We start from the raw sequence: 108,260 nt of genomic DNA, 5'->3' as shown, positions 1-108,260 counted from the left end.
GCGTGTTAATATTAGCTTAAAGTACAGAACATCACAGCCTCAGTCAACAATGTTTTGTAATATACTGAACAAGATAAGAAAATACAACAGCAGTTTTCAGCCTTAGTTATCATATTAATTAGTCTGAAAGGCATCTATATTTTTTGATACAGCCATGCTGCTTATGCATAGAATAGTGGCCATATGAACTGTTAGCAGCCTAAATATTTAGTTTCCACCACTTTGCAGCCAAATGTAATTTCAAAGCTCTAAAAAACAGATTCAAAGACCCCCAACGTTGAGGTTTTTTTTTTTACCTTGTCAGCATTTCCAAGTTTCCTTTTTCACTTGGTGGCTAACTGTCACTTTTCACTTGCTGTTTGATTCATTTTAGGCACCAAAACTATGTGGTTAGGTTCAGGGAAAATAGCATGGTTTGGGTGAAAATGCAGCCCTTTCACAAGATGTTTGAAGCTTCTGTAGGTTATTTTCTGGGTTACCAGGGGGATAAAGCAATAAAGTAAATGGTGAAGATTTGTTGATTGGAAATATATTGGTGTTTTATCAGAAACAAATGTCGTTGTGGAATGTAGATAGGAGCAAGAACTTCATGGATGCCCACATCTAAAGGAAGCACCAGTGTAGAGCTACATCTAAATCATAGACTGGAGAAGGACTTTAACAGTTAAAGTTTTCTGCCACTACTATTTTAAAAGCTGTCTGCTTAGAAAAAGTCTGCTCTATCTAATGAGGAACTAAACATTTCCTCACTGACTCACTCTTGTGACTTTTGCTTACTACACTTTGGTACTTGATCAGTCTTTTTATTTGGACAAAGCTTGCATATGTTTGTATAATAAATCATAATAATACCACTGGGTGCGTTATGAGGCCACTGAGCCAGCTAGCAATGCAAACACATTTGTTTAGGTTACAGGAAACAGCAACCCAACAAGGGCTAAAGTTAAGAAAGCTGACCTGCTTTCCAAATGTAGATTTTATATGTGGCCGTTCTTTCTGCAGACACCAGCTGTGGTTCTGTGCACATTTATGAAGCAATTGCAAAGTCTCTGCGAGAACACATCGCTGCCTGGCTGTTGTGTCCATTCAGCAAGCTGAAAACAGCTTCTCAGAGGCCTATCCTGTGTCCCTGTAAAACACCTGGTAGTACACATGCATGTCTTTGTCCCCCGAGTCTCCAGAAATAAGCCGTGGAACTTGATAGGTAATATTAATGATTTTTTTTCTCAGCATAACCACAAGGTTGGAAAAAGTGCTCAGAAAGGAGTGAAACAGGAGACCTCAGTGTAACCTGAAACATGAGAGCTCTCATGAAAAGCTTGTTTGAAGAAAAATAAGACTTCACTCATAAATCATAGAAATGGAAAGATTTTTTTACGATGCAGTCTATTTTAAAACTGATGTCTAAAGTCCCTCCTCTGAAATACATCTTCACATGTAGGCTACATATCGTTGCATTTCATAGTAAGCAGAACTTGCATTTTAAACATTGCCAAATATTTTCATTGTCAATTGATCTGTTGATTATTTTCTTGTTTGCTCTCTAAAATGCCAGAAAATGGTTTTAAAAAATGCTTACCACTGTTTCCCAAAGCCCAAGATGATGCCCTAAAATGTTTTATTTTACCCACAACCCAAAGATATTCAGTTTACTGTCATGAAGAAACCAGGAAATATCCAAATTTGAGAAGATCCAATCAAAGAATCCAATTAAAAAGTGAAACTCATTGGTCCAGACTACCATCTGCTCATATGTAGTAGGCCATATATCAACACTTGATTCTGCTTTAACCTAAAAGGAACTTTCAGGAGGCCTTGAGTTCAAGAATATCCCAGAATTTTCTCACAGGCTGCCTGAGAACTTTGACTATACTAAGAAGTCAGTGGGAAGAGACACCCTGACCTTCACCGTAAACAACAACAGCTCAGTATACAGCTCAAACACACACACACGCGCTGGGAAGGACAACACAAAGATAGCTGCAAATCAACTCTCTAAGGTTTTGCGGCATGCAGTATAATTTCTTAGCAGGGTGCTACATATCTGTGGCTCTGCAGTGGTCGAATAAAACTGAACAAATTCAGGCTGCTTGGAGAAAAGAAAGGAGGGAGTGACTTTTCTGTGAGAAGAACAACACTTTCAAACCCCCACTAGTGTTCAGCTCTGAGCACAGAAGTATTACTATTCTCTGTCTGGATACTGAACCAGACCATCTCATGTTCAGGGACTCCTTTATGTCGGTCTAAAAATATGTGTCTGTCAGTGAAATCATAAAATACAGCTGCTAGAGTGTGTGCTAAGTGATGGTAGCTGTTCTTTGGAGAAAAGGCACTAAAATGTACAATAAATCTTTTTTTGTGACACAATCATTTGACATGAACTGATATTTAGGTTTATTTGACATATGCAGGCATGAATAAACTAATGGCAGCTTTTACATCTTGCTTTGGCCAATTATTGTGTACCTGATGTCAGACGCTCCACTGTGGCTACAACACTACACCATAGATAGAAGAAAATCTAGAGATGTGGGAGTTGGATGTAAAATCTGTGAAATGTGATCCCACAGACCTTCTTGTCAGCACAGGACCTGTCTCACAGCACCGGGAAGTTTCTAGTTCTCAGTGCTTACACAGACTGTTTGCACCCCATATGGGAAAGTAGTGAAGCTAAGAGCACACAAAAAGCCTGATCTGCAGTTTGACACGTCTCTGTTTGAACTGAGCTGCTTTAAGGAGAAGCAACTGAGGCCTCACTGCACACTATCCTGTGGGAAATTAACGTTGGTGCTTTTTTTTTAATGTTAAAAGCACAACAGAGTAAATGAAATCATATATTTGGGCTTTAAAAGAAGAACATTCAACCTCTTGCTCATCGGGGCGATACAGAATGTTGCCCAAGACTTTGTTCTGGGCAGGAAATTTTCTGTGACCACAGGAAGTGGCCGGTCACAACAGCAGCAAGGAGCACAGCCGAGAGAAAATTGGACTGAACAGTGTTTGAAATTACTCCCTTTCCCACCATGTGGTTGCTATAAAGCATCACGTGCAGGCTGAAATGGTAAACATCTACGTGCAAAGTGCATTCATTACCATGTGACATGATTTCACAGCTTTCAACCATTTGCCTCGCCATCGTTTACTGATGCCTGGCACATAAAGCATTTCCCAGGCAGTGGAGCATCTTCAGCAAACAACTCTGACAGCATCCAGAGCTGCCCCCACTTCCACACAGTGAATGCTCAAGCCATCAATAGGACTTTGTTTTTTGTAAAGGTCCCTATCTGGTCATTGATTAAACTGCTAAAAAGTCATCTATGTGTATCAAAAGTATGTACTGAGAAGGTTTTTCTTCATGAAAATTACATCTTGTTGCCATAAATGTCTTACATGTAACTCTACTCCTCACAGTGTGCAGGTCGGCGAAGTCCATGCCTTATGTAACACTAACCCTTCCCAGTCTGCTGCAGCTCCAGCACACCAGTTCACCTATGACTCTGCTCAAACCCTATAAAATTACTCTATGCTACACAATGGCAAATTGTAATATTGGCATAATTCTGCCATAAATGTCTGAATCAGAAACTGAAGAAGAATAATGAAACAAAAAGCTACACTGGACAAGGTGACAGAATTGGTTCCTTATGTTTGTTATGGAGGAAACCCTGAAAGTCTGAATGTGTGTTTTTTTGAGACTGGTATAAATGCTTTAAGCTTTAATATTATAGTTTTAAGGTGGAAATGCTCAGCCACAGTGTTGACTGCTTATTTTGCTGATGAGGTGTCTTCCAGCATATAAAAACACCACATGGACATGTTAACAAGCTAAAAACACTTGATTACAGGTTATGTTAAAGACCCCCTTCGGTGAAAATAGCACGTTTTATTCATCTTGTTAACCAGAGTCTGATTCTGATTCAGATAATCAACGTCTAAAACACTTCGACTCATGGAGGTCTTGAACATACTCTGTAATACTTGACACTCAGGAGGAGGTTTTCATGTATTGTACTTTAATGAGTATTTTCCAAGTCAGTAATTTTCGTCTCAAGTGTGCATCACATTATGCAATCTACGTTACTGTTAAAATCATAGTTCACTTCTCTGTAAAACCACATTTTGTATTGATATCTAAACCTTTAATGTGTATTTTTGTCGCCAGGAAGGCTATGTGATCACAAATGTCCAATGCAACCATGATGTATGGACAAAATATGGGGGTGTCCTTGGTCTGTTACATTATTTAGTTACTGTAGGTGGTATGTGTTAAAGTAACATCTTTATGAATGCCAGGAGAGTACTGCATTGTAACCAAATGATCAATGTCATTCACCATCTGTGGTTTTAATTCTGAGGCTCATCAGTGTATTTCACTAGTGTAACAGTATTTCTACTTAATTTTCAGTAATCTTCCCACCACTGACATTAGATTGTTACTGTAGATGAGGTAGCTAGTTAGATATGTTGCAGCTTAGAGCTTAGATTAAAGCAGTATTAATTCATTTACCACACTTATGCTGTTATGTCTTTGATTTTGGAGAGGCGAGAAAATAGACACCGCCCTCTTTAAATGCACAGTATCTTTGTTTCTAAATCCCATGCATGCTGTTTCAATACATGGAGAAATAAAAAGCTTAACACACCTTTCATTGCTATGGTTACTAAGCTTCTGTTGAGCCATTTCTGCACTGGGGAGGGGTTTAGGAAAACTTACTGAGTACTTAAAATAAATCCTAATTTTTCAAAACACATCGCAATGTGCATTTTATGTTGGCATTAAAGGTTACTAATGCAAATAATCCCAGCTTGAAGCCTTAATGATTCACCGCTGAACAGCAGACATGAATTCTTTATTCATGTCTTTGAACATGTGGCACGCACTTCCATTACCATCTGTCTGTCATCAGTTGTCACTTTTGCGTTTTCGACAACTGCTGTCTCCACATTGACCCTGCTGGTCGCCAGTAATCCCCGTGCCAACCTTCCCTGGGATGATGCAAAGGTCAGTGGTGCGTGAAAATGGAAAGTGACTAACATTTATCCTTATCAAGTCCAGTAAAATCTCTTCTGACAGTTATAATTCTGGATGTAATATTCAAAAATCACAGTGTTGGATTTGTATAATAAACTGTGAATATATTATGTTTCACAAAGTCAGAAAATTGCTGACTGCTATCCTACAAACTGGGAAATTTTGGCACATAGTTAGTTTTTTGTTCTTTTTTTCACTTTTAGTAATCTTTGCATGTAAATGTTACACATACTTAGTTCTTTCATTCTTTTCTATCTATCTATCTATCTATCTATCTATCTATCTATCTATCTGTCTATCTGTCTATCTATCTATCTATCTATCTATCTATCTATCTATCTGTCTATCTGTCTATCTATCTATCTATCTGTCTATCTGTCTATCTATCTATCTATGTCTGTCAGAATCACATCAAAGCTGCATTTGACAAATTCCATGTTCACTTCAATGCACATACACCAACTGTACTGACAGCACAAAACATGCGAGAGAGGAAACATGAACTTCACATTACCACCCCACGCTGTCAACTCCTTTAAATATCTCTAAGCCACCTTCCCCCTTAAAGTCGGCACAGTAGGGCCTCCGTGACCCACATGTGTTAAAGACAAATATAACCCTGGCCTGCCAAAGCCGCTACCTCGAGAGCGGCCTGCCTCTGTTAGACTCCTGCTCTAAAGTCGTAGAGGTGAGAGGAGGGCATGCTGCTCGCTGTGCCGTTGCTCTGTTAATTGTTGGAGAGGATGTGAAAGAGGAAGGGCTTCGGAGCAGTCACAGATGGAAGCACTCAGGCACATGTGAAAGAAAAAAAAACTGATCCATTGCTCCATCCAATACACACATTAGTCAGGTTAGCAATGACTTAAAGCAGGACGGGGTTGTAGAGAGGTCAAGATCTGATAGCTCACTACCCACACAACTCACTGTGACTCATAGAGATGGATGGATGGATGGATGGAAGCAGGAAGAGAGGAGAGGAGAGGAGGTGAGGTGAGGTGAGTGGTTTGATGGATCGCACATACAGAAGGATCACTTCTTGGACATGAATGTCCTCTTTTGCTCCTGTTGCTGAAGTCCCCATAAACTGACTGGCTTTCCCCCATGAATCAAAGTGATGAATCAATGTCTATTTTGTCTGCGCACCGATTTAGACGCCATATGTGGCCCCCTTCATACTACACAAAGCAGGCCTTTTGCTATGATACACTCATTACCCCTCTCCCCAGCATCACCGCCCCTCCCTCTCCATTTTCCTCCTTGCCATGTGTCACAGTACGTCTGGGAACTGAGCAGCAAGCAGCAGCGGGAGAGACGAAGGCTTCGCATCGACCGCTGACTCATTCTACATGTGTTTGACACTCTGCTACAAGCGAATGAATGATACTGTTGATGTGGGGATCTTTTGTAATGTGAATCCGCGGCAGGAGGAGACTTTCCTGACAAAATGAGATGCCGTACAGGATGATACGGCCACAGCGGGAGAGGGCGAACTTGAAAATTGCACCTGGTGATCATAGCCATTTTCAGCAGGGACGTTGTTTGCTGTAGCAGTTTGGGGGAAGGTGGGAGCCAAGCTGACTCTGCATTATAACCTTCATAAATGTCACACAAGCTGCTGCGCCTAGCAACAAAATAAAACAAAAGTGGCAATTTGTCGCTTAAAGTGTGGATTAAACTCATGGGATATAGTGTCTTAATTAGTGCACTTCTGGGCTGCTGTTGGGCAGATTTTCCTCCTCTCTGACTCTTATTTCCAGTCTTGCTGCTGGCTGTAGTGTTATATTTAACAGGCACAAGCATACAGAGTTAGTGTATTTCTCAAAATCTCAAACTGCATCTGTTCCCCAATGCGTTTTCCAAGCTGATCTCCAGTTTTGCTGCAGTTTCAACCCACTCCTTCCTCTCCCAATAAACAGATATGGCAGAGCTGGACCTGGGAACAGGCGAGTGCAGCAGCTGACATGGGAACCTGATCCCTGGGCTTTCCAGCAGCACAGCTTGTGCGCTGCACACATTCCTGGCACACGGGGGTCGGTCATCATCCCTCCTTCTACCTCAGCTCGTGCCCCGTTTGCTTTCACATCTTCCTCTTCCATTAACGCACCGGGTGGTGGAGAAACAGGTTGTCTTTTTCTGTCATCTCTGCCACTTTATCAACATTCTGTCCTGCCCTTTCTTGCTCATCCTTTCAGCCTTACTCTGCTTCTCTGCCTCCTTTATGCATTGTGGCCATGCTGTGCGGACTTCCCAACAAAGGCAGCAATATGATAGAGTTCTAGTATGTTTGACCAGCCAACGGCCGAACAGGAGGTCAGTGTTCAGGAAATGAAACACCTGCATGTGCTGCACCAGAATTAGCACAACCACTGCAGAAAAATAGCCAATAGTCTGATCTAACAGTCACATAAGTTCGACAAATGTTAACTGCACGAGAAAAGTTATACTTTCCAGCTGTCCATTGCTATATTTACTCACAGTAAATTGGTGCACATATGTTGCTGCAGGTTAACAATCCAGCTTTTAGCCATGTCCACAGTATATATGACAGAATCCCAGCAGGCCTCAGGTGTGAGACATGTCTGTATCAACTGAAGGTCATGCACTTATTTCCCTTGTGCACCTGAACTCCAGTTTCAATCTAACTCTCACTGCTGGTGGCTCAGTATGGATGAGCTGTGTCACCACTTAACCAGGGTGACAATATATCAGATTACTGAACCTGGTGATCAACTCTATTAGATACTGGGTCATGCTGGAAGCTTATGTGAAAAGCTCATGAAATAAAAGGCTCAGTGGGCAAAAGATGTATATTATCATTGTAAACGATCTGTTAATCAAAGTCACATGCTGACCTTCTCTCCTCTGGGAGTCACATGAGTTGTAAGTATATTAAACACATGCAAATAGTAAACAGATCCAGGAAATACTAAATGTTATGTAAAGTTAAACTCCACTAACACCTACTTGAAAAATAAACAACATAACTCAAAGTGTCAGCCAACCTCTGAGGACCATTTGCCTAAAGCATCTTCGTATTCATGTCAAAGTCAATGTTCCAATCTCTGGAACAATGAGCATATTGTCACAAATTCACCAGGTATAACACCACATCGGAGGCAGGAGCACTTATCAAAATGCACAACCGCAAACAGCAGGCTCACCTTTCAAATGAACAGCCTTGTTGAATCCCTCAGCTCTGACGTGTGCTGATGCACAACTGCTGTATCCAATGCAGTGACAGCCTATCAGTCAGCAACAACAGAAATCCTCGGCTGAGACGAGCTCAAGTTGTGCCCCAGCTCAGCTCAGCTGCTGCTGCTGTTGCTGCTCCCCTCCAGGACTGACTCAGTGTGTGCAGGAGTGGATTGAGTTAGCTGAGGCTCAGACAAGCTGTTAGAAACTTTTCCCCTGACTGCTCACACCATCTGCATGCTGAGAAAGTCTCCACTGTGGACAAGATGACTCTCGCGGTCAGCACAGTCACACACGGGGCACCATTACAGCTGGAGTCCGCCCAGACACATGCACACCCACATGCACTCACACACAGACACACACACACACACTCTCTCTGAACACTGCAGTCCCGACTCCTCCAGTCATCCCGGCTGGTGAGACGCTCACACTCAGTCTGACAAGACTGTATGTTGGTAGCAGAGGAGGAGGAGGGAAGAGAGAGAGGGAGGAGGAAAGTGTGTGTGTGTGTGTGTGTGTGTGTGTGTGTGTCTGTGTGTATGTGTGTGTGTGTGTGTGTGTGTGTGTGTGTGTGTGAGAGTGTGTGAGTATGTTTGAGGAAGTCTCAAGATGAGAGCTCTGACTGAGTGTTGCTCCAGCACTGCAGCTGACTTTCTCCTCTATTTCAGATTATAGACAAGCGACTAGCAGTTCTGTAACTGTCACATTTTATTTCCATTCATCTTTAAATTTCAGCAGCCAAAATTTACATAATCTAGAAAAAAAAATCCTGAATTTTCCAGACATCATCTGTGGCTAACGCACTCAGAAAGCTACCCCGGTTTTAAGATGACATATACAAATGACTGCATGCTTGCAGCTCAACAAACATTTATTCAGTCACTCTGTCCTCACTTTGGTGCGAGTCCAGCTGTATACACAGCAGTGGAAAGTGCATCTTGTTTATTTGGGAGAGCTCCAGAAGTTGTTTTTTTTCTGTTTCAAATTGTTGCAGTGATTCCTTCTGGAGAACATTTGCCATTCCTGTATGTCATATTTAAAAGTCACAGTGTTGAATGTGTAGAATAAACTGTTATTATATTCTAAGACCTTTCACATGGTCAGAAAATCCCTGACTGCTATCCACAAAACTGGGAAATTTTAACACATATACTTAGTTTTTTCATTCTTTTCTGATCTATCTATGTATCTATCTATCTATCTGTCTGTCTGTCTGTCTGTCTGTCTGTCTGTCTGTCTGTCTGTCTGTCTGTCTATCTATCTATCTATCTATCTATCTATCTATCAAATTATTATTTCCCAAAAAGCTGTTTCCTATATGAAAATGTTTTACATATAAAGACAAAAACACCACATAGTGATTTGCATCTAAATCACATGAAGGATAATAGACATGTTGCAAGCTCATCTAACTGCAAATAAATAAATAAAAATAAAAATTGCCAATTGATAATACCGTAAAATGAGCAACATGCAGGCTATAATTTACATTATCACCACAGGACAGATAGAGAGCCTTTATACAATCATAATATATCCTTGGCACGTGTCAGCCATCCGCCCATCCTGAAAAATGTGTTCATTACTAACAAGGGAGGGAAATTCCAATCTACGTAGGAGGTGGCTGACGTGTCAACAATAATTACTTCCTCAAAATCTAATCATCGGGATGAGGATGAGTTTATTTACAGACTGACATATATGAGAATCTGACTGGTGCTGTGTGATACCGTCCCAGAGGAGCTGGTCGAATGAGTTGATGGAGAAGTTTGTACTGTTAAATATGGAGGAGCTGATGTCAACAAGCAAGATTTATTGAGGTGCTGGAGGGTCAAGTAAAGGGTCAGGCTGATTATATCATCTGTCTTTTCGATCTATCAGCAGATTAGACAGGACTGACATCTGCAGCAGATTATATTACCGCATCTGGTACATAATCAGTCAAAGAAAAAGCGGCAACAAATTAAATTCCAGTAATCAAAAGGCAGTTTTTAGTTGTTGTAGCTGCCTGGTTTCATGGATAGCAACAGAAAAATAATTAAAGTTTTCATATTCTACATTAGTGTTTCTCTAACTTTTCCTCCAGGGCCATGATGAAGTTGACTTTTAGTGGAAAGTTTGAAAAATGATGATGATGATGTCATGAAATTAGGTCCAGATTCCGATGGAGTTTAATAAGTTCATCATCCGCTGACCTCTTTTAGGCTAGTTGCACTTTGTGTAATACCAATTAGTATTAAGGGGTCGACTGATACGTTGTTTTCAGGGCCGATACCAATTATTAGTAATCATGGATACCGATAACTGATATCTGGAACTGATATACATTTGTGATAAAAATGAAAATCTCTGTGTTTGTTGAAATGCCTTTGTCCATTCATGTTTTAAATATTTTTGATTTAAAGAGAGCTATTTGACTTTTATACTTAAGTGTTGATAGCTATTTCTTATGACATGAAACTAATCAGATAAAGCTGTAGGCAGCACTTTGCTTTTGAGATCAAAGGAAATAAGGAGAGGTGACTGTAAAAGAGCTAAAATAGCATATTTTAATTTAAATTTATTTAATCAGGAATTGGTTTAAAAAACATAATGATAACATTCGTCGAAAAAGGTTGAATATCAGATCGGATAATCAACCGGGCCAATAATCAGCAGATTCTTAATGCAGGCTAAGCTATTTAATTCAATTAAACTTCATTTATATAGCACCAACTCACAACATATGTCATCTCATAGCACTTAAAGTGAAGACTTTACGAATTTTAATCAGAGAACCCCAAGATCCAAACTACAATAGTGACTATTTTCAACTGTACAACAATATTTATATGAAACCGTCAACAGTGAGAACAAAGCCAAATTCCTTCTTTCCAGGAAAATATCCACCCCACAGAGGCGAAGTTTCCTTGGTGCCATAAGAAGCCCCACCGGATTAAATGAAAATTAAATGAAATGCTGAGAACAAACAACAGCAGGCTCGGAGCCATCTGTCCTCAGCCATCTTTCAGCATGTTTTATTATATTTGCAGGACCAGGAATGCTGAACATGAAACACTGTGACCTTGTGACGTAAGAAGTAGCCATCTGTAAACAAACCGGAGCTGCATCTACTCCCGAGAGATATTCTGAGATCTTATCTGACAGACAACTCTGCAGATTAGAATGGATGAATCTTCAGAGAGGAAGCCACGGGGGAATTCAGTTTTTCTCAATGGGTATGCTGTTCTCATGGCCTATCACTCAGAGGTTTTGGACAGTTGGTGACTTCTGGACAGATAATAAAAATCTTTGGAAGCCCACACAGAGAAGAATCCTCTCCCGGTGGACTGGAATCACACTGGTTTATATAACTTTACAGCTTCACATATGGCTGCATTAATATGTGGTTTTCACTACTGTTCCCTTTTATAAATAATCTATTGGCAGGTTCTAATGTGTGGCATGGCATTTGCTATTGTGAATGAAACAAGTAGCTGAACATAGTGATACTGGACATCTGTCAATCAGTGTCTCTACAGTAAGTGTGAGCATAAACACAGTTGGCAGGTGGCTGGCTGTGGTTCCTTTTTGCATCATGACCCAAAACAAGCAGCTGAATTCTTGATTTGTACTGTAATGTTTAGTTTAACGGCTTGTTATGTAGTGAATATCTACGAAAAGGTAGAGAAGGGTGTCCTTGTGACCTCAGACCAGATAATCAGATGCATTTAACAAACAGTCCTACTTTATGGAAAACAATCCTCACGATTTAGGATGAAGGAGGCTCTTTAGGTGCAGAGATGATTGATTTGTTTAAAGTGGCTATAAACAATACTGGAAAACCTAACATAAGCAGAGAACCAAGATGCTTGGCAGCCACACATAGCAACTAGTTGGTGAAGAGAGAAAGAAGGAGATATATTGGATTTAAGCTCATCAAGTAGACTCAAACATGATTTAAATGGATGCTGATGGATGCTCCTTACAAGTTTAACCTTTAAGTCAGAGTTTACAGCTTGTTTCTACTGCCTCCAAGCGGTCGAGATTAGTTATTGCAGCTTTAATAGCCAATAAAGTTGAATGAAAGAAAAGATGCAGTATGCCAGAATGAAAGCCTGTATGACAGTGTCAATGAAAAACAAAGGAAAAAGAACCTGAACATTGTGGGATGATAAAAAAAAATGCCAGATTAGTTACATTGGATTGCATTAGACTGGAGACCTGTTCCTAATAAAGTGACCAATGATTGTATATTTATAACAAAATATAATATAGAGAAAGAATAGTATGTTATAATAAGTTTTACCTGTTTATGTTTGTGTATCTGATCTGCCTCTCTCCATTCATCCACATGAAGAGAGTTTAACGAATATATAGAGAAAGATGTGAAGCTCCTGTTATTGAAACCATCATCTGAACTACAGACATTCGATTTGTGACATCCTGGACATTTTAAGGGTTTAGACTATTTGAAAAAAAAAATCCTATTACACTGATTTGTGTTATTTTATTCAAAAATTAATAGATATCACTGTGAAATATTTACAATTTATTACTTAGATTTGGACAGCTTTTTTATGTATCACATGTTTTCTGCTATTTAATATTTAATATTTAAATATGCAAATGGAGTATTATTCAAATATATACTAATTTAGTGCAAATTTATTTTCATGACAGAAATGTAAACATTAGATAAAATGATGTTCAAAATTCTTCTGACATTTTAGAGCCAAAGATTGTTATCGAGAAGCTTTTGGATATCTGCTTTAATCACTCCATCACTCTGACAACACTGTTAACAGCTAGAAATTTTACTTTCCCCCCCAAACTTTATTTAAAGAACATTTTGAAAGAAATTTTTACTTTTTAAACAATTTTTAGTTTTTTTAAAAAAATAAAATGTTCTAGAAGTCAGGCTATGAGCAATATGTAATCAAACACCACTGTGAAACCGTAACAATATAAATAGGAATACAACTGGTTAGTTTCATGCATGTTTATTGAAAACAAATTTTTATGCATATATTTTTGTGACTAAAAGATCAAGTAGATCAAGAGATGACAAGTTTTCAATTTTTTTCCGTTTGAATAATCCCAAATGAGGCATTATGTCATCAAATATGTGCCGACTAAAATTTAAAAGAAAAAATGCAATAAACACATAAATGTGTATTTTGCATGTCTTCTTTTCTCTACTATACACGATACCAAAAAGGAACCAAAAATGACTGAACGTTTTGTTTTGGCCACTAGATGTCAGCAGCAGCTTTGGGACGTGAGTGACGCTGTGATCCAAAATGGCGGAAGCAAAGTTAGCTTAGCTGTAACGTAGCACAGCTAGCATGACGATAACGGAAACTTAACTCAACAAAACTGCATTTCTGTCGTATTTCAAGGCGAGAGAAGTAAACAAATACTACATACAGTTATGTTAAGACGATTCCAATCGATGGTGTTAGGTTTTATGCGTTTTGTGTGTGTATTTTGATTAATTTTAGACAATAAAGTAGCTAAGTTATCATGTCGAGCAAGCTAGCTATATGGCGTTAAGGAACATAGACTGTATACACTCTATGTTAAGAAAACGTTGGTGACCTGGCTTAGCTTGTAGCTTGAAGCTAAACTGATGAATTCTAAAGTAGCTGAAGGCGAGTGAGTGACTTTCGGTTTATGCCAGAAAGTAGGAAGTTACAGTGGTCAAACCTCCAAAAAGTTAAATGCATGTATGACTTCTTTCAGGTCAGAGTAGCAGACAATCTGACTGTAGTTAATGTAGACATGTTTATAGCTGTTATGCATTTGTATGATGCAACAGTTTGCCACAAAGAAACAAGGAACATATAAAACATACAGATCCAAGGCTGCAACTGATAATGGTTTACATTACTGATAAACCTGTCAGTCATTTTTTTCCTTTAATCAAATTATTGTTTAGTCTTAGTCACCAACAAGACATAAAATACATCAGAAACTGCCAAAAAGGCTGAAAGGCCACAACTGTTCAAATCTGAGCCTCTATACAGTAAATAGAATCCTGTGGAGACATTTTACTTGCAACTGGAAAGGGAAGGTTCCTGCAATAAACCGTTGTTCTTAATGTACCTTGTAAGCTAGTTTAATTGAATTTCATGTTTGCTTTTTCTTTTGTAACTTTACTAGAAGCACACTAAGTTGCACCGCTAGCAGCACGGATACCACCTGGACTATCATGACCAGAAAAGGAAGAAGGAGAGCCGTGAGGTTCACAAATGGCCCCACAAAGACAAGAAGATGATCGGTTTGAATGCCAAACTGTACCACAAACAGCAACATGCAGAGAAGATCCAGATAGAGGTGATGTGAGTATAGTGGGAGAAAACTGGCTATTTCTTTATAAATGTTGGCTGTTTGAAAATATAAAACATGGCAAAAAGTGCCACATTTCTGACGTGCCAGCCTACTTGTTGGACAGAGAGGGACATTCCTGTGCTAAGGTTCTCTCCAGTATGATCAAACAGAAGAGGAAAGAGAATGCTCTAAGTATGAGCTGAAATCTGCACGACAGCAGCTTCTTTTTCTGTAGCTGTCAGTAGCATCTCTCATAAGAATTTGTATCTTTCAGTGGTTTATATTATAGTAGCTTTATAGACATGGTAAATATAGACATGGTAAACATGAACATACTTTTTTCTATAGGACAAATGGGAGGTGCCCTTGCTAAAGATGCACGCTCCAGGTGGACAGAAGTGCTTAAAGTTGTCAGAACGGGTTCTTCTCTCTCACTGTGGCAACTTTTTGCTTATTTATTTCTGTCTGACAGTACCAAACAGGGCATGCACACAACTGCTACCATAGATAATTTATTTAGTGCACAGAGAACATGTAGTACACACTGTCTTTTCAACTTTTTTTTTGGAAAAGTCAACCTAGTGGGGCATCTAGCTTGAGCCATGGCCATCTCTGACCACACCTGCTACATCCAGGAAGTGCATCCTTTATTATGATCATCGTAAAAACCAAAGCATAGTTGTTACTGTTAGCAAAACAGCACAATGACTATGATAATCAGTGCTCTGACCTCTAAATGCGCTTAAAGGATGAAGGGAAAGGTTAGACTCAAAGTGATGCCCTGATGTGACAGTAAATTTGTAACATGTTCTGACAGCTAAGTAGATTTTCTCACTATTATAAGCACAAAAGACAGAACTTTCTTGACAGGTATAACATATAGTTAAACAGAAATACACTTTATGAATTGTTGATTCATTAAACACATAGAATTCTACAGACGGCCACTACAAAAAGCTGTTGCTAATCGACACAGACCCCAGAAATGATGGCTTTGGGAGAAGTTAACAGTAAGATGGACTGTGTGTGTCTGCAAAAATATATCTCCACTTTAAAACTGTTGCACCCATTAAACACTGGACTTTTCTATTTGTTGGTTGTGATTTGAGTATATTGTTTTCATTATCTAGTATTCAGTTTTTTAAAATCTCAGAACAAAGGCTGCAAATAAGCACAGTCTCATAACTTTGGTCTGCAGCATTTATATATTCAGTTAATACACCATCCTGCGTATTAATAACACATTATGAAATAACCTGTAGTATATTCAAATGCTGTGCAGTGTCATTTCTAAGTATCCAGTGGTTCCAATATGCTATTACGTTTTTTAAATTTTTTTATCTCTAGATAAAATCATTTTAAAGCCATGAAATATAGTTCTCCAACATCTAATACCAAAGAAAGGGGCTGTAACATAAAACTTTAAAAGAAACAGAGACTTTTTATTTGAAGCTCTCTCATTTTGCATCGTGATCACATGAATTATCATCAAAGAAACCCAACAAATCCAAAGTTTCCTTTGGATCCCCTTTAAGCAAGCACTTGGCGACATTGGGGGAAAAAAAACTCCCTTTCACAGGGAGGAAAGGAAAAACCTCCAGCAGAATCAGTCTTATGGAGGGTGGCCATCTGCCCCAACTGGTTGGGGTGAAAGAGGAGCAGAGAGAGAGATAAGGACAGTGCAGATGGATACCAGTTCTCCTCTGCAAGCTGTTGGTGCTGAGCTGAAAACCACAAATATTACAAAGATTAACAGGAAAAATAGACAGAAATGGTGCAGTCTAGTGTTGAAAGTCACCTTTTCAAGTGGAGTATTAATTCAAGATATCAGAATACCACAGAGTTTGCCTTACATCTGTCCTGTGTGATATTCATCTTTTGGAGCTGTCACTAGTGTGACATGACAGAACGTCTTCTGAACAACTTTAGCAGCAGCAGTAGAAATGTTTTAGTTTGGGAGGGTACCTTTTTCTTGTTTTCAGTTTCTTCTTTTCTGTTTGGAGCTGTTCGTCGTCTCATCATAGGGCTGATTCTTCAGTTTTTGGTGTCCAGGGGTTGCTCTCATGGTTGCTTTGTCTGCTTGGATTTTGACTGTTGTAAGAAAAAACACAGATGCAGCAGTTAGTACTGTCACATGTCACCAACCTGCTCCTCAGCTGATTCTGTGTGGATTGTATGTTCTCTCTGTACCACAATGGGGATTCACATCGTTGGGCTACTCTTCAACTTGTTCCTTGTCCTGATCTGATCCTTCTTATTGGCCTCGGAGAGAGCTCGAAAGACAACAGAAACACAAAGAAAACATACATTAGTTCAGAGATATATACTTACATTTTAGTTGTATAACTGCATACGCTCATATAAGCATAAAGTATCTAATAAACCCGTTTAATTCATGGATTCATTAGATACTTTATGCAACCTTGTTTTATTTGAGTTTTCAGATGTGTCATATGTTGGTCCTGGATCTGTTTCTGTCATTTGTTCTCTTATCCTGGGCTGTCGCTCATTTCTTTTTTACTTCCTTAGGAGTTTTTTTTTCATAGTCTCTGTTTCCTCTTTAAATTGCTTGGAATTTAGGAGACAGCTGTGAAGGAAAAACAGACAGATACATTTTTGATTGATTCTCACAAAAATAAATACATTTTCACAGACAGCTATATACTATGTACTAAGTACTTCTGTAATCATGCGGTATCTGTAGTGTATTTCTTACTGAGGCACAATTAAATTAGCAGTACATCCTGCTCCTTTATGTTCACTATAAAGTTATTAGTTTTTCTCCTTGTCTCTGGGTGTCGTTCACTTCTGATGGGCTCGGTTCCTCATCTTCTGTGTCATCTCTTTCTGCCTTCTCTTCATTTTGGGCTCTGGAGTCATCCAGCATCAGTACTAAAGAGAGAAGCAAAGAAAACAACACGGCAGAAACTGGTCTGGATTTTTCTAAAGGACAATGCATTATTTTTAAGCTGACAGTATCGTAAAAGTACCGATCAGCAGGTCAACAGCATAGACTCAGCATCGACGAAACTCACCTTTTTTTATCGGAGTCTTTGTCTCAGTAAGCCAATCGTGAAATGTGATAAGTTGGTGTTCTTACCTGTTGACTTAACCTCTCTCACATTCACCATGGTGAACTTCACGTGGACAGCTAATCTGACTTACTGTCTTCCAGCTGTTAGTTTTATGGTCTCCACGCTGCAAACATAAAATGTAAGACAACATTCATTATCTACATTTTCCTTTCAGTTTTAACTCCCTGAACTCTGGTCCATGTCACCATTGACTCTACCGTTGGTCAAGGATGGGTTCATACAGACATGTGAACCATCACTATCCTTTTTAACATCTGACAGACACCTAAGTGGCATCACACTATCCCCCTCAGATCCACCCACACCTCTTACAAGCATCCTGACCAGAGTCACTCTGTCAAGGAATGGGAATGTGTTCACATCAGACAAGTCCCGTCACAGATCAGATCAGACAAAATCACACTCATTCAAATAAAAGCTGATCCGATCCAGTCAATCAGACAACACAAGTCAATTCAACTAAGGTCATCCGAGGATGAGGAAGAGCCAGAGGAGGAGGAAGAAGAAGCCAAAGGATGAGAAGAAGAGAGGAGAGGGAACGGGGGTGAGGGAGGAAAATGTAGAGGAGACAGGCAGCGCTCGGAGGGGAGCTAAGAAGTGTGTAAAAGGAAAAGCTGGTTGAGGAGCAGGGTGGCGAGCTCCTGTTGACAGCTGCAAGCCTGCAAGCTGTGAGCCAGCGAGCTGTGAGCAGACTAGACTCAAGCCTGCGGGCTGCGAGCTTACATTCTGCCAACCAGTGATCTGCCTGCCTCTGCACTGCAGCTCAGTAGAGGGACAGTATCCTGCAAGCTTCAAGCAATAGAGCTGCAAGCTTGCAAGCTGTCTTCCAGAGAGCTGTGAACCCCAGAGGTCTGAACCACAGCAGCGTCTCCCTCGGAGTGTTGAACCAGTGGTGGCTGTGGACAAGGACCAGTGTCCAGGTGTGGCGCTGACGGCTCTGAAAACATTACAAACCAACATTTAAACTTCTGCTGCATGAACACACAGCAAATGTTTTATCGTGAGGACTTTCTGATCATGAAATCATTACGTTTCTATGATTATAATCCACCAAAACTGTGTTCAAAGCCAAAGAGGATGTAAGATAAGATAAGATAAAGTTCTTTATTTCTCCCCACTCCAGGGGAAATTTACATTGTTACAGCAGTTTTATTTACAATATATACAAGGGTGGCAAAATTTTTAACAGAAAAAATAAAAATAAAGTTTAAAAGTGCAAAGATGTGCAGTGCAAGAATGTCTGTGCAAATTTTATGGTTTGGGGTGGTAATGATATAGTCCAGTTTATGTTAACATCAGCCAGTGATGCTGATGTTGTAAAGTCTTATAGCAGATGGGATGAAGGACCTGCGATAGCGCTCTTTCTTGCAGGGTGGATGTCTCAGTCTGCTGCTGAAGGAGCTGCTTAAAGACCCCACAGTGTCATGCAGTGGGTGAGAGGGATTGTCCATGATGGATGTGAGCTTTGACAACATCCTCCTCTCACCCACCTCCTCTATGGAGTCCAGGGAACAGTCCAGGACAGAACCAGCCCTCCTGACCAGTCTGTTTAGTCTCTTTCTGTCCCTTTCAGTGCTCCCTGCTCCCCAGCAGACCACTGCATAGAAGATAGCAGACGCTACCACAGAGTCATAAAATGTCCTGAGCAGAGTCCTGCACACTCCAAAGGACCTCAGTCTCCTCAGCAGGTGGAGACGACTTTGGCCCTTCTTGTACAGGACCTCTGTATTGTGTGTCCAGTCCAGTTTGTTGTTGAGGTGAACACCCAGGTATTTGTATGTAAGTATCTTCAATCAAACACAGTGTTGTAGTAGATAGTCTCCTGTTAATGCTGCTCAGAAAGTATTGCTGGTGTAATGTGAAACATGGACAGTGTGCTTGTTAACATGATCAGACACCTCAAATCAAAGAGCACAGTCACCTCTGACAAAGACTGAATGAAATCAATGTAGCAAATGTTACACGTTTCTGTTCCAGGTGCATGTTTTGAGCAAAAATGCATTATATGCTTTATTAAAATCAACTGAGATGTCAAATATTACTTTGGAATAATAGGCCTAATAAATAAATAGATCTGGTTGTATAAAACTTGTGACTGAAGCAGCTGCAAACATCTGTATCATCACACAGATGGAGACAGAGCAGTCAGGTTACAGTGCAAAGCCAAAAAATATAGTTGAAAGCAGCATATAACTGACGTGATTCATGTTTGTTTTGAAATGTTTTTTTAAAGATCACTCACTGACTCCTGATGCTCCGACAACATTTTCAGCTAGATAAAGTCAGCTGCTTTGTTTTCACCTGCATGTTTCTTCCAAAGGCTTCTCCTAATGGTCTTATTGTCTCCATGGTTACCAAAAGTCTATATTGGGCATTTTATGAAAAATGGCCCTGTTGCCATCTTGTTTCTAAAACGTACTCCATGGTTACCAGAAATGTTTTTTTTTTTTTTTTTTTTTTTTAAGCATTTTATGAAAAACGGCTATGGCACCATCTTGTTTTTACAACTTTCTCCACGGTTAACAGTCACTTTATTTTCAGAAGCTATTAAAAATGGCCCTGCTGCCATCTTATGTCTGACGCTTTTAAGGCCCGTTTCAGCAAAAGCGATGCCTTCAAACTAAAATAATTGTTTTCGTCATTACATTATCTTAAATACATCCCCCACTCGCACCAAAACTTTGCATACTATAAAATTCAGACAACAATTTTACACCTAGAAAACGTCAGTATCGCCTATACTGTGGTTTTCAAAAATCAAACACTCTCTTTCTTAACAAACTCTAAATTCAACAGTTTTGTAAATGGTTTTTAAGTATTTAAGGACGTGAATGATTTTAATTGTCTTAACTAGTGATGGTCCTCTGATACCCGAGGCTTCGACACATGCGCTGTAGCTCATGAAGCAAACGTATCGAGACACTGTGCCGAGGCGTGGTTTGGTCACGTGACTCGTGACGTTTGAATCACTTCAGTGACGTTTGAAGCAGTTTGAGGTTTTTTTGCTGTTGTTTTTGCTTTGAGAGTTAGTAGTATGTCAGATTTCGTATTTCGTAGAGAATAGACATATACATATATATATATATATATATATATATATATATATATATATATATATATTCCCAACTCACCACCCCCATGCTACAACATCTGGCACAGAACCTTGTCAGGTGCTTAGCTGACAGACTACGAACCAAAGAAAAGAACAGTTCACTGACTGCTGCTACACTTGTGGCTCTGCAGTTCAAAACTTTTGGATTGACCAATCAGAGTGGCAGCCAGTGTGAAAGAACATTTAATAACAGAATGCACAAAAATTAACATAAAGAATGCCAAGCAGCAGTCATCTACGTCACAAGCACCACCACAGCCTCGTCCTCCACCACCAGCAGCACCTTCCATAGGTATTTTTTTTTCTCTTCTGAATAGGGAATGACTGACATTTCTGGTGATGATGATGATGATGATCTTCAATATTTTTCAGTTCAACTGTGGAGCCTATTAGACGAAGATGCAAGTAGAGCCTGGCAAATGCAAAGCGCCACAGCGAATGCAATTGTAGAAAGAACGGCAGACCCACTGGCTTACTGGGCAACCCACAAAACCGTTTACCCAAACTTGTACAATGGAGCCAAACATTTCCTGTGTACCTCAGCCTCATCTGTGCCATGTGAACAGGTTTTTTTTCCTAAGGCTGGGGAGATAGTGAGTAAAAGAAGGAACTGCTTGAGTCCCAAACAATGTTCCCTCTAATTTTTCATGAGTCTGAGCAAACACACAAACTCCCTGAGCGGTTCCTTAGACCACTGTGAGCAACATCAGACGTGTGCACTGTGGTCACACCAGCATCGCATCCATTCAAGTTACATGGTTCATTAAAAGAATCAAATTACAGCATTTACATTTCTGTTAAGACACTTTGTCAACAAGAGCCAGTTGAAGGCTGCAGTGATTTTAGTGACACTACAATGTATAAGAGTGAAGTTATTGAATATTTGTCTCTCTTTACTGTTGCAGTGGTTTTGCAAATTGCAGACGGACCCTGTTCACTCCATAGACACCAATGTTATTCCTGTAGCTTGAAAGACAGCTACTTTTGATAAAACTGGGCTTGTAGCACTTTGTCTGCCTTGCAACAATGGGAAAGAGGCACTGTTTATGTTTTGACAACCTATATCTAATGAGTTATTGATGCTGGAAGCCCGAATCTGTGAATATCTTTCCAACTTTACTGAACTTGGGGCCACTACCACCTAAGGAGTGATATATTTAATTTTGAAAAAAGCATTTAGCCATACTTAAAGCTTTAAGTGCTTTATTAACACGGAACTAAAAATTTTGTATTGTTTTATTATCACAGGTTCTGTCTGAAAAGAGGTGGCATCATTTTAAACAGTGAAATCAAACTAACAAAATGTAATGACCAACCAGTGAGCAATACTGGATTCTGCAAAAACAAACAACTTTTTTAAAATCTAAATCTTATCTTAACACAGTTAATGTATTAACTTATTTTTGTGTGTATGCATGTATTTATTGATTTATTTAGTACTGTTAACATAGAGTTCTGAGTGAGTTTTTCTTAAGATAGGCAAAGGCCATTTATTGATTACATATAGGCCATTAAATGTTTATTAAAAACTAAAAAGCATTTAAAAAAAAAAACTTAGGCATTTATTGAGTCACTAAAATTCTGTAGAGTACAGACCACATCAGCATGATTATAAGCATCCTCTGGTAAATGAACAACCAGATACTGATGTCTCTCACCATATGGACTTCAGGAGATGACTGGGGGATGATAAACTGTGACCTACTGGTTGGGTTCTCTCTGTTCTCATGTTTCTTACATGTTTGTCCCCTGACAGCCGGGTCCTAATGTTTTTTGAGCAACACACCATACTATGACGTTTTTACAATGATGGTTCTACTATGAAGCCAGTTTGACATGTTCAGGTGTTCTTTGTGTGAAAACTCAGAGATTTCAGGTATCAGAAGGTGGTTTTCAACTTTCTTTGTTAACTTTCTGCTTCAACTTTAAACTAAATTTCCTTCACTAACCCAGCCCTCTGGACTTCCAGTAAGCTGTGTTCCTATTGGCTGTCCAGGTGGCTGCTTGGTCTTATCAGGAACACCTGAGCAGCTCAGTGTCTTCCTGCTTTATTTAGCTGCAGACAAACATTTCCTCTGCTTCTCTTCACCACAGAACCGGGTTTGACTCCGTTGCTTTAGCTTGTTCTTTAGGCGCTGGCTTGCAGCTTCCAGCAGTAAAATTGTCTTTAATGTGTTTCTTGGTGTGTTTTAGGGCTTTGTACTGGATAGTTGTCTTGGTAAATGTGGTTCTTTACCCACATGGTGCTAATGTGTGCAGTGATTAGTGGATTTGGTGCAGCTGAGTTGTGTCTTTTTCTTGGCTGTAGTGAGTCTTCAGAGGTTTTTGGTTAGACACATTCTGTGTTCTTGTTTGTGAACCAGTGTTGGTTGTCCAGAAGGTAAGAGTTCCTGTCCTGATTCTCTGTTCTCAGAGGTTCTCTGGTAGGCTGCAGGAGACTTTAGCGTTTGGGTTGTGCTAGTTTGGTTTTTGTATGGTTTCATTTGGACGACTATCTTGAGGCCCCTCCATGTGGTTTAGTGAGGTTTTCTGCAACAGTTCTACACAGCAACCTGCAGCAGAAGAGACTTTGAGAGTTTTTAGGAAGTTCTGGAGACCAGACTTTAGAGCAGCAGAAACATTGTCAGCAGTTTGAGCAGGAGAAGGTGAGCTTCAGAGTAGAAATGAGACGGAAACCTTCTTGACCCGTGTGGTGAGGTCCTGTACCAAGAGTTTGAGCAGGTTGTGAAGAGTCTGTAGTTCTTTGGTCTGAAAGCACAAGAAGAGTTGACTCATTAAAGGAGAAAACAAGAGATATTGTTGGTTCTTCTGTCGCTCTGCAGTTTCCTTAGACTGAATATCAAGTTTATATTTTAAATGATTTCCCATGTGAGCCCAAGAAGACTTCAATAAACTCCCTCCATCCCCTGGACACAACACATTTTATTACCATGTTAAATGTTTTTTTTTTTTTTTGGTTTTTTTTTTTTAATGTTTTTGAGTTTTAATCATAGTTTTTTCTCTTTGCTTGTTTAGTTTTGTCATCTGTGTAAAAGGTGCTAAACAAATAAAGTCGAATTGATAAACTGAATAATTGACTAACTCATGATTGTGACAACAGAAGTATTTTCATTGTGATTTAAGGGTTTATTTCATTTTTAAGGTTGGGGTTAAAATCTTGACAGAAAAAGAAGATTAAAGAAATAAACTACATAACAAAAAGCAATTAAATCAAACAAAAAAAAATTAATACAATAAAACTTTTTAAAAGTTTTATTATTAAAAAGATTTAAGAAATTTAAGATGTAATTTTCTAATTAAACATTTAATTTTTTTATTAAATGTTTTGTCTTTTTAAAGGTTTAATAATCTAATTAAAGGTTTTGCATTTTTTAAAATGTTTAATATTCTTTAATTTTATTTTTTAAATGTTTAATTATGGAAAATATTGTATCTGTAATTTTTAATATTTGTATTTTAAAAATTTTGTTTAATTTCATAGTGACATGTATTGTATGTTGAATTATCTAATTCAATATTTTGTCTGTTTAATAGAGTTAAACATTAAATACAATTAAATTATATGTACATATACCACCTTTTAATGTTTAGTTTTCTTTTTAAATGCTTAATTGTATTTTCTGTTTAATTCCTATTTGAAGTTTTATTGTCTTTAAGATGTAATTTTCTAATTAAACATTTAATTTTTTAATTAAATGTTTTGTCTTTTTAAGGGTTTAATAATCTGATTAAATGTTTTGCATTTTTAAAAATGTTTAACATTCTTCTTGTTTAATTGTATTTTTTAAATGTTTAATGATGGAAAATACTTTATCTGTAATTTCTAATATTTGTATTATAAAAATTTTGTTTAATTTCATACTGACATGTATTGTATGGTGTTGAATTCTCTCATTCCATATTTTGTCTGTTTAATAGAATGTAATGTAATTTAATGTTTAACTCTATTAAACAGACAAAATATGGAATGAGAGAATTCAACACCATACAATACATGTCAGTATGAAATTAAACAAAATTTTTATAATACAAATATTAGAAATTACAGATAAAGTATTTTCCATCATTAAACATTTAAAAAATACAATTAAACAAGAAGAATGTTAAACATTTTTAAAAATGCAAAACATTTAATCAGATTATTAAACCCTTAAAAAGACAAAACATGGGCGCCCATATAGCTCAATGGGTTAAGCAGGTGATCCATGTGCAGGGGCTGGTCCCCGACGCAGCGTCTCGGGTTCGAGTCCCGCTAGTGGCCCCTTTACTGCAAGTCTTCCCCCGACTCTTCTCCCCTGTTTGTTTCTCACTACACCTAATCAATAGAAAGATAAAACATTTAATTAAAAAATTAAATCTTTAATTAGAAAATTATATCTTAAAGACAATAAAAGTTCAAATAGGAATTACACAGAAAATACAATGAAGGATTTAAAAAGAAAATTAAACATTAAAAGGTGGTAAAACATTTAAAAAGAAAAACCTTAAAGATTTAATCGAAACATTAACAGACTGTCTGAATGTTCAAACTAACAGAGAACTACTCAAGAACTTTTAAGATTTCAGTCCTCAGACTGTGTGAAGGTTCAAACTAACACAGAAGTACTCGGGAACTTAGAAGATATCAGTCCTTGGACTGTCTGGAAGTTCAATCTAACAGAGAACTACTGTGGGACTTAGAAAATTTCAGCCCTCAGACTGTGTGAAAGCTCAGGTCCTGAGGACTCGGGAGGTCTGGAGGCTTTGAAAGTCTTGGAACTGAGGGTTCAACCCTCCAGCACAAAGGCTAAAGTCCAACCCCCTGAGAAAAACGATCGAGTCGAGACTCAAGTTAAAAAAACTCGAAAATGGCAAAAAAAAAAAAATAAATAGATGATAAATGCGCAAAAAAAAAAAAAAGTGAGTGAGTAGCTCAGGGGGTAAGAAGAAAAACGTGCTCTTCAATAGTTATTGTCATTATTATTACTAGTAATATTATTTTTGTGTCCACTACAACCCATACAATCATCTAGTGTAGTCAAACAGGAATGTGTGCATGGCGAATCAAATCCAAAACAATCCATGAACCAACGACCACGTCTTGATTGCACTTCATATTATTGACCACTAGATGTCCTACTCGAGCACTGTGTGTCATTGAGGCCTCGAGTAATGAACCATGTTTTGAATGAAGTGTCGAAGCTTCAATAAAGCCTCGATCAGCCATCACTAGTCTTAACCTCATGGTGACTTTCATGTGTCCAGGCTGCAGGTGCTTCTCCAAGTGATGGCGTTTCCGGTGTTTTCTTCTTCGTCTGCTAATTTTTGTGCCTGCTTCTTCGCTGTCGTCCTCTTTCAGTAATCAACAGAGGTTCCTCTTCAGGCGTGAGGTAGGTTTTTTAAATGATTTTCAGCGTTCGAATCTCCAAAGAGTGTAGCTTTACAGCGTTCAGGTCGTTTTAGAAAAGTTCGCAGTGTCAAAGTGCAAAAATAGACCGATTAAAGGTTTACGGGCCTTTTATTGTCGCTCGGATGCGCGTCACCGTCTGTTGCCATGACTTTAAACAATGCACGCTCGCGTCAGTGCGTGAGAATTGTTGCTATGTAGCCGAATAAATAATCGATGCTGTCAATTTATTATTTTTTTTTAGTGTTGATTTTCTCCATGTACGTTTCAAAGCTACAGTACATGAACTTTTTTTTTTTTTTATCATAAAGGAACAAGGTAATCTAAAGTATATTATTAATCTAAAAGCTTCCATTTTCAGACTTTATTTTGGCAAGCATGATTAAACCACAAAACCTGCTACACTGTGGGATGAAGCCTTGAAATATATTGTACATCTGGACAAACATCACTGACTGGGGAATATCCAGATGTTTAAGTTATCTTGTGTACTTTGCCACTTCTAAAGCACTTTAATACAAGTTATCAAAAATAATTTAACTTTGGAAAGCATGTTTAAAAAAGCATGTTCAAAACCAGAAAGATGTTATATGCCAGTTGAGAATGAATGAATGAAGCTCTAGCTGCATATGATTCTCTTGGTTACCCATAGTATTGATCCTAATTAAAGGATAATATGCAGAAACAACAACAAAATGTCTCGGAGCCTATACCGTAGTTTGTCTAGATCACATTTCCGGCTTATGTGTGTTTATCCAGCCCTGGGGCAGTTTTCCTTCCTTCTGCCTGCATTAAATTGAAAAATCCAGCTGACCTTGACTTCTGTTAACTGCAAACACATCCTAATGTCTATATCTGCCAGTACTGTGGCACATGAATTATCTATAAGCAGTTATATATGTGCACAATAATGATAATTTATCCTTTCTTGTCAGACAGTAGCCTAGATCTCACTCTCTTTATGATGCAATTGCACTCTCTGCTGGTGACTTTTAAAACTTTATGAGTAGAGACTTCAACAATTTGTTTAATGTTTCTCCTTATATTTTTACTTCTGCCCACACATTAATCCTAATCGTATTGCTTTATTTAAATAAATTAATTTTATGGTGATGAATGCTACTATGACTGTAGCCTATAATTACTAGTGGGTCAACACAATACAATTCTTGTCAGACTCATTACAGTAACAGCACAGAAGTAAACTGAAAACATGATAAAGTAAATTTTCCTGATGTAGTTTTGGCAGCGCATCAAGACAAAAGGAATGGCACATGCCTGCAAGATGAATGTGTTACAGTAGCATGAAGGAGCCACCAGAGGTCCATGTGACTCACCATGAAAGAGCATTCAGGAATTCACTTATTTAAAACAAAACAAACAAAAAACTCTTGCAGAAAAAATAAATAACTAATATTTGTAATTTTCTTGTTGTAATATATGTTGTATGTGTTATTGATTAAGTTTGCAAATCCTGAAAAAACTGATTGGTGCAATCCTGTTGTACATACACATTATATAGCACAATTTTAAAACCTCGGCTGATTTATATTCACACATTAGTTTTCCAGTACTGTTGCATGGTCAGCTTTGTAACTTTCATTTTACTGCAGTCTGGTGACATGACATGATGAAGCAGTGCTCATTGCATTGTGAACTGCCATGTTTAGTCTTTGGATCATATATGACTTCCTATCTTTTGTACTCGGCTCATCTGATAGATCTCCTTATGTTCATTCCTATGGCATTTTTAAGGATTCTGATGTTAATTCAACTTCAATTTTGTGAGGCAAAAATATACACCGAATCAGTCATGGCTAAAATTTACCTTTAGAAATTACATTTTTCACAATAAAGACAAACTTTATGAAATCCTCTCCTAAATATTTGCTTAATTTTGCTTTCTGAAAGACAGAAACATGCTATTGTTATAGATTTAATCTCACCAAAAAGCAAATACATAGTGTGTGTCATGGATCACATGACATGATGGACTTTGGTCTCAAACATATTTTCTCTGACAGTGTTTAGTGCATATAATAGAATATGTTGGTCAAAATTTCACTGATGGTAAATACTTATGATGCAGATAGGAAGACTGTAATCTAATATTTACAAGAAAATAAAACAAATAGTTTTTAAGTAAATGATCAAAATGTAACTCCACTAATCATGTAACAGGAACTGACACTTGAAGTGGACGGTATTCAGGGATGAGAATTTTCCGCGGATCCGCGGAATTCCGAGTTTTTTTCCGCCGAAAGTATAATTTTTGTGAATCGTGTAAATCCGTTGAGAAAATTGTAGGGGGGTAGGGGTAGGGGTAGGCAAGCGGCCGTTTCTAAGTGAATTTTACCAAAATTTTCTGTGCCTTCGGCAGACATTTTCAGAGTTTTTTTTCCATTTTTCATTCTCATCCCTGGGTATTACATGATGAGATTCTGGCACTTATGCAAAATGTGGATTTATTTGTTGTCTGGCTACTAAAACGTGATAATAAATTTCTAGGATGTGATAATAAATCTGTTTAGAAATGGTCCTCCTCATGTCAGGCCATCAAGGAAAAGACAGTCCCTCCAGGGGTCAGAAATCTGTCGGGTCACCAAGGTCAAGGCTCCAACCTCTTGTTTTGCTGCTGCCAGTTTACTACGAGTGATGTTCCTGAGAACCGTAAAAAAGAAAACAGGGAGAAAACTTTTATTAATTAGGCCGAGACATTCGATAATCTGGCTAAATTCCCATTACTTAAATAGATTGTGACAATACGTGCTTGCTACTTTTCAGGAGCCTTAGTTTTGAAATCTGCAATCAATGTAATCGCTCCCATCATTTAATGTCCCCCGTTCACAGTGTTCGTGCGTTGTCTCCAATGAGCCTTGTCATTCTGCAGCTACAATAAACAACCTGTTGAGGGAGGGACAAACTGTAAATACCAGAACATCTATTTGCAGTAAATCAGTGTTATTTACTACTCCATTCACGCACCTTTGTTTCTGCAGAGGCGGCAGTGACGTGTTCAGGGAGTCAGATAAAGGGTATTTCTCACCAACGCTTTCCTGTTATTTTCCAGGGTCCTTTGTTTGGTTGCGGGACCTCGGCCGGTCGGGTCTCAGGGGAATGTGAGGAACATTTGAGCCTGAGTGCTTATGAACGTTGCTGGGCTCGTACGCAGACTGCTTCCATACCTGTCTGCATCACTTTGTGTGAGTGTGCGTGTCACCTTGTCCTTGGGTTGAAGAGTCACATCCCTGCAGTGTAATTCAGGTCCTTTTAAGGGGAAATCCATCCTTTATGTGAGGATCAGGAAGTCCATAAATGTCTCTATACATTCATATACACTAGTGCTCTTGTCAGACGGATTTTAAGGGAATAAATGACCAACATAAATTAAAACTTTGATTCTGCAACTACTCTTTTTAAACTGATTTTGTAGTTTTTATACCAAAAAGTGTGCTGCACTTGTTAAATTTTTATTTTCAGTGCTCCAGGTTCCACTTTATTTCAGGAGAATTAGACGTTTAGAATTATATTTGGATAGAATAACTTCTTGTTGCTCGTATTTCTTTGATTGATAGGTAAATTAAAGTTGTCCAGTCTTTAGGTGTCAAGCTTCCATTTAAATAATTATATAGTGGATAGGAAATGTCCTCTTCTAACTCCAAGTAAAGGGCCTTTGCACTTGTGTGTCATTCTAAATTCCAAGCTTTTGGAGTGTCACTTGAAAAAAAGAGAAAAAAAAACCTTGCTTTTAAATTCCTGTCCTGGGCAGACACAACAACAACAGGAAGAAGGGACATTTTCACAGGTGTCAGGAAGCACAGGAAATAAACAAGCTGAATACTGGAAAACATTTTTGTACCAGTAAGAACCAGAGGTGAGGCTAATAAGAGATATTTTTAGCTGGGGTAGAATTATTTAGAAATTTTCTCCAAGATGCTATGTTTATATTTTCGATCTCCATTGGATGTTTTGTACTTTAATACTGCCTGCTGACGTATTATAAAGGGATGAAGTGATAAAGCATCCTCCTCTAATCAAGAGTCACCTATGGTTGAACTTGCAGATCCTGAGGCTTCATTCTTACCTTATTATTGTGATCAGTTATATCACAGACCGATATGGGTGTGACTTCTTTTACATCTTTCATCTGTGCAACAGAAAATAACTCCCAATAGCAAATTTAATCATAAACCCAGATATTGTCCCAAAGAAGCATTTATAATGATCACAACTCATGCTGCATTATTCTTATTTTTTCATTTTTCTTCATGAAGGAGCATTGGATATTGATGTCCCTCTGATTTATACTTTACAGGTATCTTGTCTGCTGTAGTTGAATGTCAAATTGGGCTAACTTATATGTATTTCTCAAGAAAGCCCTAAGTAGTATTTTAAAATTGAAACAGCTTTGTGACTTTTCTGCCCATCTTGACATCAGTTTTCCATGAGAAGCTGAGTTGACTAACGTTTCCCTGGTAGCTGCACAGACTGAGAAGCATTACTTCTCTAAATCCTCTCCCACAATGATAATGTCTTTGCACTTCAGTTCTTCTTATGCTATTAGTGGAAATAAGCATTTTCTGCATGGGAACAAAGAATATTTTGCCATCTGTGGAACTAAGAAAGTAGGCCGTTCCACACTTGAAAAGTCAAGGATGCAGTAAAATCCATTTCTGCTCCAGTGTTTGGATATACCATGTCATATCATCATGGGAAACCAGACTGACAAGAATGCCTTCCACTCAAAAAGACATACTTATCTCCAGACTTCTTAGCATTTTTGCGCTGCTCAAAACAACCTTCATCACCTCCCATAAATAAATATCCAGATTTTCGGTGCCATTTAAAAAGAAATTTAGAGTTTTTTCTGCAAAGAGTGAATCTTCCCACAGTGTTCATGTAGCTATTTTTGAGCAGTAAATGGACTAAAATAAAATTATGCACATGAAAGTACTAAAAAACAGACTATCAGGAAAATAGTCTTATAAGGTGAAAAATGACCCTGTACCTTGAGTCCCAGTGCTTTATCTGATGATTGCTTGTTCTCTGGATGGTGATATAGAAGGATGCAGAGACGTATATGAAGAAACTCAAATGAGGACACAATGTCCGATTGATAGATCCTTTTCTTATGGTAACAAGAGGCTGTGCTAAAAATGTTGTTGTCTTACTTTTTATTAATCTACTTTACCCAAGAAAAGTTCATTGACTGTACTATTTACATGCACAAGTGGTCATCTGATTGTTGTCTTTAGCCCCAAAAGTTCAAATAACTGAATGGCATTTATAGCCAGAGTTCGTTGGCTATTACACCTATTTAGATGCAGTTAACTTGTACCTGTAACTAGCTTAATTGTAATTATTATTATACAGTGGTGGAGGACATATTCAGATCATTTACTTTAGTAAAATTACTAATACTACACTGCAAAAGTCCTCTTGAGTGTTACAAATAAAAGCAATGAAAATGATGTGAAACATGTACGTATAGTATTAAAAGTTCAAGTACTCAATGCAGAATAATAAGTCTGTTTTCATTATGGATTACTCTGCTGATTAATATAGATTGATTATTTGGTTTATGAGTTTCTTAAATAATAAGAAGTACCGTAACAATTATCCAGAGCCCAAACAATGCCTTCACATGAAATATTTTAACTTAATAAAACATAATGGATTAGTGAAGTAGTTGCCAGTCTTTTTTCTTAATCAGCTAATTGATTAGTTGATTAAGAATTTTAGCTGCACCTATACAAAATGTTGGATCACAGTTTTATAAGCTCTTCATATGTTCTGTGTGAATCTAAAGCTTTCAGATTTCTTCCTTTAATAGATGAAAAGAATCAGGTAAAGTAGAAATACCTCAAATTTCTGTTGAAGTACAATACTGAAGTGAATGTACTTTCCATCACTGTCACTGTGCCAACTATGACTCAAGGTTTTGTCTGACATGATGATGCCGTCACTGCCCTCAATAAGCTTATTTAGTGGATAAATTAGACAATCAAATAACACAAGTCAGAGATAACTTTGGTTTAATTGCAAGAGCATTCTCTACAATGGCTGGTGTAACATACATGATATTGTCCATGTTGGATTTTCATATATACAATACAAATTTTAAAAAAAAAAAATCCGAAATAAAGTGGTTCAATTAAAAATATGCTGTAGACTTTGGAAATAAATGCAAGGTCCTTTGTCTTTAACAATGATAAATGAAGGCACACTAAATTACACTGAAACTAATGGGAACTGACTACAGGATCATTTTAATTCCCTTCCTCTAGAAACTGATAAAAAACAAAGAGAGAATTCAAGGAGAATAACATAGTCTGCATATTCCATTAGGAAAAAAGGGGACCGAATTAAACTTCCAAATGCTGTAAAAAAGTAATTTGTTTTCATCCTTTAACATAATAAAATATATCTTTCACTTCATTTATAAGTTAATGCTACATTTACACTGAGCAGATTCAGCCTGGTGAGCACTGGTCAGCGAGGGTTGAGTCGCTTTGGAGCCGTGGATCTGTCTGAGTGCTGATCTGAGTTGTGCACAGCGCTGACTTCTCCTGAGCCCACCTCAGCCCCTAGAACACAACACAAGGACCCATTAGTCTCTAAAATTCATGCAACTGTGCAGCCTCACATATGACATGTCTTTACAGAACTTCATGCAGTTCTCTTGGTAGGACATTTGACGCCTAGCAGCCCGATGACAGTGTATTGTTGTTGTCTTGTTTACCTGCTTGGGGCTCAGTCTTGAGCTTGCTGGCAATTTTGGCAAAGAAGGTGAGGGTGAGACAAGCTCCGGTCTCCCTGTCACAGATGCCTCCTTTGCAGTTGCATGTCTTACGGCACTCAACCCCATAGGTGCCATAGGGACAGTCTGCAAAGAGAGGAAACATTACTTTGTAATATCTAACACAGAAAAACATGCATTTGCTGCAGTACTGATGTTTAAATGTATAAACTCTGAGCTTCAGATGACGGAAGAATAATTAAATGATCAATTAGTAATTCAAGAAAACATGTCATGTGCCTCTATCATACAGCAATTGTGCTATTTTATTGAGCTAAAAGGTTGCAATAACAGAACGGGATACTGCAGCAGAGCATCACTGTCTCCAGAATGCAGCATGCAGAAACAGCAGCGGTGTGAGCGTACCTTTGCAAATCCCATATTCGTCTCCATAATCGTCCTCGTCCTTGTAGAACTCGCAGAATAATCCGGGTCCGCACTTCACCCCGTGCATCCCCGACACCGTGCGGTAGCAGTGCTCCCCTCTGCCGGCTGCACAGACCTGACAACAGCCGCAGTCGTCCAGGACGGTCCGTGTGCAGCGCTGCGTCCCGCCGCACCGCTCCGCGTTGCATCTGTCCGGGCAGTTGACCGCGTACTTGACGCTGGCGCCCCACGACTCCGCATCGTGCACCACGAGTGAAGACAGCACTGTGATGAGCAGAAAAGACATGACGACTGGATGCGGTGGGGGGGAAAGTCTCGGCAGGCTGTGTTTCGGATGATCTCTCTCGGGCAGAGACGGGAACAGCGGAGCAGCTCCTGGAGACTTGAGCCGAGTGACCTGCGGTTCATCAGGTTGTCTGGTTATCAGCGATGCACAAGTTTGTTTTGCACATGGCTTGCCCTCGTCAGTTTCCTCATTCCGGTGTTGTCGTCCTTTTTGTCAGTCAGTCCCCTTTTTAGAAATCCGGCTTGGAAGTGGGATTAACTCTGGACCGCCATCCAGGAATTGAAATCCGTGTGAACTGATGTCATAAGTTATGTTTGGTTTGTTTTTGTCTGAGTGACGGAACCACAAAGCTCCGACTGCAGCAGGTCCATTTGGTTTATGTTGTTCACTAAATGTTTAACAAATCCTACTGACAATATACAACATAGCAGAAGATAAATCATTTCATGTCATTTAAATATCCCCTTTCATGAGTTAATGTAGTGTAAATGGAAAATTCTTCATTTTAATTGTGAAATTGAAATGACAGGGAAAAGCTTTGTCTGCACAATAGGCTTTGATTAATAAAAAGCAGTAAAAAAAAAATACCATGGAATTAAATGCACAGAAAGGTTATCTTAAAACTTTCTGCTCTACAAGAAGCTGAAAGCTGTGTCGTTATTTTGTGCTGCAATAAAAAGAATGATCTGACAGAAAAGGAGTCTGCACTGTAAAAAAAAGACTAAAAAATCTGTCAGAAATGATGACAATCAAGCAGCAAGGATGAAAAAACACATTTCTGTAAAATAAATATATGACTTTTATTCAATGCAGTTACAGTAACTGAAGTCCATTTTAATTTTACAGTCACACCTTGTGAAAGAACAAATTACTGTTAATAAAAATACAGATTTTTGATGTAGTAATTTTGTGCAATTTTGACTTTTTTCTTTTTTTACAGTCAAAGTGAAAATTATTAGTTTTTCCTCACTTTTTCCTACTATATATTAAGATAATAAATGTATTTTTTAAAAAATGATAATGTTAATAATAACACAATACATTTTGTGCAATTTTGACTTCAAATTTTTTTTTTAGTCAACGTGGAAATTGATATTTTTCTGTGTGATTTCACTACATATTCAGATATTACCTGTAATTCAAGAAAACGGGAATAACTGGAAAATAAAATAAAAATAATCATTTCCAATTTTTTGCTGATTTAAATAAAGCAAAAATATTGTAATGTTACATTCAAATGTTGTAAAAAATGTATTACTATTTTTAAAAATGCTGTTTTTTAATGTGGAGATTTTGTGTCATTTTGGCTTTAAATTTTATTTTTAAAATTTTTTACAGTCGACATGGAAATTAATATTTTTTCTCACTATTTTTCCCACTGCATATTTAGATATTACATGTAATTTAAGAAAATGGGAATATTTGTGATAAACTGTTAATCATTTCCCTTTTATTGCTGATTTAAATAAAGCCAAAATAGTGTGAAGTTACATTCAAATATTGTTAAAAAAAAAAAAAAATTAAAAATACAGATTTTTGAGGTGGATATTATGCACAGTTTTGTAATGAATGTTTTCCCCTGTGTTTTTGCTACTTGTCATCTATAATTAAATAAAACTGCAATCTTACAGCATTGCTTGCTGTCTATGTCTTTATTGAACTAAAGGAAATAAAGCTGTTTTTTTAAATGTCTATTTTCAATTATTTGACATTATAGAAAAATTGCATCATTGCATAAATGAGCAATAAAGATCTTAAGATAACAGACAAATGCAGCAACAACTGACATCCTGTATTGTTTAGTCTCTGCTTCTGGTTGAGGGCCTAATAGACTGCATTTCCCATAATGCAACACGACCAGCTACTTTCTCAGACTTCACACAGCTCCTTCCAAAGCCACAGAACACAAAATGCAGCTGTGTGTTTACTGAGTGGTAAACCTCATGAAAATCAATGGACTGCCTCTTTAAACAGCACAGAGTTTCAACCTGCCCTCTACAGTGTAGGCTCTTTCTCTAGTACCTCGATCAATAAAAATAAAGGTAGTCTGTGTTTTATCGGCTTCATTTATTTCACTTTATTGATTTCAGTAATCGTTATTCCTGTACACCTTTCAAAACTGGAGTGCTTTACAAAAAACTGCAAGAATAAACATTGAAAGAAGTGAATACTGCACCAGTAAAGACAAATATTATAAAAATAACAAAATATTATAGAAATTGTCTGTGGAGTTTTAAAAGTTTTTTGAAGTGAGGCATTTACTCTTGTGTTCTGGCAGATGCAATCAGGTCCATAAATATTTGGGCATTGACACAATTTTCCGCATTTCAACTCTGTACATCACAATGGATCTGAAATGAAACAATCAAGAAGTGCTTGAAGTGCAGACTTCCAGCTTTAATTTGAGGGTATTTACATCCAAATCAGGTGAACAGTGTAGGAATTACAACACATTTAATATGTGCCTTCCACCTTTTTAAGGGACCAAAAGTAATTAGACAAGCTAGCATAATCACAAGTCAAATGGTCACCTTTAATATTTGATTACAAATCCTTTGCAGTCAATGACATCCTGAAGTCTGGAGCCCACAGACATCACCTGATGCTCGATTTGGTCCCTGGTGGTGCTGGGCACATATAAAATGTGTTGTAATTCCTCCACCGTTCAACTGATTTGGATGTAGTTGCCCTCAAATTAAAGCTGAAAATCCATCCATTATCTATACACCGCTCCATCCTCAATAGGGCCGCAGGGGGGCTGGAGTCTATCCCAGCTAACTTAGGGTGAAGGCAGAGGATACCCCAGACAGGTCACCAGTCTATCACAGGGCTACATAAAGACAAACAATCACACTCACATTCACACCTATGGATAATTTAGAATCACCAATTAATCTCTGCATTTTTTTTGGACCCGCATTCACAGAGAGAACATGCAAACTTCATGCAGAAAGATCCCAGGTCCAGGCCGGGACCCGAACCAGGGATCTTCTAGCTGTTAAAGCTGAATTTCTGCACTTCAGTCACAGCTACATTGTTTCACTTCAAATCCATTGTAGTAGTGTACAGAGCCAAGATGCTGAAAACTGTGTTTTAATTTAAGTACCTAACTGTATATGAAGCAGTCACAGCATGTTCATTATTTGTTTTCAACATTGACTGTACATATTTCAAAAGGAGATCATGTTGGGAAGTTCCCCTGCTTCATTTATTGGACTTAGGCAGGAGTGGAGGCTGGAATAATAAATGATGGATGAGTTTAAAAAAAAAAAAAAGGATGATGTTGACGATGGAGGCGGAAGAGGAGGAAGTTCACTCCTAAACACACGGTGGCGATAACACAGTGATCCAGCATCGGCGACCATTAGTGCTTCAAACCACCGAAGAAGAGGAAAGAGGAGAAGCTGACATGATATTCGCGTCCAAGGGAGACCTCACTGGGACGGGACAGGTAACGCAAACCGTTTATCGGCGGCGGTTTACTGTCAAGGTAACTTACACGCCCGCCGTCTGTTTGTTTTTTCTTGTAAATTTCACAACAGCCAGGTTAAGATATGACTGCATAATTGCAGACGACCTCCGGGGGTGTTTTTCTGAGAGCTGTCAGCCAACAAGCGGAGGGGCTTGGTCGGTTTGACAGCCATGGAGCAGACTAGCAACTGCACTGCGTTAGCTCAGCTGTCACCGCAGATGCAGAATAATGTTACCGGTGTTTGTGAATGACACGGCGTTTCTAATGCCCATATTTCACTGTTTGTGTCGCTGTGTCGCGGAGCCGCAGTGTCACAGCGAGCCAAGATGTGAAACCGCGATAAAGCTGCCAAAATGTTGACAAACGCTTTGAAGAAAGAAGCCCCATAGCAACACTGTCGTTTTTTGTAAATAAGCGAAAATATTATATTAGCTTGTTTGTACGGCGCCCTCCTAGCTTCATGTTAACTTCCAGCAACGTTGCATTATGTTTGTTTTTAGCTCCCTGTCCTTTTATACCCGTAGCTGAGGAGAATTAAGTTGCAGTCGGGCATTTTGTAATTAATTATTCGTGAACAAATGCTGTTTATAATCATCTATCCAGTGCTAATTTGTGATTAACAGACATCCACGCATCCATTGTCTAAACTGTGCTCATGGTTGCCCTGGCAACAACAGCCCAAACGTCCCTTAATTGGTCCAGCAACTTCCTGCAGCTCCTTCTGGATGACTTTACAGCCCTCATCACCTCAGAAGAGGTATTCATCTCCAGCCGGTCCTCAGTCACTCTTTAGGTGTCTCCTCCTGTTAGGTTCAGATAGAGGTGTCTGAGGGGCATCCAGGTGCCAGAACCACCTCATCAAGCTTCAATCAAACTGGAGGAGGATGTGTCTGGCTTGTCACCCTCTTGTAGATCAAGGCCAGCTGTCTTGCAGAAAAGTCTGATCTTGTCAAAAGAATTTGTAGCTGCACAGTCTCATTAGATTATAACTTAGGGTTAGTGTTGTTTTTTTTTTTTTTGGTGTGGATTTTGGATGATTAGTTAGACAAAAACATGCCCTCACACTGATCTTAAATTATTATTATTTTGTTATATTTTTATAGTGTTTAATTGTCAGTTGATTGACAATGAAGTTAATCATAAGTTGCAGTCCCAGTGATAATTTAGTACTAAATTTCTCTTTAGCATCATGGTCCAGAATAGAAGCTAAATTTGATGCATCAGTATCTGTACTGTGACACTGTGTTGAAAAAAGAAAAGAAATAAATCTTTTACATTTCCTCTAAATCGTATATATCTATTTCTGATATTGCTTTTTCATGTATGTATGCTGTCACTTTATCAATAACACATCCCACCTATAAATAAGCCTTCATGTTTTTACTTTGTTTTAACAATTGGGACGTTTGTACTTGAAACGAGCAATACAAGGTTTGTTTTTATGTCCGTTTACTGTAAATACTTGAGCTAGATCAGCATTTGCTGGTTTGCAGTGTTGTATCTTCTTGTGTAGCGATGATGTGAAGATGGTGAAGAAATTCTCCGCTGACACCGTCTTGTTTATATATAAAAGGTTTATTAAAACAAAGACAGCATCACAGAGACCATGACATGCCTGTGAGAGGATTCAAGGCCTGATAGAATCACTCTGCAGAACAACTGTTTCTCCTAGCTCATATAGGTGGGTTCTTCACATGAAACCGAGCAGGTGATGGGATGTATGGTTACCGGTGCCTCGTTGTCTGGACAAGCAATAGCAATAAAGCAATAAAACAATAAACTAATTTTTAAGAGAGCTGATGATTAACTTAGGATTTTATAAACTTCTGACCTAAAACCTTTTCACCTTTGTTCTGAGGCTTTTAACATCCCCATCCCCTAACTTAGAAGGCCACCTGGAACAACAGATACCACAGCAGTCAGTGATGCTTGTGCCTTACATTGCTGGTAGTTTCTTGTTGGTGGTTGTCTGACTGTGAAGCCCACCACTATATCAATGCTTGCTGTTATTTTTGGCCAGAGTGGAAACCATATAGCCCCACAGGCCTCAGGCACGGCAAGAGAGATGACGCTCAGTAACTGCGGTCAAAGTGGCATGCTCACATGTTTAGCAGCCTATAACTTGCATTCTCTCACTCATAACGTTTCATGTTTTGGTGCAAGTTTTTGTTTAGAGAATGGAGTTTTCTATTCTACTCTGCCATCCTGATCATTATTTATGCTGTTTTGTTCACACTCAAACTGATGTGTAGCTTGACAAGAATTCAAATTTATTAATATTTTGGTCATGATTGAACATACTAGAAATTTGGCATTGTCTTTGAAACAGTTGCATGGGTGTCAAAACTGCTTTTGCTCTTACATGGTTAAGTTCATGAAGGTAGATGTGCTTTCGCTAATGCCTTTCAACTGGTATTCCCATAAAACTGGCCTCTATGCCAAGAATGTTGACGTCCATATTGTGACTGTCATGGGGTCCACCAGGCTTTAACTTCCAATGCAGATTACATAATTTTCATACGGATGAGTCCAATCAAACACCCCACATCTAACATCTAAAATGCAAAAAACTGAAATCTGTATTTCTGAGTTGCAGAAAAGCAGCTCCCTTTGAGGTACAATATTTCCACTGAGCAGCAACAGACTTGTTCCTTATTTGGTTGGAAGGCAAACAAAAATGCCGACAGATAACGGGGTTAGTTGGAGCGCCGGTTGTCTTTACATGGGATTGTCAGACAGAGCGTCAGGTGATCAACTTTGAGATGATGACTGAGATGTAAAATATAAAGGAATTAAATTATGATACATAGTGAAATGCATAAGTATCCCTTTGTACTGTATGGCATAATACAGTGTGAGACAGAAGTCCCCTAATTAGCGTGGGTGTGTTGGTTAGCTGTTATCCAAGGGTGAGCTGACCTATTTCAATGATACCCACTGGGCTTGTGGCAATAGCCTGGATATACCGTATGTTGGAAAAGAGCCAACGCCGAGGAGAAACCTGACACCTTTATCCTGAATTTACTTGGCAGGAAAACACATTAGAACGTTGGCTTTTGGCAGCAGATGTTGCCTGTAAATTGATGACTGCGATAAAAATGGCGTTTCATTATGTTAATCACGTTTGTGGGAATGTATGTGTGAATTTTAGAAATCTGCCAATATACAGTACAGGCCTCATTACCTCTTTTAATTTTTTCCCCCTGTGTTTTTTAGGTGTACATTGGAGTATAGATAATGCTCAGACATGGTGCCTTGTCAGACCCATGTGTTGCTGAAGTGGCAGGAGCACTTCAATAGCTCCTGGGCAGCTGAAGACAGCGTACAGACAGCCAGGAGGCATGATGCTGCTGTGCTCTACAATAAGCTCCTTTACAACAAGGAAGTGGTGACTCTGGCCCAACCTATTCAAGAACTTGTTGGCCCACGCCTACCAGACTTTGAGTGTGAGTCCAGTGCATCGGCGGAGAAAGAAGAGTACCTGTCATCCCTGCTTCATAGCCAGCGATGGCTGGCTCACCGCATGCTGACGCAAACCTCCTACACCCTGGGCCTCCACCACAGGCTGGTAGTTCTACAGAGGATCTACTACGCACTTCACAGCAAATATCATGACAAATTCCGTGTGCAGCTGCCCTCCCAGTCTACAGACAGTGGGGCTGAATGTGGGCAAATTGAGCCGGCGTCAGAGCCTTGCCTGCCAGGGGGAGCATCCAAAATCAAGTCAGGTACAGATGTTCTCATAGAAATGGGTGTCAGGACGGGTTTGAGTCTGCTCTTCTCGTTACTGCAGCAGAACTGGAGGTACGCAGCCTCTGTGCATCCGGAGTCGGTGCTTTGCAATGATGTTCTCGCCACAGCTTCCTCTGTGCTGACTTCGCTGCCACCACTTTCTCTGGCTAATGAGAATAAGATCCCCTCAGTGGGTCTGGACTGCCTGGCACAGGTGGCTGACTTCCTAAAGAAGACGTCAGTGAGCAGTGGGAGCGGTGGTGCAGATCCGACTGGTCGGAGGCTTGCGCTGGAGCTGCTCCTTGGTCTCGCCATGCAGAGGGGCTCTCTGAAGTTTCTGCTGGAGTGGGTGGAAGTAGCCTTGGCTGCTTCCATGTCCTCCTCCACCTCTACACTGTCTTCCTCCCCCTCACTGAGCTCCCAGCAGTCAGCTGGTGTGGGTTTTGATGTAATCCATCAAACTCTTTTCCAGATGAGGCAATATTCGGTATGTCACTTATTCTTATATTTAAACCTCTCTTATGTTTGGAAAAGTCTGCATTCAAAACGCTGCTGGTGTCCATGTCATAGATTGTTTGCAGCATTTATTAAACTGCCTTTGGGCTAATTTTAAAGACAGTTGTCCTCACTAGGAGTCAATCAATTTACTCATTAATTGAATTTTTCTTGGTCTAATACCATTATTCATCATTGATAATCATGGATATGTAGAACCAATATTTGAAACCAATACATCTGCAGAAAAGATGAAGATAAAGATTTAACTCCAGCACAAAACTGTGTTAAAATAATACATACACGTAATACAGTAATAATGCATTTCCAGACTGTAACAACAGATCACATGCAGTAACCATAATAACTCTGATTGCATTGCATTCGTCTGTGTCTTTGTTGTGCTCCCCTTGTCACTTTGTTAATTTTGCATGAATATATGTGCAGCAGCAGTGCATTCATATGTGACAATTTACAGAATTTTTGATTAGCATACTAGTAAAAAAAAGACCCATTTTCTGTATGTGAGGAAAATGGCTCTTCACTGCAGCACCCTTCTCTCTAGACTGCCCTTTTTACATCTGAACAGCCTCATGTGAAGCTCAGAGTGATGCATTAGTGTGCAGATAAGGATTAAGATTGAGTCAGTCTTCCTGTCCTCTCTAGATATGCGTATTGAGTCACCCTTTAGCAGGCTAATCAGCTTTGCAATATTTCTGTCCAAATGACAACCAGTGATGGCTATTGCCAACAATTTCATTAAACTGTACATATCATGAATCATGTTCAGATGGCACAGTGTGACACTTTTCTTAATTTACATAAATTTGTACCTGCTAATAACATCCTGCACATAAGCTATAAAACTCCTGACGGATCAGAGTTTGAAGCAGAATTTAGGTATTTTTGTGGTGAGAGGAAAAAGTGGAGCACAGCCTTCTGCTTTCTCCTCTAACTAGTACATCTACAAAGAGCTACATTGTTGCCTCCATTTCTTTCTTGACTTCATTACTTGTCTGATCATGCTGTGGCATGCCACGGTTTTTGAGAAGAGAAGCTTTTCTTGTTCTGATATGTACGTCTGGTTGAGAAATAATAGGTACTTAAAATAGCAAACTATAAATGTACTAAAGTTGATTTTCTGTAAATCCAAGATCTAATGCTATACACATTGAGCTTAATGCTGTACTGAAAACACACAATTATCAAGAATTAATGTAAATGATTTTTTTCACAGGGTTTCCGTGGGGATGCTGTCAATACTCAGGTGCTTAAGAAAGATGCAGATGGACTTTGTCGGCTCTCCCAGGCAGCTCTCTGCTTGTTTGAGGAGGTGAGGAAGAGCTCAGTGACATTTATATTGACACTAATAGGAACTCTTAAATGCTTCTCAGTAACTGACTTGAGGGACCTCATCCTCTTTCATTCGTGACAGATCTGTAACCTAGCATCCTACTGCCTGTGCTCCTGCAGCACGGATGCAGCTGCTCCTGGTACAGAGAGCGACACAGTCATGGTGTATGTGTGGGGCAGCAACAGCAGCCATCAGCTGGCAGAAGGAACTCTGGAAAAAATCCTGCTGCCAAAGCTGACGCAGGGCTTCAGCGATGCTCAGATGGTATGGCTGCACACGAGGGTACACTCAACATGAGCCATGGGTGTCACATTTCTCATTTTACACATTTATTATTTATTTTTTCTGTTTAATTCCATGTTGTGATTTATATTAACATTTACATTTTTGGAATAAAATGTGCACTTTGCAAATTATTATATTTCAGTGCTATCTGAATACATTTATCTTAAAAGCAAAACCATGTTTGTCAACTTGGTGGAAGGTTAGGTCTTAGCTACTACTTGTACTCATTGCTATCAGAATTTTTTTGTTGTCTTTTAGCATTGTTTCAGCTGCTTGTTTGTATCATTATTATTAAAACTTCCAGTCTATGAATCTGTAGAAAGTTTGTCATTTAAATAGCATATACCAGATTTATCGCCCCCTTGCTCCCGCTCCCCTCTCCACCATTCCTATGCACAAGCCCAAACATGCACTAATGCATTCACATGCACATAACATGTTGGAGTAGCACTGAGTGGATTGTTCTGGGGCACTTTGCCTGTTTTACTCCACATTTACAGAGCCAGGGCTGTGTGCAAACACCAGCTTCTTTTCAGCGCACACTCAGAACAGAGAGCTAGCAGACTGGGGAGATAGTTTCATAATTTGACAAAAGGTGTATTGGATTAAAATTGTATACTCCTCCTTTAAGTATAACCTGTAATGCCAGCATCAATCTGGCCCATGTCTTTATAATCTGTACTTTTGTGGTGATAATAATGCAGCTCTCATATGCCTTAGGGCTTAGCAGACTTATGGCTTTTTTAAAGTGGTCTCAGAATAGTTTTTTGGCATTATGAGGCCTACTCATCATCCTCTGGGTTTCAAAAACTGTATCTACTCTACAAGACATAATTCACCTCTAAACAGCTTAAAATTCCAGTGCTGATATGACTGCTATCTGTGGTATTTGCCTTCTATAAACAGTTGTAGGTTTAGAAAATTGAAAGCATGCCAGAACCACATATATACATTATACAACAGACCCTTATGCTGTATCACTTAAATGTCAAATGACTAAAAATTAAATCACATGTCAATAATTGCATTATCAATTGACGAACAGAGCATTTCCTCTTATGAGCAACCAAACACAAATACTTTTGAAAAACTGCACTGAAAATACAGGCCCCGAAGTAGAAACTCTATGTAGCAGAAGTGAATATACTTGTAATAATGGAAATCTGAGTTAGAAAACTTGTGATGATTGAAAAAATAATATAAATACACCAAAATATGGGCTGATAAGATGACTTCCAGTCTGCTGAAGTGTGAAAGGAGATGGATATTCCAACATCATGAGGAGCCGAGGCACACTGCCAAAATCACAAAAGAGCTTCTAAAGAAGAAAAAGGGGAAAATATGACCTGGACAAGTATGTTGTCTAACCTGAATCAAGTAGAACACAGTGGGAACGGTAGAGCAGCACAACCCCTCCATCAAAGAGCAGCTGAAGAATGACAGAACATTTCTCCAGAAATACATGCAACACAGGTATCCTCCATGTTAAGGAAGACTGAATCTGTCATCAAAAATAAAGATGGATGTAAAGTATTCACACTCTTTCATTATATTTTTAAATAAGAGCAAAATCCATACTGTTGCAATTACTCTAAGGTCATACAATTTCCACAGGGTTGTACTCACCTATGCTGTATACTGCATATTTAGTGAATGTATAATTTCAGTGATCTTACTCTGCCACTTTACATCACCCCTCTAAAGTCCCTAATGTCCACTTTGTCCTTCTTTCAGATTGAGGCAGGCCAGTACTGCACTTTCTCAGTATCTGCGGATGGTTCAGTGAAAGCATGTGGAAAAGGCAGCTATGGCCGTCTGGGCCTGGGGGACTCCAACAATCAGTCCATGCCTAAGAAACTTGTGCTGGAGCCACATAGGAACATGAAGAAAGTGTCCTCCTCCAAGGGCTCTGACGGTCACACTTTGGCTATCACTGTAGAAGGAGAGGTGAGAAGTTAAAATATTATTATTACATATCTCGAAGGTTTTAGACCAATCAAGTGTATGTTTTAAGTTTGACAGTTATGGCAGTCCTACTCTGTTCCTGTGATATCTTACGCTTAAGCAGAGCTTTCCCACTATTTACTTTTAGAGTTTGTCTAGAAAAACCAAATCAACTACAGCGCGTGGGAGTTGTGATTTACACTTAACTGCTTTTCACACACTTGTGTTTCCTCTGTAGATGAATCATAACATTTTCTAAATATTTCTTTCAGGTTTTCAGCTGGGGTGATGGAGAATATGGGAAACTGGGCCATGGCAACAGTGCCACACAGAAATACCCCAAAATCATACAAGGACCGCTGTTAGGCAAGGTAAGCTTGCAGGAAATGCGACTTGTTAGGGAAAAAAAAAATTATAGCAAATGTAGCTTGGTCATATATTTTTTTTCCATTAAAAACCATGCGATTTAACATAAATGTTGATATGTAATGGCATCTTTTACAGGTTGTTGTTTGTGTGTCTGCTGGATACAGACACAGTGCTGCTGTGACTAATGATGGAGAGCTTTATACATGGGGAGAAGGAGACTTTGGCAGACTTGGTACACGCCTTCATTCTCATCAGTAATTTCAAAGTAAAATCATCATAGTGGTATGTGAGCAACAACCTCTGTTGCCATGTGTTTTCATTTGGCTCAGGTCACAGTGACAGCCAGAGTCGCAACGTGCCTACACTAGTGAAGGATATCAGTGGTGTAGGGCAGGTGGCCTGTGGCAGCTCTCACACTATCGCTGTGGCACAGGACGGACGTACTGTGTGGTCCTTTGGAGGAGGGGACAATGGTGAGTCTACAGATGATGTACAGTTTGACTTAAACACATCAGGAGTGCTATAAACTGGTTTTCATTCAGTGTATAAAAATTTGCTTGAGCAGAAAATCTGATGGCCTTCACAGCAATAACACACACAATGTTTTCGTCTATTGCACAGTACCATAATAATATCATTTGTGTCTTTTCATAACATAATTTTTTTGAGCTGCTGCAAACCAATGCAGGTTCTTTGATCTGACTCATCTTTGCAGGTAAACTGGGTCATGGAGACACCAATCGTGTGTATCGCCCCAAGGTCGTAGAGGCCCTACATGGATTTATCATCAGGAAAGTGTGTGCTGGCAGCCAGTCATCTCTAGCCCTTACCTCTGCAGGACAGGTGAGATGCTGTGTTCTGGGTTAGATATGGACTTTCAAAGTCAAGGCTAGTACTAAATGACTAGAACAATGTACGACAGAGGTGATATCTGCTGTGTTTGCCAAACCGATTGTCTTGTGGAAAACTGATCTGCTGAGAAAAAGCAGAGAAAAATGTGTAAATGTAAAACCAACCTTATACTAACTTTAACTTTTTCTGAATACCATTCTCACTCTCTATCGGCACATGTTCATTCTAAATAATGAGGCTGTATTTGATTAGACCATAAGTACAAGTTTGGCTGGTATACAAAGGAAGATAGGGAGGTTAAGAAGGATGTAATTGGTATTTTTGTCAATTTTGTCAATAACTTCAAGATTTTTGTTATATCTTTAGGTATTTGCATGGGGCTGTGGATCATGTTTAGGATGTGGCTCTTCTGAAACAACCTCTCTAAGGCCCAGATTCATAGAAGACCTCAGTATCACCAAGATCATTGATATCTCATGTGGCGATAGCCACTGTTTGGCTCTGTCCCATGGTAAGATATGTTCAGCGATTAATAGTTGGTCACTTGGATTAGTTGTATATATGTAAACAAAACTTAATTATCTTGCTTTGTAAATCTTTTTTTTATTATTTTATTTAATGTGATTTCAATGAAAATGTAAAAATGTATTGTGACTACAACACATGGTGTTCTCCTGTTGTCAGAGAATGAAGTGTATGCATGGGGGAACAACACTATGGGCCAGTGTGGGCAAGGGCACACTTCTACACCAATTACCAAACCCAAGAAAGTGCTTGGTCTAGAGGGTGTCTCGATCCAGCAAATCACTGCTGGCACCTCTCACAGTCTGGCTTGGACTGCAGTGCCAACTGACAGGTAAAGCTTCAGTCCCATTTGAAACAAAGTTAGTACACATTTTCTTACGCTGAGCTACCCTCAGCTCAGCTCAACTTAAGAAAATGTGCTTCAGTGTTTTTTTTTTTTTATAGTGGTTATGTTTATTTGCTATTGTGAAAGATATTCTATGTCGTTCCGTACTATTCTATGTGTAATTGCAGAAGATTTCCTTTTAGTTCTGTCACATTTGTGCTTTTTTTTCCCAGGCAACTGGTAGCATGGCACAGGCCCTTTTGTGTTGACTTGGAGGAAAGTACATTCACCTACTTACGCAACTTCCTAGAAAGTTACTGTGATGGCATCAGTAACGACACTCCCCCTGCTCCATTCTTATGTAAAAGGTATGAAATTATCTTGTGCATACATTTACATTACAATAACATTCTCAGTACCCACAAGGTTTTATTATTTCTTTTTCTAAAGATATTTGACATAGATTTACATGTAAAAAATCTTCACCACTAATGAAACTGACTTCCACACACACATTCCCTACTGTCCACTTGACCCATGTTTCTGATACTGTGTGTATCTGCTCCTCAGGGACCACCATCATTTTCTTTTGCTGTGCATGAAGCTGCTGTCCATCCACTTGTCCTTGGCCCATGCAGGGGGCACCGGTGCCATGGTGCTGGGTGCTCAGGGCAGGCCCCTGAGAAACCTGCTCTTCAGGCTCATAGACACCAACATGCCAGATTCCATACAACAAGTAAACTAATTATTTTTGTAATATACTTACGGTCACATATAGCAATTGGAATCAAAGGTGGTGTGAGAACCAAGATGATACACCGATGAACCAAAACATTATGACAACTCACAGGTGAACTGAATAATGTCAGTTATCCTGTAAGGTCTTGATAATAAACAGCCATTTCTCATAATGAAGGTTGGTGCAAATGAGGTAAATTTGCAGGTGAACAGCTTTGACAGGAGTCACATAATTATGGACAGACAGGTCAGAACATCTCTGAAATGGAAATGCTTGTAGGATGCTCCTGGTAAGCAGTGGTGAGTACCTGCAGTAAGCGGTCTGAAGTGGGGAAAAAGCATTAACTGCATTAATGCTAGTGAATGTGCTAGAACAAGTGTAATCTGCAGTGGTTTGCAACTTACAAGACTTGAAGGATCTTTTGCTAATGTTTAGGTGCCAGATACAACAGGGCACTTTCAAGTGTCTTAGTCCATGCCTCAGCTTGTTTTAATGGCACACAAGCTGTTTTAATGACATGGGAATGACCATATAAATCAGGAGTGGTCATGATGTTTCAGTTCATCTGTGTAAATCCTGTAATGTGGCTAAATCAAAGTGTTGAAGGGGCTTTTAGAGCCTGAGTGTTACTTTCATTCTAGTTATTGCTTGCAGTGAATACAAACCCTGGATCCCATGTGTATTTTGTGTTGTGTTGGCATTTCTTCTGGTCCTCAGGCAGTTTTGAACACACTGTCCATTGGTGCGTCCCTGCTGCTGCCTCCACTCAGGGAAAGAACAGAACTGCTCCTCTCCCTCCTTCCTCAGGGCCCTCAGAGTTTGAATGTTCTTTCCAAAGGACAGGTGTGTAGGTAGCTATTACAGCATTGTTGTGTATAATGTCCAGATGTATTTGTCCCACAATGTTAAATATATAGTATAGTTTATATAGAAGGTGTTAAATGCAGGACATGCTTCAACTGTTACATTTCAACTACTTCAAAAAGGTTTTGAGTTTTCCTGCTTGTCCTTCCTAATGTAACGATGACTGTGATCCAGATAGCTGGCTTGAAAACGGATGGCTGCATAGAGCTAGAAAACAGTGTTTGTTGAAGTCACAGTGCCGACTTGGAGTGTTGCTAGACAATATGTGTTGAAGACTGCTTGAATGTTGTGAAAACATGTAACTGTGAAATTGCTATTGCTCCTCTGCAGAGATGTTTGTGGTTACCTCTACATTCTAGACAATCCTCTCTTCTTCTCTCATCTGTGTCAACATAGCGTCTGCAGTTAGATATGGTCCTCAGCAGTCTTCAAGATCAGAGCCATGTAGCTTCTCTACTTGGTTACAGCAATTTTGGAGAGGTGACGGCTCTGGGACATCCACTGACACCCGCTTTGTCCGTCCGGCCACCCTCTTCATCTAGCTCTGTTGAGGCCTATGATCCTCTGCATTTAGCAGAGGTGCTGCTGAGAACCCTGCTTCTTAGCATCGGCTTTTACACGGTACGGAACAGAGGACCTCATGTTTATTTGTGCATTCGATTTGAAGATTTGTTTAATGATCTTTTTAAAAAAATACTTAGGTCTGTAAGTAGCTACACAATTTGGCATAAGCAAGAATTAAAAGCAAGTACGTCATTTTAAACAGAACATTATAGCAACACAACTTAGGAGAAGGATTGTTTTCTGTAGACTGTGGGTTGATTGATATTTTTTTCTATCTATGTAAACTTGCCATACATTTCATTTTAAGATCCTCACAACTGCTGTTCTGTGACTTCACTGCATAAAACAGAAATGTATTTTTTACTCTAGTTTCCATACTTTCTTTCAAATCATATTTTCTCTCATTTTAAACAACTTTCAAATTAACTTTTGGCTTTATATTCTGTGATGTCTCTGAATTTTAGGGGTTTTATTCTAGTAAATTGTGGGTTAGATGTCATTGATAAGTACTTCTGTTTACTGTTCTTACAGCTCTCTGTTGTTGTATAAAAATGGATTTGTGTTTATATTCGCAAGATGTTTTTTACATCACATTGTACCATTAATTTAGAGTAACTTCTAGCCGCTCTACGTGTTGTCTGTTTTTTTTTTTTGTGCGTTCATACAGGAGCAACAGTTTGGGGAACTGGAGAAAAACAGTGACAAGCAGCTATGTGGTGATGGTCAGGGACAAACTGATCCTCCGTCTCACTTCCACCAGTTGCTGTCTGGACTTCACAAACACCTGCTCGCTCATTGCTACATCCACTCAAGCCCCGAGGTAAATAAAGGAAATCACTTAAACACAATCGGAAATGTGCAGTGTGTGAACAAAAATACGCAGTTTTACAGAAATAACTGCCTGGAACCACACATTTGTGAATGTTTCTGTGCACACAGTAGTCTTGTCCTGACAAGTCATGCGTGTTTAAGCCAAGTATTTTACCACGAGCCCAGGGTTTGCTGTATTTGTTCAGACGTAATATTTTAACCAGTGTTCTTAGTGATATAGCTGCATATCTGTTATGTATTTTCTGATGTGTAGGACGACAGCAGCGTTGCACTACTCCGCGAGCATCTTTACCTGCTGCTTCCCTGCGCAGCTGAGACACTGAGGAGATCAACTAAACTGCTGAAGGAGTCTTCCCACGACAAACAAATTATCAAAAAGCTGCACAGTAAGAATAATGATATGTTTTAGAAGTGTGTTTTATTTAAATCTAATTTCTCCACTTTCTTAAATATGTTTTTGTTGTTCTTGATATAAGTTCAATACACTGATCATACTCACAAATTGCGATGGAAATTACTTCCCTGTTAATATTCTCTTAATTATTTGATGATCAATGGAAGGACAGATTAAATCTTTTGTACTACTAATTCTAGTAGTAATTATACTACAGGGTGTAGTAGTTAATACTTATTTACTTTGTTTAAATGTTTAGTTAATTACAACATCAGGTCCATAGATTTGAGCCATAAAATGCACATCTGGGTCAGTCAACTCTGAGTTGTCAGCATATTAGATGACAAGCCTGTATACATTTCACTCTTAAGAAATGGATTTTAAAATCCATGATTTAATCTTTAATCTCTACTTTAGTCTCTATGCTTCTGTATCTATTATTAATGTGTATTTCTCCCTTCAGTTATTTTTATCAGTCGCTATAATGCCTCTCACTTATCTCACTCCTTGTCCCAGTGGTGTTGTACAATTCAGTGGCTGGCAGCCTGCTGTGCCAGGTCATATACTCCTTGCTGCTGCTGCCCCTGGGTATGGTTCAACCTCTCCTGAGCCATTTACTGGCCTTGTTGGAGCACCTCAACAGTTTCAACAGGTTGCTTCCAGAGACGGTCTTACTTGAGGAACAAGAACTAGGAATAGAGGCTCAGAAAGCCTGTTCAGGTCAGTTCAGTGACCCTTTATCCTGAATTAGTGTTATTATTATTGGTTCCTGCACAGTTGTCACCGTTACATCAGAACATATAGATGAGTTTAACAATCACAAGTGATCTATCTTATAGATAAAAATGATGAAAACACAAGCGTTGGACAGCAGCAGCAGCAGGAGGAGGAGTGCAGATGGGTTTGGCTGTTGGACCTGGAACGTTCTGTTGCGTTGGCAGTCGGCCGCTGCCTTGGTGGTATGCTGCAAGGCCCACTGCCCTCACTCCAGGAGAAAGCGTCAGAGATCTGGCTATCAAATGTCCTCCTCAGGAATGGTCTCGAGATGGACTTTGAACAGCTGGGTAGGAAAACATATTGCATGCTGTCCAGGCTTTCACATGTCCAAATGGTGCGTAAATAGATGCCAACTGAATGCAGTGTTTAGTGTTTCTGTACTCTGGTAACACTAATTATGAAAACAGTTTGTTAGTTACATTAGAGACATGTAATTAACATGATGTTACAGACAATATCAATGACTGGAGGGGAATGTTTTATATGTATTTTTTGTTCTATCGGGTGTTTGATACTGGAGAGTTTGCCAGCTTATTTTGCATAGTGCACATCTTAAATCATGAGGACAAATTAAAGATACCAGCATTATTTAACTAAAGATCTAGCCTGTATTAATCTTCACGGAATGTATAGTTTTTACTTAGACTATATGTGATGTTTTGTCCTCTAGAATCTAGCATGGCATGGCTGACTGAGGTAGTGCTGCTGGGCAGTAGTGATGCCAGACTAGCAGAGCTGAATCTGACGGAAGAAACCAGAACTTTGCTTGAACTGGCACTGGGATCCTCCAGAGGACCGGCAGCTAGCCTATGGTGGAAGATGGAGGAGTACGCTCACACCAAAGGTACTTGGCTATCATGTGTCTGTTTATGTGAATGACTGCATGCCAGTGTTAGAAATTTTGCATTGTAAATATACACCTGTGGATTATGAAAATCGTGTACATCACAGATTCATTTCCTAATTCTTGTCAGTCGGCTGTGTATTTTTCATTTGTTGTAATTCGGCTGTGTTGTTTTCTGTGAGAGCAGAATGGGAGAGCGGAGGCTCTTCAGGTGATTGTCTGCTGCAGATTGTCTGTCGCTGCAGTCTGGCCGCTCTCCTGAAACACACTGGACTGCAGAATGAAGCCTGCTGGCAGGACAGGTCAGTAACACAAACACTGTATTTACGGAAACACCTTGCTTGGAGACTACTAATATTCACTGAGAGGGCTACTAATATGTTGACGTTTCATCATTTTTGGAATTATGTGAATAGAGTATAAATGTATTATCAATTATAGTGTGGAATAATGCTAATAATCTACTGTATTTATCTGCTCTATTGAGATAGATATGAGCCCTGCGAGGTGCTGTTTGATGTCTATGAAACAGTTTATAAAATCCGAAGCACTCTGTTGGCCCTTAAAAACTCTCCCAGGATGTCACAGGTGCAGGCAGCAGCCAAACAGGTACAATTACTAAAACTACACCACCTAACATTATAATCAAATATATTTAGTACTTGTTGTTTTAAATAAAGTTGAGCATTTATAAGTGATACAAAGTAACTTAAAAAATGTAGCCATTTTTTTCTATACTACAGTATAATTGTGCTTAGATGCATTAATATTAACAGTTGTTCCATTTTTTTCCTTCATTTATTTTAAAATCATAGAACTTGAACATTACCTGATAAATCTCATTAGAAGAAAACAGAGGTGTTTTTAACATGTTTCTTTAAATTGCAGATCTCTCAGTCCCCTCAAAGTCCTGATGTGGACAGACAAGAGCCAAGCACCTCAGGAGAGCAGGTGGGAAAGGATCACGAGCAGCAATCAGGAGGTCAGTGCAGCCGGGAGGTGCAGGTGCCTCCATCTCCTACAGCAAACCACAACCAGGAAGAGGGTGGAGACGAGGACAGATTTGGCAACAGTCGTATGTACCTGTCAGGTTAGAAATGTATATTTCATATATTTTTTTTTAATATCTTAATGCCTATAGGCAGACTTAAAATACACACACAAATCATCATCGTCACACCACACCTGACTCTCTCAGTGTCTTTCCTGTCTCTGCAGAGGTCCTTGAATCATTCATGGCCACCCGTGAAGCCATGCAAGTACAGCAGAATGTGACAGTGTACGAGTCTTTCGGTACTTCCACCCTCCCCAGCAGCATGGAGAGCCCTGTCAGCCCAGAGAGAGAGCCGGATCCCAAACAGCAGTGGGAGAAGCACAGGGAATCTGAGGAAAACTTGTCTTTCCCTGCTGCCTGCCATCTGGTGGTGTCCCGATGTCTCTTCCTCCTGCTGGGGGTCAGGCCTGCTTGGGTAGAACCCAACGAGAAGGAGAATAGCCAGGCTGTGAACACTGAATCAAGGTAGAGTTTGTGTTATATGGCATGCGTTTGTTCGGCTTTCAGTGCAGCTGTGTTTTGTGTAACTATCTGTATCATCTCTCTTTCAGAAAATCATCAACAGAATCCTTTACAGTGCCTATTAATGGACGAAAACAGGTAAGCCATGTGCTGTACCAATATTTATTCGTACAGTTCAGTATTAGTATTAATATACTGTTCATGTTTATTTAGTCTGAACAGCCCAAGAACTCGTCCGGAACTTCCAAGAATAAAATGGGTAAGTGACGAAGTTCTACTCTTAAATATGTCTCATACATATATTTTTACTAGACAGTGTCCCTGTGCTGAGTTATAGTTAAGTGTTACATGATACAAACAGGGAATATCATAATAAAACCCTTAACTCGGACTACTGAAGCGTCATCTTGATTTCTGGAAAACCTTGGAATACATTTTTACATAAAATAAACACTTGGGATTAAAACTGCAATTGGATGAGTTGTCTTGAAGACTTCCTCTGATGAAAATTATGTTTTTTTTAATGCTTTTATTATGTTGGTATGATGTTTTATATATGCTATAAAAGCACTTAGTGAACAGTAAAGGCCAAGACTGAGCATTTCTGCCATGAAACTTTGGTGTGACTCAAAAACATGGGTTCAGACAGCCTGGGTTTCATGCTTGTCATTGTGTGGCATAGAGTAGTTTTGCAGTGTTTGAGAGGAGTCATAGATGAACTGGTGTGCTTGAGATGCAGAGAGTGAAGAGCCATAGGTGAGCTGGTGTGCTTGACACGCAGAGGGTAAAGAGTTAGGGACTTCATAGACCTGCACTAGAAATAAATATGTAGAGTGACATGTAAGCTATTTTAAGGCTAAAAGGATAGTAAGACCATGAAAAAATCTTCTAAATATGTAATATTGACACAAAATGATGGGTTTTTATGTGTTTAAACAATGTCTGTAGAGTTACTTTCAAACATTATGAAAAGAATCAATGATTACAGAAAATAAAGTTAATATGGGCAACTGAGTATTTTTTCAGACAGATTTGAAAAATTGGGGAAAATATGGGTTCACAACCTACAGTCTATGGTTCACAGTATCTTACTGGAAATTCCCTGCTCTGAGCGCAACTTGTTTAGATGTTAAATGATGTCTTTTGAAATTTGTTTTATTGTCTTCATCCAAAAATAGACACTGAATGAGTTGACTGAATCAATACTGGCCTTTATTCTTTTGGTCTCTTTTGCTCTAGGCTTACCTCTGTGCTCTTTGGGGATTATGAAGGATGCTTGGGATCGCCTGCGGCAGTGTATCAGCCCAACCACCACTATGTCGCACTACGGCAACAACACTTTGCCCATTCTTAACCAGGTGTTCCACTTTGTCTGTGGAAGCCTGATTCAGTTACCATCCTCCTCACCAACACTGCCTGGTGGACAGAGCTGCAGTCACGCAGATCCGAGGGCCATTACTTTTGCCATTCTTCAACAGCAACAGCGGGCTGAGGTGATTGTGTTTCTTTTATATAACATATATAACATAATGATAACAAGCAAACAATTTTGTAATTTCCTGTCCTTGAAGTTCTCTGTGCATCTGTGTGGTATTTTGGTGCCAAAGACAGCACAGTGTGCAAACCGGTGGGAGGTTTATTCAAATAAGGCGGTGCAAAGTGACTTGTTACGGTTTCAATACAAAGTATATCTTAGACTGCACTAAGACTCAATATCTCAGACTTGCATCCATCCTATTCTACCTCGTTTTGGTGGAGAAAAAGCACAGCAATGATGGAATGATGCTAAAATGTAATAAATCATTTTGATCATTGTCCAGACACTAAATTAGTTTAAATCGACATAAAAAACGTTGACTGTGTCTGAAGCAGGGATGTCGGTAAAGCAATCCGCATTGATCTATACATTACACTAAGCCATTCTTTCAATAGCTGATTTCCACGTCTGCTATATAATGTGTAAAAAGCTTCTCCTTCATTTAAAAAACAAACCAGCAACCATTTGAAAGTAGCAGGACACATATGTTGATAAATCTGCAGATTCTTGTTTAAAAGGTTACGTGCCAGAGCTCAGAGCCATTGCACACAGCCGTCTACTATATTTACCCTTAATAAATCACCTGCGAATGATACTAAGCATTTAACAAGTAACCACATTCAATACCGCATGCATCAGACTGCCTCGCTATGACACATTATACTGTTGTTTATGTTGGAGGTGTATTATAGCAGCTCATCAATCCTCTGTGTCATTACTCTCCTTTCCAACTTTCTTTTGAATCAAAGTAACATTTTATATTTTTGCTTGAAAGGTTGTGCTGCTCTGCACACTTGAAATATTAGAATTTTCTGGAAAAGCCTCGCACTACTGCTGTGTTGTCATCCAGTTTGTACTCAACTTCAGGCAGCCCTTTTGTATGCTTCACTGCTGCACCTACATGAACCAAAATAACACGTGTACTTGGAAATGCCCACACAGGCCGTGCTCCCAAGACCTACTACTCTGCATGTGCTGCTGAACATGTGTGGTTGAAATACAACCCATAGCAGTGTTCTGTGAGTAAATTTCAAAGCCTTAACTAACAGCTCACTATTGCTTTGTTCTGGTCAGATGCGTCTAGAGGCCTTTTGTCAGATGTCCGCCTTCCTGTCCAAGATGGAGGAAAAGAGCAGTGGATCTACAGTGTCCCCTCGGTGTCCTGCGTTGTTGGAGTCTGTGCAGCTCCAGTTCCTGTCTGGATGCTTTGCCTTGGGAACACAAATTATTGGCTCTCACACTGGAGCTCAATATGAAACTCAGCATTACATGGTACATCTAATAATCATACTGACACAATGTTTATGTTAAGTAAAGATGGAAAGAAGGGATGAATTATTAATCCAACCCAGAAGGAGAGAGGAGAAATACTGGATGTTCATGTTTTTCTTCATTACAATGCTATTTATCTGCATTCTTTCTCATCTCAATCCAGTGTGGCACGCATTCGGCTTCTTTGGATACACAAAGAGAGCTGCAATCTGCAGCCCACACCTTCTACCAGCAGGTGGTGCGTGTCCTCAAACAGAGAGTCCTACTTGAACGAGAACAGCCAGGTGCGTTCATTATTGTGGTCCGCCTCTGTTTAACCAAGTAGAATTTCACTTGAACACAATTTTACTGCTGCCCTGTGGTTATTTTTGCTTTAGTTTACATTTTAGCTTGTCTACATTGGCCATGCTGTCTCTGTCATACTCAGGTTCCTGCCAGCACCTTCTACTAGCCACAATGTTTGCACTGAATTTCTGTTACCAACCCGTGGATCTAGTGCTGATCATCAAATGTGGCATCCTGGAAATCTTGTCCATGCTGACCAACAACAGCTGTGCACTGGTGAATCAGGGCTGGTTTGCAGCCACAGCATCTGGATCCATGTTACTGAGTGGGGCCGTGAGACTAGCTTGTGCCCGCCTGCTTCAGATATTGACTGTGGCAGCAAGGTATGAATTATGAGACTGTAAACAGCTATGAACGAGGCGTGCAAGACTTCTGATACTATTGTTTGCCTTATTTTTTGTTTCTGCCACTGTTGCATTTGCATAACAAATTACCCTGTGCTCTCAGCTCCTGTGAGGAATCGCTGCCTGTAGATGTATCCCACGCTCTAATGGAGGTGATGTGTGAGCAGCTTCAAAACATCCTGTACAACTTCCATCAACAACAGATAGCAGAGAGAGGAACAGCTGAGAGAACAGATCTGGAGTGCAACAGCAAGAGCACAAATCTAGTTGGTGTGGCAAATTTGGATATAGTAAACGACATTTATTCTTTTTTTGTAATTAAATGTTATGCAACTAAACAGTACGATGAAACTAGCTCCTTCTGTTTTGTTGTTTTAGGTGTCGAGAACAGCAAAGTGGTTGAATCTCAGCTTGCAGATTTCTTGGTGTTTCTGAGGCGTGTACTGTCATTAAGAGTAATGAAAAGACTTTCTACTTTTGTCAAATGGATTGATCCACTCATGGCCATAATTTCACACAAGTGCTCTTTAGGTAAGGGAGTTTATAAATATATTAAAATTAGTATTGATATTCCTTGCACTGCTTGGCACTTCAGCTGTGTTCTTTTTAATTCGTGCTACGACCATCTTCTTTTTAGGATCTCCACGCTTCCAGAACCTCCGCACTAAGCTTTTGGCCTTTCATCTTTTGGAAAGACTGTTACCTGCTTGTTCTGAGCCCATCCAGATTGAAGAGGTATGATGTAAACATATAAATGCAACATGCAAGTAGCTCAAGAAGACATGAATGCATTCATTCTGAAATACAAACTGCCATGAAATGTTTGAGTTGACATACATACTGTAAAAATGATGATGAAGGAATTATCCACTAATTTTCACCCTTTTTCCTGTTTTTTCATAGATTGTTAAACAACTTTTTCAGCTCTTGTCTGTTTATATGTGGGAGGAACCACTAGCTGAGAGGAACCACGAAGAGACAGCTGAAAAATCCACAGGGGTAAAACAGTACTATTAAATTAGTAATACATATATATAGTAATATACTCTTACTGTATAACGCTGTTATATAGACGATATATTTTCACTTACAGTTTCATGCCAAGTCTTGAATTAATAAGGTGCACATTATTATTCACATTGTAGCCTTTGATCTGCTGCCTTGAAAACTTTACAACTGGATCAACATTAATTAGCCAAAAAAATAAATAAATAAATCACCAGTCTCCTATATGAAAAATATGGATGTTATTTTACTTTTTCATGTATCCATTGCTTTCATCTGCAGAAGTAATTGTAAGTAGTGACTGCATGCATGCAGTGTACTTGCATAAATGATTCTCAGATTTGTGTTCAAAACATTAGATTACATGTCAGTGTATTCACTATTCTATCAAACTTTCCAAACTACCAGCCAACCACATGCCTGACAGCAATATCAGAAAGAAAAGCTATTAGCTTTTATTACTGTCTGAAAATAGCAAAGGAATGCAGTAATCCAAGAGAAAATGCCATGTTTATGGAGAAGTGAAGTGCACTCCTGGCAGTAGTGGATCCGAAAACAGCGGGACTACTTGATGGAACAGATGGGCCTGTTGTCCATGGTGGGGTGGGATTGGAAGTGGGAGAGGACAGAAAAATACAAGTACATTTATTTAATGTCAAACTACAACTCCAAGAGTAACAACAGTATAATTATCATTTGAAAATTAAATTCTCTACTAAGTGATAATTCATTTACAGTGGGACTTTCAGTCACTTACTAATTATTTTCTTACAACAGTAACAGGATTTTGATTTTGTGGATATAGTGGTATTTGTAATTTTAAGGCCATATTTGTCTTTCCATGTTGAGTGAATCATTCACTGCCCCTAGTAAGACTGCAGACTGTTATATCATGTATGTTTGTATTTTTCTTTACATTATTCCACTAGTATTTCACTTTGAAATGTATGTTTTTTGTTATAGTGTACAATGCTTAAATGTGTATCCAACACATTGTTTGGCAGAATCCTGGCAGCTACGATGAATGTATTCCCATTGGAGAGTTTTCCTTTGACCCACACAAGCTAATTTGCTGTTCTCTGGAGAGTGGGAACATCCTCTCCCATGGTTCAGGGGGGAAAGGCTATGGCTTGGCAACCACGGCCATTACATCTGGCTGTTTCATATGGAAGGTAAATCCTAATATCTGCATTACAACAAGTTAGTACAAACAGTTAATCTATATTTACTGTTTACTGACCAGATTGGACTACCCTGTGCTAAGAAGTCTTCAATAACCTGATATGTATCCAACCTCTCTCCATAGTTCTACATTACCAAAGAAAACAGAGGCAATGAGGGCACATGTATTGGCGTTTCACGCTGGCCAATTAGAGATCATAACCACCACACCACTACTGACATGTGGCTGTATCGTGCCTATAGTGGCAACCTGTACCACGGAGGGGAACTGGTCCGCACACTTCCCTCCTTCACCCAGGGTGACACCATCACCTGCATCCTGGACATGGAGGCTCATACTGTATCATTTGCCAAGAATGACAAGGTTTGATTAAACATTCAGAGTTAGTATTCAAGGGTTGTACTCAAATTGCCACTTGTGTTCTTCTTTATTCTTCATCTGTGTTTGTCTTTTAGGAGCCGAAGTTGGCATTTGAAGGTGTGGTTGCCAATGAACTGTACCCCTGTGTCCTGTTCTACAGCAGTAATCCTGGAGAGAAGGTGCTTGATGTACTTTGCACTCTATTTTAATTATACATTGCCACATTCTTTTGGACAATATGATACATGTGGCGCTACAGGCCACACTAGTACCAAGTACTAGTCAGTGCTCCAGGAACATGGACAGCTGCCCATACAGTAAAATGACCTCACACTGTGAGGCAACATTACTACTAGATATGTCTTCTGTCTAGTAATTTGTAAACTAACTCTGTAATCCTAACAGGTGGCACTGCGTGACCTCCAGATGAGGGGCATGCCCAGTAATCTACTTCCTGGAGAGCCGCTCTGCAGCCCTCAGACCACCGTGCTGCTGGAGTCCACAGTACATCTCTTACGAAGGCTCCATCAGTGTGACCAGTGGTCCCCACATATTAACCAGCATATTCACAGCCACCTGGAGCTCATTGGTCCCCTACTGAGAGAGGACGACTCAGGAGGCTTCAATCCAGGTCAGACACGCACTCCGTTACAGTGGTATTTTTAGCCTGCTCTAATTTAAACAGGCCTTGGTTAAGTATTAGTCATTTTAAAAGCATTATTAGCAAAGAAAAATATAATATCTTCATCTAATGTATTTTCAAGTTAGATTAGGTACTGTTATCAAAATAATGGAAAGGATTTTGATGTCAAATATAAGTTTATGGATGTTTTTGAAACCAGAAGATTAAGTTTGCAGAGCTCTGCAGGCACTAGCAAAACACTTGTGTTGCCAACAGTATTTTACAAATCAATCATTTTTAAACATGTTTGCTATACTAGAACACTTTTTTTAATCGTTGTTTTTGGAGCAATATTTGACTTTATGAGATAAAGATTATTACAGGAAACCAGGGAGTCTGCATTTTAACTCCTAGACTATAGTAGCACCCCTTCATTATAAAACTTTGTTCTTATTTTGCACCCGTTAAGTACAGATACACTTTTTCAAGGAGAGAGCAGATATCTAGGAGGAGAGAGCAGTTTACATACTGTACATACATTCTGAGACTATTAAGGCTAACTTTTACAGGTCATTGTGGCAGTTTGTGCCCTGTTGCTTTGAATTGCTTAGTTGTGCAACCATAAGTATAAACCTGGCAAACTATAATATATAATAAATACTATACTCTTAAATACTCAAACAAACTGCCTTCCCCAAGCTGACGTCAGATCTAACGCTACTAACTGCATAAATATAACTTTTGAATATGTATGTATGTTTGTATGTAAGAGCATGACAGGAATACAAACAAGAAATAAAAAAAATAAAAAGCACATCTTTGTTAACAACAATGGCTACACTCATATTTAGATGAAATACAATGCAGTTTTTCTCTAGAAATTCTAAAAGTGTATATGCATAGTAAGAAACCTAAGAGAAAAAAAACAATGCATTAGTAGTAGTCTGTAATAGTTTCAGTAGAGTCCCAGATCACCTACTCTATCTTCATTGTAAAATCTCAGTCTTTTGAAATGTAGTGTGTTTGGCATTTCACTTAACTCTGAACGTAGCAGGCAAACAGTCCATTTTCCACACTTACAAGATTAACTTTTTTGCCTTAACTATTTCAAACAAAACAGACATTTTATTTTTGCACATATTTGCAATTGATAAGCATCTTATTGCTCCAATAATGGCTATAAATGGATGAACTGCCCAACACTTCCCAAAAATCTCTGAGAAGCAATGCAAGAAGATTTTCCAGTATGTGTTAACTTTTGCTGAATGACCAGAGAGATTGTGTTCAATTACTAATCGTAGATTCACCTCCCCTGATATTTTGACAGGCCTCTCTGGTATAATTTTTATGTATTCTTGGTTTTTGTAAAACTTTTTGTATTTGTCCTCACAGTGTTCACCATAAAGTGCACAGTTTAATTTTCTTTTTGAACGGTTTGTTTCAGATGATCTTTCAACAATGTGAAACTAAAATTAAGTGTCAATCAAAATCCAGCAACAACAAACCAAGAAATAAACACAAAAATGAAAGAAACAGCTGGTTACTAAGAGTTATTCAGCGCAACTGTTTTGAGTGTTACAAAGGATCCAGTAGTTGTGTATCGATACTAAAGGAAAACTCATAAATGTTTTTTAACATGTACTTCAAAGGCATATTTTATAAAGAGAAACTTCTCTTTGTTTGATTCTCACCGTCTGACATTCTCCTACAGGCCTCAGTCCCGCACACACTGAGAGGGAAGAGAATGATAGAGACAAAGACCTGGCCGGTGATGACACAAGGGAACTGCTGCCACACCGTCGGTCTCTGTCGGAAGCCAAACTGGCCGCTCTTTGCACTGAAGTGTGGCCAGTACTGGCTGTGATTGGTGGAGTGGACAGTGGTGTCCGTGCTGGAGGTGTGTGTCTGCACAAGCCCAGTGGGAGAAGAGCCATTCTGCTCGGTGTCCTGAAAGAGGGAAGCTCTCTGGCCAAGCTTCAGTGGGAGGAAGCCGACCTCTCTGTCAGGTATTACAAAAAATGAATTCACATGCCCACTAGCTCACGATAAAATGTCTTTACATATCTTTCCTAAAAGATGATTCTCATTAACTTCCATGAAACAATTTTTCTTGTCTTGGTCCTTTCAGCATGTGTATGACTCTAATTCCTTTCTGTTAGTGTTTATTTTTCATTCTCGTTGTAATTTGTCAAACATTTTTACTTTACTTTCATCATTTACCCCCCTGATCTTACTTTCTTCTTGCTTCTTCCTCTTCATTCTTAAATCCATTAATCCCTGTTGAATCCGTCCTGGTGTCACTCCATGCTGTATCTGTGGGTTCTTCCCATCCTTCCCAATAACTAAGCTCCATGAATTCTTGGTCACCCAGCGACATGCCGATCATCTCTCTGGAGCCCTGTGACATATCCTGCTGCGATGTCACCCGCCTTGGAGGCCTCAAACCAACGGTGCTGTTAGATCTGATTTATTTGATGGGGCTGCTGGAGGAGCAGGGGTGGCTGGGGGCTTATCCACCTCCCAGGAGGAAATACTCTGAAGAGAACATGAAAGACGGTGAAACACAATGTTGTCTGGATGAAGAACTAACAGATGATATAAGATGGTTGACAGAAGAAGAGAAGAAAAGGTTTAAGGAGCAGAAGGTTGAGACGGACCTGTTTACATCACCGTCCTCGACCAAAGATGCCACCAAGATCTCTGACCCTCAGGAGTTGACCTGTCTAGCTCAGCCTCCCCAAACATCTCAAAGCTCCAAAATGGATATCTTTGCACTTGAACTGAGAGCAGTTAGAGTCTCATACCTTCTCATTGGAGGTTTGAAATCCCTGACTGTCATTTTTAGCTGTGAGAAGCTATCAGATTTGCTTCTCGTGCCTAAACATGATCCTCCCAATCCCTCAGTGAGTCCTGTTTGCAGCCCAAACCCTGACCAGGCTAAGGCCAGCACTAAACAATGGGATGAAAGTGCTGAGCTGAGATCAGTGCTGCAGTATGTGGTGCAGAGCATGGTGAAGTGGGCAGTCAGGCCCTGTCCCATCAAACAGACTGTGTCTCTTGCCGACTTGGAGAGAGCTCAAGTCATGATATACAAAGGAGCCCTTAACAGACTGCAGGAGGACAAAGAACGTAAAGGTATGTAGCTATATGTGTTTGCTAGACTTAAAACACTGTTATTTTTATACGTAGGACAATGTTTTGCAGAGCTGAAGATTGTAAAATTTGACTTAAGTAACAAGGCAAAATCTGCGTTCCATGAACATTTAATTATTATTTGAAAGGACTTGGAGGTAAAAAACACTAATATTACAGCTTTGAAAATAAAAAGTAATGTGATAAACCGTCATATGGCAATGATCAAACAGACTTGAGACTTTACCTGGACTCAACTAACTTTACACTCAGCATGAAAACATTTGTATATTAAGAAGATATGGGTGCTATCTGACCTTCATCACCACCTTTTTCTTGCAGAATCAGGCCACCACTTGTCCTCTCAGCCCATTTCCAAGTCCTCCAGCTCTGTGTCTTTGTACAGTGCAGGTTCAGAAGGCACTGCCATCTTTGGCCAGTCAAACAGAGCCTCTGCCTCATCATCCAATACTGACTTGGCATCCTCTCTGCCAACAAACCTGCAGGGAGATGCACTTGATAATTTCCACCCCTTTCTCCCAATCAGTCTTCTCCAGTAAGTATAGAATGAAGAAAATAATTTGACTAAACTTTTGGCTGAGTAATTTACAGGACATGCTTAGTCCAGTACATTCCCAAAACCATATTAAAATGCAACAAGCACAATGATTAGAGCTATTGTCAAATCTCATGTTACTGATCGCTACAGATCTGTATCTTTTGGCAGCAGCAGCTATTCTGCAGTCCAGGGAATGGGTGAGTTAGGACATATTGTATATGGAAAAAAAGAGTGATAGATTTTGCTTGCACTGTCTTTAACCTAAGCTGCAGCTCTGCCTGCTTGTTCTTCTCCTAACCAGCTGACCGTAGTGTCAGTGTTATTTCTGCTTCCAAGAGGAACAAACAGCTTCAGTAATAAAACTGAAAATGAGCTCAAAAAGCTCTCCACAGAGGAGATTTGGCCAAGGGTCAACCACAACACTGTCTCTGGATGGGAATTAATACCACAACAATATATATTGGGCTTGGGCAAAAAGTTTAGATTAATGTAGCTGATATGTAAAGATACCTGGTTGATTTACTGAGATTTTAGGCACCTCCAAGCAATAAATCAGGTTAAATAAAGGTCAGCTTATGACTTAAATATTTAATTTTGCAAATGTGTGGTCAGGACCTTAAACTGGCAGTGTAGCACTGCACCACTGTGTTATTACTGTATATACTGTATCTTCACTTCCTCTAGGCACATGGTGCTAACTCGGTTCCCCACGCTTACGGGCCTGGTTAGCACTCCCCCTGTGCTACACCCTTGCTTCAGCCTGGCCAGTTCTGCTTCTTGTGATGCCTTCACAGAACAGCAGACCAGCTTTATGGAACCTGGTCCCTGCAGCACACAGGCCAGAAGCAGCCTGGGTAAGAACAAGAGCAGAGGCATTAATGGGGGAAAAGCTGTTGGAATCATGTTAGAATGAAAAAAACATCCTCCAGCCCAAACATTTACTCTAATTTAAAGTAAGTGATAAACAATATGTAGTATTAAGGAGAACACGTTGCTAATCCTGCAGGCCAGTTCAGCTTTTAACAACCTTTTTCCCCATGCTGGCTTCAAACTCAAACCTGCGATTAATGTAATCTGAAAATTAAGGTAATTATGTCAGAGTCCTGCATTATAGGAGCAAAGAAGATCAACTGTAACTCAGTAGGAGCTGTCTGTCTTCTGCATGGTCTTAAATGTTCAGCCATTGATCACAACGGATCAGCTGCTCAAAACAGCATGTGTTTTGCTCTGCTATTGGACAAATATTACAACTATCAACTGCATGCACACACTCACATGCTTGAATGGCACCTTTTTTTTCATTGTCAATTATGTTGGTGTTATTTTAAACAATTTCAGAAAGTACTTTAGTCTAAAGGTCTCCTCTCTGTTTCATGTCTTGATGTCAAGATACAGTAGAATTAACAGGCCAGGTGATTTGTAGGTTTAATTATTTATTGTAGATAAAAAGTAAAACAGTGTTTAAGCGATTGATTTATTGACGATGGGGAGCATAGGCGGAGGAAAAGAAAAATAACTAAATGTAGCAGTTTATGTTAAATTCTACAACAGTACACATTTCACATGGAGCTGTGGGCTTGTTTTTTTGTTTTCTGTTTTTTGTGTACTTTTCCTTTTCTCCTCAACCACCAGAACGGACACAAATGTTTGTCACCAGTCGGTTGCTAGAAATGGGATTCACTATGAGACATATCTACTGGGCCATGGAGGCTGCAGGTACTGCTTTGTGTAGTATGTCTGATGCCACTGAATTTTTGCTTCATGTGCTTCATATTTTTAACATCTGTCCTTCACTGTGTGTTGCAACCTTCCTGTAAACTATGAAGTAAGAACAGTGTAGTTATTGTGTGAATTTAAAAAAGCATTTCTATTTAGATAAGATACATTGTTTTTAGGCTTTTGCATAAGGATTAACATGATTCTGGTCATTAGGGTTGACATCAGCTGAAACTTTCCAGAATATTTTAGACATGTTTTTCTGCCTTAAAACAATCTGTACCTCAGCAACTCCCTCCTGAAGAAATAATATTTATGGGATGGTTTTCAGATTCTCCCCATTTCTCATGGGAAAACCTTTCCACAGTTCCTTCCAACAGTACACTTTGAAATTGTTTTTTTCACCATTTGATATTTCACGAAAATCACATTTTCACAGAAGCTTCCAAAGCTACTATTTCACCGCATGATAAAAGTAAACCAGTTCAGAATATTTTTGCAAACATATGACAAAAACAGTGTATATATTATGAGAATGCAAATAAATGAAAGTATATGAATATTTTCACAGTTACACATTGCACAATATACTTTGTCACATTTTTAGCACCACCTTCTTTAAAATCTAATTGTAGGCCACTTCCTATACCACTTATTTCTCAGTTACCCCGTCACACATCTTATTAGAGCAGATGTGCCAGTCTGACCTCATCTGGCGGCAACATGAATTAGCAATGCAGCACTCCATGATCCATCTTTTCTTTTTGAACTCTGACAGTTGAACTTCCCTGTGGTCCCTCCCAGATGTAGCAGGTGACTTGGACTCTCAAACCATTGAGGTGTTGGCCAGCTGGATGCTAGAGCACCCCCTGACCGAGGAGCAGCAGGCAGCCGAGTCACAGAGACCAGAGGGTGCTCCTGAGACCCCGTCCCCAGATGGGCCAGAGACGGTGCAATGTCCTGAACGCCAAACCAGTCAAACCAATGAAAGGTAAGGGATTTTAAGAACATACTTGTTTCGATATTTCTGCATTGATATTGTTATGAAGACAACAAATACATCGGCTTACTGTCATTTTGTGTGCAGCCTCTTGCCAGGACTCGACTGGATAGAGAGGGAGAACTTCTTGGATGTCCACCTCACCAGGAACAGACCTCCTCCGGCACGGCGGCGCCGCTCAGGCCCTACTCAGAGGACGTCCTTCCGAAGGGCAGGTCCGAGACACAGCATCAAAACAGAAATTAAATATTCACAACGGAGCTCTTTTCAAATCTCAGTTGTTGGAAAAGGTGAACCTTAAAAGTAAATTGTTTTACGGTGATTTTTCTTTTGAAACAGATATTGTATTTTCAGACTTGCCGTCACCCAATCCCCTCCCTCAGCTGTACCAGCAGCACACAGCAGTCAGCGATTGGCCAGAGCAGGTAGAGTTTCATCCGTACTCTGCAGATGAGGAATCAGAGCTGGGCTACATGGATGACCCATACCATGAAGAAACATATGAGGACCTGCTCACCCCCTCATTCTTCAGCTTGGAGAGAGACACACTCCAGATTGTGGAGGTGACACACACATTTTGCCATCACAAAAACAGGAACTAATTTAAATTATTGTAATAAATAAATATGCTAAATTAATAAGAAAAACTACACTGTAGTCAACACCAGGTTAATTCATGTCAGATATTGTAAGGCCAATAAAGAAATCTTGTGGCTTGTAGACCTGATATGTTGTTTTATGTCTCGGCTTGTTTTGCTTACAGTGTGTTTTCAACATACACGCATACTTTTCTCATACTGTTCTCTTCATTTCCTTATACTGGAAATAATATTATCCATTTTATGTCCCTTCTTATAGGCTGGTGAAGAACACAGTCAGATGGTGAAATGTGAGCTGTGCAACACCCTCACATTACAGTTTAACAATCACATAAAGCGGCGACACCCGGGCTGCGGGCAGAGTGCTGCGCGTAAAGGCTATGACAGCACTGGGGCCTATGTGGATGTCTGGTTCAAAGGAGAGTGTGGTTCCAACTTCCCCTTCTACCTTCTGTGCAGCTCCTGTAGGGAAAAGTATTTGGCTGCAAACATGAGCGATCCAAGCTCCAAATATGAACGGTACAGCAGATATATAAATACGTATCATAGGTTATGGATCTATACAGGAGAAAAGCTAATGACTACATAGTCCTCACACTTTTTGAATATGTATTATTCATCAGTTGTTGTGTCCTTTCTTTGCTTTAGGATTAAAGGTCTGACATCTGATTTGATTGGCCAAATGGACAGCACTTCTGATGGTAAGGAAGGTCATGTTCACTTTAAAGTGGTTCACAACAGAATGTCTTAATCTTTGTAATGATTTTGTAATCACTTTCATGATATGAATGATTCTCTTGCTTGCTCAGATGACTGGGAAATGAGCCATCAAGATGAGTATGACACAGATAAACTGACAGGACTGGAGGATTTTGGGCTCCTGCTGAGACCACTGGGACTGACTGAGAAGAAGCTGGTACCAGACCCAATTGCCTTTACTGAGCCAGATCCACTTGGAGCCCTGGTTTACAGCTCAACATGTCCTACAAGAGCAGCTCCCAAAGGTATTGTTTATTATCTTAGTTCTGGCATGGAAAGAACAAAGTCCCATGATTTGAGGAATGAATTACAAGCATTTTCAAATCTAAATATTTGTAGTTACAACTGAATTCCAGGCCCTAGTTATTTAAAAAGCTTAATCTGGATCAGAATGATTCGATTTGGAAATCCCATGTTTTGCTATGCAGGATCAGGCAATCCATCTTACATTTGTGCTGGCTTTTCAAAGCACTACTGGATTGGATCACACCTGATCCAGGTACCGACTTTTCAAGATTAGTAAATCCAAATTACCAGTGCACCGAATGGAATTGTGTAGGCTACTAGCTAAATACAGAAAAAGAGGTGGAATAGCCAATCTGGGGTCACTTTAAGTGTTTTTATCGGAAGAAACAGAAAATGCCACAGTAAAATAATACAAAATCCCTTTTGATTCAATTTCTGCATCAGCCAAGTGTGTCCTCTGACCCCACAGCAAATGCAAAACACACAAATTCACAAACATGTTATAGATGTTTTGAACATGTGTTTTACATCACAAAGGGCCACAGTCCAGGAATTAACAAAAATAAATAATGTTCAAAGTTGTGCATTTGTGGAGAGTCCCGCTCTTTGAAAGTGAGATATTTGAAGATACATGTGGTAAATGTTTTTATTTAAGTTTACTGTACGTAAAGCTTTAATAGGTCGCTTAATGTCTACTTTTACTACACTTTGTTCCTAAAATCCATGCTTAATCTCGCTTTCTGCTGGGATCATGGCAATCTTGATTTTTTAAATTTTAATTTACATTTTTTGGGGGGGGGATCACATGTATTACACTAGATTATGTGATATAATCTGATTTCAGAATCCATTTTTTTACTTCGAAGAACATATTTTTAAGATACAATCCTATGCCATCACTGAAATCTGACTGATAGCTGGGCCCAGAAAATCATACAGTTAAAAATAACTTCTGCTACCATTTACCTACGCTGTATGAGTTGCTGTAAATTCTATGTACAAGGTCAGAACAAAGAAAAAAATGTTACTATTCAAACTTATACATTAGGGAACAGACATACACTATCATGGTTAAAGGGGAGGAGTTGCTTCAAGCACATTGCAAACCATAAATATCAGAGTTGAATACATATTTGAACAATTATCAAAGTTTTTAAAGACATTGTTTTTCCAGCTACTTTTCCAGCAGATCTGTGTTGACAGTAGGACGACTGACATCAAACCAAACACCCATCATCACAATTAAAACTCTGCATCTGTTCACCTGGCCATATACAGAGAATTTGGTGACAATTACTCAGACACACCTGTTGTCTTGTCATGTTGCAGTGAATGATTCTGTAACTTTTCCCACTGATGATAAATTAGCACTCTTGTAACACACACCCACATTCCCTCTGTGCTTGTTGGCAGCAGGAGTATCCAACCCTAGTTAAACTTCATCCAGCATAATGACTAATCACTCAATTATCATAGCTGGGCATCTGAGGCACATACACACTACTCCCTGTTGTCTCGTTGCATCCAGTATTTTGACTTTATTTGCACACCCACACCAAATAATAAGCATACTGGGGTTTTCATGTACTCTTTTGAAAACAATTTGTCTTTTAATTAATAAAATGCCTTTTGATATATATTTTTCTCACTAGGGAATGCGCTTGTTGAGCAGAAGACCTCTCTGAGCCTCGGACAGCAGGCGGTATCACTGAGGGACTTTCATGATAGACTGAAAGCCTTGAGAAGAGTCACATCCACAGCCCAGATTCTGCTAGCTTACAGCATGGTGATGAGGGCACTGTCTCAGACTGCTTCAAGGTACATATGACCAGAATATCATCATATTCCTACATTTTTATTTCACTAAGTGGCTTCAAGATTACTTTTCTATATTCCTCCACAGTGCATCAGTGTGCAGCCAGTCTAACGGACTGGAGTCCTTGGGTCTGGCAGATATCCGTATCCTGGTGCGATTGATGACTTTAGCGGCAGCAGGCAGGGCTCACACCTGTGTGGACACTCGTTCAGGTGCGAAGGGGCTGGCGGCAGAGCGTAACAACTCCACCTGCCTCAGTTTTCTTACCTCGGCCATCGGCAGTGTGGTGTCCCACAGCCCTGCTGCTTACAGACAGCTGGTGGAGATATGCACTCAGGTCAGTTTTCTCAGGTTAATACCCTAATAATAGATAGTCTACTAATTAATGGAGCTGGGCAATTTGATCTAAAATCTACATCATAGTAAAAATCTCACTTGACTTCTGGTTTAACATTGGGTTAAATGCCATTAGTTGCTTTAGCCCTTCTTAGTTTCCTCATGTGGGAAACACACTGTCTATTTGCTGAACACTGCAACTAGTTTCAAGATTCAGTCTTGATGATTGACAAATTTGGGTTGTTGTCCATCCCTAATAATTATACATCCACCCATTATCTATACACTGTTTAATTCTCATTAAGGTCGTGGGGGGCTGGAGTCTATCCCAGCTGACTTAGGGTGAAGGCAGGGGACACCCTGGACAGGTCACCAGTCAATCACATGGCTGTATATAGAGACAAACAAGCACACACATTCACACCTATGGATAATTTAGAATCATCAGTTAACCTCAGCATGTTTTTGGACTGTGGGAGGGAGCTGGAGTATCCGTAGAAAACCCATGCATGCACAGGGAGAACATGCAAACTCCTGGGACACGAACCGGGGATCTTTGAGCTGTGAAGGGACAGCGCTAACCTCCGAGCCACTGTGCAGCCCTCCCAATTAATTATAAATGATGAAATTAAGATCCACAGGGCTACAAAAGATATCCAGTCTTTAAAGAAGTGGTTTTCAAACTTTTTCAGTAACGCCCCCCTTCAGTTGCAGAACACAGAAAAAAATGTTCACATTCTAAAATTTGAATATCCTTTTAATGTTACTGCCTTTAGGACCTAATGGCCGCAGCTACAGGGGTGAACATCGGGGCCATCAGTGACCCCCAGCAGAGAGGCTGTCTGAACACCACTCTCACAGTTGCAACCCAGGCAGCCCAGCCGCAGAGGGACTACAATGACCAGTCGCCCCCAGCATTCCTGGTCACACAGAGTCTGGTGTCCTTGCTCACCGAAAAGAGCGTTCACTGTTACAGCCCCGACAGAACTGAACACGAGGCTAGTGGTGAGCGGGTGCTGTGTTATACTTCATTAGTTTTGTTCTGTGTAATCATTCATTACAGTGTTATTTATAGTCGCTCTCCTCTGCATATGTGTCTGTTTGACCTAGATGCTTCAAACCAGGGGGTGTCTTCCTCATCCTTGCCTCCTTCCCCTTTACCACACCTGAGTGCCAGAGTGGGCCCTCTGGAGCTGGCAAATGCACTGGCAGCATGTGTCCTGTCTGCCAGGCTGACCAGTAGACACCGCCAGTGGGCAGCACAACAGCTGGTGCAGGCCCTGGCCACCTCAGGAAGGGACACTCCTAATCGGCCCCAGACATACAGTGACCTGGCTGGTGATTTGCGCAAATGTCCTCTCAAGAGACTGGAAGGACATTACAACAAGGTGAGCTACATGCATTGTTTCTGTTCCCTTTGGTCATTTTAAATTATGTCTAGGAAAAGATATTTTTGGGTTTGTTTTGCAGAAAAGGTTAAAGCAGTTATCTATAGTGTGTAGACAATGTGATCCGTATGATCTCTTCGAAAAAAAACTGCGTTTGGCTTGAGATTATAAAGAATTTTGTTCACAGCCAAAACTACTATTGCGCACAACAGAAGTAGTTTAAAATAACAGTGTACTCTTTTAAAATGTTCCATGAGAAGACTAGTGTGAAAATTAGTCTTCCATTAATCTGCAAATAATTTGGTCAGCAGCACATATCAGTGGTTTTAGGGGGCATATCGGGCATTTCCTGCTGTCAATCATTCAGTCAAACTATTACAGCTTCAGGATACTGTTAAAAGACAAGTATTACAGAGAACATATAATATGAAAAAAGGATAGGAAACATAAGTTTAAAAAAAAAAAAAATGAATCAATGTCCTACAAAGAGACAACTGCACCAGTGTCTCCATGGTTGGTAGTGATAGTGAGTAGTATTAAATGTTATGTTTGATAAGCTGCAGATAATTTTCTTACACCAGGCTCTAAATTTTTACACATTTATAAGAGCAGTTTAAAAAGTATTGACCTCTGCGGCCACAAACTTTTAACTTTCACTGCACCGTCTGGGACTTTTAATTGGTATTCTCATTATTACAGGGTACTTCAAGTCTGCTTTTCTGTACTTTGTCCACAAACATGTACAATATATACGTATTGACTCTTAGAATGTAGTAAAATTAGCTTTGCGTCATTCCTCTTGTGTTCAGGTGGCCAGCTGTTACTGGAGCAGTGAGCAGAGTTTGCTGGCTACGTGCTCTCAGGACAAAGTGGTGCAACTATGGAGCATCAGCCAGAACACTGTGGAGTTACAGACCACCTTCTCCTGTATTACCAGGTTAGGTCTGCTTTGTTTAGCATCATTTGTACACAAATGGCTTTACTGTGCTATGCTTATCATTAAAGGATATCTGTTTGTCTAAGTACTAAAATCTTTGCTTTATGACGAGGTAAAAATTTGAATATTTAATGTCTCATTTACCTACTTAGAAAGCTATATGTGTCAGATTTAATTACAAACATATAAAAGGTAAACGACAAGTACCCCAGTTGTTGCAGATGAGGCACCTAACCTCAAATTTCTTACTATCAATGGATTTTATGATGCTGAGCGCTCAAGTCACCTGTGGGTCCTTACTCATCTGGAACTTGTCAATATCCAGAAAAGAAGTCCGGTTCTGCTTGAGCACCTAGTATTATCATGACCTGGAAGATTAAATATCTATACATACAGTATTGTATTATTTATATAGTTGTAAATTTTATTTTTCTCCTGTCGATACTTTGCAGTAAGACAGACAGATCAAGCAGTGAGAGGGCTGGCAGATGTCATCACATGTCTCCTGTATACTGGAGTACTGGTGGAAGTTTTCTGGCTGCCCCAGAGAACAAACACATCAACATCATGAACATCAGAGGTGAGTCTGCTTGAGTTTTTTTTTTTTTTTTTTTTACTGGTCTCTGATGTTATTGTTTTTTTCTACAGCTGTCAACATAAGATGACCGATGATATATTAGATTTCAGTGCAGCGCTAATGCAAAGGTTTTGTGTAGACATAGAAAATACAATAGTGAAACTGATTATTTTATACATGGCAGTCACCAGCTCATACGTATGTGCCACATTGCAACATAAAAGATATTGTAAATGCTTGATTTTATTTTAGAAGTGACCACTTACTTATCAACATAAGATTAGAAGAATTATTAGAACAATTAAAGTGAGTTACTATACTGAAAACATACCCATCTGAGCATGTTTGAAAAAAAGATAAAACACTTTTTTCAAAATCACACTTATAGGTACACACCTAAAGCTCAGATTGAAGGTGACACAAAAAAACTTTTGCCCTCAGCAAATAAATGTAACAAGTGAGTGAAAGGTACAACAGTTCAAGATGCCATCAGAATGGCAGTGTCTCCATTGAAACTTGTTTCTGTCTTTTCTCAGGATCTCTCTGTCATGTGGAGGACCAGAGTTCTCGAGTCACAGCTCTCTGCTGGGCTCAGACCTTCAGCTTGTGGGTGCTGGACCAGCCAGCAGCCTCTAAGAACAGACCTGCTGAAAGCCTGCTGGTGGGACGGCTGGATGGCACCCTCTGCTGGCTGCAGGTCACCATGCAGGAAGTAGACCTGCTGGTGAAGAGCACTGAACTCACCCACTGCCAAAGGAAAGAGGGTGAGGACAATATTACATACACTGTTTAAAAACACAACAGTTTAGCTAAAGCAAATATAATGTTTCTGTTCAATATATTATTGGATATAAATGCTGAATATGGATGTTGTCACATTTGTACATTTGTATGGTTAAAATGAAGCGAGAGCCAATAAGGGATTAGCTTAGTTTACCATACAGTCTGGAAGCAGTGGGAAGCAGCCCCTTGGCTCTGCTTCCTGCCTTCTTGCTGAGCTAAGCTATATTCCTACTAAGCCTAAATTCATATTTACTAAACATATAAGACAAAGATACCCATTGTCTCAGCTAACACACATCAAAAAAAAAGTATTTGCCTAAGTGAGTCATCCTCTTTGATCTGGAATAGCCCCCCAGTGCGCTGCCTGGCACAGTGAAGACAAGCCTTTTGCAGTGGGGTATCCCAGTGGGAAGATCCTGTTGGCCACAACTGAGACCTACGAGAATGAGCAGCCTGTAGTGTTGTCTCTCTTTCAGGTTTGTCATCCACACTCACAACTACAATATACTGGACAGCACTACAGAAAAGAGACACAACTGTATGCACTTCACTTCAAATTAAGTCTACATATTGTGAATCATTTGTCATGTTTTATTACCTACATGGTAAAAATGTCCTTACATTTTTTTATTTACTAACTGCACAACTCTCCTTCCCTTCTCTCCATAGGACAATGTGAACTCCCTAAAATGGGACCCCACAGGACACTTGCTGCTCTGTTTGGGGAGGTCAGAGGTAGTGAAGATATTGGGACGCTCGGGGGGCACCTGGGTGACTCTCCACTCTCTGTTCCACACCAGCACTGTTAATGTCGCTGAATGGTGCCCACTGGCTGGCAGAGCACCTGATCCCAGGCTCATGATGGCTGTGTGAGTTTAATTAATTCCTCCTGCAGTCCTTCTCTCAATATTCTGCTTCTTTTTTGAAATTACAAATAGAGACAAAAAATGTAACAAGGAACAAAGAAAAATATAATAATCTTAATGAAATTCCTGGAAAATCTGATAACACTTGAATGTAGGAATATTGTTGGCTGGACTTGAAAGCATTTTTTTTTTAATTATAATTTTTTTTTTGCTTTTTTTACTTTATTATATATAGGACAGTGGAGAGAGAGACAGGAAACGTGGGTAGAAGAGTGGGGGAAAGACATTTAGTAAATGGCCATGGGCTGGATTTGAACCCATAACCGCTGTCTGTCACTATAGCCCCTGTTTATGGAAAACATAATCTTGAAAACAATTTGAAAAACTGACATGAAATTCTTTATTCATATGTTTTACTTTATTCTTCTACAGAGGTTGTCAGAATGGCTCTGTGCATGTCTGGACACTGCCACAGGGGGGAACCATCGTATCATTGCCCAACATGATAAACAGCTCCACCAGCCAGGATAGAAACACTGAGGTCAAGGTCAGTTTGGATCTACTTGCTGCTCACCAAAATTAGAATACTGTGTTTTACTGAATGTTTACTTAATATCAGGAATGTATGCCAGATTTTTATATAGCTGATTTTTAGCTCATGCAATCAGCTGCTTCCTCTTAATTTTCCAGCAGGACAGTGCAAAATGTGCATTTGTACTTCATGGCCACATTACAGCAGTGAAGTCCCTTTCATTTTGCTCCAGTGGACTGGCACTGGTTTCTGGAGGGATAGGAGGGCTGCTCAACATCTGGTCGCTACAGGTCAGAAATAAGATTTTTTGACATGAAGTCAGTGCTCATGCCGTTGAAGCTCTTAACAGTCTACATTATGGAGGCAGTTCCTAGTACTTTTCTACTATAGCAGAAGTCAGCCATATATCAGATTTTAATCCTGCTGCTTCTTTTTTCCTCTCACAGGACGGTTCAGTGTTACAGACTGTTACAGGTTTGGGTTCAGTTGTCAGCACCACCTGGATACCCAATTTGGGCATTGCCGCCTGCTTTGGGAGGTCAAAGGTAATTCTGAACCCACATATTCTTAATTTCCATCAAACCTTAAGGTAGTCAGAATATCCAAATGCTCATCTGCTCTAGTGTTCATTTCTAGGAGCATTATTTTTTCTTGTGTCATTCACAGTGCTGCTTTATTAAGATTAAGAAGTTTTCCTGTCATTTCTCAGGATGTTTTGCTGATCTGCTGCACCCCAGATTGGATCAGTCAGAATCATGTGCTCGCTTCGTGCCGAATGGTCCTCAGAAGCCAAAACATCTTGGGTCTAAATCGGGCACCTTGTTTGGCTGTCTTCCTGGAGAGGCTGCCCTTGCTGTTGCAGGAGCAGTACAGCTATGAGCGGGTCATTACTGAAACAACATTTTAAGGTTGTTTACCAGTTGTTGTCTGGGCATTAGCTGAGACGTGACTTCTGAATGCCTTCTCTTTATACAGACCCATGTGGCGGCCGGTGACCAGCTTGTCCACAGTGCCTTCCTGCAGAGTCTGGCCTCTTTGACTGTCGGTTTGTCCTTAGAGAAACACCTGTGCTGTTTCCCACGCCCCCCACACCACAGCTGTCCTGATGCTCACTCCTGCCCGTCAGAGTGGTGCTGGCTGGTCACTTATGCCACCACTGTCCGCAGCGCTGAGGCTATTTCCAGCGGTACTGCCTTCCCAGACTCCTTCATTGTTTCAGAGTTTCAGGAGGTGCTAGACACGGAAATCTCCAAAGCACTGGTGAGTGGAGACAGTCTACTTTGTGTTATTGTTGCTATCATACTGCAGGAATACGGCAGAGTTGATTTCTTGTAATTTGTCTTTTAGGACAATAGTAAGTGGAGCTTCAGGATGGATGAACAGCTGATGGCGTGGGCCACCAGCAGACCTGAGGTGATAGTTTAACCATCTTGACCTTTTAAGAAACGTTTTCCAAGCAAAAGCTAAGCAAACAATTTCACTTGATAGCAACCTGATCCTAAATACACTGTAATTTGATTATGACCTGAATTTCTTAGGACTGGCAACAAGGAGGAAAAAGTCTGGTGTACTTATGGGGCAACGGTCGTTACGGGCAGTTGGCAGGAATGGGAACCAACCTTACGATGCCTACACTGGCACCATCTCTGTTACAGACACAACAGGTAACAACTTTCTAACTCAGGACACACACTTTGCTCTTAATTGTGACTGTTTTCTGATGATTCCTCACTTTTTCTGGGTGTTTTCATTGTCATCCAGGTTGTGTGCGGTCAGAACTGTACCTTTCTGCTCCAGTCCAATGGGACTGTACTGGCTGTAGGAGAAGGACAGTATGGCAGACTGGGCCAGGGGAATTCTGATGATCTCTATGTCCCCACTATTATCTCTGCTTTTCAAGGTACAGTTGGCCTCATTTTGGATGTTGTCACTGAGAGTTTGTTTAAAATAACATTTTGTCCACAACAGAAAGGAAGAACAACTGTAATCACTGTAGTACTGAAATTTTAAGTTGCAAAGTTTCTCCAGAATCTTTCTTTAAGTTGAACTTAACTGACTCTTGTGTGTGGACAGGGTATGTAGTGACACAGCTGGTGACATCCTGTGGGTCAGATGGACACTCAATGGCTCTGACTGAGACCGGAGAGGTGTTCAGTTGGGGAGATGGAGATTTCGGAAAACTGGGCCACGGCAACAGTGAAAGACAGAGGAGACCGAAACAGATTGAGGCTTTACAAGGAGAAGAAGTCATTCAGGTAGAGATAAATTTAGTGCTCAGTGTTGTCATGATATGATGTTCTTCAGAAAATTATATTGCTTAAATAATAATATTATATAAAGGAGCCACTGTATTTATTTCCAAGGGAGCATTCTCCTAAATGTACAGTGGCAACCCAGTCTTGTTTTTTCAGGCTTTGTTTCTTAAACACGGTGTATTAATATGCTATATGAATTTGCTGGCTCATGATTACGATAGGGAAAGTCACTGATATGAAATGTCTGGTGATCGTCATCTATGAGTTAACGAGGCTAATCATTTAGCAAGCCAAAGGGCCGATAACATGATCTAAGAAATGCAAAGGCAAATTGAGAAAATTAGATTATTGGGAATATAATATTTTCTTTGCACATAAAATAACTAAGGAAAACTCTATACAACCAACACTGCAATATATTACTTAACCATCCACTGAAAATTTAAATTCAATGACCTCAGTCATTTCTGACATATCAACAAACACGTCACAACTGGTGATTTAGAACTTTTGAATAATTTCACTTACAAGGTCACGAATACAACAAGAGGAGGATGTTAGTATGGATTCTTCTCATGAACAAAACCCGATTTGAAGGCAGCAATATGTTCAACATCCAATGAAGGTGCCAATTAGTAGAAGTAATATTTTTGTTCACAGTACCCTTCTTGAGAAGGTTTAGCTTTCCTCAGATTAGTTCTTTGTTTTAAAAAATAACTGTGTCTTTGACTATTTGGTTCCTATATTTTTCATCATAAAGAGATATACACTACCAGTCAAAAGTTTGGACACACCTTCTCATTCAGTATTTTTTGTTTGATTATTTTATACATTGTAGATTAATACTGAAGACATCAAAAATATGAAATAATACATATGGAATAATGTTGTAAACAAACAAGTGTTAATCTTCCGTAGTAATCTACAATGTAGAAAATAATACAAATAAATAAAAAGCATTGAATAAGAAGGTGTTTCCAAACCTTTGACTGGTAGTGTACAACCTAGACAATAGGAAAAATAATGTTTTAAAAAGTAAACACCACTCTTAAACACGTAGACACGTCTCTTTAACACTGTGCACTGTTGGCTTCATCTTCCCAGCTTGCTTGTGGTTTCCGGCACTCTGCTGTGGTTACAGCAGATGGGAAATTATTCACCTTCGGCAGTGGTGAATCTGGTCGTCTGGGCCAAAGGTCAACATCCAACAAGATGCTGCCTGAAAGGGTGGCTGCACTGGAGGGATATCATGTTGGACAGGTAAGAAATACCAGCTTTGGCTTTAAACTCACGTGGTCATAGAACCTCCATACTGCTAAACGACAACTAAATAATCGAAGCAAACTTGGTTACATTTCTCAGGTGTCATGTGGTCTGAACCACACATTAGTGCTGTCTCTTGATGGGATGGTTGTGTGGGCATTTGGAGATGGGGATTATGGCAAACTGGGAACAGGTTCCTCAACAGCAAAATACTACCCACAGGTAAGTTCATACTAACAAAGACTCACATTTAGGGAACCGTAAAAGACATAACAGTGTGATTGCTTCCCTCTATACCAGAGACATCACCTTATTTATACTCAGTGCTTAACTTTATTGTTTCTTATTAAGTTATCATTTTAGAGCTGCTACTTCATTGTGCTGTAGATGAAATATTGTCTGTGATTGTTCATATTTTTAGAAAGTGGAGCAGCTTTGCAACAAGGGAATTAAGAAGGTCAGTTGTGGAACTCAGTTCTCTGTGGCCTTGGCCTGTGACGGACACGTTTACACATTTGGACAAGGTACAGTTTGTTGTGAATGTCGATTGTGGAAAGCATGACATGCATTATTAGAGTAAATATTGATGACATACTGCATTTACTTCTTTGAAATTTCTTAAAACTGTAACTGACATCTGACAAGGTTTTGTCATTATTTCTGCTAATGCATTTTTAAGTGTAAGATTTGAGTAGAAATTGTTAAATCCAAGAAGGATTTCAGTCGTTATATACATGTAAAAAAAGTATGACACAGTTGGCCTGTTGGTGCTGTTTTGGGGTTCATTACTGTCAGTATAATGTATTTTGTTTTAGATTCAATATGTTTAGATCATTAGAAATAAAAAATAATTTGTCTTTTGGTCAATAGACACTGTGTGTTATGATGACAAGCACAATTTCTAAACTGTGTGCTAGTTAGCTTGGATGTTATTTTGACAAAATGTAACGAACTACTTGACACAATTTTGAAAAGTACCAACTGCAGGGTGCCCAGATAGCTCAACTGCTTGAGCGGGCGACACGTGAACAGGGGCCATAGTCCCCGACGAAGTGGCCTGGGTTCGATTCCAGCTATGGGCCCTTTGCTGCCTGTCTTCCCCCCATTCTTCTCCCTACTTTTATATCTGCCTCTCAACTATGTCTATCTAATAAAGCCAACAAAAGGTCTAAAAGAAAAAACCTAAACTGCCAACTGTATATTTTATTGCCATTGTGTTTCTTGACTTTCTTGTCCTTCAGAGCGTCTCATTGGCTTACCAGACTCCATGCTGAAGAATAGATCCTGCCCTCAGGTGGTGCCGTCTCTGGAAGGATTGTTTGTAGAAGACATCGCTGTGGGCTGTGAACATGTTCTCGCTCTGTCCTCCACTGGAGACGTCTACGCCTGGGGCTGCAACAGTGAGGGACAGGTAAAGAAGCATGTTCTATTGGATAATGACACACTCAGGCAATATGAAGTTTGTTTTCATTGCACATGAGAAACACTCGTTGTGTTTCATGTGTGTGCTCAAGCTCGGCCTTGGACACTCCAATCCTGTGAAGGAGCCCACACTCATAACAGCCCTCCAGGGGAAAAACATCAGACAGATCTCTGCTGGCCGCTGCCACAGTTCAGCGTGGACGACCCCCTCTACCTCAATGAAAAACTCAGGTACACACACTAGTACAGCACCTGTACACACACGGATACTCCTTACATGTATGATCCATGAAACAGAATCCACCTGGGACTCCATATGTTGCTGTCATCTGCAGGTGGCTCTGGAAATTTCCTGCTCGGCCTTCCCCAGTCGGTCCCTCCCCAGTACAACACTCTGAAAGACTGTAGTCCTGATGTCCTCAGCATGCGCCTCAGGGTACTCCACCACTTTTCTGATCTCATGTACAAATCCTGGAGGCTGCTCAATCTGGACACCAAGAATCCGGTATATTTAATCTCATTTCTTCCCTTTGAATATATTAAAAGAAAAATGTTTGGGGAAAAAATGAATTCCTGCTATTAATCATGCACCTGCTGCTCTTTGCCTCACTGTTTTTTTTTTCATTGTGATACCCCATTCACATCCTCCTCTTTTATCCCCTTTCATTCCTTCCCTCCAGGTGTCCACCTCACGCTACAGTTCAGGGACGACAGCCATCATCCGGGGCGAGCTCAGAGGCCTTCTGTCACCCAAGGTCAACACTCTGCCTCTGGTGCGCTCAATTGGCAGAACAATGACCCAGGGCAAAACATATGGGCCACAGATCACTGTGAAAAGGATTTCCACAAGGTAAGGATGACCATCCTATTCAGTTTACGGGCAAGATCTTAATGCCTCCAGGGTTCAGCTGGTGGAAGAACAGGCGGTGTGTGATTTGACACCTTGGTTGTTTTGCTTGCAATATTTATTAAAACTTTCTTTTGAATGCAACCATCTGTTTGTTCTACAACTGTTGCTGCAGTCTGTGTCCATCAAAAAACGTACATCTCCTCCCATATACTCCTACAGAGGACGCTCGAGCAAACCCATCTTTGTGCAGATCGCAAAGCAGGTGGTGAGCCTGAATCCTCTTGAGCTGCGGCTGCCATCACGAGCCTGGAAGGTCAAACTGGTTGGAGAGGGAGCAGACGATGCCGGAGGAGTGTTTGATGATACCATCACTGAGATGTGCCAGGTGAGATGAAAACCACACAGGTCGAGAAGCGTCAGAGACGGCTAATATCGGATGCTGGAACACACTCTGGTTTATGTAAACTGACAAATTGTGATGTGTTTTCACCAGGAGCTGCAGTCTGGTGTTGTGGATCTTCTGATTCATACTCCCAACTGCTTTGCAGACGTGGGCAGTAACACTGACAGGTGCACATTTTTTAGTTGTTTTTTTCTTTTTAATTGTTTAACAGAACATGCAGTTGTCAACAATGACCTTTACCTTCTGCATTGGCTTCAAACCCTCGCAGGTTCTTGCTGAATCCAGCAGCACACTCAGAAGAACACATGGTCCAGTTTCGCTTCTTGGGGATCCTCATGGCAGTGGCCATCCGAACCAAGAAACCTCTGGACTTACATCTGGCTCCCTGGGTGTGGAAACAGCTTTGCTCGATGCCACTGGGAGGGCGAGACCTGGAGGAGGTGGACCTGCTCACCTACCGCACCCTTCAAGGCATCCTTCACCTTGAAAACAGTGGAATCACAGAGGATAATTTCCATGTGGTAAGATGCTGTGACAACTGACTGACTGCAAAATTCATTAATATTTATTAAAGTTGAAGATTTTACTGACTTTTCTTTTTCTGTTCCCCATGGATGAGAATTAGACCACTGTAAAAAGTTCTTGCTTTTATCTTAAAATTCTAAGATTAAATTTAAACCTCAGAATCCTGGGAGAAAGTCAAAATTCGTAATTTAAACTTTGAAAACTGACTTTACACCTTTAGTTTTCGTTGTAGTCAGAATTCTGAGAAAAAAAATAACTAGTTAGAACTCAAATTATAGAATCCTGTTCCATAATTTCTTGACACTTACTTCATTTTCTGTATTATTCTTCTGTCCTGTCTCTGTCTGAAGATGATCCCACTGGATTCATTCATGGCCCACAGTGCAGATGGAAGGCTGGTACCTGTAGTTCCTGGAGGTCAAAACATCTCCCTTACCTTTACTAACCGCACTGAATATGTGGACCGAGCCCTGGACTACAGACTGCATGAAATGGATTCACAGGTTTGAAGGGTTAATTGTTGAAGGACAAGTTGGGTGTATTATGCAAATCTGACCATCAAGTGTCAGCATGTACATAAGAAATTAAATCTGAAAGCATGCATTTGAGGCTTGATCAGAAGGATATGAGAGGCCATGAGTCAGGATGACACATGACACCATGCTATCAACAATGGAATCTGTGTTATACACGTTTTTTATGTGCTATGTTAAGCCTCATGCAATTAGCTCTGAATCTCTTAAACTGTGTCTGCTGATGTACAAAGTTTACTTCAGAATAAGTCTTAACTTATAATAAGTTGTTTCTTGCCCTGAATTTAGAGCATTTTCTAGAGGTAAAATATAAATTAATGTGTTTTTACAACAGCTCACTGATTAAACACCTGCTTATCGACAGACACTACAATCTACCAGTCTTACCTAAATGCTTAATATTTGATTAGTTGTGTAGCCCTAGTTTGAGCCTTTTAATACCCAATTATAAAGAGAAAATCAAATATATTTTCTTAATCATCCAGACCAGCGCACTAGCATAGTTTTTTAATGGTCGCTATGCAAACTACACACTGCAGTCAGGGACTTCTCGAGGCAATTACCAACCAGTTAACTGAATTTTTTCTTACAAAAAAAACAAACTTATATATGATTAATCAGGAAGAATAATCAATAGATTAAATACTGAAGGTAGTTTTTGCACTGCTAGAAATCTTAAATATTTAAAACCCTGAGCAAATAAGGCTCTGAGGTGTCAGGATGAGAGTTGAAAGTGGTGTGAACATTAATTTACTTTCAATTGACCTGGCTCACGTAGGCCCATATTGGTTAGTGTACCAGCAGAGTTTGTTGTGCATTTCCTCTCTGCTGTACGGACACATGAAATCCTGGCTCCATTTTAAACACCCAGTGTTGCCTACCAGCTTCCATTAGAACTCACCGGACAGCCTGTTTGTTGTTTGTGTTGTTGTCTCGTCCTCAGAAGCATCAAAGCTGACGTTGTTCTGTTATGTGCAGGTGGCAGCAGTCAGAGAGGGCATGTCCACCATCATCCCCGTGCCCCTCCTCTCCCTGCTGACAGCGCTGCAGCTGGAGCAGCTGGTCTGCGGCCTGCCAGAGGTCTCCGTGGAGATGTTAAAGAAGCTGGTGCGTTACCGTGACATCACCGAGAGCCACCAGCTTATTGGCTGGTTTTGGCAGAGCTTGGAGGAGTTCACCAACGAGGAGCGGGTGCTGTTCCTACGTTTCGTCTCTGGCAGGTCTAGGCTGCCCTCCAACCCAGCTGATATTACGCAGAAGTTCCAGATCATCAAGGTGGACAGGGTAAGGTCATCACAGTGAGGTAACAATGTAGTTACATAAACAAATGGTGTAATAGTAACAATATACCGCTCATCTCCAGCCCATCAACGGACTCCCCACTGCTCAGACCTGCTTCTTCCTGCTTCGCCTGCCGCCATACACGAGCCAGCCCATCCTCGCTGAGCGTCTGCGTTACTCCATTCACAACTGCCCCTCCATCGACATGGACAACTACATGCTGACCCACAACACCGACCCGGCAGACAGCTCTGACACCGAGGACTGAAGCAGAGATCTGCAGACAACAGGGTGATGAATGTATCTTCTCCGATGCCATGCACATTATGCACTGAACACAGATTTTTATTCGCCAAACTTGTATGGTAGCGTACTGTTTATATGTTGTTTGATTTAAAAATAATATGTGTAGTTTTGATTTTCCAGCTGTGCAAGGTGTTGTAATTATTGCAGTGCTTACTCTGAATCAAAACTACTACAGGGAAAAGAACAAGATTTTTAAAAATGTAGGTGAATAAGCCACTATAAAAGGAGTTAATGTGCCTGTTTGTTTTGAAAATATATAAGAATTTAATGATCTATCCCACATACTGTAGGCAGTATTATTGTAAAATAAAGAGTGTTTAAATAAGGACCGTGGTGTTATGATTGAAATCTGTGCATCCAAATGTTAGATTTTTCTAAAAAAAGAAAAAAAAGATCAAGGTTCCCATCTCAGTATGATCAAAATAGTCTAATTCAGATGACTTATTCTTCCCAAATAGTTTTTCAAGTTGTTTGTTGAAAATTAGCATAAATATCACATAAAATTTTTGCAGTGCAGCCCTACTACGGTATTTTATTACCCCAAAAATATATGTAGATGCCATACAAGATGTGTTAAAATAAGTACATATATTCCTGAATTATGGGCCAACTAGGAAGTAACACTTTTAATGACAACTGACTATGCTAAAAATAAGTTCAAATGTGTTTTATTAATTATCAGACAGGACACTTAAACAGGATCAAAGCAGAACATTGTCCATCACCAGTAACGTCTCCCCGAGCTCTAAGGAATAGCCTATATTTAGAACAGAAATCTGACTGGAAACATAATTTCTGGTGGTGTGGTATGTCGACTTTCTCTAAATCTGATGCTGAAAATGAAAACATTAACTAATGATCAGGAATCAAAGCGTCCAGTTAGGGTTAGAAAAGCTTTGATATGTGGGTTGCTTTGCTGAAAATGATGCAAGTGCCAAAACAACAAATCAAACATTTAATTGGTTGATCTTATTCGAGCAAGAAAGACATGGGATCATCAAAAATTCTAAGTGTTTTTTTCATTAAGGAACTAGTAAATGTAGCTTTAATCATTGCATTATTTTATGTGCACTGAAACAAACAGGAACATTTTATTGGGTATTAAGACAGCTTTGATATCAAGTAGTTTTACAGTTTTTACAACAACAGAGTCTAGACATGCTGGTGGCTTAATTACAGCAGTGCTTGAACTAAACGCCAGTCATGAGGTTTGAATCTTGGTGTTCAACAGGCAAACACTTAAGATTGTAGTTAATCGTGTTAGTCTGCAGACATCTGGCAATCAGGAATAGGTAGGAACTTCATTAGCTTTGCAGGTCTTTAATCAGAGCAACTGATGGACAGAAGCTTTGATCTGAAAGTGGCTACTGGAAACACTGTCAGGCCTGAGGCACAAAATCCCCCAAAACATCATTTTAAAGTATGTTTGTAGTATATTTCTAACATTAGAGATGCAACAATAACATGCCAAGTCTGTAAGGCATATGTGGGTTTGGTGTAATTAGATCCACTGTGGCCTGGCAACACAAAACAACCTCACAACCTGATTCAAACATTACACTTGATTGGAATTATGTGACATGTTTTCACTTACTTCAGAAGATGATATAAGATTGCAAAAGTCCTTAATACACAGAGATAACTGGTTAGATCAGGTTAAAGTAAGGAGAAACCTCCTGATGGGCAAACAGACGTCACATCTTCCAGAATGTAGAAAACAAGAACACAAATGCAGAAATGTAAGTCATGAGAACTTTTCTGACATCAGAAAATGATGTGCTTATGTAGGACTGCATCATTCATAGTCAAAAGCTGATTTAAAATCCTTTAGTCCTGCAAGTGATCATATTTGGTAACTTCTACACACATTAAATTTAGCATTGCTCCGGCCTCTCAGTGAGGTCGAGAAGCATGTGGTTTTCACCCAGCCAATCAGCAAAGATCATTCCACATTACAACACACTACATCATAGCATTTGACCAATCAGCAGAGGCCTGGAACGTATCAAACTTTCTCTTTTCTCCAAAGTTGGAAAAAGACAGACTTGCGGCTGATTATCTTCCATATTTGTGGTTGAAACGTTAAAACTAACCCTAGTTAGTTGACGAAACTCACATATTTTACTGTTGAGTAGTTGTGCGAAGTGATGACATATACATTGCTTGGAATGTTTTTTGTTGTTGTTTTTTAACACTAATGGTCAAGGAACCACATATGATAACTTCATTGACCTTGAATATCAACATGAAAATTAAAAACTTTGAAAAATGTCACAAAAGTAAAAAAAAAAAAAAAGTCTTGTGTCCTCCAAAAACACTCTGGGGTTGAAATTTTGAATTTCAAAGTATTTCAATGAGTGCCCTGCCTTTTTAACATTTCCATTTAATGCTAACCACCATATGAAAGAGAAATAACACACAAAGCAACAACTTCCCTGTTTTACAAAACGAGGTCTTAATCCAGTTCCCCTGAGTCTAATGTTGTCCTGAGTCAGCACAGCTGGCCTGTCTGCAATTTGTCTGTGCTAGTGAGAGGTACGTCTGCTGCGACCTTATTACCCATCTGTTTCCCTGTGTGCTGTGTGGCCAGTAAGCCAGAATTCAACCTGCAGTCAGCAGCCCTGCAGCTGAGAGGGGGAGGGCTGTTCATGAGAGGCCTGGCCAGGTATAAATATAACATCCATCTATCAAGCTAACAGGTACACAAATTTGGAAAGGCCAAGGCGGAAACAATAATGCCAGGAATTTGTATTAAAAAATGTGGTGCAGCTTAATTACACTGCATTATATATTTGTGCTTTGAATCAGGTGTGAATATTGTATCAATTCCTACTTTTTACGCAAATGCTTTTAGACACCGGGGTCATTTGGGGAGAAGCGAGCTGTAATGCAGATACATCCACTCAAATGCAACCGCAAACAACAATATCCTGGCTGGAATTACACGCTGAATCTGATCTATGTCTACATTTTGAATCTGATTTTGCCAAGAGGGGATTATCTTGACCTGAAAGGTACTTTCAACTCTCTGCACAAAGAACCACTTTATTTTATCCAATATTACAGCTACTTCTTCAGCAATGAGTGCATTTTTATTCAACTTACTGTGTAAAATGAGAACAAGAGGGAGAAAAAAGAGACTTTAACAAGCTGAACGTGATCAGAATTAAAGGGCCGTCCACTCTTTTGATTCAGGATTTTTTTCTCATTCACACTCAACATGCAAAAGCACTGACGCAGATAGGAAACCTGTTAAACACTCATTAATACTCCATGAATCATACAAACCAACGTCTAAAAATTCATAAATAGGGTTGAAATATTCCAGCAGCTGCACAGCTTTTTCTCTACAGTAATTAGGAGTCACAGATCAACAGTGTTTACATGGTGTGAGGCCTGCTTTGATTTTCTGTATCACACATTATGAACATGCAGTACCGCTAATTCCCACAGGAGGGCAGTGTGATTGTTGCGCTGAGCAAGTTCAAGGGAGCATTGAGAATAAGCAGAGCTCATCGGCAGCACTCACACAGAGATCCTGTATAGCTGATGATGCATATCACTGTCAGCTAATCTCTGTCACTGTTTCTGCCCATTAGCTAATTTGATCAGTACAAATGCACGACAACATACTGGATGATGATAAACACGCTGTGGTCAAATTGCTCCCAAACCTGAGCGCCACTGTCGCATGCGTCTCTGTGGATCGAAGCGTTCCAGTTATGCCCAAATATAAAGGGTTTTTCCTTTAGCAACAACTGCAGGTGGCCCCAGTTTGCATCATCAAATTATTTAAAAAGAAAGAAGTGCTTGCGTGTCACCACTCTAACTAGGACATCTACGTTTGTTTCAGCCCAGGTGTGATTCAAAAAAAAAAGTCTTTGCTCAGTTTCAAAGGAACCCGAGGATATCTCCCAATTTATCCACCTTTTCCCTCCCATCAGAAATCACAGAGGCTCGGCTTTGGGAGGCAAACAGTGCAGGATTTTGTGGTTAGTCCAGGGGCAGCATCAAAGGGAGCGATCCTTTGTGGAAGGTTAAGGGGGTAATTTAACACAGTGTGTGGAAGCGACTCAGCGTTAGTGTTGTGGTGGCAATGCAACATGCATTCAGCTAGAGTGAGGAAGAGCTCTGCTTTAGTTGCACTTGCACATTGCATTAATTCTACTCTGGGAAATATGCCTCCACATTCTGGCTGAGAGTTAGTTGGACGTAGATTCAATATGAAGCTATTGCCAGGAGATGCTTGTACATAAAGAATGGAAGCTGAAGTAAAGAAGAATGTTTGGCACATAAACTCCATAATGAAATGATCTCTGCCACAGGAAGAAATCTCTGGTGGATTTCTAAATCTGCGCTGAGAGTAAGTTGCAGTGAAGAAGTTTAAATATCTCAGGATCTTGTTCAGAATTCATGTTAGTGTTTAATACTGCAGTGACCAGAAGAGGCAGAAAGTTCTGTGTTGGTAAGCAGAGAGCATTATGGGGGTACAGGGGCACCATGACAAAATGTTCTGTGGGGCTTAACGACCTCCAGCCAGTGCGTATGAATTAAATGAAGTCATAATCCCGTAAAACACCTTCCCTATATCCCAGTACATGTATAAGGGCCACTTTTGAAACCTGTAATGTGTCTGTTGTATTAATTATTTTGTTTGAGTCAGTTTTTGGTGGACCTGTGTTGATTTGCTGGGGCATCTCGTGGAAATATTATCATGATTCTTATTAACTTAATTATTAAAACAAAGGCGTTTATGGGTCGTTGGTAAATTTATTCCGTTGCAGTGGGGAAAGTGACCAGCTTCTCTCTCTTTCACAAAAAACAAGAATGACAGGTTATTTATAACATAATAGTGAATACATGACACTTTGGTTCATTCCAAATAGCTGTGTAAGTTTAAACTATAAGAATTCTTCTAGACCATATCAGAAACTCAAGTTCTACACTCATGTGCAAAAAGCTGCTTCCTCGAGATTAGAAGGTATCTCCCTAGAAGAACTTGGAGTCTAAGTTACTTTCCATAAGTTACCAAGGAGTCTATTCAGACTGAAACTCCAAACCTGAGAAGGCCTCAAGTCTCTGTTTTTGATGCATGTTGTGTAACAGAAGCATGTCACTGCACTATAACACTAGTTAGCCTAAGCTGGAGTGTTTTGTGCCTCAGGAAAAGAAGCAAACATTGAAGCAATTCATCACCAACAGATGATGAACAGATGATTAACACGAACAAATGAAACCTAAGAGCTTGCTATTGATTGTACTTACACAGGTACGGCAACACTACTGGACAAACCACAGGCAGAACTGCAGTGCACCATAATACTAGACTGGGTAGTAATGATAATTTGTTAAGTTTCGTGATGATTATAGTAATATTTGCTAATGATTATTATGTGATGTTAGTGTGTTTGCCTGACTTATTGAACATATTTGAATATTGGGAGGACATGTTCCCCCCAGTATATATTATAATTACGGCCCTGCTGTGAACTTCAAATTGATGTTTTCTTTGAGTACAAGTTTATATTCCACAGCTGTTTATGCTCCTTTATGTGCTTTTAATATGTTCAATAATTGAGTCCATTAAATTTCACACTTTCACCCTCTTCCTTTGGTGTTTATGTACGAACACAGCAGATTATTACTATGTTGACTTCTTCCATTGCAAAAACATCCAGGATCTCAAAGTGATTGCCTGGATAAATAACCCCAGGCTCTAAAAAAAAAACAACACAGAATTGAGTTTACTTCACTGAATGTCATTACGTTTTAGATGTTCGAACAAAATTACAACATCACCAAAGAAATTGGAAAGCCATTTGAATAACATCCTTTAATCCCTCTTTTCTCCTCTCTGTGTTGTTCTTGCAGCTCTCTGCTGGTGAGAGATGCAGGTGGATAAATCACTCGATGCATTGTCAAATTGTCATTCGGACAATGACAAAAAGGAGCAATTTTCTTTAAATGTAAAGTTCACAGGGTCCCAGAGAATATCAAAAAGAAAAAGAAAACTGTAATGTGAACAGTGAATAGCAATGAGAAATGAAGTGACTGTACAGCACTATATAAAAAAAAAAAACTCAAGGCAAAGCTGTGAAAAACCAGTAAATCTAAAAAATTGTAAAATACTTTTCAGATAGATCTCATGACAGTTAATATGCTTTCAAAAAATGCATGGACAAGAAAAGACACAATTTAACTGCAAAAAACAAGAACAACACAGTGGGAATCTACCAGGAAGCCAATATCTTCCAATGCCACTATAATCCAGACCTGCAACCCCACTATAGTGTCTACATGTACAAGGTGTCAGGAGGCTGAAACGTGACCACCACTGAATAAAACTCACTAGTTGAAGTATTATAATTGTGTCAAGAAATAACTGTTTTCTCATAGTGTTGTATACAATTTTTGTAATCAGGTGAGTCACCCCCTGCTGCCCTTTAGAAATAATGCAACTTTAACTCAATGCCATACTGGCTTCAGTTTTCACACCCACAGGGGTAAGGTGAAGTTTTATTCACAGACTATGGCTCCATCACATGCAATCAAGCCCTCAACTACTTATGGTTGCGTGATAATTTAGCACACTTATATTCCTCTAAGAAAGACAAATGCCAGGTTTCCTTTGTTAACCTTACCAATATGAGGTTTTGACAATTTTCCTAGTAACAGTGCTTTATGAAATTTCAGTTTCAGTTTTGCAGAACAGTTGAGATTTTATTTTTATGTGTAGTAAAATATTTTACATTCATCGAGAGACCGAAGCAAGTCCCTCCATCCTGAATTTTTAGCCAAAGGAGGATGTGACCTACATAGTTTCGTGGAGGTAAAACAGGAATTGGACCAGTCACCTGATCCGTTACCCACATACACCAACCCCACTGCACTTCCCTTCCAAAATCAGGGAGGCCCATTTCCTCTAGACGGTGAATGAATGAGGGCTGCTGTGAAAACAAGGGCACTTGGGTGTGGGTCAGTGAAATGCTGAGGTAATGTGGTGAGGTGATGAGTACCTGCTGTGGAGGCCTTGTTTGAGAAAACTGGCTGGCACCCTCTCTTCTCTTGTTACAGGACAGGACAGGCGGAGTGTGACCCATGCACCTCGGAGACACTTAAGACTGCGCTACGGTTTCAGGCAGTGATGTGATATGGACGAATTGTCTGCCTGCCAACTGACAGTCAGGCTGTTGTGATATGTGCCAGAATACGTGACAGGACAGAGGGGAATTGTTTAAAGTTTCAGCATTTACAGTATGAGGCTGCTCAGTAGACTAGTAGATTTTAAATATATCTTTTATATAAAGGGGTTTAACTGGCATTTGTCGCCACAGCAGCCAAGTTGTGAATCAAAAAAGTACTTATAGACACTTTAAACAGGCCAGCAGAATGGGAAAAGCTCACCTATGAAGCTGCATAATACAATAACACCCCGAATAAATAATAATCAGCCCAAATGAGCGAATATCTTATAAGATATCTTGTGAAAATGGCATTCCATCCCTCTAGTAGAGTTCCGGAGACTTGGAGAATCAATACAAAGGCACTTTTAAGCTCTTCTGGTGCCATGTCATGGCCCAACATGTTACTAAGACACTTAAGTGTCAGTATTAGTTCAAAATTTCAATATATCTAATACTTTGGTTCTTCCTGCTTCATCAGTACTTTGTCTTTAGTCTACTTAGAGACTTGGAGCTGTCTGCATCATTTTTCCTACTAAGAATCAGTTTCCATTTGGAGCGTATATGGCTGAATTACTGCTAAACTACAACCTGCCTTTGTGTCATATACTTTAAACAGGCTGGCCGAAGAGAGTCTGCTTCGTGTTGGAATGTGAAAAGTACAGTAATACAACAAATAAAAATAATAAGCAGTCCAAATCTGTGGGTTGTGTAGCCGGCGAAAAGTTTTTTATTTATGTGAAATTATACATTTTCTAGCTACAGCAACTCATGCCATCATAAAATGTGTTTTAAATGTTACCAGTCTATCTGTTCCTATATTTTGCTTTATTAATCAAAGAGGTTACATCCTGTAATTAATATGCACAATGACATCACTACTGTAAATATGCCCTGAGATTGTAAAACAGAAAAATCTCTGTAATAAAGCATTTGGTGTGGCAGAGAAATATTCAGACGGATCAGATTTTTACACTAAAGAATATCCTGACAGCTGGGAGCTCTGGATTCACCCTGAGCACGGCTGCTACGTAACAAATGATTAGACTGCAGCTTATAAACTGCTACTCTGTGTGACAGCTCACCTGCCTGAGGTGAAGAAATGTCACTGACTGTTAGATCCTGATCGATCCTGTCTCCATGTCAGGTATAAATGATGAGTAATTAATGAAGTTGCTGCTGTTGTTCCACATGCATAAGTGTGCCAAACTCTCTCTCTCTGTAGAGATGCTCTTTAGGATGTTGTCTGGTGATGCAAATATATTACAAACTCTGAGAAAAGACTCCTACAAACAGCTGGAAGCAACAAACTGAATTTCGAAATTGTTGAGCAATGAGGCAAAACTCATAATGAAGGTGTGTGCACCGCCGTTAACTAAAGGATGCAGATTGTGTCCTTTGCGCTCTCTTTGATGTTTAGGGTGCTAAAATGTGAAAAATGCCTGATGTTCAGTCATCTTTGATTTTGACTAAAACCCCGTGGTGTTTAAATGTTGCTCTGTTCACACAATAAAAGGCTGTGAGTTGAGCTCCGGCCTCCTTTTGTACTCTTAAAATTTGCTGTCATCGTGTTGAGAACCCTGTTTCCATCTGATGTTTAGACTTTGTCCTGTGTGTTTCTTTTCATCATGGAGGCACTTTGAAGCTTTCTCTTGTTTGGCGTGAAATTCGTTTGGGCAGCGTGACAGGGTGAGACGGAGCCCTATAAGTAGGTGTCTCACGCCACAGGTGTGAAAGTTGGCAACACTGGGAAACCCCATGAAATTTCACAAGTTGCTATATTTTATACTTTTATGAGCTGCATTTAGTCTATAGTTACTAAATCTAATGGTGATGTATTTTAGTCATTGTTTGAATTAAGAAGAAAACATACATTGTTGAAAATGGATGTACTGAGGTTGAGCATCCCCTGATGACACCGAAGAGCAAATGTGATTTAACCCTGATCATATATTATTTTTTGTCTGTCTGTTAAATATAAAGCTACAGCTTGCAGCAGGATAGCTGAGTTTAGCACAAAGATTGGAAAAATGGAAGAAACAGCTCTTCTCTCTAAACTTTGTACAGAACAAAGCAAGACGAAAAGCGTATTCAGAGTGAAGAGTAAATTAACTTTCACCTTGTATTATTGTTGCAAATTTGACCAATGAGCCATTTGTATTTATCTAGGGGATGATCAATTAATGATATGCCAGATTTTAAATCTCATATTCAGAATTGCTCTGATCATTGGGATTGTTGGTTTTTTTTAAACAAACTCATTCCCTTGAAAAGAAATCAATTTAAAAATGTTCTGCTTTGGCTGTCATCCAATTGCCTAACTCAATCTGCAGATGGTCATAAGTAATGTCCTGCCCACAGCATTATCTGACTGGTTACACATCACAATATCCAACCAACCCTGAGAGATAAGTGACCCATTAAATCAAATATATGTAAAACATAAACTTTTGTGTTGGACTACATGTTCTTGGAATGTTTGATACAACGATTTTCATTTTATTGCAAATATACATAAGTTATTGGTTTTCTTGATTGCTAATAATCAGTACGGGCCCTAAAATATAATTACTGGTTGACCCCGAGTTTATTTGCCACAAACAGCCAACATACCATCTACACAGGTCTAACTGGCAGCAACAAACACACCAAACATATCTGTGTTTGTTCTCTTCTAGTCCCCTGAAGTCTACCTCGTGTTTTCTCATCTGTGTATTTCTATGAATCAGATCCATCAAGGCCCGTCATGTTAACTTGTGCAGATGAATCTTAATGTGCATTCACATAATTGTAGAGGAAATTTGCATCTCATAACCTCTAAAGTTTGTTTTGCCCTCTGTCTGAACACAGTATCCTTCATAGGGCTCTGTGAGCCTTTAGCTATGGTTTTATTGGTGCTGTGAGCTATGGGCTAACATCAGCATGCTATCATAAAATGTGTGATGCTTAGTAGGTCTAATGTGTAGTGTCGTAGTTTCTCTTAAACCTCAAGGATGTGTAGATGTTGAAGAAAACGTCCATTGACACTGTTACTTTTATAATATAGTTTATTACATAAATAAGACAGCATCTGAACAGGCACCATGGTCTGCCTGTGGAGAGTTTCCCAGCCAATATGAAAATCCCCCTTGAACAAAGGGCTGGTGGTCATTTTATACCCTCTGGTAAAGGATAGAATTACAGCATCTGGTTCAAACCCCTACTCAAGAACAACACCTCCTCAGACAAAAACCCCCTACTCTGCACATTCCTAAGGGTCACAAATCAGCTATAGGTTAACAGTGGACCCCAAGGTCAACACAACATAGGATTTCTTGAGCAGAAACACATACCTCAATACTTACTGCCTCCTGTTAGTTAACAGGTCACTTTATGGTCAACAACTATCAGAACTCATATCAGATCAGATACTACATATTTCCCCCCTTCGAGACATTTGTCTCGCTAATTATCGTAATATTGAGTACATATGAGTCACACTGAAAATGTTTATGACATTTCGTCTGTCCATGCTAATCATGGCACAAGCTTAGCAACATAGCAAATTTATGGAGTGCGAGAGCGAAAAACCTGCCAGGCAGCTAGCTTTCCCAAATTATCCATCAAACAATCAAGACAGGAAAATTCTCCCACGGTCCCTCTGCCTAGGCGACCACATATGGTACTCCAAGCCAATCAGAAAAGAGGTTCAAAGGAATCTGTGAAATAAGTGGAAGCAAATACATTTGGGAATCACAGAAATAAAAATCAAAAAGTGTCCAGAGTCAGGCTGGTCGACCCATCGTACCCTTCAGTGGACCTCTTCCTGCCTAACATCACTGTCCCTAAACAATCGAAAAAAACAAAACACCTGAGATCCCAATGTACTCACCTCCTAAGAGAAAACATCCCCTTATCATAAACAGCTCACATCCATCATAGAGTTATAGAAACCCCCTAAACTAAACATACTAGCATTATCACAATTCAAATATCCCCCTATGTAGGAAAATGTAAGCAAGAGTAAACATCTCATGATAAAACAGATCATACATGATGAAACAACATCCAATCCTGTAAGCATACATAAGAACACATCAATATATCAAACTGTCGCTCTTCAGCATCAGCATCTTCTGATGTCGTAGTATGCCACTGCAGTGTCCTCATTCAGGATTCTCCCTCCTTTCTCATTGTCCATTCCATTGTCCACATGTGAACATCTGAATCCACTCGGCTGCAGGAATCTCTGCACCACAGCCACTCTCTCCCCTCAGTGTTCTAGGAAGAAACAAATCATCCACCAGTATCTTGCAACCAACAACATCATACATAGCAGTTCACTTTGTTACCAGATTATCATCAGATTATCATCAGATTATAATCAGATATCTTGCAGTCCCCCCTTTGATCAAACTAAATCCCCTTAAGGTTTGGACATCTCTATTTTAAGTGACACCCTAAACATCAAACTTAACAACCAACTTAACAAAAACTTAGCAACAACTTAGCAACGGACTGAGTATCCAAGTCATCTTCCAATATGTATCGCAAATATGAGAACTATGTAATGTCTCCACACTTAGCGGAACACTGAAAAATCTACTACAAAATCAGGCACTATACTCTCAAATCATCTATCATACAATAAGAATCCCCTCGCTGTTTCACTGACTGTAGATGTATGTTGCTCTCAGGATTCAGACTCACTCCTCTATAACCACTAGTCACTACAAGCCTCTCTCCTAGATTCCACCAGCTGCATCTGATGTAGTTTCCTAAGCATCTCCTCATCCTGCTGTTTCTGAGCATGCTCCTTCTTCCTGTATAGCTCCACCAGATGAGCCACATGATCTGTGTAGGCAGCTCTCGTCATGCTCCCCAGAGAAACCACTTCTGCCAGTCTACTCCTCACTGGTAGGGGCAACCCCCTCTGTATTGTACTTCGCAGAATCAACTTCTCCATCTGGTTCACATCTGGATCATTTCCTGTGACATTTCTCCACATCTGATGAGCCCCCAACACATAGGCCCTCGGATTCTCCTCTGAACCCAGTGGCTCAACCAAAATATTATCAGGATGTATGTTCGTTGGGAACGTATCTCTCAGTGCTCTCCACATCCTACCTCTACTTGCAGCAAAGAGATCTGCATCATTCACCACAGTTGCCACATATCTGTTAAGACCCACCTGTTGTAGGATCTCCTCCATCACAGGAACTCCCAGGAGACTAGCTAAGAGTCGCTTAATGTCTCCCATGGCAGGTTGTGCTCCCACTAGGACCTCCTCTAGCTTCAAAATCCAAGGATATGCCCCATCATAAAGAATCTGCAACTTCTCAAGTATATCTGACATATCAGTATTCTGCCAAGGCTTGTATTCCAGATTCTGGCCTCTAACAACCACTGGACACATCTTATCTGACACCTTTCCTCTCCTACTCTCAACTTCTCTTAAAACCCACTGTCTCTCACTCTCAGAATCTCCATCACTGTCTCCATCCTCACTCTCATCAGTCTCCATCCTTTCTTCCCTCTCTTCTCTGCACTCAACAGCCTTCAAGCCAAAGCAACCTCTCCACAAATGTTCAACAATCATCTCAATCACTAATGATCCACTAACCAATAAATGCCTCAGATGGTCAGTCTGTTGCCAAGCTTCCTCTCCAATAAGTGAAACATCCCCTCTATATATACACAGATGTGCTTCATCAACCCCAAACTAAAGGAAACACTGTGGACCGATATGTGAACAAACTAAATATGTGTCCCCAATATCAGAAATAAACATATGTGTGTGCACATAAGCAAAACAACATCAAAAACAGTTTGTGGATAAAATCACACTAGCCTTGATGACGTCAAACACCAGAGCCACACATGCTGTCATCCGCAAAGCTTCAGCTCATGTAGAGCACCATCAGCTGCCCTCTCATCTGTCCTCTTGGAGATCAGAATTCAGACGCATTCCATCTCCTCAGTCTCCTCCACAATTCTCACACATCCCAGTCGAACATTGGAAAAACAAAACAAAGGGTTAATGTCATATGATCACCATCAATCTTCCACATCACCCCAAAAAACCACTCATTGCAATTTGCACTCATCTCTGTCAACATTTAGATCATTTCATTGTCCCCCACTAATATCTTCCCTCAAGAGTCTCTACTTCTCCTCAGTCTCAGCAAAGGCTCCCATATATTCATCAGATGTATACACATCCACTATAAGGCTCAGATGTATATTATCAATTCACAATAGTCCTCTCATAAGGCTCATATGGATACAGCAACTTCATAAACGTCCCCCCTGCAGAAGGGATCATAGGTATTCAACACTAAGGAGGCAACAACCTCTCTCTATATCTATTTAATAAGACTATCCTATATATATATATCTATCTATATCAGCTACAAAAGTCGACTCAATCAGAAATATCCCCTCTATTCATCTATGTATTCATTATCTGTTTCATTTTGGCCACATTTCTCCCCAACAAACAGCACAGGGACCTGCCCCATGTCAGAGATCTCCCACACACACACAGAGAGACAGACACAGACAGAGCAGGGAGGAGGGGCTGGGACGGCCAGACCCAGACCCAGACTCACAAGCGCAGTCAACATTCATACAAATCCTAAAGCATGCTTAAGCCGCTCCTTCAACTTTCTCTCTCTCTTATCATCTAAATTTGTGCTACCTTGAGGCGTAAATATTCAATCGAAAAGCTGCTTCGTTTACAGTACGTCTACTTATAAATCGAGTGGGAACTTCATCTACGACTGAATTAAAACTTACACCCCCAGTTCTACGAACCGACCCATTACATGTAGGCTATTCACATAACAGGGTTTGTGGCCAGTGCTACCTGCCTCCCAGAGGGCTTTGTCCAAATCTGCGGCTTCCCTTGTCATCCTCATTCCTCTTCTTCTCAAACTCGATTTCTTCAGGCCTCTTTTCCTCTTCTTCTCTTGGTCTCTCTTCATTTCATCTCTTCCTCTCTATATTTTCACTTTGCCAATTGACCTCTGGGCCCCACAGGTAAAATCCACTCTGTCCTCTTCTTTTCTAAATGCCAATTCGACTACTCAAAAGCCAACTTTCACTTAAAGCTTCTAATTTACACGTCTTACCCTTAACAAGATTCAGGCCTGTCTCATTAAACTTGCATGGTTATTTAGCTTGCTCCATCGTTACTAGTTCTGCTATTCTACATTTACCTCTTCAACTTCAACATTTCAACTTCTATTTCTCTTCTCTACTCTATTGCTGCAGCATCATCTCTCTTCACTTCTAAACTCTCTCTCTCTATACTTTTCCTCTCTTAAACTCAATAAACTCCTTTTCTGTCAACTCAACTTTTATCTATGAATAAACCCCCCAATTTAGACCAAACGCTATCCTAAACCTCAACACATCCTGGCATATGCACACATGATCCTTTACAGTGCAGCCAAGCACCCCCAGCTTCCACGCACCAACCAGCACCTCACATTGTGTGAAAAACATACTCACTCTCCTCTCTCTCTGACCAGTCCTTTCTCTCTTCTCCTTCTCTGAAGCGGTGGAAAAGTGCGCTGGAGCTGTCGGTGACCTCAAAGAAGACCACAAACTGATCCCATCCTCGTCGCCACTTTTTGTCGTAGTTTCTCTTAAACCTCAAGGATGTGTAGATGTTGAAGAAAACGTCCATTGACACTGTTACTTTTATAATATAGTTTATTACATAAATAAGACGGCATCTGAACAGGCACCATGGTCTGCCTGTGGAGAGTTTCCCAGCCAATATGAAAATCCCCCTTGAACAAAGGGCTGGTGGTCATTTTATACCCTCTGGTAAAGGATAGAATTACAGCATCTGGTTCAAACCCCTACTCAAGAACAACACCTCCTCAGACAAAAACCCCCTACTCTGCACATTCCTAAGGGTCACAAATCAGCTATAGGTTAACAGTGGACCCCAAGGTCAACACAACATAGGATTTCTTGAGCAGAAACACATACCTCAATACTTACTGCCTCCTGTTAGTTAACAGGTCACTTTATGGTCAACAACTATCAGAACTCATATCAGATCAGATACTACAGTAGTCTATGTTAATCTTATATAATATAATAGTGCTGGAGGGTAGATTTTGGGTCCGTGTATTTATCTAGCAATTGAATTTTCCGTTCTGAAACCGGTATTGAAAAATAAAAAACGAGTGGTTACTTGATTTTCGTTTTAAAATACAAAAATCAAAATTGAAATACAAGGCGTTTTTCTTTTTCACGATCAAAAAGGGATGTACGAAATTTTAAAAATGCTTTGATTTTCATTTCATATTTAGAATAACAAAAAAATAAAATCAGTAAGAGACAGAAACGAAAAAAGGTCCGTTTTTTCATTTTCTGAGACCGGAAGTGGTCATCAGCAAGTGTGGACCAAACGACAACAAGATTCTCAGAGGGCGGAGCCAGAGAGCAGTGTTTGGTCAGACCATAGATAATATAGAAGACAGCGCGCTAGCGTATCTAGTCTATGTGTATCTATGGTCGGCACGTCTGGTAGCATCTCTGGCTGCTGTTGACCTTGTTTTTGCAGTAAAACACGGTAAGCAGATAAATACTCCTAACCAGTAGCGTTGTTTTGTTGTATGGTAAGTCAGCGACTTGTGAAGAGTTGTGTTTTGTCGTGTTTGAGCAGTTGGTCCGGACGTGTTAGCTAGCTAAGCGGCTAAGTTAGCTAGCGGGCTAATTAACACAGGTGGCTAACTTACCGCTGAACACCTGTGTTAGTTGCTGCTGTTCTCTGCTATGTATTTTAGCTTTTAAAAAAGTTATTTTACTTTAAGGTAAACTGACACCCGTTGAGCTGCACTGAAGTTTAACATTCATATATAAAGTGACCTTAATAGTGAATAAACTAACAAGCAGCCATTGTATTTATTTATTATTGCATGTATTTGTAGTAAAACATGAGTTGAAACATCCTACTTTTGGATCTAGAACTGCACAAGCCGTTCATTTTCAGTCACCTGATGAGTTAAACTCCCCTTTTTATGTGAGGTTGAAGCAGAAAGTCTGAGTTAACAAAGAAAGTTGTTTATAATTTGCGATACCTGTTATCTCTGACTGAGGCTTTAGTTTCTGTTGAGCTGATTTACATGTAGAAACTTTGTTCAGGAAGATTTCTCAGTAGCTCAGAGGACAGGCTGCTTTTTACACAACCTTGTAAGAGAATGTCTGTCAATGCTTTCAGCAGAATTTAGAAACACAACACTTCCTAAACAGATGTTTTGAGGCTGTGAGGTTGAACGTTTGAGAGTATATCAGTGTGTTTGTTTGTGGTCTTTGTGTTTCTAGGTGGAAGCTGAATTAGTGAGGATGACTCCTGCTCCTGTCATCTCTAAGCTCCTCACACATCTTTACCTGCACATGAGGAAAATCACTCCTGTAGAATGCAGGTATGTTTGTCATTATTATAAAAAGATGTTGCCTGGTGACCTGTCAGAAACCCATTATACAGAGTCAGCCAAAATAATGTTTACACACATCAGGAAAAGAAAAACTTGTATAAATATTTCAATACCAAATTTATTCAGACATCAAGAGATTAATAAAAGTTATCTTTGGCCTCTACAATTACAAGAGGTGCTCAAAGTGGTGGCCACTGGCTTCCAGACATTTCTGTTGTGTTGTAGACGTCACTTGTTGATGCTCCATTCATGAGGGTAGCGCCATCTGTTGGGAAAACATCCTACAACAGGACACAGAGTTATCGTGATTTGATCAAACTTAGAAAGAGGAATCTATATGTATAGAAGTACTTATACAAATGAAATATTTATAAAAGTTTTTCTTTTCCTGATGTGTGTGCATTATTTTTGGCTGACTGTGAACTTAATGAGAACAAAACTGTCATTTAATTGTTGCTTTGAAAGCTTCTTTAGTGAAAACCAGCTGGTGTTCTGCTTTGAAACAAACTGCTGTTGAGGTCTGTGTTTTTAGGTTTAACCCCACAGTTTCTGAATGAACTGATAGTTGTTTTTTTTTTCCTGATCAATGTGGACGTTATAATTGATGGTAACATTTACTGATCATATAATCAGCATGACAATATAACAGTATAACATTATGACCACCTGACTAATACTGTGTTGGTCCTTTTATGCTGCTAAAACTCCTCTGACCCAGTGGTTCATCAGAACCTCTGGGGATGTCCTGTGGATTCTGTGGATCCTGTGGGTTGCAGGGTGGGTCCTACCTAGACCAGGCTGATCCTGGACCATCCCACAGATGCGCAATCAGATCTGGATGTGGGGAGTGTGGAACCCAGGTGAACAGCTTAGCTCTGTCTTGTTCCTCAGACCACTCCTGTAGTAGCAGTTTTAGTTTGTCCTGCTGAGGGAGGCAGCTGGCATCAAGGACTGCTGTTGCCATGGAGACTAGGGGGTTGTTTGTCCTGCAGTGTTTAGGTGGTGGTACATGTCAAACATCCACATGAACGTCAAGGTTTCCCAGCAGAACGTTACATTAGAACAAGATGATGGATGTTGTTCTCTTCAGCTGTCAGTGGTCAGAATGTTGTGGCTGATTGGTGGATCTGTCTGCCTTTACTCTGACATCCAGAGTTATACAAAAGTGTAGTATGTGTGCAGTGCAGAAGAGATTTACTTTATTGTATGCATTTATTTATTTAGTTTTTTAAGGGAGAGCATTTTTTTATCCACCTGAAGAAGACCTAATCTTTCCCTTCAAAGGATAGTTAATAATTACTACGGCTTCCATAGTGGTCCCATCAGAGAAAATCATATCCATATACAGATTTTTATTAATTCCAGGGCTGGTTCAGTAAAGATTATAATAATAACTACATCAGATAATTCTTGGTCGCAGTTGGAATTTTGCAGCCTGAGAGATGGTTGAGAAGGTTTGCAGTTCTTGTTTTAGCAAAATATGTTATAATAGAAGATCTTTATTGTCATTGTACATGAAATTATCTGCAAACCCGCAAAGTGTATCAGTCTGAGGTATCTAAAAATAAACAAGTAAAGAAAAATGCTTCTAAAGCCAATAATAAACAGAATATTTTGAGGGAATATTCTAAAAAGGAATGAAAAGCTCCATTCTCACTCCTCTCAGGATAAACTGTCATTAAAATTGACTTTAAATTTAGCTTCAACACAAGATAAAAACATTTACTTTCATTACTGATGTCAAGTTTCAATAAAGTTCATGCTACTTTTATAAAATGATGAAAGTGAATAAATTGTATTTCTGTGATCTGTGTTTGATTTCTGTCTTTTCTCCTGTCATCCAGATGTTCAGAGGGAGATGATGCCACATCTGGTCCAGCCGATGGAAGGTCTTGAAGTTCTCTGACTGGCCTGGACTGAAGATGGTCGTCTCACTGGATTTAAGGTTCAGATGCTCAGTAACAAACTCCACCAATGTGCCAACAGGGAAGCTTTAGGTTTATTAAATGTTGCTATGAAGGTTTCGCTGTTTTTCTTTGTGAATGCAATGTGCTCCAACTGAAACTTGAATTAGAACTTAGAAGTAAATCCTTCCATCTGAAAGGATTTAGTTGCATTAATAACCTCATAACATTCTAATTTTTATTCCAGTCTTGGTTGGAAATAGAATCTCTGTATTGATTTAGGTAAAAACTGAACTTCACAGCATGTTGGAGCAAAACAACCAGATGAAAACTGTGATGGTGTTGGATTGTCAGACCGTAATGTTGCAGCTCAAAGCAGCTTTTCTATCTCAGTTCATTCTGACATTCAGCTATGAATCAACACAGCAGATGGTGATCCATGCTGTGGAAGTCTCACATCTCCTGATTTAATGGAGCTGCTTTGCACTTTTTACACTGTTTATTCACCAACACTTTATTTAATCAAAGTCCCATCTAGTTTTCATGAGGAATGTGATGTTTTAATTTCTCTGTGAATAACTGCAGTCTAATGCAACAGCTGGAGTTGTAACATCTGTCCTCATATTGATCATGAAGTATTGATCAGAATACTTATGGTCAGCAGTCATCCCTGAAGTTTTACATTAAAATCTTTACTTGTGTTGTGAACTTTGGTAAGAAGCAGAAACGTTAGCGTTGCCATGGATACATGAGTGTTAAATTCTGTCCATGTTTCATTTTGGGAAATGCAGTCCAGTTCCACAATGTGGAGGAATTTAGTCTCAAAATCACAGACAATAAATATTATCTGAAAGTTGGGTTATTGTTGTTTATCAGCACAATACAAAAAGATTAATATTAGAAATATTCCAGTTAAGGCTCTAGAATATCATGATTTATGTAAATTTACCTCAATAATATGAATGTTCAGGTTAAGATTGTACAGTGATATTATGTAAGTTTAGCTGATTAAAGTTTATGACTCTGCACTAAAATATTATTTTAATTGACATCATTATTATAATATTTAGGGTCAGACCCTACAGTATTGAGATTAAGAAATCAAATATTCTATAAAATGTAAATACACTGAACTCATTTGGATGTATTTAAATGAGACTCTACAATATTATTTGACACAAATCTAAATCAAAATTTTAATTATTTTCATGCCAAACATTTACTGGACTGATTTAAATATTAAAATCACTCCTTTCTAATCCTCTGCTGTATGTTCAAACCTGAGGCCTTAAATAGAAACACACAAGTATCTGATTGAAGGAACTTCTGCAGAGTCCTGGTTCCAGAACATGATGATAGAATTATAGACAAACTTTAACAAAAGCTGCCTGAGAGTTTACAGGTTTTTATGTTAGATTTCTTCAGTAATTTAATGAGTTATCAGCAAAAATCAAGTGTTCATTTGATGAACTTCATTTCCTAAAACATCCAGAATTGGAGCTCATATCTTTGGCAGCTGTAAAGTTTCTGCTCCTTCAAAGTTCACAACACAATGAATGAATTCCTAAAACACTCTCAGTGCTGGAGAGCGTTTGTGATGCTGAAGCAGTGACCAGTTTTTCTGTTTCTTCTCTGGAGATGCACAATGAGGGACGTCTGCAGAGACTGAGAAAGAGTCTCACCACATCCTGACATGAGGAAAAAGACTTTATTGAAGACTACAATGAGAAAAACTATCAGACAGCAGACGGCTGCATTCAAGGTGAGCTCTGAACATTTGATCTGGAACAGGAATTCAATAACGGCAGCATGAGCTTCATTTCAGTCTGTAGCTGCTGAATTCATGGATGAATCATCTGGCACTAGAGAGGAAGACCATCAAACATCCACGTCAGCTGATGGAGGTCCAAGAGTCTCACCAAACAACCAACCTACAGAGTGAAGGCCTCAAATCTGATTGGACGGCCTCCTATTCAGCCACATGTGTGAACAAATGCCTCTAAGCTGATTTGTTTTCTAAAATAAATCTAGTTTGAGTCGGTTATTAAATGTCAAAACAATCCACGTGACTCTATAAACTCAACAGCTTTAAGATTAAACTCTCCACAAGGATCCAAAATAAGTTGGACTTCTACATGAGAGCTTTAATTATTCTTCATCTAATTCCTGAAAAGTTTGGTCAATAAAAAAGACAAAAACTAATATTTTCAGCTGAACTAAAGACAGACTTTGTGATTTTTCTGCTCACATGTTGTGTTGTTGTAAACTTACTCTTTCAAATAAATAGCCGCCTAACCCCCTGGAAACCAGCGTTTGTCCTGTTTTTGTGTTGCTCTCGGCGACCCTAGACAGCCAGGTCCTAATGTTTTTTGAGCAACACACCATACTATGACGTTTTTACAATGATGGTTCTACTATGGAACCAGTTTGACATGTTCAGGTGTTCTTTGTGTGAAAACTCAGAGATTTCAGGTATCAGAAGGTGGTTTTCAACTTTCTTTGTTAACTTTCTGCTTCAACTTTAAACTAAATTTCCTTCACTAACCCAGCCCTCTGGACTTCCAGTAAGCTGTGTTCCTATTGGCTGTCCAGGTGGCTGCTTGGTGTTATCAGGAACACCTGAGCAGCTCAGTGTCTTCCTGCTTTATTTAGCTGCAGTCAAACATTTCCTCTGTTTCTCTTCACCACTGAACTGGGTTTGGCTCCATTGCTTTAGTTTGTTCTTTAGGCGTTGGCTTGCAGCTTCCAGCAGTAAAATCCTCTTTAATGTGTTTCTTGGTGTGTTTTAGGGCTTTGTACTGGATAGTTGTCTTGGTAAATGTGGTTCTTTAGCCACAGTTAGCACATGGTGCTAATGTGTGCAGTGATTAGTGGATTTGATGCAGCTGAGTTGTGTCTTTATCTTGGCTGTAGTGAGTCTTCAGAGGTTTTTGGTCAGACACATTCTGTATTCTTGTTTGAGAACCAGCGTTGGTTGTCCAGAAGGTAAGAGTTCCTGTCCTGATTCTCTGTTCTCAGAGGTTCTCTGGTAGGCTGCAGGAGACTTTAGCGTTTGAGTTGTGCTAGTTTGGTTTTTGTATGGTTTCATTTGGATGACTATCTTGAGGCCCCTCCATGTGGTTTAGTGAGGTTTTCTGGAACAGTTCTACATAGCAACCTGAAGCAGAAGAGACTTTGAGAGTTTTTAGGAAGTTCTGGAGACCAGACTTTAGAGCAGCAGAAACATTTGTCAGCAGTTTGAGCAGGAGAAGGTGAGCTTCAGAGTAGAAATGAGACAGAAACCTTCTTGACCCGTGTGGTGAGGTCCTTTACCAAGAGTTTGAGCAGGTTGTGAAGAGTCTGTAGTTCTTTGGTCTGAAAGCACAAGAAGAGTCGACTCATTAAAGGAGAAAACAGGAGATATTGTTGGTTCTTCTGTCGCTCTGCAGTTTCCTTAGACTGAATATCAAGTTTATATTTTAAATGATTTATCATGTGAGCCCAAGAAGACTGCAGTAAACTCCCTCCATCCCCTGGACACAACATATTTTATTACCATGTTAAATCTTTTTTTTAAAAATGTTTTTGAGTTTTAATCACAGTTTTAGCATAGTTATTTTCTCTTTGCTTGTTTAGTTTTGTCATCTGTGTAAAAGGTGCTAAACAAATAAAGTTGAATTGATAAACTGAATAATTGACTAACTCATGATTGTGACAACAGAAGTATTTTCATTGTGATTTAAGGGTTTATTTCATTTTTAAGGTTGGGGTTAAAATCTTGACAGAAAAAGAAGATTAAAGAAATAAACTACATTAAAAAAATAATTAAAGGAAAAAAAATGTAATCCAATTAAACTTTTACAAAGTTTCATTATTAAAAAGTATTTTTTAAATGTTTAATTATGGAAAATATTGTATATGTAATTTTTTATATTTGTATTTTTAAAAAAATTGTTTAATTTCATAATTACATGTATTTTATCTTGTTTAATTATCTAATTCAATATTTTGTGTTTAATATAATTTAATTGTATTTCATGTTTAAACATTAAACAGACAAAATATTGACTTAGATAATTAAACAAGATACAATACATGTAATTATGAAATTAAACAAAATTTTTAAAATACAAATATTAAAAATTACAGATTCAATATTTTTGATAATTAAACATTTAAAAAATACAATTAAACAAGAAGAATATTAAACATTTAAGAAAATACAAAATATTTAATTAGATTATTAAACCTTTAAAAACAAAACATTTACAGAAAATTAAACAGAAAATACAATGAAGCATTTAAAAAGAAAATTAAACATTAAAAGGTGGAAAAACATTTAAAATGAAAAACCTTAAAGATTTAATCGAAAAATTAAATATTGGGAAAGAAAAAAAAATTCAAACAAGCCAATAAAACATTTGAAAAAACAATTAAACATTAAAAAGACAAAACATTTCGAAATCAAATCAGACATTAGAAAAGAATAAAAGGTGAGAAAAGAGCAAAACTAAACGTTTAAGAAGAATCAAACTAAAGACAAAACATTTCAAAAGACACCAGTTAGACTTTAGAAGATCAAATTAAACAGAAGAGACAAACGATCAAAAAGTGCAAAAACAGATAGTCTAGTCTGAAATGAAAACAAGTTTCTTCAAACATTTCCTCTTTCTATGTTCTTGGTTTGATTGTGGACTGATTTACTAAGTGCTCATTTCAGAAAACTACTTTCCAGATAAAGTCTACTAGTAGTTGAAGGCATTGATCAAACTAATGTTACCTTCTGATCTCCACAAACTTTACTGTTCAGTGAAAAGAATCAAAGTTTGTTGAGGATTTCTAAAAAAACCCACAGGTGAAGGTCTGAGAAGAACTCAGATGGATGGTCTAAATGTGAAATCAAGACTCATGGTCACAAGTTTTAAGGCTTCTATTAACCAGAAAGTTCAAACTAACAGAGAAGTACTGAGAAACTTTTAAAACTTCAGTCCTCAGACTGTCTAAAGGTTCAAACTAACAGAGAACTACTCAAGAACTTTCAAGATTTCAGTCCTCAGAGTGTCTAAAGGTTCAAACTAACATAGAACTACTCAAGAACTTTCAAGATTTCAGTCCTCAGACTGTCGAAAAGCTCAAACTAACAGAGAACTACTCAGGAACTTAGAAGATATCAGTCCTTGGACTGTCTGAAAGTTAAATCTAACAGAGAACTACTGTGGGACTTAGAAAATTTCAGCCCTCAGACTGTGTGAAAGCTCAGGTCCTGAGGACTCGGGAGGTCTGGAGGCTTGGAAAGTCTTGGAACTGAGGGTTCAACCCTCCAGCACAAAGGCTAAAGTCCAACCTCCTGAGAAAAACGGTCGAGTCGAGACTCAAGTTAAAAAAAAAACTCGAAAATGACAAAAAATAGATGATAAATGCGCAAAAAAAAGTAAATTTAGTATCTGAGCAAGTAGCTCAGGGGAAAAGAAGACAGACTCCCAACTGGAGGGTCGCAGGTTCAAGACCCACCACCGGCATT

At 39.4% G+C, this 108,260-nt stretch overlaps 2 protein-coding genes and 1 long non-coding RNA gene across 12 annotated transcripts; 2 read left to right on the top strand and 1 right to left on the bottom strand.

The window, feature by feature from the left end:
• Positions 1-32,150: 32,150 nt before the first annotated feature.
• Positions 32,151-33,841, bottom strand: esm1 (endothelial cell-specific molecule 1). The gene is made up of 3 exons (XM_023280912.3): positions 33,298-33,841; positions 32,875-33,018; positions 32,151-32,719 (listed from the first exon to the last, which is right to left on the bottom strand). The coding sequence occupies exons 1-3, from the start codon at positions 33,602-33,604 to the stop codon at positions 32,625-32,627; spliced, it is 546 nt and encodes a 181-aa protein (XP_023136680.1). The 5' UTR covers positions 33,605-33,841; the 3' UTR covers positions 32,151-32,624.
• A 3,143-nt stretch (positions 33,842-36,984) lies between these two features.
• LOC111575636 (probable E3 ubiquitin-protein ligase HERC1) lies at positions 36,985-84,566 on the top strand. 9 transcript variants are annotated; one of them, XM_023280880.3, is made up of 80 exons: positions 36,985-37,055; positions 40,293-41,295; positions 42,541-42,636; positions 42,739-42,921; positions 44,677-44,889; positions 45,159-45,257; positions 45,391-45,487; positions 45,585-45,728; positions 45,971-46,098; positions 46,474-46,618; positions 46,792-46,963; positions 47,191-47,325; positions 47,528-47,693; positions 48,414-48,539; positions 48,957-49,181; positions 49,792-49,944; positions 50,209-50,341; positions 50,866-51,069; positions 51,189-51,413; positions 51,797-51,970; positions 52,158-52,272; positions 52,462-52,579; positions 52,859-53,060; positions 53,189-53,489; positions 53,576-53,624; positions 53,700-53,745; positions 54,726-54,979; positions 56,098-56,295; positions 56,459-56,579; positions 56,723-56,963; positions 57,088-57,254; positions 57,363-57,515; positions 57,622-57,719; positions 57,888-57,983; positions 58,994-59,161; positions 59,296-59,535; positions 59,628-59,711; positions 59,938-60,163; positions 61,866-62,160; positions 62,502-63,289; positions 63,629-63,842; positions 64,530-64,699; positions 65,478-65,561; positions 66,366-66,552; positions 66,649-66,776; positions 66,901-67,124; positions 67,420-67,679; positions 67,809-67,861; positions 67,970-68,164; positions 69,818-69,983; positions 70,069-70,318; positions 71,094-71,322; positions 71,428-71,705; positions 72,515-72,642; positions 73,095-73,222; positions 73,756-73,983; positions 74,351-74,478; positions 74,672-74,871; positions 75,301-75,415; positions 75,559-75,690; positions 75,847-75,945; positions 76,110-76,283; positions 76,376-76,660; positions 76,748-76,813; positions 76,939-77,064; positions 77,162-77,300; positions 77,474-77,655; positions 78,760-78,915; positions 79,018-79,140; positions 79,340-79,442; positions 80,160-80,329; positions 80,433-80,571; positions 80,676-80,845; positions 81,021-81,190; positions 81,410-81,575; positions 81,684-81,760; positions 81,862-82,114; positions 82,469-82,621; positions 83,630-83,935; positions 84,015-84,566. In XM_023280880.3, exons 2-80 carry the CDS (start codon positions 40,324-40,326, stop codon positions 84,198-84,200), a joined length of 14,490 nt encoding a protein of 4,829 aa, XP_023136648.2. In that variant the 5' UTR covers positions 36,985-37,055; positions 40,293-40,323; the 3' UTR covers positions 84,201-84,566. The 9 variants fall into 9 exon arrangements, with proteins under 9 accessions (XP_023136648.2, XP_023136651.2, XP_023136650.2 ...); XM_023280883.3 differs by having other exon boundaries at positions 36,995-37,094; positions 62,526-63,289; XM_023280882.3 differs by having other exon boundaries at positions 36,995-37,094; positions 66,916-67,124.
• Positions 84,567-99,871: 15,305 nt separating this feature from the next.
• On the top strand, positions 99,872-106,329 carry LOC129350913 (uncharacterized). 2 transcript variants are annotated; one of them, XR_008604501.1, is made up of 3 exons: positions 99,872-99,991; positions 100,744-100,844; positions 102,701-106,329. It is a non-coding gene; the product is annotated as an uncharacterized LOC129350913 (long non-coding RNA). The 2 variants fall into 2 exon arrangements; XR_008604502.1 differs by lacking the exon at positions 99,872-99,991 and having other exon boundaries at positions 100,549-100,844; positions 102,701-104,522; positions 104,586-106,329.
• Positions 106,330-108,260: the final 1,931 nt, after the last annotated feature.

The sequence above is a fragment of the Amphiprion ocellaris genome, chromosome 17, assembly GCF_022539595.1.
Source record: "Amphiprion ocellaris isolate individual 3 ecotype Okinawa chromosome 17, ASM2253959v1, whole genome shotgun sequence".
In the NCBI taxonomy this organism is placed as follows: Eukaryota; Metazoa; Chordata; class Actinopteri; family Pomacentridae; genus Amphiprion; species Amphiprion ocellaris.
The sequence above is the reverse complement of the archived record's forward strand: the minus strand, read 5'-3'. Positions and strand labels throughout refer to the sequence as shown.

What these genes read in the sequence shown, in the direction of transcription:
- esm1 (XM_023280912.3), bottom strand. Translation starts at nt 33,604, where the DNA reads ATGTCTTTTCTGCTCATCACAGTGCTGTCTTCACTCGTGGTGCACGAT. An exon ending in CGAATATGGGATTTGCAAAG is followed by an intron (nt 33,019 to 33,297) that starts GTACGCTCACAC and finishes CTCTCTTTGCAG; the next exon opens with ACTGTCCCTATGGCACCTAT. An exon ending in CAAGACTGAGCCCCAAGCAG is followed by an intron (nt 32,720 to 32,874) that starts GTAAACAAGACA and finishes GTTGTGTTCTAG; the next exon opens with GGGCTGAGGTGGGCTCAGGA.
- LOC111575636 (XM_023280880.3), top strand. Translation starts at nt 40,324, where the DNA reads ATGGTGCCTTGTCAGACCCATGTGTTGCTGAAGTGGCAGGAGCACTTC. An exon ending in GCTTCAGCGATGCTCAGATG is followed by an intron (nt 42,922 to 44,676) that starts GTATGGCTGCAC and finishes TCCTTCTTTCAG; the next exon opens with ATTGAGGCAGGCCAGTACTG. An exon ending in GGGCCACCAGCAGACCTGAG is followed by an intron (nt 76,814 to 76,938) that starts GTGATAGTTTAA and finishes TGAATTTCTTAG; the next exon opens with GACTGGCAACAAGGAGGAAA.